Here is a 140,152-nt window from a genome sequence, read left to right as displayed (position 1 = left end):
CAACTTGAAAATATTACAGTTTTATTAAATTACTTTTATTGCAATTAGGATATTGTTTTCTATGTTCTGTCACTACTGGCAACAAATATTGAAGCTGTTCATCTTTCGTTAAGCATCGATTATACTGCTCTATCAATGCCACGCCGCGTTCTGCTACATCATTCACAACTTGAAGTTTCACGAAATACTCCAAGTTTTCTAAGAAATTCGAATTCTGAGGCCACAAAGTAACATCCTCATCAATGAACTCATACGACAAATCAAACGATTCAAATATATTAATCGATCTCATAGACACAAATTGACTAAGATCTTTATTTAATAATGACTCTAAATTTTTCTTATCTATTATAAAGCGATTTGTTGTAGTTTCATTGGCTTTACAGTTTTTAAGAGCATGAACTATTCTTTTTTTTGTTCCAACTGAAACATTTTTATCAAAGAGAGATAAAACAGACAGCTCGTTGTTTAAATACCACAAGTGATCGGCTAATTTTTGTGAGCATGTCTGAGAAAGACTATTATTAAATCTTTCATATGAAAATAATTCTTTAATCAAAGTTAAATCATTATTAGGTGCTGTTATAGCACACGGCGCAGTGAACCAAGCTTTTAAATAGAATATTACGATAAATAAACAAAGTTCTCGTAATCCATCTCCGATTTCTATTTCCGATTTAGTAAGATGAAATTCATTTCTGAATAAAAAAATTTTTAAACTATATATTGCTTTAGCCATCCACCTTGCATGATGGACCGGTCCAAGATACTTAAATATAATATTTGTGGTAGTAGTACCCAAAAATATTAATGATAATTCCAGAAGTTCACGGTAATCGTCTCGACAATGATCCATCTACAAAAAAAGTTATAAGTCAAAATGAAATTGATTATATCGCAATTTCAAAGTTGAGAAGACTAATTATTATTAACTGATGTGAGGTAAAAGTTGTAAAATATTTTACAAACGCAATTTTAATCGTTAAAGATGATTGAAAGTATAACAGTCATGTGAAACTGATTTTCAATATTTTTAATCACGACGGCAAGTTAATTAATCAGAGTAAAATTGATAATTGAGGAGCTTATTTTCAAAAGGGTATCTTTTGATTTTTGATTAATCGAGACAAAAACTAGTTATCTTCAATTATAAATATTTGTATTGAACTTTTTTTAATTTAGCTATAAAGTGCAATCGGTTATGAAGCTGTTATTCGATTTTCATTTATAAATGTTCATAATTCTCAAAGTAATTAGTATTTAAAAGTTCAGAAAACTGGTATTTTAAAATATGAAAAGATACCCTTTTGAAAATCAGCTCCTCAATTATACTGAACTTTATACATTTTTCTTTTCCACTTTAACGTCAGTTAATAATTCTTCAGCGCTGGATTAAAAAATTTTACTTCTATTTGATTATTAACGAATTTCAAAATCTCATCTTTGATTGGTGTTATTACTTCCAAAACTTTTTTGTCACAAATACCAGCCGTAAAGTTTGATTGGTCAATTTCATCCCACTTCTTTTTAAATCTCTGATAAATTGGAACGTTTGGGCCAGACGAAGCAGGCCAGTATACTTCAAATGCACTTCGAAGAACAATTTCAAAAATATGGTGTCGGCATGGCAATACAACAGTTTTCTACTAAGAGCCTTTTCTACTAATACACACGCACCATTTCTGATTCCTGAAAAAATAAAATGAGAATTGTTAGTGAAGTATCGATTTTTTAGAGTAGTACGGAGAAATCTTTTCAATTTGAAAAAAAAAAAATAACTCATAACTTGGAAATTAATGGTTAATACTAAAAATCTGATTTGATTTAGCATTTAAACATTACGGTAATCAACCATGTTATATTTTTTTTATTAATAAATTATTTACCCGTATTTGACGCCATAGTATCAGAACACAATGCTTTGATGTTGTCAGTATTAATATCCCATTGTTTTACTGTTTTAATAATAGCTGAAGCTTGGTTTTGTCCAGTCCCAGATTCTAGTTTAGGAACTCCTAACAGTTGAAATTTACCTGATGATGATAAAATAATCGGAAGCCGGTCAACTTGTTCTGTACCTGTAATATTTGATAACAGTTTTCCATCAAAATGTAGTACATAATTGTCAGTTTCCAGATTAGTCTTCAGATTTAACGCCGCTTCTTTCCGGAATTTTTCCCTTGCTCGGTGAATAGTCACATGACTAAAGTTTACGCTTGCACAATCAATGTTCAAGCTAGATAATAAAGCAGCAATAATGTAAGTCGCCATCCTACTAGTCACGTTAGCTCTATCCAAAGCCGCAGCAAGTTCTGGTGTCATTATATCAATTTTTGGAACTTGTTGTTTTGGCATTTCATCTTCATAATCAGAGATTATACGAGAAGTATTACTTTCCAAAGATTTCTGGGATAATTGAGATGGATGACTTGATATTTTATGATTAGCAACATCATCAGTCTCAACTGCACAATAATAGTTGACATTGTCGTTATCAAACTCTCCGACATTATTATTACTATCATTACCATTATTATTATAGTTTTTATCATTGCTATAAATGTTCTCTTCACTATTATTATCACTATTATTGTTATTATTATCATAATTGCTGATATCAACATCCATGTCTTCGACATCTTCTAAAATTGGTTGAGAATTATATGAAATAAAACCACGTCGACTGGAAGATTTTTGTCCCAAATAAAATAATCTTTTTTCTTTGTCCAGTATATTTAAAACATCCGCATGAGCTACATCAAATAGTTTATTTAATTCATCCTGAAAAACGGATTCCTTTTTTTTTTGAGACTTTGACTTTTTCATTTTACGGTTTTTTTTGTAAATTCTTCCATCGATTGTGATTTGAGATTAGTTTCAAAAAAGCAGATCTTTTCTCTCTTGTCGGGATTTGTGCCGCACACCAAATTTCAGAAACTTTGTTGATAGTGATTGATATACTTTCTTTAACTGAAAAATTTTTCGTACCAAAATAATAAAATAAAAGCGACATAACCTCTTTCAGAGAGGGTAATTTTTTTCCAACTAATTCACTTAACACATCACCAATCAAGTACACTGTTTTCACCATTATGGTCACAAAATTTATAACTAATACATTTCAACTAATTAAATTAATAATATAATGGATTGAAAAAACAGTCAGTATCAATGAACAAAGACAATGACGAGAAGATATAGTAAAGCGTTGAGAGCAAAGCAACTAAATGAAGTTAGTACCGAACAACCAGGCTTACCAACACAGAGCTTATTAGTTACAACACTCAAATTAAATGAGTATAATACTCTGTACCGACAGAGCTAAATAAAGCTCTGTTGATATTTTTCAAATAAAAAACATTTGATCAAGTTTTATAGTAGATTTAATTGATTTAACGTATTTACAGAATTTTCATATTATTTTGAATAATATGCAATGATGAGTGTTTGGTGAGTTTGTGTAATAAGGAACTTGACATTTTCCTCTTACAAAAATTTATAAATTTTATAAAATATAAAATAAATTTGTTATAAGAAAGACCAAAAAATCATTTATAAGATATTTTTAACGTTTATATTTATATATTAGTGCATTTCGTGAGTTAACTATTGAATTAATTAGTAAAAAAAAAAAGTTTACAGTCTCAGGTTAACGGAATTAAAGTAATTTAACATAAAAAATAATAAAAATATAGAATGTGATATTTTTTTTTGTAATTTTATTGGAAAATATTTGAAATTTTTTATTAGTGTTATCTTTGACCGCGGATATCTTTGAAGCCGTTAATCTCAGGAACTTTGGTCTTCAGACGTTTTTTGTAGAGCGTAAAATTTCCTACAAACATCATTTTTCAGATTGTTGTTACGATGAACCGTTCCAAAGTAATAAAAATTAAAAATTAAAAAAAAATTTTTCCCATGTTATTTAAATGGAAAATAAAGAAATGGATACAGGCAAATCTTACTATTGATATTAAGAGCTCACATGGGCGCCAAAATTTTTGTTTTTAGGTATACTATCAATTTTTAGACACCAAAAGAAAAAAAAATCGTCTTTTTTTGAAACACCCTAATATATATATATATATATATATATATATATATATATATATATATTTATAATATTGCTTATATAAGTACTATTATATATGGCTTACGTATATCTTTAAATTATAAGCTATAATAGTATAAAGTATCCTATATACATAATAATATAGTAAATATATTATTATGTATATATTTCTATATACATAATAAGTATATAACCTTTATATACTTAATCATAATGTTACTTTATAATCACTAAAGCTTTAATCATAATTTTATTATTATTATATAAAGTATATTATAATATACTCAGATTAATTATATTAGTTATGACTTATTATTATTATTATTCTTTTGCTATTAAATGCTCAGGGGGGTTATCCCCGGAGTCCGATTCTCCGAGGGTCCAGCCTGAGCTCCATCCGTTACTGCTGGACCACTCCGCACAACAAGGCGGTTAGTGATCACAGCAGGCCAAAGTCATTTCCCTTAAGAGACGAAGAGAACCAAGTATAACAGTCTTCTGCATCCTAACTGCCAAGAACTCAGCTTTTGATGAGCAAGCTGGAACTTTGGCAAGTGAGGATATAAAAGACTGTTTCATCCCTCCTAGGACGCCAACAATCAGGACGACAAGCTTGACACGGTAACCTGGGTAAAGTTTGCCAATTTCAAACTGGAGATCCTGATATATTTGTCTTTTGTGCGCTTCTTTGGCTGAGATGTTGTATTCAGCCGGGGCCGAGAACTCAATGACATAAATGTCACGAGTGGCCTTGTCGAAGAGCACAATATCAGGTTTGTTGTGATCTATCCGCCGGGTTGTTGCAAATGGCATGTTCCAATAAATTTTGCAACTGTCATTCTCAACAACCTGGGGAATATCTCCTGGCAGATAAGGCAGCACTGGTGTCACGTCAATACCATAGCAATGACGAAGGTAGTAGTACAGTACTCTCAGGGCAGCATTGTGACGCTGGATATATGCACCTCTCGCCAGCACTGGACATGCCGACAATAGGTGCATAATCGTCTCCGGATGTTGTCTACACCTCCTACAGGACGTGTCCGGAAGCTGCACCTGGAGCACCTTGCTACGGTACTCAAGAGTGTTAATGACACCATCTTGGCAGGCAAATATGAACCCTTCAGTCTCGGACATCAGGCCCGCTGACTTTAAGAAGGAAAACGTCAGCTGGATGGACAAGCCATGATCACGCACGTGTTTAAAGAACACGCTGTACATGGACTTGTCCATCAGTTCGCCAAGGAGTAGTTTTTCCTCGGCGTTCCTGATGACGCTCTTAAATTCCTCCTTTCGGAGTTCCATAAGAGCGTTTATTTCTCCAAGACCAAGGATTCTTGCCGCATATATTGCTGCCTTATACAAGAATGACCCCTTATGCGCATTTTCATGTTTATGTACAATTTGCATAAGAAAGTCATCCTTGTCTGCAGTGAAATTGACAACTTCGTGTGTTTTATTATTATTATTATTATTATTATTATTTTGTTATTAAATGCTCAGGGGGGTTATCCCCGGAGTCCGATTCTCCGAGGGCCCAGCCTGAGCTCCATCCGTTACTGCTGGACCACTCCGCACAACAAGGCGGTTAGTGATCACAGCAGGCCAAAGTCATTTCCCTTAAGAGACGGAGAGAACCAAGTAAAACAGCCTTCTGCATCCTAACTGCCAAGAACTCAGCTTTTGATGAGCAAGCTGGAACTTTGGCAAGTGAGGATACAAAAGACTGTTTCATCCCTCCTAGGACGCCAACAATCAGGACGACAAGCTTGACACGGTAACCTGGGTAAAGCTTGCCAATTTCAAACAGGAGATCCTGATATGTTTGTCTTTTGTGCTCTTCTTTGGCTGAGATGTTGTATTCAGCCGGGGCTGAGAACTCAATGACATAAATGTCACGAGTGGCCTTGTCGAAGAGCACAATATCAGGTTTGTTGTGATCTATCCGCCGGGTTGTTGCAAATGGCATGTTCCAATAAATTTTGCAACTGTCATTCTCAACAACCTGGGGAATATCTCCTGGCAAATAAGGCAGCACTGGTGTCACGTCAATACCGTAGCAATGACGAAGATAGTAGTACAGTACTCTCAGGGCAGCATTGTGACGCTGGATATATGCACCTCTCGCCAGCACTGGACATGCCGACAAAAGGTGCATAAGCGTCTCCGGATGTTGTCTACACCTCCTACAGGACGTGTCCGGAAGCTGCACCTGGAGCACCTTGCTACGGTACTCAAGAGTGTTAATGACACCATCTTGGCAGGCAAATATGAACCCTTCAGTCTCGGACATCAGGCCCGCTGACTTTAAGAAGGAAAACGTCAGCTGGATGGACAAGCCATGATCACGCACGTGTTTAAAGAACACGCTGTGCATGGACTTGTCCATCAGTTCGCCAAGGAGTAGTTTTTCCTCGGCGTTCCTGATGACGCTCTTAAATTCCTCCTTTCGGAGTTCCATAAGAGCGTTTATTTCTCCAAGACCAAGGATTCTTGCCGCATATATTGCTGCCTTATACAAGAATGACCCCTTATGCGCATTTTCATGTTTATGTACAATTTGCATAAGAAAGTCAACCTCGTCTGCAGTGAAATTGACAACTTCGTGAGTTAAACCCAGGACCAAACGGTCGTGAAGCCGCTCCAAACTCTGCAAACCTCTCCCACTGATGGACCGGGAGAGGTATAATCTGGCGACTGATGAATTGGGGTGCATGCTCCGATTCATATTAATGATCTTACGGGTTTTGATGTCGAGATCTCGTAAATCCTTTCGGGTCCATTTCAGGACACCGAAAGAGTATAGTAAGACTGGGACAGCGAGCATGTTAGTAGCTGAGACTTTGTTGTTGCCGGAAAGTTCGGAGGACCAAATTTTCCGGAGTCTCCTAACATACTCGCTCTGGAGAGTTGTTCGGACTTCAGAGACCGCATGCATGCGGTGCTCTTCCATTCCTAGATATCTATACAATTCCCCGGCGTCTAATTGGCTTAAGACGCTCCCATCCACTAATTCGACATCATCACCAGTATCAGAGCACTTACCCCTCGCCAGATGTACGACCGCACACTTGTCCAACCCAAAAGACATTCCGACATCTCGTGTGTACTCTGCTACGATGTTGAGGGCCGCTTGTAGATGATCTTTATCAGCGCTATACAACTTCAGATCATCCATGTAAAGCAGATGGGTAATCGAATAGTTTCGATCACCCGGAGGCCCCACAGAGTACCCATGAGTTTTACGGAGAGCAACAGATATAGGCAGCAGTGAAATGCAAAACAGCAGAGGGCTCAAGGAATCGCCTTGGAAGACCCCTCGTTTGTACTCTACAACTCCGGTTACGTGCAATGCGTTTCCACTTCCAATGTGAAATCGCGTTCGCCAGAGCTGCATTGTACGCCGAATACATTCCACTATTTCGGGATTGACTCCCAGGCATTTGAGTAGATATAAAATCAACTCATGTGGAGTTGAGTCAAATGCCTTGCGATAGTCAATCCAAGCCATTGACAGGTTGCGTTGATAGTAGATCGCATCTTGTAAGACGCATCGATCCACTATCAGGTTCTCCTTGCAACCTGACAGGCCTCTTTTTTACTGCCACGTTGTTCATATATCTGTTGCCATACCGGCTCTATCTGCTGCAAGATACGGTTATTTAAAATTTTTGTAAAAATTTTATAAACCGCATTCAAGCAGGTGATAGGCCTGAAATTCTTAGGGTCAGACAAGTCACCTTTTTAGGTATCAGTACGGTTCGCCCTTCTACAAGCCAGTCCGGAATCGGATCGTCAGCTCTAATGTATGATGTAAATATGCGGGCCAGATGGAGGTGGGTAGAAGTAAACTTCTTCCACCAAAAGACATTAATGCCGTCTGGTCCCGGGGCAGCCCAATTTTTGCTGCCATTTAGAGCTGAACGAACTTCATCCACACTGACTGCAGGGCTCTCTTCATCAGCATTCTGTCGACGGTGTTCCCGACAGAATACTTTGAAGTCGTGCAGAGCTGGAGTGTTGGCGTTCACGTTTGGTTGATCTCCATACAACTCAATCCAAAAAGCTTCCATCCGCTCAGGTGTTGGATAATTCCCGGTAACATCGGTCTTTGGTGTCAGAAACCGTGAAGGGCTGGATCGAAACAACGAGTTGTCGACCAACCGCTTCAGCCTTTTCTCTAATGACTTTTTAGCAGCCACTAGAGCCCGCAATTTATTAAGAGACTCTTCCTTGATGACATGAAGAGTACTCTTGTTCAGTGTGTGATGACGCCACCGAAGTTCAGCAGCAATGCGCCGAATTCGGGGCGTGTATGGTGTTTGAGTTGTGTCGTACTCAATCACACACTGAATGCGGGAGACCTGTTTCCGGGACATGTCAATTTTCAAGCCAAGTTGTGAGATGCGCTGTTTCAACCTTGCCTCGATCGAGAGACATTGTCTCTCTCTCGGAAAAGCCGAAACTGCTGCACCATACACAACCTGGCTCACAGTGAGCAGGGTGGAATCCTCCAGGATGTTTGCACGGAGATCTTCGTTTACCGCGTCAAGCTGTTGTTGGGAGTAAGTTATCTTTTTAGATATACTTACTTGCTTGCCGTCCTACAAAGGGATTGTTGTTGTCCAAGGAGGAACGGCGTCGCTCTTGGTGTAGTTGCGCCGGAAAGGAAAGTCTATTAGACTGCCTTCTGTCCGGCACAAGCTATCTTCTATTTCGCCGAAGATGAGCGGCATAATTACGCAGGTGTTTGGGCGTAAAATGCGCTAGCTCCGGATGCATATCACTCCAAAGAGTGTGCATCCGGGCCATATAGCCGCTCACCACCGGCTCGCTACGTTGGTAGCACACCAAGAGATCGACTCTCAGTTCCTCCGTCCACTTAAAGTAAGTCCTTAAGGCGCCAGGGTCGTCATCATTCATCGGGTCCGGCGTGCTCCTCCCACCTGATGAATGGTCCTCATCCGAAAAGGACCGGTTGTGGGGAGCACTTCTGAGTTGGTATCTTGTGGTAACTCAGTTATTTCCATGCAGTGGGTAGTTGGCCCACTGCACGGGCTACGTCGTTCGCCTACAGACCTGATGTTATGGTCTGCGTTTCCCGCGATGCGCCGCTTGGAGGCCACGTAGCAAGCATCGCTTATTATTATTATTATTATTATTATTATTATTATTATTATTATTATTATTATTATTATTATTATTTGTAAATTATCTTATCATTAAATATTTATTTATGCTGGATCGGGATGTTGGAAAGAAGAAGGATTCTCACGCTAATTCGTGTTTTGTCATTTATTCTATAAAATATCACAGTTTAATGTTTTGAACACATGAACTCTTAAAAATATTAATAACACTTTATTTAATTAACTGATTCTTTTGAATCGAGTGTTACCATTATTTGATTAATATCATTGAACTAGAATTATGATTAATGGTTATTAATATACGTGACATCAAACACCGATATTAATATTGAGATTGTTCAGAGCGATGATAATTATTTGAGTTAACGAAATTAACATTGAAATTGTAACAAGGTTGAGTGCATGAATTAGTTAAGTTAATTATAACATTAATCACTATTAATGACGCGACAAATTATTACGAGCGATAATGCGAGTGATGAGCACTGATCGAAGTCTTGTCTGCGACTCTAGACACAAATCTGCAGTCATTAGAGAGAACCAGCGTATTGAATTATTAAGAGAGTGTCTGGTATTTGGTGACATCACCTTAGCCAGGTATAATAAGCAAGAAAATTGATTACTGAATTGTTGAATGATGGATCATATTTTATTAATATATATGAAAAACGAATAAAAGTAATCCCTGTTGACTGTAGATTAGTGTTTGAGCACAAGGTTATAGTGAATTGCCAAAATTCCAACGGTTTACCGGTATGTGCAGTTACAAGGTCGGCATTTTTCACTGATAATTATTTAACGAGTTTAAGATGAGAATTATTTTGATGTACAATTAAGATTAATACCTGAATTGCCAATGGTGTTGAACGTCTTCGTGGAACACTTGTGTAAAAGAGTTGAGCACAAAGAAAATAAATTGAGACTTGAGTTGAAATGAAATATGCACGTGATGGTCACTGCAGCGTGTAGATTTGGTGTGTTATGCCGGTTGGCACACCGGCAGATGTTGAATTCGGAAAATGACGTACAGAGTGCGCGTGAGTCGCTGCACCTCTGGTGAGGTTGATTGCGGACTTACCACACGTTCAGGCGCGAACATGTGGTATTTTCGCAACATTATTATAAATTAAATTTTTAAATTCTTAAAGATCCGGGTTTAAATCCAACTGAAATCCCATTTATTTATTTTTTTTGTTTCAATCACTGCAATAATGATTATTATTGTTATAAAAAATAAGTAGTGGTAATTAATAATAATTTTCATAAACATAAAAAATTGTAATTAACATTTATTACTACTACAAAAATTGTTGATAAGTACAAAAAAAATATATATAAATTAATTTTTTAACAAAAAAAAATGAACGGTTTTCCAAATATATAGGAGAGTAATTTTTTACCAACAGGGATTATTTACTGTCCAGTTTTAGCGGAAAACGCTAAAATATCAATTAGTTCATCAAATATTAGGTTGAGATGATGTCAGAAGAGCCGGGTACTCAGCTACCAAGACATCTTCTTTGTAGGTTTTTTGCGGAAAACGCTAAAGTATCAATTAGTTCATCAAACTTAATTTTCTGCAAAAATCTACGAAGAAGATGTCTTGGTAGCCGAGTGAGTTCCCAGCTCTTCTGAATCCTTTTCACTTACACACGCCAAAAACCCTAATTTTATTATTTATCAACTTTGTAATTATTTGTAATTAAATTTAAATCATTTCTCCATTTTTACGAATGTCCATTTTTACTAATTTCCATTTAAGTAAGTATTTTCTTATCGAAGTTCATTTATTCAAATTTCCATTTTTACCGATTTCATTTTTATTGATGAGCATTTATTCAAATTTATTCACTTTTTCTAAAATTTAAATGTCCATTTTTTCGATTGTTCATAAAATCATATGTTCATTAAGTGACTGTTCCATTTATTCAATTGTACGTTTGTATTTTTTAACCATTTTTATTGATGTCTTTTTGTATTCCCTGATTAAAAATATTGATTGAAAAGTATTGGGAATCAGTCACCCTATGTGAACTGTATATCTATATATACATGAAAAAGAATTGAAATTATTCAAAAGTATTCTAATTTCATCATTTTCAATCAATATTTTTAACCAGGGTTATTATCCATTTTCATAAATGTCCATTCCAGAAAATGTCCATTAATCTATTTGTTGATTTGCTCTCTACCAAATACTTGTATTTTCATTCGAAAATATTTTCAAAAATTTTCAAATGTCCATAAATACACATTTCCAATAATTCAAAATCAACATGAACACCCGGGAAAAAATGATCAGACCTGATCAGACATGAACAGGCATGAGTCTTCAGCCCTGATCAGACATGAAAAATGACCATGTCTGATCAGGCATGAATTGACCTGATCAGGCCTGATCAGACATGGTCAGGTCTGAAAACCCATTACTATTTTTAATTAATTATTTTGCTTAATTTTATGGTTGTAGTACTTGATAGAGTCGTACGCAATTCTCTATAATAAAATAAAATTAAAAAAAAAAATAATTACATATTATTGTAAGGATGTAACACCAGCGGTCAACCATCCAACTACCAACCATGCTCAATGCTGTTTAACTCTGGTGTTATCCGTTTGCCTTGAATTTCCCGCCTGCTGTGCTGCTATATTAGATGTAACAATTCTATGAAGTACATAGAGTATCGAATAAGTTTATGATAAATATAATGTTAAAATTGGTTTTATAATATATTTTGATAGTCCTAATTTATTTATGTAACCGAATCTCATTATAATATCACATTTATTTTAATAATATAATAAGTAATGATTTTCATATTAGGCAGGAGCAGAGCAGACCATAACATCCCATAGAAAATGTAATAAATTTTTTATTTCAAAATTATTTAAATAAACGTAATGTTAAAAATAATTTTGCAATTTTTAGATGACCAAAAATTTTTTCGTCAAAGAAAAATTTTTATCATATCTCTGACTATAGTCAAAGAGGAACAGTCATAAACAGGCATGGTCAGACATGAATAGACATGAACAGGTATGAACAGGCCTGAGCGTATTTAACACTTCAGACATGAACAGGCATGGACAGGTCTGATCAGGCATGGAGAGGTCTGATCAGGCATGGACAGGCCTGAACGTATTTAACACTTTAGACATGAACAGACATGAGCAGGCATGGATAGGTCTGGTCAGGCATGGACAGGCCTGATCAGGCCTGAGCGTATTTAGTACTCCAGATATGAGCAGGCATGAACAGAACTGATCAGGCCTGGTCATACATGAACAGGCATGATCAGGTCTAATTTCAGGCCTGATCATACATGAACAGGCATGGTCAGGTCTGATCATTTTTTCCCGGGCAGGGATAAATCAATGTCACGCATAGTATCTTGTTTTTTTCATTTATTTACTGACGACTCCAAGTTTTACATGATAATAAACAATCTTAATGACTGTATATTTCTTCAACGCAACATTGACTGTCTAACTGACGAGTGGTGCTCTGATAATGTTACAACTTAACGTCAGGAAATACTGTATCTCGACACCCACGTGAAGCAAAAATCCAATTTTATTTGACTATAATATTTTTGGTGAAACACTCATAGTCCATTGAAAAGTTATATTTGGGGTTGCATTTTTTAGAGGACGTAATTTTATTTTTTTGATGTGTAGGGGGGGTCAGTGTAAAGCTAAAACCAAGTTTGTGGGGTTGCCACCCTTGTCCCACGGCCGCCATCTTAAAAATAGGGGTTGAAATGTTTTTTACAATATATCTCTTAAACTATTTATTTGATAAAAAAAATTTTTTAACATTTTTTGTTGCAAATTTAATTTTCTACAACTTTGGTCCAGTAACTTTTTGTCGTAGATGTTGGAGTCATTGGCTCATGCGTGTCATCCTACCTACCCCCACTATCCTATCATCATCACTATACCATAAGAATACAATTGTACTAATCACTAATCAGTCTGTTATAATAAACCATCAGGTATAGATGCTATGTAACAGTTCCTTGTAATTACTCATTCACCTGAACCAGTATTCCACTCAAAACCCCAACAGTAGAACTATAAATAAAAAAGTAATGAGCGAAAATATTCAAAAATTCGAGAAAAAAATTTTTATTTTTTGAAATAACTTGTTTTTCTATCATTTTTCGAAAAAATTCAATCCAATCATTTTTATAGATCGTTTCTTGAGGAATAACTTTTATAAGCAACATTTTTTTATTTAGGCGATAACTAAGGTTTTACAGCACTCCGAAGTGAATAATATTTTTCAGTACTCTTAACTATACCTATATTATACAATGTTTTTCAATGATTCGTACCGGTCAAGAATTTTCCGGAAAATGGAAATATTAAAATTTGGGAAACTCTAAGTAAAGAAATCACTAAGTAAAAAATTTGTATAAATAATATATTAGAAATAATAGAAAAAATTATTTGTAAAAAAAAAATGATTTAAAATTTCGATATTAAAAGAGGTAGTAATGTAAAAATTCAGTTACCAAAAAAAATGGAATTATTTTATAAAAGATAAGTATAAAATTCGAAAATTTAAAAACAAGATATCCGTGAAATTAGACAAACCATAAAACAAACACGTAAAATGACAGAGATTTAAAAAAATGGAAAATAATAAATTTAGACAAGTCAAGAAAAAGACAATTGAAAAATTTAGAAAAATAGACAGTTCTAATTATTTGTAAACTTAATAAAATGGACATCTCTAAACATAGACAAGTAAATTTAGATATCTTTACTTTTGGACATCTCTAAATATTTACAAATATAAATTCTTACAATTTATAACAATGATGATTAAAAACGTAGTAATCATACGAAATGAGCGCTAAGAAATTTAAAATACGAAAGATAACTAAAAATTAATTAATTTTCTTGTAACTGCTGCTCCCGGAAGTTTACAGTTATTTTTGATCGATTGTCTTTTAATTACAAAAGCACACCAAGATTTTGCTTTTAATCATGGTAAAAAATATTTTTGAAGACCAGGAACTACCAACAGCTTCTGTGACCGCTGCTCCAGAAAGTTGTAAAGTTATTTTGACCAATTGTCCTGTAAAATACATACCTACATTAAAAGCAAAATTTCTGTGGGTTCTTAAAATAAAAGGACAATCGATCGCAAAGAATTGTACAACTTCCTGGAGCAGTGGTCGCAGGAGCTGTTGGTAGGTCCGGGTCTTCGAAAATATTTTTTACCAAGATTAAAAGCAAAACCTTGGTGTGTTTTTAAAATTATAAGACAATCGATCAAAAATAACTGTACAACTTCCTGGAGCAGCGGTCATAGGAAAATTAATTAATTTTTAGTTATCTTTTGTATTTTAAATTTTCTTAGCGCTTATTTTGTATGATTACTACATTTTTAATCGTCTTTGTTCTAAGTTGCAAGAATTTACATTTGTAAATATTTAGAGATGACCAAAATCAATGATATCTAATTTTACTGGTTTATGTTTAGAGATGTCTTTAGTGATTTTTTAACTTATAGTTTCCCAAATTTTAATGTATTCATTTTCCGTAAGATTCTTGATCTGTACATATCATTGAAAAGCATTGTACGTGTGTACCAATAATGTGTCATCAGTTATTGTTTTTTTTTTTTTTTTCGTTATTAGAATTTTTTTAATTATAAATTTGATAATATTGCAAAATTTATAATTAAAAAAATTATAATAACAAAATAAAAAAAAAAGAACAATAACTGATGACACATTATTAGTACACACATATAATATAGGTATGGTTAAGAGTACTGAAAAATATTACTCATTACGGAGCGCTGTAAAACCTTAGCTGTTGCCTTAATGAAAAAAGGTTGCTTATAAAAGTTGTTCCTCAAGAAACGATCTACAAAAATGGTCGAATATAATTTTTTCGAAAAATGATAAAAAAAAAAGTTATTTCGAAAAATAGAAATTTTTTTGTCGAATTTTTAAATATTTTCACTTATAACTTTTTTATTTATAGTTCTACAACAAAAAGTTACTGGACCAAAGTTTTAGAGAATTCAATTTGCAACAAATAATGTTAACAAATTTTTTTTATCAAATAAATAGTTTAAGAGATATATCGTAAAAACCATTTCAACCCCTATTTTTAAGATGGCAGCCGTGGGACAAGGGTGGCAACCCCACAAACTTGGTTTTAGTTTTACACTGACCCCCCCCCTACACATAAAAAAAATAAAATTACGTCCTCTAAAAAATGCAAGGTTAGGCCTAAAAAATGTAACATTTCAATGGACTATCAGGCGCTCCAGCATTTCTAAAATATTAGGAATTACATTTGATGACAAATTATCGTTTTCTGCGCACATTAATAATGTCATCTCTGAGGCCTGAAAAACCCTAGGGTTTATCACCCGACTATCTAAGAACTTCTCGAATCTAAACGGAATAAAGTTATTGTACAATACGCTTGTAAGGCCCAAACTTGAATATGCCTCTCTAGTATGGTCCGCCCCACTACAGTTGAGTCAGTCTGCCAAGCTTGAGAGGGTTCAAAGGAGATTTCTGAAATTTTTAATCTGGAAAAAAACAGGACAGTATCCACCTCGTGGCACTGCTGACATTAAACTTTGTAGCGAGTGTGAGTATTTAACGCTGAGTGAAAGACGTATATGTTCAGAATTCTCCTTTGCTACTAAACTAATCAATGACTTGGTAGATTGTCCACAACTGCTCTCGATGTTCAAGTTTAGAACGCCAAACTAAGGGCTGCCTAATCATGTTTCTTTATTATCCGTAATCATGCACCTCCAATTCGGTGCCGGTTTTTAGAATTTCTGATTGTGTGAATCGTTTTTGTAGGATGGAGGAATCTCTTGTCCGCTGGACTGCCCTACAGGGTATAGAACTGCATCACTTGGCAACTTGATCATTAAATGGCGCTAGATGCATCATTAATTGTGCAATTATTATTATCTTTATGTAAATTAATTTGCATTCCTTAATTAATAATTTACATTTCTTTATTTTTTTTTGTTCATTTTATAGTCTTCTGCTCATAGCTGCGTCAAATAACTATCTTCTACTTAAAAACTAAATTTATCTACTTATAAGTACTTTTTATGTATATTATTAACCCTATAAATGGCTCTAGCTGTTGAGTTTGATTGTTGATAAAGAAATAAATAAATAAATATATTGATATTGTTTATAATGATAATATTATACTCCTGGAGATTTTTACTCGATTTTCAGCGGCATATTAGACTTCACGAGTTACGACATTTTTACGGTTAAAACGGAACTCGAATTTTGATTCGGAGCACATATTATGCAAAGTAGTAGTTATTGCATCAATTACAACTAAATCAAAATTTTGATTTTTCCTATTATTCTAAAATCCAAAAATTGAAAAAAAAGTTTAATTTTTCAATTTTTTTATTTAATGTCCTTCACTTTGTTATTTATCCATAAATATTAATCTCCGTTGATGATGCAATAACTAGTTATATATTAAACATAAATAATTTTAGTTTTTGTGTTTTAGAGAGAAGCCGTTATCATGTAAGTCAACGACATTACCAACTTTTGGAGCAATTTCGTCTACCCGATTTCATTTATATAAAAAATATAAAGAAAAAATAAAATGAAAAATTTTTTGTATTATTCAAGAGTGTATTTGTTAAACTGTATAAATTTTATAGTAATATATATACAGGGTGTCTCAGAAGTCGTGAGCCACCGGACAGGGTGTGGTAGAAAATTGGATTCTGAATAGAAAAGTCCTTTACCATTTTTCGATCAGACCCATAGAAAAATTACTACAAATTTATGAAAATAGACCAATGAGGAGCGCGGTTTAGCGGCAGAACGGTAGGCGCAAGAGCGAGCGAGTGGAAGCGCGACAGGCAATGAGTGCGCGCTCGCTTGCACACGTGTGATATCATTGCTCAGTTATAGCGGGATGCCCGCATGCAATAATAATGATCAATGATACTCCTGTAAATAAAAAAAAATTAATATTAGAAAAATCATCCCATAGACAGCCCCATAAAATAAAAAATGTGCGATTTTTTGATAATTAAAACTCAAATTTTCGGTGTCACCGAAAAATGAAAAAAAAAAAAGCCAACAGTCATATTCAATGATACCCCTGTAATTAAAAAAAAAAAGAAAAGTTATAAAAGTACCCCATACACTCTGAGATACAGCCCCATAAAGCCAAAAATTTGCGATTATTTAATGATGAAATTCAAATGATCAGTGTGCACTTGAAGTTAAAAAAAAAAAGCAATAAAAATAATCAGTGACACTACTGTAGACCAAAAAAATTGAAAAAAATAAAAAACTACCCCATAGACAGGGAGATACAGCCCCGTAAAGCCGAAAATTCGCGATTATTTAATAATGAAATTCAAATGATCAGAGTGCACTTGAAGTGAAAAAAAAAAAGCAATAAAAATAATCAGTGACACTACAGTAGGTGAAGAAAATTTTTAAAATAAAAACTACCCCATAGACAGGGAGATTCAGTCCCATAAAGCCAAAAATTGTGCGATATTTCAATAATTAAAATAGAAATTTTCAACGACTACTCAAAATTTCAAATAAAAATCTAGGACTAATAGTTAACTATACCCATAACAATCAGAAAAAAATTAAAAATTACAAAAACCACCCCATAGACACCGAGATACGGCCCCATAAAACCGGGATTGCTCGATTTTTTTTGGATTGTTATTGAAATTCTCGGTGTCCACTCAAAATAAGTCAAAGAAAATTATTGTACTTTCTGATGTTATCTTTGTTATGAAATATAAAATCGAAATTTTAGGAACCACCCCAGAGTCACCGAGATATACTCCCATACACTCGCGATTTGTCGATTTTTATTTGACGTAAATTGAAATTCTCGGTGTCCACTTAAAATAACAGAATTACAATAATCTTCCTATCTAATGTAACCTCGGTCATACACAAAGATATCAAAATTATGGAATCCACCCTATAAACACCGAGATACACCCCCATAAACTGGCGATAAGTCGATGTTTAATTTACTTTCAATGAAATTCTCGGTGTCCACTGAAAATAACAAAAAGAAAATAATCCTTCTATTCAATTTAACGTCAGTCATACATAAAAATATCAAAATTATGGAGTCCACCCCATAGACACTGAGATGCGCCCCCATAAAGCCGCGATTTGTCAATTTTTCATTTATTTAATTTGAAATTTTCGGTATCCACTGAAAATAAGCCAAAGAAAACTATCCCACTTTCCAGTTCAATCTTCGTCATGAATTAAAAAAGAAAATTTCGGAATCCACCCTATAAACATCAGGAGACAACCCTATAAAGCCGCGATTTTTCGATTTTCCATCGATTTAAATGGAAATTCTCGGTGTCCACTGAAAATAACTTAAAAAAATTATCGTACTTTCCAATGTAACCTTTGTAAAGAATTGAAAAATCAAAATTTAAGAATCCACCTCATAGACACTGAGATACACCCCCATAAAGCTGCGATTTCTCCATTATTTGTGAAGTTAAGTTGAAATTCTCGGTGTCAACTCGGAATAACTCAAAGAAAATTATCTTTCTTTCCAGTTTAACCTTTTTTATGAATTAAAAAAACAAAATTTTGGAATCCACCCCATAAACACCGAGAGGCAACCCCACAATGCCACAATTGTTCGATTTTTTATTGATTTAAATTGAAATTCTCGGTGTCTACTCAAAATAAGTAAAAGAAAATTATTGTACTTTTTAATGTTATCTCTGTTATAAAATAATAAATCAAAATTTTAGAATCCACCCCACAGACACCGAGATACATCCCCATACAGTCGCTATTTGTCGATTTTTAATTGACTTAAATTGAAATTCTCGGTGTCCACTTAAAATAAAGAGCATAAACTCATTCCACTTTCCAATTTACTCTTATTAATAAATGAAAATATCAAAATTCAAGAATTCACCCCATAGACCCCAAGATACACCTCCATAAAGCCGCGATTTATCGATTTTTTGTGGATTGATATCGACATTTTCGGTGTCATATGAGAAATTTGAATTTTAATTATTGAAAAATCGCAAATTGTTGGCTTTATTTGGATGTTTGTTAGTGTCTATGCGGTGGATTTTCAAGAGTTAAGTTTTTTATGTTTTTAAGGGTGTAATTTAAAAGTACAATAGGTTTCTCTTGTTGTTGCTAAATGGACACCAAGAATTTCAATTTCAATTACTAACAAATCACAAATTAGCGGATTTATGGGGTCCTATCTCGCCGTTAATGGGGTGTTTTTTCAAATCTTATTTTTTTTTGCTTACAAGAGTATATCTGAAAATGAGTTTTCATACTTTTCATTTATTTTCAACGGACACCGAGAAGTAGCATTTTAATTACTAAAAATCAGAAATTTTCAGCTTAATGGGATCATAATTCGGAGTTTGCGGGGTGGTTTTTAAATAATAATTTTTTTCGATACATAGGAGTTTAATCGATAAGTACAAAAGGTTTCTTTTGTTGATTTTCAATGGGCACCAATAATTTGAATTTTAATTTCTAAGCAATCCCGATTTTTGTGCGTTATCAAGTCATATTTCGGTATCTATGGAGTGTGTTTACAATTTTTAAATTTGTCTGATGGTCAAAAGTACCACTGATAATTTTGATTGGTATTTTTTTTCTATTTCGAATGCACTGTGAATATTTTAATTTTTATGTTAAATAATCCCGAAATACTCGGCTTTATTAGGCTGTATCTTAGTGTCTATGGGGTGGTTTTTGTAATTTTTAATTTTTTTCTGATTGTTATGGGTATAGTTAACTATTAGTCCTAGATTTTTATTTGAAATTTTGAGTAGTCGTTGAAAATTTCTATTTTAATTATTGAAATATCGCACAATTTTTGGCTTTATGGGACTGAATCTCCCTGTCTATGGGGTAGTTTTTTATTTTTAAAAATTTTCTTCACCTACTGTAGTGTCACTGATTATTTTTATTGCTTTTTTTTCACTTCAAGTGCACTCTGATCATTTGAATTTCATTATTAAATAATCGCGAATTTTCGGCTTTACGGGGCTGTATCTCCCTGTCTATGGGGTAGTTTTTTATTTTTTCAATTTTTTTGGTCTACAGTAGTGTCACTGATTATTTTTATTGCTTTTTTTTTTAACTTCAAGTGCACACTGATCATTTGAATTTCATCATTAAATAATCGCAAATTTTTGGCTTTATGGGGCTGTATCTCAGAGTGTATGGGGTACTTTTATAACTTTTCTTTTTTTTTTTTTAATTACAGGGGTATCATTGAATATGACTGTTGGCTTTTTTTTTTTTTTCATTTTTCGGTGACACCGAAAATTTGAGTTTTAATTATCAAAAAATCGCACATTTTTTATTTTATGGGGCTGTCTATGGGATGATTTTTCTAATATTAATTTTTTTTTATTTACAGGAGTATCATTGATCATTATTATTGCATGCGGGCATCCCGCTATAACTGAGCAATGATATCACACGTGTGCAAGCGAGCGCGCACTCATTGCCTGTCGCGCTTCCACTCGCTCGCTCTTGCGCCTACCGTTCTGCCGCTAAACCGCGCTCCTCATTGGTCTATTTTCATAAATTTGTAGTAATTTTTCTATGGGTCTGATAGAAAAATGGTAAAGGACTTTTCTATTCAGAATCCAATTTTCTACCACACCCTGTCCGGTGGCTCACGACTTCTGAGACACCCTGTATAATAGTTTCTGTGTAAAGAAATCATAAATATTGGCTTTTTTCTAGTGCCGGAACCAGAATGACCCTTCAGAATTTAAATATGACTTTATGAAATTTAATGCAGAGTAAGAAAAATTTTAAAAAAAATTATTTTTTATACAAAATAAAATAAATATTACAAGATCAAATATTTTTGAAAAATTATGTAGTCAATCGAATGAAAACTAATGATAATTTTCTTCTTTAATTTACGTGATAAACTTTGGTTATTTTTTTTTAATCAGCGAGTCTAGAAATCAAATGATTTTCACAAAATCATTTAAACTTTAAAACAATGTAAAAATTAAAAATAAACTTCACGCGACCTCAAAAATATAATTAATTTTAATGTTCAACTCCTGTATACTTCCTGAGTTTATTTTTTCTGACAACATTGTATTAATACGTACAATAAGAAGAATACAATACCTATACAATTATCTTGTTTTTAGTGTATATTTATATTGACCGTGAAAAGAGAAAGGCTATATTACATGTAAATCATTCAATTGCTTTATATATATTGCAGCCTACGAAACTAAAATGAAACTAGTTTTGTCCAAACGTTAAGACGTGATACTGCGTTTCAATAACATTCTCATCGCGTACGATTCGTAATTTAATTTTTGAGTTACAAATAGTTACTTTAATAATTTTATTGAATTTCTTCGTTCTGAAACAATATTTTTAATTATTAATCATTGATAATAATTATGAAATTACATATACTAACTGGATTTTTGTATATATTACTTCTTATAACATGTGAGTAAAATTTTTTAACGTATTCTTATAAATTTTAAAGTTTTTAAAATAAACTTAAATCAATCATTTTTAACCTGATAGTTTCCAAAACTTCTAATAAAATTGAGTTTTATTTAATAATTACATTTTCCAGCAAATTAAATTAAAAAATTTAATGAAAATATAATCAAAGCTGTGAAAATCATTACATCCATTAAATACGGTGTCTCTTAAAACTGACATTAGACTGTGGAATCTAAAACTCATGAAAGTGAAATCCACAAACATTTAATTTTTTACCACACTTCCAATTTTATATTATTTAACTCATTTCGTACTTACGTAAATCTAGAAAGTGTTCATGATAAATATCATTAGATTTTATTATAACAACGATTTTTTTCCGATTTGATAAAATTGACAAACGATAAATTGTCTAAGCATGCTAAAAACTTGATATACGCATTTCTTCTTTTCAAATACATGTTGAAACTAATGACTGAAAAAGGTTTTTAAATTAATAAAATTTGACATAAATCATAACCCAAATTTTCAAAAACCAAATTCAAATTACTACACTGAGAAAATAAATTTCTTTTGAAAAAAATGACCAATATTGTAATAAGAAATCCATTTCTTTAAAATTTTAAACAAATTTATTTTTTAGCTGAAGAAATAAGAATTTTAGAAATTTTTTTTTTTAAAGAAATCTACTGTGAGAAAAATTCTTATTTCTTCAACTTAAAAATAAAATTATTGAAAATATTCAAATCATAACAGTACTTATTTTTTTCAAAAGAAATTTTTTCTCTCAGTTCATTGATTACATTCCATTTTTGTAAGTAAATTTAAAAAATTCTACGTATATTCATTAGAATATTCTGGAGAATTCGATGTCCCGTTTATTATTATTAAATAAAATTATATAGCATGCAGAAGTCTATATTTCAAAGAGCATTATATTTCTAGTGATATTAAGTGAACAATTGGATTCAATTTGGGTTTTAAGTTACTTAAATCAACGCTGTAGATAACGGATAGTTTATTACTATCTTGTATACGTATTATTCAATTTACATTAAACGATCAATTACATCAGCATGTTATATAGATACAAATATGCTACATATTCCTACGAATAACAACAAAATTCAATTTGTTTTTATACCATGAATCACGAATTTAGTTTTAAACACATTATCGAGAACAATTTTTTACTAGAGTACTGAGAAAAGTTAACTGTTTAAATTGTTGCGGACGTAAAATTTGTCACTTTATTGGTCTTTGAAAAATTCGTTTAATCACAAGATTTTTTTTCTGATATTACCTAAATTGAAGATTTACCTTTAAATATTTCAATTCTATTGAAAAATATAACTTCTTCCAATTTATCATAAACAAACGTAAAGATATACAAAGTTACCAGGAACTAATGCGAAGGGAAAATGCAAGGCATTTCCGTCCTTCATGTAAAATTTGATAAATTCCAATGTTATGTTTCAAGGCAGGAGAATACTATAGCTAGTATCGTTTGTTTTATCGACTTTCAATATTTTCTAAAGAAAAAATTTTTAAAATTCATTTGAAAACACTGTATGTTGGTTTCTTAATTTATGATAATTTTAAATTAATTATTATTTTTATTTTTCTATGTAGACAGTAATGGCGCCAAAAGTCGTGGTTCTAGTCGCTCCAGCTCAAGTTCAAGTTCCCGCTACTTGCAATCTAAAACAACATCAAAACCACGTCAACAATCAGGTATTTACAACTTTTATTACAAATGGAAAAACATGTTCAACTTTACGGATTAATAGTTTTATCTATACACATACGTAAGCGTGTGGGTACTTCACCAATCTTGCGCACCAATAATGTATGTTAAATAGGGCGTTTAAAAAAAAACGAAATTTTTTTTTTCTTTCTGATGGTGTCTAGAAAAAGAAAGTACACCTAAAAATAAAAATTATGGCCATAATACGAGCTCTTAATATTGATACTAAGGTTTGGCTCAATCAATGTTTCTATTTTCCATTTAATAACATAAGAAAAAATTTTTAACTTCCCGCCAAGGAAATCGAAGATTTTCAAAAATCGGGAAGTTATTCGTTTTACCCCGTTTTACAAAAATCGAATTCTCATCAGATCTCAACGTTCTGAGGTCACAGGAAGCTTCCCTGACTACCCCCGCGGGGGTGTCACAGTGTGTGTGTGTGTGTGTGTGTGCGTGTGCGCGCGTGTGTGTGTGGAACGGTTGGACCGATTTTATCGCGGTTGGCGCCATTCAAAAGGGCTTGGCCAAACTTAAACTTTGAATACAATTTGGACCGATTCCGACCGATAGATTTCAAGAAATCTAAAAAAAAAAAAGTAAAAAAATTTTTTTTTAAATGATTTTTTTGGAATCACTTTTAAACGGCTTTATCGATCAACTCCAAAAACTAATCAGCTCTTAACCTTAAAAAATCACGTCGATCGCCGCTAATCCGGTCAAAATCGTTTCATTCGTTCGAGAGATATCGTGCAGGAAAGAAAACCGAAAAAAAGTGTTTTTTCGGAATTACTCCGCAATTTAACACTTAAAAAATTTTTGTTCTTGATTCTTTCAACGGCCATGAAAAACTGCATCGATTGCCGCTAATCGCGTAAAAATCGGTTGATTCTTTTCAAAGTTATGGCAGTTTGAAATTTCAAAAAACAATATTCTATGAAACTACTATAAAACTTTTAAGCTTGAAGACCTCAAAAGCATAGAACAGCTATCTTTTTGAGCTCTTCAAGCTCAAAAACAAGGTCAGTGATATGTTGAGCTCTTAGGAATGGAGTTAGCGGGAAGTTGCGGGGATGGAATTTACACAGAAAGAAAAAAAGTCTTGAGTCAAGCTTTAATTTTCTTAAATCAAGAAAATCTCAAGGAAGACTAAAAATTTCTTGAATGCAGTTAAAATTTTTTGAACGAAGTTAAATTTTTTTAAGCCAAGAAAATTTCTTCTTGCTCCAAAATAACTTCAGTCTTCCTTATAATTTTCTTGGTTCAAGAAATTTTTTTTTTCTGTGTAGGGTCAACCGTTTTCCTCATTTTTTTATTTTCGAATTCTTACAACTCTAGAACATTCGATCGTAAAAAACTTTTAAACATTTTTTAAAAGAAATTTTACGCTCTACAAAATAACTCCTCAAAAAAATATTTCCAAGATTAGCTGTTCTCAAAACATCAGCGGTTAAACAAATTACTGATTTCGAATTTCAAATGTTCTCTTGAGAAAACAAAAATAATCAAATTATCTTCTTTATTATTATCATATGCATTTTTAAATTATTCAAACCCTGTCAATTGAAAGTCAAATAATCTGGACAATTTAGAATGATTTAAAATGATCAAAACCGCGTCTCTTTGAATAATTGCAAATTAGATTTCTTAATCAGGGAAAATTAAACTATGAAACTTTGTTTTAACAATAAATTTTTTATAATTAAACATAACATGCAAATAATAACTCCTTTTTTTGTTCTAAATAACTAATGAATCTTTAATCAGATCGATTTTTGAAATTGAATCACGTATCTTCGCTAGAAAAATTGCATCGAATACAGCAAAGCGGGTCTAAATTGGTGGTTTTCTTCGAGAAATATTGCAAACAATTTTTTGATTTCCTTAAGGTAGTTGCGCAAGCCATGTTTCGAGAAAGTTATGAAATTTTTTTTATCGAAAGATAAATATATTAATAATTCACCAAAATTTCAGATCAATTTACCACACCGTTTTTGAGCAATGAATTTTCGAAATTGCAACTTTTGCACGTAGAGGTATATAAAGATGGTAAAATTATTATGAATAATTTATTGAGTTTAATGTTAAAAAAGAGTTTCATGGTTCAATTTTGACAGAATTTCAATAAGTTTTGAATGTTTACGACAATAATAATAAAAAAGATAATTTGTTTATTTTGGTGTTCTTGAGGAAATATTTCAAATTTGAATTAATCCTATGTTTCAACGCAAATATCTTGAGTACGGCTAGTCTTAGAAATTTTTTGCTAAGATCTTTTTTTGTAGAACATAAAATTTTCTTCAAAATTCTTTATTTAAAAATTTCATTAAACAAATTGTTCTGAAGTTGTAAAAATTTTAAAATAAAAACATTTTTATCCCGTATTATTTAAATGGAAAATGAAAAAAGAGAATGAGGCTGTTACATTTTCGCACATTTTAAATATATTTTAAAATCAATTAATTAATATTTCAGTTAATTAATTATTAATCGAGGTATTTCGAAACGGATGCATTGATGTTCTCATAGGGTAACCTGAGATGCAACGTTGCTAAAATTCTGTATAAAAACCCATTGTAATTATTATTCGGGGAGCATTTCGTCTCCACACTTCTTCTGGAGCAGTCAGTCCGAGGACTTAACAGAGGAGCAATCTCTGCTGGTCCGAGGCTGAACCTGTCAATTCCTTTTTAATAAATCATTTAATTGTTAATCAATTAAAATTGATACTTATTAAAACCTTCACCCAGGGTTGAGAGCGCTTATCAGCGTTCCACCCTGGTTCCTTTACCTAGAGCGCTAGCCAGCGTTAGGGTATCCTATCCTCTAAATATCCTAATTATTACCCCCAGGGTGTGAGCGCTTATTAGCTGTTCCACCCTGATGAAATCGCCAAGAGCGCTAGTCAGCGTTCAGGCACTTTATTCATCACCTACCTGAAGGCAGGTAAATTAAAAGAAATTTGGGAACCTAACAAGGCAAACCTTAATATTAATATTTAGAGCTCAGATTATGACCAGAAGTTTTAGTTCTAAATATACTTTTGACTTTTGGATACCATTAGAAAGAAAAAAAAATTTATTTTGAAAACACCCTAATGTAAATAAATTTTTTTTTTATTCATCCCCGAATTAATATTGAAATAAATAATTTTCAATATTTATGATAAAGTAAAATTTTTCTTCTGAAACATTGATAGCAGTTGATAGTATACTAAAGAATTAAAGAGTCATTTATTCATTTTTCCTGATGAACAAACAGAAAATTTTTAAAATCTATTTTATATAAAATTTTATGAATACTATTTTTATTAATAATGAAAATTTACTTACAGAAAATTCATCATTTTATTGCTTTTCAGCGCGTACAAGTCCAGGAACGTACGGCTGGAATGTTCCACCAAAACAATCGCCACCTGTAAATTCAAAACCATCAGCGCCCTCAGAAACAATCTCAAAAACCAGTGCCACGAACGTGCAATCCAGTTGGAAGCCATCTGGTGGTTACAATTCACAAACAGGAACGCCATACGGCAATTCAGGACACACTACCGGACAACGTAACCCGAACCAAGGTTACAACCCATCAGTAGGTTCAAACCAACACACTCCTTACCAAAGTACCCACTACAATCCTAGTCACAGTCAACAGAGTCCTGGAGGTTACAACGGATATAATTCCCCTGGTTATAATCCATCTTCAGGATACCACCCATCGTACAATCAGCCTCACCAGCCATACAATGCGTACAATCCATCCTACGGACACTCATACACTCCAGGAGCTGGGTACAATCCACCAGTTGGTCATGCTCCTCAAACAATATTGGTTCAATCTGCTGGGCAGCCTTACAAACCAGGAATCGGTCAGTTAGCTAAAGAAGCATTCGTATTTGCTGGGGTAAGTGCTGGTGTCAATGCAGTAGCAAACAGAATCATTCCTGGTGGAATTTACGGTGGTCATGGATATTCCGGATATTCTGGAACTGCTGGAAACCTAGCTGTTCCATCTGTCACGCACACACAGATAACCTACAACAATTACTACAACAATGGCACTGCTCCTGAAGGACAAGCTCCTGCTCCAGCTCCAGGAGCTGCAGCACCAGCTCAAGCCCCAGCTGTCGCAGCTCCAGCTCAAGCTCCAGTTGAAGCAACTCCAGCTCCACCTCCAGTGGCGCCAATCGAATCAAATCCAAATCCTCAGAATAATTCTAGTGATCCAGCCGCAAATTCTGCAAATATACCTCCGAAGAATGAAGATGAAATGTTTCCAAGTCCCAATGGTAATATAATTACTAAAAATGAAATAGAAAAATTAACCGAAGAATTATTTGCTATGGATAAAAATAATGCGTTCAAATTTATTACTATGAATCTGCAGAGACAAAAGATGGATGACAGTACGAAAGATGACGCTAGTGAGCCTCTTTTAACTGTTAAAAGTGAAGCTTATGAAATACCAACTATTAAAGCCACTATTGCATTTCACGATAATTATGAATTGGATATTAAAACAAAAGAAGTTGTTACTTCAGAAGAAAGAAAAGAAGAAAGTGACTTTATTGATTCTATTCTTGAAACAGATATTATGAAAACGTTGATGAAATTTTTAGCAGATAAAGGTTATGTTCCAAACGATGAGTACGAATTTAAAGATACTTTGAAGAGAATTTGGTTTTCACAGTTTAAAAGAATTGACGGAGAACCTGGCAGCTCTGGGTTTGAAACAATATTTTTGGCGGAGAAGTTTGACTCGGAAATTATTGGTATGCACAATTGGATTTATTATGCTAAGCGTGAAGAAGACAAAAAGTTGAACTATCTTGGATATATTAAACAGACTACACTCGGAGACGTATGTAAATTTGTTGTTTATTTTTAGGAAGATAAATATTTTATCATAATAATTATTAATTTATCACATTACAGAAAGGAGCAATCATTAAATTACGATCCAGTTTAGAAGAGATTATTCAACCCGTGACAACTATATTCGTTGGTACATCACCAGAGTTGGAAATTGCTCTCTACACAATGTGTTTTTACATGCGTCCTAATTATGCCTGTCCAATCAAATTAGCTAATCAAAATTTCATAATAATCGCTAACCGAGTTAATTACTTTGGTAAAGATATCATGGTATCCGCCTACCCAGAAATTTAAATTAACTTATTCAAATCTATTAATTAAGCCCTTATATTTTTTTTATAATCAATATTGTTTTAGAAAAAAAATGTTCTATAGTCATATATTTTATATTATCGTGTTACAAGATATTATTGTAGAACAATATTTAGATTTATAATAATCAATTTGTATATTTTATTGTTTAGTACTGTTATAGAAATGTTATTTGTTGAATATTAATAGTGGAATTATTGCTGGTCTGCCGTGTGCACAACGATTAGGTAGATCTGTTTGTATCCAATAATTCAATAAATCATTGCATTGATTTATATTTAATGGATCTCCAAATTTTATCGCACCTAAATAAAAGTCAAATAAAATTTATTTAATAGATGCAATAAATTTTCTTCAAGCATTATGAGCTATTATATTAAAAGTAAAGTAAAAATATTCATTAATTAAAAAAAAAAAAGGGTGCATTATTACCATGACAAGCCTCTGATGCAATTACATTATGTATAGTTGACGGCAATGTATTGATTCCAATTTTATTAATTAACTTTTCCGCTACTTCCATCAAAAGTTTTGCCGTCAGTTCTATCACATAAGTCTCATTATAATTTTTTTTGAATAAAAAACATTTTGGCACAGAAGTTAATATTAACGGAAAATAATCAGAGTTATCACTGTCTCTCTCATCATCTAGACTTGAATTTATAATATTTAATCCAAATTTTTTTAAGACCTCACGTTTACTTAATAATAAATCGTAGTAACTTCTTAGTATAGTGTTTATTTTTATTGGACGCTTCAAAGACACTGATATGAATTGATTTTCATATTTATAATCTGAAATAACAGTAGACAATTAATACACCGATTGCAATATTGTAATAAGAAATTAATTTGTTGAAAATTTCTAAAAATTTCATTTTTCAGCTGAAGAAATAAAATTTTTGTCAAAGTATCTTTTTTGGTGAAAAAAAGTTTTTTTGATTTAGAAAAAAAACAATTATAGATTAACAACTTGCGAATTTTTATCTAAAATTTTTTTTTCCTAAATCTAGAAAACTTTTTTCCTCAAGAAAGTTACTGTGAGAAAAATTTTTATTTCTACAGCGAAGAAATAAAATTGTTTAAAATTTTCAGCAGATTAATTTTTTATTAAAAGATTGCTCATTTTTTTTTAAAGAAAATTTTTTTCTCAGTGTAGAATTGACGAATAGGTATAAATACTTTTGTACTAATTCAGTACTAATATATATCATGTACGAGACTAATTCATAAAATTTTCTACAAGTATAAAAGATAATTCAAATATAAAGCAGAGTTCATAAGTGTTACTGATGAGTCTGTTAACATATCACCACGATTGAATACAATATAAAATCACGGATCCTGCTGTTTTAAGTCACTTCAATGTGACAGCAAATTCTTGTAGAAATAAAAAAAAAGTAGTTGAAGTAAAACTTTTGGTATCTTGATCAATTGTCAAAATCAAAATATTATGAGATCCAGGTATTTTTATACTAGTAATAAATAAGCTATGACATCAATGTGTCATAGAAACAACAGTACTTCTATCAAATTTCTAGTATCATTTCTAAAGAACTAATGCTTTTTACATTAGTACATAAATTTGACAGCAATTAATAAAAGACTCTTTAATAGACATTAATTACCTTCCAAAAGATTTTCATAACGAATACGTTCATCCATAGCATGTTGATCAATTAAAATGAGTATTTTTTCCTTATTTTGTTCAACAACACCTGCAATATACTCTACGTTAACTTGCCTCAATACCTGGAATAAATATATTATTTGTTAATTAATCAATAGTACTCAAATCTTTCACAGAAATAAGCGTCGAAATCACATATTTCATCTTACCTTGATGTGTTTCAATGAATTTTTATCAATCGTTATTTCATATAATTTTTTTTTATTTTCACAAGTTCTTACATCATATACATTTTCTAGACAACCTGAATCAAAATTAAAGAAAAATTTTTTATCAAATTGATTACTTGATTGACGAGTAAATAAGCGTTTTTCCGCCTTTCTCAACACTTTGTTTAATTTTTCCGGCAAAAAACTGTACTGTCTTCTTTTAGGATGATCATTATTATTATTATTATTATTATTATTATTATTATTATTATTATTATTATTATTATTATTATTATTATTATTATTTAAACGTTCAAGGGGTGAAATCCAGTCAGACCATTCACCACTAATATTAGACATTGGAGTACTAATATCATCGCAGTTGGTATCGTTATCGTTATTATTCCGAATTTGTAATTGATTATTTTTTAATAAAGGCGTAGTATTTTTATTTATACTCATTTCTTTATTATTTTTTTCTTGCTTATGAAACAACACGTTCATAATTTCGTTAACGCTATTTTTATAATTAACGCTATCCAATTCCAGATTGAATAAATTGGCTGGAGAGCATTTTAATTTTTTAACAATCGAGTCTCGTTGTAATTGATTGCAGTACTTTCTTTTTATACCAATATTTAATTTTTGTCCTATGTCATCACGAATAGTGAATGAGATCTAAAACATACAATTTTTTTAATTAATACACCAAAGATTGACTTCATAAAGCTTATGTCAGTTTCATCAAATTTCAAAGTCATTACTTCTGATTAAAATGCAACTATGCTCATCTATTTAATATATTAAGAAAACAAGAAAAACTTTGCTTCCGCAGTATTTATGTGATAAAATTAATTTTTTTAATTAAATTTAATATTATTGGAAAAATCTTGGCCTGAATTTTCTGCTTTTTAAATGTTTCACATGCTTTTCAGCAATAGTTAATTTATTATGATAAATTTTCGAAGTATTTATAAATAGATTAAAATTTCGCAAAAAACGTCATTTGTTTATTTTTTTATTTTGCTTTGTATACGTGAATGTGGTTTTAGGTCAAAAAATTAATTTATATAATTGAGAGACTAAAAAAAATTCATATATCTTCTTCGTAAATTGGATTTGATATTTTTTCAGCGATTTATGATTTAGAAAATTGAGAAAAATTTTCTGGATTAAGAAAAATTTTGTGACGAATACATTATTTTTTTTAAAGGAATTTTTACCGTTTAATTTGATATTATCAGAGAAGTCTTGATAAGAATTCGCGCTTTTTCAAAGTTGTATATATTTTTCAGCGATAGTTCATTTTTTTATGTAAAGTTTTTGGAGAAGTTTTGAATAGTTTGTTGGTTCTATAAATTTATTCCGTCACATTTGTCCATTAAATTATTTGTTGTTGATCCGGTGATAGCACTATTATTTTTAATATTGATTTAAAAATTACCTAAACTATGTAGTGTGATTATAAACATTAGGTCAAAGTTTTATTATTCATAATCCGTAAATCTCGGCAGTCACATTGTAACTGCAGGCTGCTAGTTTTTGTTAAATTATGAGAACACAATTATTTACAAATGCAGATTACAACAAAATAAACAAGTGTATTAATGAATAAATAGACTAGGTGATTCACCTGAGGATAATCCAAAGCATAATCTTCGACTATTTCTATAATATTCTGCCGATTCAAAAAATCTGCTTCGAATGTGCTGTCATTCAAATAAACTATTACAGTTGTACCATGAAGTGGACGATCCAAAATTTTTTGGATATTTAATGTATGACCAAATTTAAAAACCTGCTTATAAAATGTGCAAGTCATTAAGTAATATAATAAATATTGTAGGAATGAAGAATACATTTGATCATGACGACTGTAAATTTTTTTAGTTTGTATAATAAATCAAAATTACACTAAAAAAGAAATGCTTGTAAGAATTTCCACTATTAATTTTTTTTCACTTTTACATCTAGAATTTTTTAATTAAATTGTTTTTTACAATAATTTCATTGCTATAAAATTATAAAAAAATTTCTTATATGTTATCAACTTCAGTGTCATGATCAAACATTAAATTTGATTTTTAAATTTTATAAAAAAATGATTCGAATTTCCATCATACTCAAAAAGCACATCACGGTATTGGTAAGAAAGTTTGTGAAACAAAATTTTTGATGCAAAATTCGTATCACTTCTTATGTGTAATGTTTTGAATAAATTTTTTTCATACTTTTCCATAAGAACACTGTGAGTTTTTAGATTTCGTCATAATCACTACTTCGGGCATTTGATGTATATACTTAAAGATGTCATCATCTATTTTTTGATAATTAACTCCGATTTCTTCTAATTTTTTTAAATCAATTCCATGGCCATTATCAATTATTTGAATTTTTTTATCATCATTATCAATTCTGATCGCTACGGATGTTGAGGAACCATCCAATGACATTCTAACCTGTAAATTTGTAATAATTGGAATTATATTTACCGCCGGATCATTGAAATCTATACATACCAAATCTTTGAAAAAATACTGGCTTTGCGAGTAAGTAAGCTTCATTACGTTTAATTATATGAATTCAAAGTATCCAAATATTTTTACTCCAGACGTGTATCCCTAACGTAGTCTTTAATTTTACTTGCAAAGTTTACGAGTGTGAAGTGATCAAAATCATAATTAAAATTTGGTAATCAAATATTTCTACCATCTACTGGCAGGGTTAATTAATCAGAATTCAAAAGCGCGAAAAAATCGTCAAAGACCCATGTCGTGCGACATTGAGACCGATTCATAAAAGTTTATGTTTGAAGCATTCGAAGAAGTTTAATTAAACTTCAATATTATTTATTTTTGGAGTAATTTAATCGAACAGGTTTTAAATTATTGAAAAAATAAAAATAAAGAAGAAATCAGATTGAAACAAATAATTTCTAGAATTGTCAAAAATGATATTCATTTTCAACATAAATATAATTAAAATAAACTTTAGATATCATTTCATTCTTTTGTGGTAAGTAATTTTTAAAATAAAAAGAACAAAATAAGCCAAGATAAAATTGAAAATAGTTTTAATAATATATAAATCTAACGATAAAGTAAAGCTAAGTTCTTTTTATTCTTGTATGCAGAATAAATGATATATTTACGTTATTCTAAAATTAAAAAATTCATACACGTCGCGCTTGAGGTGAAAGGGAGCATTGCTACAGGTTAGTAGAGATCCATGTTCTATGTTTTAAAATCGTTCAAAACATAAAGATCTGTAAAAAAAAAAATTCGAGCATCCTAAAGCTAACAGGGTGTATCTCATACGCCCTTTTAGCTTTTAGAAAAATAATGCCTAAAGCTAAAAAGACGCATAAAAAAATTAAAGTTTGAATAGAAAATGTTGACAAATAGTTTTACAAAACAACTTAAATCTAGAAAACAGTTTAGTATACAAAGCTCAATTGTAATAAAAAGCAGCAAAACGAAAATAATTGTTTAGTTTAAGATTAAATATTTTTCTGAATATAAAATTCACATGAGTAAAATTTTTTTGACCTACGACACATTTTTTTTTCTCAAAATTAAATAATAAAAAAAAATGAAAATATCAATTTTTCGTTAAAAAATAATTAAAAAAAAACTTGTTTACTAATTTTTTATTGAATTATGGGTACGCCATAAATCAGAATAATTTTTTGAAATGTTCATTTTTAGATTTTTTATGTATTTTGTCATTTTTCTGAAATATTTCTTATTTCAATTTTATAAAAGCATAGTTAAAATACGCGCCTTTGACTGTACCATTTTCTGTTTAATTTTCAGGCTTTAGATAATCGTTTTAGTAAATTTCTCAGAAAAAACTTTTTTCTAAGCTCTTTTAATTTTAGATCATAAAATTTTCAAATTCCTAAAAATATAAGGGAGCATATTTAAAACATACGCCCGTTTAGCTTAAGAAAATCAATGTTTGATTTTTATGCGTAAAATTTGTGTTATCAGTCGATTAGCGATAAAAAAATTATGCGCCCTTTTAGCTTTTGGCACGCGATATAATTACTTATTAGATCGAAAAAAAAATTATTTTATTTAATATAAACCTTAAAAGTTATAGACCTTAAAAGTTTTTTTTTTTTTTTTTTTTTTTTTTTTTCAAATAGTAAAGTACTTATTTTTCGGAAACTAATTTTTCAGATTACCAAATAAAATCATCTGGAAATTATAAGATTGAACTCTACAATTACTTTTTTTTTGTTTCAAAAATCGACTTAGAATTGGTAATTAAAAGATATATTCACTGTATGGAAGTAAAGAATTCACATTTGATGAAAGTAATATTGTCCAAATAAATTAACAAATTAGTTGTCATCACATTATTTTTAATAAATCAGCAAACAATTCAGTTGGTTTAATATTACAATTAATTTCTTTAGTTTTGAACTGATTCCTATGATCACTTGGTGGTTTTGGTAACTGCTTGATGTCACACGGGAAAGGCGGTACGTAAAAATAATCATGTTTTAATACCTAATACATAAGAATACATTTTCGTTAAATTATAAATAGATTTACGTATGTTATATATATACTTTAATAATAAATAATAACATGTTACCTCCTCAGCAGTCAGTCGTTTTGATGAATTATAAATCAATAACGAACGCACAATATCCAAAGCTTCAGGTGATGCTTCAGGGACAATTTGTTCCCATGGTACACTTTTCTGATACGGAAAAGTTATTTTATTATAATCAGGTAAAGTTTTTAATTCAGGCCACGATTCTGGTGTTGGTGAGCCCAGTTGCTTTATAACGATTGCTAGTTGCTCGATATCTGTTTCACCCTACACATTGTGTCAAAAAGTTCATTTTTTAGAAAGAACAACAAAAAGGTTTCTAAATGCAGTCTTACGTATCATCTTACCGGAAATAATGGAGAACTATTAATCATCTCCCCGAATATACAACCAATTGACCACATATCAATAGCAGACGTATAAATTTTCGATCCATACAATAATTCTGGCGCTCGATACCATCGCGTTGCCACTTGATGGGAATATGGATGGGTACTATCATCATACATTAATCTTGCTAATCCAAAGTCAGCTATCTTTAATATCCCTTCATTGTCTATTAATAAATTAGCGGGCTTCAAATCCTGGTATAAAAAGTTTCTATGTCAAACAAAATTTTAATTCATGTATACTATAAAACATGACACTGAATTTAATAGACATCTAATAATTTTTTAGATTTTCATAACAAATTATAACCAAAAAAAATTCAACATGTAGAAGTTTTTGAGAATTGAAAGTGCAAGTTTTTAGAAACATTTTTTTCATAATTATGGATTTCTCATAAAAATTTTAAGAATTGTCAAATGTCTGCTAATGTTAGTTTTATCATAAGACTACACTGAAAGAAAAAATTTATTTTGAAAAAAATCATTGATGTGAGAAGAAATTAATTTGTTAAAAATTTTCAACAATTTGATTTCTTAGCTGAAGAAATAAAAACTTTTCTCCCAATAACTTTCTTATTAAACAAAAGGTTTATAAATTTGGAAAAAAAAACAATTGTAGACAGACAACTTGCAAATTTTCATCCAAAATTGTTTTTTTCCAAATCTAGAAAACTTTTTTTTCAACAAGAAAGTAACTGTGACAAAAATTTTTATTTCTTCAGCTAAGAAATAAAATTGTTTAGAATTTTCAGCAAATTAATTTTTTATTATAACTTTGCTCATTTTTTTCAAAATAAATTTTTTTTCTCAGTGTACAATATAATTTTTTTTTTATTACATACCCGATGCATAAAATTATTTTTGTGCATATAATGTACACCCTCTAAAAGCATTTTGAAGTAAATTTTAATTTGCGGCACCGTTAATGGTCTATTATTGTCTCTTAATAGTTCCCACAATCCAGACGGCATATAATCAAATACCATTATGAAATCATACCCCGATGGAAAAGCATCTAAAAGTTTTATTATCTGAAAAAATAATAAATATTATAAGCAAGTTTTTTTATTGATTAACTAAAAAAAAATGACGATGATTTATTACATATGGATGATTTAATTCTTGCAGGCTTTTTATTTCTCGTATTATAGATACAGGAATTTCATCCTCTATTTTTTTCATCATAATACGTTTTAACGCTACATGTTTACCACTTTCACAATGTATGCCCCGTAAAACTAAACCATGAGCACCCTCACCAATTCTTCCAGTAATATTATAATCTTCCATTTTTTAGTAAAGAAAAAAAAACTAAATAAGACAATTGATAAACTTCTTGGAGAAAAAATTAAAAATTTTTTACGTGTAAAATAAAACAGTTTTACTAAATATGTCAAAAAAAAAGAGGTTGTGTTTTAAGACCAGGTGTTTTTAATCATTTAATCAATATCTGAAGTCAACTTGATATTTTCAACACAAAAATTTAAATTTCGCGCTCTGTCAAAATCAAGCGCATGCGCCAAGAATCACCGCATGCGCACAAACCTAAATTCTCAAGACATGTTTCTATCTTTTTCTGTATTAGAGAAGTGAAAGATTTTTTAACTCTGTTCAGCATCACCAGGTTATATTATATGTTTTCATTGCTATTTTCTGTCAAGCAGTGTCAAGTTATTGCAATGGCCGCGCTTAGTTGAGCTAATGAATAATTTAACTAATATTTAAGTAAACTATATTTTATTTTCGAAATTTCACTAGCACGTTATTTATTTTAGAATATTGAAGTAATTTACTTCAACAATGACAAGTAAAAAGGGCCAAACTTTAAGAATTGAAAATGAAATTGATAAATATCGAGGTGAAGGAAATTGGAAAAAGGTTATAGAGTTAGCAAATAGCTTAAAAGAACTTTATCCATCTAATGGTATGTATTTTTTTAAATAACTATTAATTAAATGAAATTACTATTTTAGGTTAAAATAAACTACTTTTCATTATACGGAAAAATGTATGATAAAGTTTTAGTTTATTAATACAGTACTCTAATTACATATGTTTTATTATATAAAGTCTCTTAATGATAACAAAGTTTTCCATATCAATAGTGTTCTGTTATCAGACTTCAACAGTACTAATTCAAACTGGATAATATTTTAAGTAATTTCAGCACTTAGTCATAACTTTTTAAAAAAATATTTGTTTCTGTATTAATATTTAAGTTTGGTTCTTATGATAAGCGTACTTATTTTAATTTTTTTTATGTTACAGAATGTTTAGCCAATTTTTTGAGCGGAGAAGGAAAACTAGAAAATTTTTTGGAGGAAACTCCACCGATTGAAGCTAATATTACAAAAGCTAAAACAGGATTGATTGATGCTAAAAAGGATTTAGTTTTAGCGGCTAATGAAAAAGATAAACAGGTGATCATATATGAAAATGTTTTTATTAAAAACAATTAAATTAAAATGAAAAATATTTAGCAAAAAAAAATTCACATGTAGAAATTTTAAAAAATTACAAGTAAATTTTTAAAAATAATTGATTGGTTATAAAAATTCCAAAAATTTATAGATTTCTGTTAATTTCAGTATCATGATATTTAATGCTACCTGTTGATTGAATGACATGCAACAATTCATTTTTATAACACACCTTACCTTATCTAAAGTTTGTTTAGAAAAATTAATAATTAAAGTTAAATGCACGCCCAGTTTCCTTGGAGATTTCCGTGTGATACTCTTACACAATAAATGTAGGTGTGTCAGATGAACAATTTTTAAACCATACTTTTAAAAGAATTCTATTTAATTAACTTTTTATCAAAAGTTAATAAATTAAAACAAATATCTTTTAATGATTTTTTTTTTTTTACTAAAATTATATTTTAGATTTTGATATTTGTCAGGATTATTTTAATTTCATAAGACATATAATTTAAAAATTGTATAAATAAATGAACATTCAAATAATACAAAAAATTAATTAAAATAATTGTAATATTTTAGGCAGTTGTTGTCCTCGATGCACACCTTCTTTTGGGTAAACTTCACTATGCAATGGGACTCTACTCTGAGGCTCTTCACCATTACGACTTTGCAGAACTTCATACTCTAACTGAAAAACCTCTGCCACCTCGTAGTCTTCGTATAATAGCCGAATCCTACGCCATTCAAGGCCTATGTTTTGAGAAACAATTACCAACCATAAAATCAAAGTACAAATTATCAGAGTATCAGGAACGCATGATTAAATGTTTTGAAACTTCTGGTGATTTATCTCTAGTCTATTTTCAAGAGCTCGAAAAATCTCAGGTAACACAAAATGGTGGTTACTCTCCTCAACCACCAATCACATCAAAAACCATGGGCCCTATTCTTGAAACGGCTTTACTACGTGCTCCCTTGATGCATCTTCAATCTGGTAATATTGAACGTTCAATAAACCGTTGGCGTGAAATTTTATCTGCTATTGAAACTACAACAACCCAAAGTTTACGGTTGACTTTAATTCGTCAGCTAGCAGAATTGCTTTTACGGCGTATTACAAATTCGGATTATAAAGCACCTGAAGTTGCTGAAACTACGACAATGGTTGCGTCTAATACATTAACGCGTAAATTAAACAATTACGCGACAATAAATGGAATGGTAGAAACACAAAAATCACCTTGGAAGCCAAAAAAATATCAGGGTATTAATATGTTTGTTCCACGCACTATAAACGAAGAAATTATTTTACTTTTATTAATTGGAGAAGCAATGGCGGTACGTGACGCAGTTCTCAGTCAATCCCCAGAATTTAAAGAAGCTAAATCTCGTGCGCATGAAGTAGCGACGAACGTCTATGATTTATTGACAATCGTTACAGTTAAATGGAATCAAGTTGAATTGTTGTACGAATCATTTAAACGTGCTATGAAATTTTCTCATGAAGAAATCCATGTTTGGACGCAGTATGCACTTTGTTTAATACAATTGGGACAGTACGCCCATGCATATTCAGTACTCGAGATAGTTGCACGTTTAGCGCCCAATAAAGTGATGCCATGTTTGCTGGCAGCGCGAATGTGCTATGAGCATTTAGAAAAAATATCTACAGGAATTGAATGGGCTAAAAAAGCTGTCTCAAGAGAAAATAATAATCCATCAGGTTTAATATCTCGCTGTCATTTATATGTCGGGATTGGAAACAGTATCTTGGCAAGGAGTTATATGGTAAAAGCAGACAAAGCTACACATAGTACTCAAGCGCTTGAAGCATTCCATAAGTTTGTATTTCAGCTTAACTTAATATTATGTTGTTTTATTTAATGAACAATTGGAATATTTTACAATTTGATTTACATCTAATAATTGATTTGATTCAATGTGATAGTCAATTTTTTTGTCGATTTAATTTTTCAATAGCTCATATATTAACTTAAATGAAGGAAAAAATTCTTGAACCAAAAAAATAATTTTGAAGAATTTAATTGTCTTGAAACCAACAAAATTTACTTAAATCAAAAAAAATTTCTTAGTTTAAAAATTTTTTTACTCAAATCAAGAAGATAAAATTCTTCAAAATTATTTACTTGATTCAGGTAAATTTTTTTCTGTGTATAATTTATTAATTAATAATCATATTTTTATTTTTAGAGCTCAGCAATACGATCCAAATGATCATCTAGCTGAATATTATTTGGCATATGAATATGCAATTAATCGACAATTAAATGAAGCTATGATTCATGTGAAAATAGCCTTGAATTTACGAGCTGAACACATTCCATCATTGCATTTACTAGCATTGTTATTGTCAGCTTACAAACAATACAATGATGCATTAAATTTAGTTAATTCAATTTTAGTTGAATATCCAGATAATTCAAATTTCTTGTATATAAAAGCCCATTTACAGTTACATAGCGTAGGTGCTGAAGAATCAATTATCACTATCAAAGAAATGTTGAAAATTTGGCGTGATTTGTATGAAAATCAAGTTAATGTAGATTGTAATGAACAACAAAGTGAAAAACGTAGTGAAACGCGTAGCATTTTTCAACTATATTCGACAGAATTATCAGACAAAGATTCAAGTTCAGTACATGCACAATCCTTAGCGGCATCTAAAATTGAGCAAGCTCTGTCGGAAGTTGCTTCATCACTTAGTTCATTTACACCCAAACCTGGACCACAACGTGCATGGCTACTGCAGTTGCAGATTTGGTTACTGTTAACTGAAGTTTTTTTGATGCTTGATAAACCAGATGCTGCAGCATTATCATTACAAGAGGCTACCAATATTTTTCCTATGAGTCATCACATTATGTATACGGTATAATTTATTTATTTATTTTTTTTAAAAAAGTTACAAAAAAAAATTTTTTTATTCAATAGAATAAGACAGTAAAAAAAAGCTTAAACTAATTGATCAAAGTCAATATTTTTGTACAATTTCATACTGGTAACTTTTCTTTAAATTTTATCTATAGAGGTTTTAAAAACAAAATTTTTTTTTTAATTAAGTTTTTAATAATGCATTAAATAATTTAAAATCATCGAAAATAATAAACGTAGTTTTTTCAATTTTAATATTTTTGAATAAAAAAATATTTAAATTTAACGGATGAAATTACTTTATAAAGTCCTAAGTGACGTAAGTAATTAAAAATATAATTAGGTTTAATTATGTTTGATACTTGATAGTCCATTTAAAATGACACAATAAATAATCTTCATTCTCAGCCTTGTCTTACGTGTTATACAACTACACTATTTTTAAAAATAAACAAATTATTTTTTCTATTTGAATTTTTACAGAAAGGCTTATTACATGAATACAAATCTGAGTACAGTGAGGCTAAACAGTGTTATCAAAATGCTGTAGCAATCAATCCTTACCACATAAAAAGTCTCCAACATTTGGTAAGAATATAAGTAAATAAAAAGATAATTATATAATTAATTTAATCAGTTGACTATGTATTACTACTAAAATCAATGGTCACAAAATTATAAAGTTGCAATTTTGAAATATGATAAAAAATTTTAGTTGCTCTAACTTATAAATAAATCAAGCAATTTATTAAACAATTATTTTATTTACAGGGGTTAATTTATCATTATTTAGGATGTCAAAGATTGGCTGAAAAAACATTACGTGATGCCGCTAAAATAGATCCAAATTCTCACCAAACTTGGTACAATTTAGGAAAAGTTTTGGAATCATTAGGTGAAATGGAAACAGCTAATGACTGTATGGCTACAGCGTTAGAAGTTGAAAATTCAAATCCTATTTTACCAGTATCATCAATCGGAATTACATTTGAATGAAAAAATAATTTATTGATTCTAATTATAAGATTATTTTTTAATTTCAAGTAGTTTATTAATATATTTTTTTTAAATAAATTATTTGTAATTTACTCTTATGCCGGCGTAAGGGATGAAAATTATTGTTATATTGTGAATAAATATGTATCTTTAGTGACTATTTTATATAAATTATTAAGTATTAACTTATATTAAAATAGTGTCTGAAAGAATTGATGAAAAATTGTTTAAAGAATTGTTTTATTTAAAGTTATTGAAAAGTTAATAAAATGAAGTTAAGGGAAGCTACTGGATATATCATTAGTCATTTAAACAATATTTAATTATTACTTGGATTTTAATTACTCTGTTTTTATTTTTTAAGTAAATGTTTATTCTTACCATACACTTCATTATACAAATGTTGAAAAAATGCAAACGCAAATACCCTCTGAGTACGTTTGTATCAATATCAATTTGCAATTTTACACGCGTCATTCACTCTTTATGTTGCTCTAAAATAGTTACATCTTTTTGGTTTATTTTATTAATTATAATCAAGGCGTATGAATAAAACTTGACGTGTTATTTCAAGAGGCTCGTATTGAACAAGATGGACTGTGATATGAGAAAAGAAAATCATATAAAATAATCTATATAATTAAAAGAATAAAAAAATTTAGTCTCCGGCGTATTTATATGATAAAATAAGATTTTTAAATTATTTAATATCATTTGAAAGGTCATGATCTAAATTTGTGCCTTTTCAATGTTTCATATACTTTTCAGCAATAGTTAATTTATTATGATAAGTTTTTAAAGTAGTTTTAAACAGATTCGAATTTTGCGATAAACGTCATTTATTAATTTATTTTGTTTTGTTATAACGGGTATATCTTTATCGTAAATTGGCTTTGATATTTTTTTAGCGATAGTCATTTACAATTGAAATAATTGAGAGAGTAAGGAAAATTTTGTGATGAGTATATTATTATTTTTAAAGGAATTTTTATAGTTAAATTTGGTATCATCAGAAAGTTCTTGATAAGAATTTGTGACTTTTCACGGTTTTATATATTTTTCAGTGATAGTCAATTTTTTATGTAAAGTTTTTGGAGAAGTTTTGAAGTTTGTTGGTTCTATAAATTCGTGCCGTCACATTTGTCCATTAAATTATTTATTATTGATCCTGCGATAGCACTATTATTTTTTAAATAATTTAAAAAGTACCCAAACTATGTTGTGTGATTATAAATATCAAAAAATCATTAGGCTAAAGTTTTATTATTTATAATCCGTAAATCTCGGCAGTCACATAATGATTGAAGGTAGTAATAATTAATATCCCGCTATAATTGAACAGCTTCCAAATTAAAGATTCGAAAATCTTGTGCTATCGTCATTTAAATAAAAGCAAAATTATTTTTTAGTATATTTTGAAAATAGCTCAGTCGATAAAATTGAACTTCTTTAGTTAATTACACACCCACATATGATCTCTTCAGATATTATGGGCTCAGAAGTGGGGTAACACCTGCCACGCCAAATCGTCATAGACAGCATTGAAAACTCAATTATTAATAATTATGAGAATTAATCAATGTCACTATTATAAAATTGGAGCAGTAATCATTTTTTCGGCTGAATAATTTTTTTTTAATTTCGAATTTTTAATTAATATTTAATAAATTTTCATGTCACATAATCTCTCCAATATATCGTGAATGAAGTATAAATTTGGCACTCATATATTTATGTATAGAAAATTAAAACCTGCGTTCAAATTTAACAAAGAAAACAAATTTATATTTGTATAATCAATAAATACGTCTTACATGCACAAATATATAGTATAAAAAATGATATATTACCTATTAAAGTATCACGGAAAAATATATATGCGCTAACATAAAAATAAATTTTCCCTTATCATTCACTATCTCGCTCGTTATGTTGTTATATGTAATATACTATATATATGTTTACTTTTTTTTCATTTCCCAATTTATTTATCATCAAATCTTGACGTCAACTTTGATATGTTTGATCGTTACATTACAAGTTTTTTTTTTTTTTTTTTTTTTAAAGTAAAAATCCATAATTTTTCTAATATCCTCCTTAAATTTTACCTATAAATAATTTTTATTATTAAATTAATAAAAAAAAAAAGTTTCAATTGAAATTAACACATTAAAGTACTCAGTTTTTAATAATGTATCATTAGATGCTTAATAAAATAACTATAATTTTTTTTTGTTTTCGAAAAATGACAAAGTAATTAAGTTAGAGGGTTTTCTAACGAAACGTCAAATTAGCAGGAAAAACAATTGCAAATCAAAAGAGTGAGAGAGACAAAAAAGACGCATAATAATATAGGCCTGTCTGTTAACTCAATTGAACGTTTAACAAGATTAAATTTTCTTCTCGCCCATATGACACACAGACACTTACACGGCATGCTCTTTTTCTCTCTTTTCTCTCATCATCTTACTTTCTCTCTAGTTTTTCGAATTCGTCTTTGCACTCTTCATTACATACTCTCTCTTTTCTCTATCGCTCTCTTTTTAATTTTATTTTTACTTTCTCTCTCGCTTTTTCTTTAACAAGATTACAACTCTATCTCGATCTCACTTCAATAGCGTGTCGCATTGCGCGTACGTTCGCGCACGCTCATTCGTTTTGTCATGAGTTTACCTTCTGAAAAATAAAAAAAAATCATGATAACATTTTTTCATTTGCTTATGTTGTTTTAATTAAAAATCAACTTTACCTCAAAGGTTTTGGAGATCAATATTTATAAAAATTCTATTCCTTAAAAACATTTAATTTCTTCTTTTCTTTTATTCGAGATTAATTTACTTATCAATTGAATGTATCCTAGAAAAAAGATAATATCAATTACAATTTATATTTATTGAATAAAGATAAATTTATGTGTATTAAATAATTAGATTACATTTTGTTATGGATAAGTTAATTTGTTGTAAAAATTTATTTTAAGAAATAGATAAAAAAAAATTCAATACCTAATTGGTGAAAATGATAATAAGAAAAATATTTCTTACACACCATATCATTATACACATGCAGATTATTATACATGTTCGTTATCATGAATCAAGACATACATGATTTATGCATGTGGATGTATAGCCGTGTGAGTACATAGAATTAAAAAAGGAAAATAATAATATAAAAAAAAAAATATATAAAGATAGCGTTTATAAGTAAAATGCTGCGGCTCGTTCAGCTCTCTGGCTTTGACCCGGTAGCCACCGGCAGAGTCAGCGCGGCGGCGGCGTCAACGTCGGCCGGCGGCTGACGCATTGCAGGTGCGCGCGGGCCAATCACAAGTGTCCTGAGTATACGCCCGGACCTGTCCTGTAAACAATAACCGCACCCCAGTAAAAATTTAAAAGTACAAAAAAAAAACCGTTAACCATATTGTCACGTTGTTATCAATAAGGAGTAATCAGAAGGCTTACCAGATAAAAAAATCCAGAAGAAGAATATAATAATAAATATTATTTAATTATTAATATAAAAATTTGGAAAATATAATGTAAATGTAGATTAACGCATCGTACTATTTTATGTCCGCGTAGTTAAATGCGCGCGTCGTTCAAAATCAACCGTCATTTCCCCCACTAGTGACAAAATTTCCCCGCCAATGATCGGGTTTAAGATACACGTCTGTCTGTAGTGTAGCTGAAAACGTATAGCCGAGAATAACCGAGTGCCGCTCTGCCGGTCGGTTTCTACTGCTCCTACATCAGCAGCTAAAGCTTTAAACGCGTAGTAATACAACTAGTCCTCGTACTGTTAACATACACGAAACGGTAGACTCCTCCATTGCTGTTCTTGTTCTCTGCTTAAGTTTAGTAAGAGTCGAGTGCGATTATAAACGTCGAGTTGTTTTACTGTATAAATACCGTATTTTATTAATTATTATTTTAAATTGAAATATTTTATTAAATCTCGTACTGTTAATTATTATCAAAATATATTAATTATTGTTTTGAATAATAAATAACGTACTTTTTATTATTTTAAATATCACATACGTATATTAAACTATATTTTATTGCGTACAGAAGTGTGTTGCCAATCTACACCGGGATTTCAACAACTATTTAACCAATTCTCTGTTAACGTTTATATTTTATCTTGTTTTGTTGGATTACTTACTCCCAGTGATTTATTGTGAATTATTTACTATCACTGAATTAATAATTACATTAATTAATTAACTCACCCGTGGATTTTCCTTACTTCCATTTGATTTACATTAAGTAATTCTAAAGCCAACATGGTAAGTATTGATTATTATTCGATATGAGTTATAGAGTTATTATTAGGATTTTTTTTTTGTTCAGACGCAATTAACACAATACTTTTTTTTTAGATATTTTTTTACAACCGGATTCCATTTTAAAACTGACGCGTTTTAACTTTTTAACGAGCACGTGGATATCATCTTTTCATTTAACATTTTTTAGTCTAATCTGAGATACTCAAAATTTTTTACTATTATTTTACAAGCATACTGATTCTAATTTTGAAATGAAATTTTATTTTAGAAAATGATACGCTGAGCTAACCAAAGATTTTTTATTTTTACTAGATCATTTTATTTTTTATGGCGATTTTTTATCACTAGTAAATCACTAGATTTTATCTAGGAAAATTAAGATATTCATTTTGTATGTACAGTAATTTACTTGATAGTGTAAAATTTGTGTTAATTATTATTCTATTTAACTAATAATATCTTATTTTTTCTCAAGATTTTATACAATTCATATTTTGTTAAAAAAATCTAAATTTGATTGAAATAATTTTTCTACCTGAAAAATTGTAGTAAAAATCAAAATATTTACTCTATTGTCTCCAAGTTTGTCAATAAAATAACAGAGTAAATTTTTTAGTATTAATTATCATAGCAATTATAATAATATTAATAATAATAATAATGGTCTAGATAACGTGTGAGAAGTATGTCAATCGATTAATGTCTTGTTAGACTATCCACGAGAATTCGTATGTTTTGTAAACTTTAGTATAACATAACCGAGGGTTGGAATTGTTATATGAAGGAGAGAAAGAGAAAGAGATGAAAAAAAAAGAACAAACGAGGGTTTTAGAGAGGGTGGAAGGGAGATTAGCGCGTTGCGGCATTCGCCAATCAGCCATTGTGCTATATACCAAGCTATTGATTTTCTTCAACTTCTCCCCTATCCTCTTTCATCACCGTTACCTCCCCTCTCCATACTTTCTCCTCTACGGTTCGTTTCACCCGTCCTACACCTTACATCCCTTCGCCCAATCTCTCTTATTTCCTTTTTTATAATTTGCCCCAACCCCAAGTCGAAAAATACTTTGTTCCTATAAAATATATACGTGGTATATTTTATGTCGGTTGTTTCTATAAAAGAACGGGAGCAAGAATTTTTTTTTTTTTTTTTAAGGGATGAGGGTAAAAAGATTGAGGTCGAGGTCAGGTGGTTAGCAAGACCCTGGATATCCGGGTAAAATATTTTAACGAATATGTAGTTTTTTTTTTTTCTATTTAATTCCTGGGAAAGTTTTTTTATCATTTAGTTTGTTATCTATTTTTTAATAATTGTGATTCTTTTTATGTTTAAGGCTGATCAATTAACAGAGGAACAGATCGCTGAATTTAAAGAAGCTTTCTCGCTATTTGACAAAGATGGTGATGGTACTATCACTACAAAAGAGTTGGGAACTGTTATGCGTTCGTTGGGACAAAATCCAACGGAAGCTGAATTACAGGATATGATTAATGAAGTTGATGCTGATGGTAATTATATTTTTCATAGTTTCTTTGTACATGGATTCGCTACGAAAGATTTCTATTTTTTTTTTTATCAATATTTAATTGGTGTGCAACTTATTGAGTTCTTTTTATTAATGATAAAAAAAAAAAAAAAATATCGACTCCAAAATTAAAGTTAAATAATACAAGCATTAAAAATTACTGATTTCAAGTGGTTAAAATTTAATAAAACTAAATCAATTCAACTTTATCATTCAGTAATAATATTCAAAGTCATCTAGAATTGATACTTGGCCCCGAAAGAATTACTTGAAAATAAAAGTATATGACACATTTACTATTATTATTTTATATTTTGACATTCGAACTATGACAAAGTAATAATTTATACAAATTTACTTACGGTGGAGTCATAGTTATGATTAAAGTATAACAAACTTTAATACAAATAATTCAGGTCTACTTTGAATTTGTTGAAATTTCTACACAATAACGTTTTGTTAAAACAAGTATGTTTGCTGGCTAAACATTTAATTTTACAATAGAATATTAATAACAATCAACTATTCCACTATTGAAGTTTATTAAATAAATAACGACAAACTTATTCATAATTTTTGTCAATAATGATAACATTTATGATAAACTTTTGTCAGTATTTAAGTCGTAACAGAAATTTTGTAAACCTGACACATGTTTCTATGTGATTAAATTCTTTGTTAAATTTAAGTAATTAATCTTTGTACTTATATTCACATTGTTAGTGATTCAGATAATTAAATTTTTTTTTGTGTTGATTTATACAGGTAACGGAACAATTGATTTTCCGGAATTCTTAACCATGATGGCGCGTAAAATGAAAGATACAGATAGCGAAGAAGAAATCAGAGAGGCATTTAGGGTATTTGACAAAGATGGTAATGGTTTCATCTCAGCTGCTGAGCTGAGACACGTTATGACAAATCTTGGTGAAAAATTGACTGATGAAGAAGTCGATGAAATGATAAGAGAAGCAGATATCGACGGTGATGGTCAAGTTAATTATGAAGGTAATTATTACATAATCTGTTACATGTTATTGAATACTTGAAAATGTAATTTATTATTTACTTATTTTTATTTTTTTTCTTATTTTTTCAGAATTCGTCACAATGATGACATCAAAGTGAATACGACTTACATGTATGAATAATTTTCAACTTGAAGTGGTATTGACATATTAAGAAAATTAAAAAATAAAATTAAATTAAAATAATTAAAAAACAAATAAATGATTATTATATGAAAAAAAAAAAAAAAATGAACATCTAGAGGTGCGAATTTTTATGCAGCAAAAAATAAATAATACAGCAGTAACTAAAACAACATCAGCTACAACTACAGTAAAAGTAACTAAAGAAATAGGATTTCAATGAAATGAAAGATCTGTCTGTTGACAAAAAAGTTTAATAAATAATAAATAAAAAATTAAAATAAAAATAAAAATTGAAATTAATAAAAGTTGGAAAAATGAATAATTAAATACTATTATTAATTAATAATTATTAATTTTAAGTATTAAAAAAATGGTAAACTAAAAGTAACATTTTTTTTCTTCTACACAATATTCAAGTTATGTTCATAAACATTTTAACAATAATAATTGAATTCTTAATCAAAAAGGAGCCTTTATTACTTATCTAATAATGATGAAAGTTTTTTTCCATTTAAATTATTGTTAACTATTATTTTTATTATTATTTAGTTGGTAAATATACCATGTTGGTTAAGAACTTGTTTGTTAATTTACAATAGATTATTTAGATTTTTAAATTATAATTACTTTTATGTATGTAATACTATAATTTTTCAATTTTTAGGAACGATAAAATTGTTTTTTCATGTTCTGATTAATTTTTCGTATTAAAATAACTTTGTCACCTTTTTTTCATGCTATTGTTGATTATAAATTAATAAATTTGCACGAATAGAAATAAATAATTTTTTTCTTATTGAATGAAAAGGTTTTTTTTTTGTTTATTAACTTATTAAGGAATAATTATTTTACATTTATTACTCGTTAAAATAAATTGTCAAATAAACTTTAATGCACGCATTTCGATATTAAAAAAAAATTAAACTATAATTAATTAATCAACAAAATTAATTATTATCTAGTATAAAAAAATTAATTAAAACAATATTAATAGTAATTAAATAAATTAATGGAAGTAAACATAAAGAAAGATAAATTATCAACCAAATATAAATTAATTAAGAAATATTTCGTTTGATAATTGATCTACTTTGATAAAATTGTGGATTAATTTAAGAAAATCAATAACAAACGAAAAATAATAATATAGCTAAAATTGCAACTAAAGAAAAATTTTAATTAAAATTAGTTAGATTTTTAAAGCCATTGATATATAAATATACGTATTATATGTGTAAAATTTTTTAAATATTCATTTTTAAAAATATCAATTGGCTTGATTTATATTATAAAAATACCTTTTTCTTTATTTTTCTTTAACAATAATTATTAATTAATATAATTCAATAATAGTTAATTTATTTTATTGTAAACAATTAATTAGCCAATTATATTGAAATTTTGAACATAATTATTCGATGCGAGTAATTATTATCAACCAAATTTAATGAGAGAAGACAGATAAAACGATTAAATCATGAAGTTTAAGTGATTAATTATAAATACATAAATAAATGAAATAAAATGAGCAATTTAAGCTCGCTATCAATGTCTTAATGCATTAAATAAATAATTAATTAATTGATATATTTAATATTTAACAAAAAAAAAAAATATGGATAATAAATTAATCCTTTTTACATTCCCCTTTTTGTCCTATTCAATGAATGAATTAAAAAAAAATAGAACGAAAAAAATTCACTTCTTACAGTTAATAAATTTAATTATTGAAATAAACATAAATAATTATGAAAAAAATTAACTTCTGTTTAAATTTTTATTTTAAACGATAATTTTATCTTCGAAGAAAATTTTATTGATCACCGAAAAGTTTTTTTACACAATATCAAGATAGAAAAAAAAAAGTTTGTCCAATTAGAAAAGATAAAGTATTTTTATTAGAACTTTTCCGAGAAGAAAATGTTTTAGTAAAAAATTACTGCTTTCGTTGATTTGTTACTTCTAAAAAACTCTAAGATAAAAAATATAAAATTAAATAGATAACTTTTGAAATTTAATGCGTGTCGAAACTAAATTTAAAAAAAAAATTGATGTAAAAAATTATACAAATTTAAATTTGAAAAGTAATTTTAAAGAATAAAAAAATTAATATAATTCATACAAACGATGATTTAATCAATAATGAAAAATTACCATCGTTAATCGTGTCTCATCGGTGGTTTACAATCGTAATTGAAATCATAATAATATTAATAATTATTATAATGATAATAATAAATTAAATGGATAACTAAATAATAATATATATGTAATATATATTATACCCATTACTAAATTGATGAGAAAAAGAAAGAAATGAAGTGATAAGAAAAAATTAAATAAAAAACAATGAGTGGATTAATTAATAAGTCACGACATTTACACCAGTCCTCTATTATTTAATATTTAAAAAAAAAATAATTAATTACAGACGGTAAATAAATATAAATAAACAAAAACTAACGTGTTTGATTTCTAACTTCCTGTTCAGAAAATTATATTAATTTTCAAGGAAAAAGGAAGTTATTATCATTTTAATTGTTCTGTTCCGCATCTGTCATAAATGTGGATATTTTTAAGCTCATTTTTTTTTTTTTTTTTTTTTTTTAATTCAAATGTTTAATATTTTGCTTATTACAAGAACTAATAATCAAGAAGAGTTTAATTTATTAATGCCTGATCTTGCTTTCAAATATGATAATGACTAAGTAAGTACTTATAACGGTTATTACACTAATTTTTCAACTTAAAGAATTTACATTTTATTGAGATTTTTTTGGTTCCACAGAAAAATTCTCTTTTCAGATATTAATTTCAATTTTTTCATTTTAAGACTAACGCCGATTAAGGAGTCATTTTGGTTCCAGCGCTCGAAAAGGAAAAAAAAACCAATATTCATTATTTTTTTACGTAGAAACTTATAGACCTTAATATAAAATTTATTACGCTCAACAAATACACGTTTAAATAACAAAAAATATTTTAATTTATTTTTTATATGAATAAACAACGGGTGAACGGAGCTTCTCCAAAAGGTATGTCGCTGACGTACATGATAACTTGATAACGGCTCATCTAAAACACAAAAACTAAAATTATTTACGTTCAATATATAAATAGTTATTGCATCATTGACGGAAATTAATATTTATTGATAAATAACACAATAGCGGACACTTAAAAAAAAAAAAAAAAAAACCGGAAAAATGAGACTTTTTTTAGTTTTTAGTCCTAAAAAAATAATAAAAATCAAAATTTTGATTTGGTTGTAACTGATGAGATAACTACTACTTTACAGAATGTGTGGTTTAAATTTCATGAAGACCAAGGCAGTAGTTCCGGATATTTCATCTACGTCAACCAGAAGAACATAGTTCTGAGATAAATGCGTGTAATGTTTTTTTAATTAATTAAAAAAAAAATCTTACTTGAAGTCAATGAGCGATGCCGGGAACATACAAGACTCCTTTAGTCTTTTTAAAATTTGAATTTTCTTCTTGAACATTCACATAAACATCCCAAAATTATACAGTCACAGTAGACCGATCACTTGGAAATTTTAACACAATACTTTTAGATATACTTTCTAAAAATATATATTAAAAAAAAAAATGAAATTTTTGTTTGAAAGTTACAAACCATATTTGTTACCAAATATTTTTCAGTTATTATTGAGAATAACTATAAAATTATTCAAGTTTTAAATATTTATTCTTTTTCATAAATAATTTTACAGCCTTTCAATTCATTACAAAGTTTGTCTTGTATTAAATTTTTATCTTTAATTCCTGGTAAATTTCTTAGCTTCAGTGTTTTCAAATTTCTGTAATAAAAAATTTTTATTTCAATTATAATATTCCATAATTTGTCACATAACATGTAAAGAATATATAGATAAAATTTCATGCCAAATTAGTTAAACTCAATTCATATAAAATAATTTAATTTAATAAAATTAAGATAAAAAAAAATTTAATTTAATTTACAGATACAAGCAAAAAAAGTTTTGTTTATTTTTTAAATAAATAATCTTCTTAAAGAATATCAATCACTCAATGCATAATTATGTATCATTAAGCTTGGCCTAGGGTAGAAGCACTGTTAGAGGACACTATATCGTTTTTGGAAATTTGATGTCTAAATTATTGTATAACTAATCTATAAGCGTAATAGCAACATAAATTCCGTTAAAAAATTCTATGACAATATAATTTTAACAATACAATTTTCTGCACAATTGTTAAATTTCAGTGTCCAAAACTAGCACTAAGGTTTCCAAAACCGGTGGTTCTACCTTATGTCTTTTTCTTTTACTAGTATGAATTGATTATTAATAAATATTTACATACGTTAGTTCAGTCAAAGAATGGAGACCTTCATCAGTTATTAATCCACAATTCTTAATTTGTAGATATTCCAATGAATTTTTCAACAAATTCAAATAATTGAGTGCTTGATTACCGACATAAAGACAATTTACCAATTTCATTTCGGCAATATATTTACAACCATCTGAAAAATTATAGTTATTAGAAGCAATCTTCAAATTAAAAAGCTTTCTACAATAAATATGGAATTTTTTGACTAACTTGTGAAATTTCAATTGAATTAGCTTTTACATTTAACTTTCTAGAAAGTAATAACAAACTGTTTTTATACATCATCATTATGATTCTGAATTTAACATACATTTAACAATTTAAAAAATTTTTGTAACAATCAAATTATAATTAAAAAAATTTAGCAAAAATGTTCCAGACATAAAAATTAAAAAAAAATCGTACGTACGAATTAAAAAAAAAAAAATTTGTTATAATAATAATAATTAATTAGTTATAAAAATCCCCAAAATTGTCAGATTTCTGCTAATATTTCAGTATGATAACATTATTGTATGAATTAATTTTAAAGATTTATTGATAGAAACAAAACTGTGAAATTCGATTGAAAGTTTTTTTGTGAGCATGTCAGAAAAAATCTATAAAACTTTATCAAAATGTTAGAGTAGTGCATACCAAAATGAGGGAATCCTTCATGACTAATTCCTGAATCAGTTGCATCGACGCCGTAGATAACATATTCCATTCCACCGGACGCTTTTGGTAAGTTATCATAATTATTCAAGTATTTATCATCAATTCGACTTTCATTTTTAGAAATTTTTTTCCATTTAACAGCGGCACCATTTCTCATCAGCCATTCAGCACACGCTACATTGGGTCCCAACTCTTGGATTTTTTTCTTTGATACACTAAGTAGAAAAAAAAATAATTTGCAATAAATATACTTTATTTTACTATCGATATTTTTATTTTTAAAGATTAAAATAAAGTTAGCAGATATGACAATTTAAAATTTTTTTTTTATTCAAAAAATTATTCCAAAAAAAATTAAAATAAAAAATTTCACTTGTAGAAAATTATTAAAATTATATGTGTAATATTTCAAAAATATTTTTTTATTTCTAATTAAATTATTTAAAAAAAAAAAATGAAAATTTTTTGTCTGCTAATTTTAGAATTATTTTCTAGAATAATATATATATGTATATAGATTGGTCATAATTTGGAGTGATATAATTACTTATTAAACACTGGAATTAACCATCGAAAAAAGAACGTTTCAATGGTAAATTTAATTTGTTGATAGAATTTGAAATTATAACCATTTTATGTCTTTTAATATTGTAGTTTTCTTTATTATTGATCTCTTATTATTTTATTGTTTTATTAATGTTGTCTTTTTGAAAACAATGTAATTCAATATTTACATGGTTTTTTACAATTAAAAATTTCACATTGGTATGTTATGTGCCTTCTTATAATGGCAAGTAAACAAATAAAAGATCGATCAACAAATAAATGTAAGAATACTTTGTAACAATAATAAAGGCGTATGTGATGATAATTAAACTTCTTTAAGGTTATTAAGTGCGCACATAAATACATAATTTTTTACTCAATCGATAATAAATTTGTAAAATTTGTGATAAAAATTTACATAAGTGAAATACCGGTTAGATATCAGCAAACGAATCTTACAGTTGTATAATTAATCAAATTTAGTTAAGCTTAACATTGAACTTAAAAAAAAATTACAAATTGAATGTTAAAATTTTTTAGATTCTTAAAAACTAATCAATTTTTTATTATTTAAAATCCAATTTTTATGATTAAAAAATATTAATTCTGGACAGGTATGAGTTAATTATTAATCAATATTTATGTTGAATGAATATAAATATGTTATCATCCAATTTATTTTAATCCTTAATACAACGATTTTGAGGCGGTCCACTGAGTTTTAATATAAACAATCACTTCATTTTTTTATGACATTTAAGTTAGCAGTTCACCATTTTAAAAATTATTTTTAGCAAACATATTGCTTTTTTTTTTGTTAAAAAATTGCATTTTCAATTTTTTTAATTTTTGCAGAAATTTGATTTTATGGTACTGTTAATTTTTCTATTACAGCTGGAATCGGACGGTGTTTCTTTCTCGAATGTGCATTAAGGTATAGTTGTCGCAACCAGAGAGTGTAGCTCGGATATTTTCGACTTTCATCCCCTCTCCACCCAATAATGTGCAACGCGGTTTTAGTTACAAATACGCCACTAGAAAGTACCCTGATAGCCAGCGCTTTCTCAGTAAGTGTTGACTTCCAGCAGTTACGGTTAATTTATACACCAAGTTGGCGGTAATTCTTCTCTCAACAACAGTTGTAAGCAAATTGACGGAAATCTACGGCCGCAACTTGAATACAAGTTAACAATCAAACTTGTAGTTAAATTTCCTTTCAACTTTATTACAATTTGAAGGAAATACTTGTACAGCAAGTTTTGACGTCTATTTGCAGAGTAAGTTATAGGTAACTAATAGGTAATCGCTCGCTTTGCCAACTCTTTCCGTCAAGTTTGCTTCAAATTGCGGACGTAGATTGACAGTAAGTTATAGGTAAGGTGGCTATCAGGGCAGTTAGCACAAGCGAAACGAAGTTCACGTTAACCTACGGCCGGAATTTGACGTAAAGTTTACGCTAACAGTAGAGCAACACTTATATATACTTATAACTGTTGACGTGAAGTTAACGTTAACTTTCTGCAACTTTGCATTAACTTTGAGCAAGCCTTAATGAAAATTCCGGCAATAGATTTACACTAACTTGATGCGTAAGTTAAAGTCAATTTATGAGAAACTGTTGCAAATGCAGAGATTGACGCGAAGTTAACGTAAAGTTAACGTAAACCATTGAACATCAACTTAGTTGATGGTCAACCTGTGCTAACTGGGTAATAATAAAAATGGATAATCATAATAGTAAAGACGCTCAGGTAGAAAAACCGAAAAGCCGTCATTCCTTTGTCCTTAGCGATCAACGCTAATTCATAATTGTACGTCAAGTTAAAAGTGTCAACAAATTAATAATATTGTTCATAAATCTTCACTTCATTACAATGGCGAGAGGTAATCTTATAGTTTTAGTAAAAGAAACAATAAATTATTATATATACCGAAATTAACAGACATCCAGCAATTGCAAAATTAAAATTTTTATAACCAAAAACTAATAAAATTTTTTTTTCATAATGGATTTGGAATAAAAAACAAAAAAATTGTCAAATGTCTGCTGATTTCAGTACACGGAAAAAATACGTTGTAAAATTTATAGAAAAGTTTGTAAAATTTACAAAATTCTATCTACAAGTCGACTCATGTAATATTTACAGAACTTAATATGTTATTTTTATGTGGTAAATTTCTGTTATTATAAATCTGTAAATTTAATAAATTGAGTCTGTAATTATAATATAACTTTTTCTGTTATTATTACTGGAAATTTATTGTAATTAATTAAAAAGCATTACTTGAATCAGCATCATTGCAAACTAATTTATATCACGGTTTTGAATTTTTAAAAAATTTTAATTTTTCTAATTTTTTACAGTGTACTTTAAGACAAATTATTTTTTTATAATCAGTAAAAAAAAAAATTTGTTCACATATGATAAAAATTTAAAATTTACTATTAACAGATTAATCAAACATAATTTTAATTCAAGAAGTTACTTTGCAACGATCACATAATATTCTTATAGCCCTGAATAAAAAAAAGTATTGAGGCAAAGAAAAAAGTATTGAAAAGTATCGGATTAACTAGAAAACCAATACTTTTTTTTTAGACTTAGTACTTTTTTTTTAATCAGGGAGATTTCATAGAATTTATCTGTAAATTTTACAAAAAAATACGTAGTTTTCACGTAAACTCACAAGTAATAATTATGACTTGTGATCGTTTGTAATTACTAAAACTACTCTGTTTAAAAATATTGATTGAAAAGAATTAAAAATGATGAAATTCGAATTCTCTCCAATAATTTCAATTCTTTTGTTTGTACATATAGATATACACTTTGCATGGAGTGATCGCTTCTCAATTCTTTTCAATCAGTATTTTTAATCAGGGCACCAAGCATCTGACAATGTTTCCATTATATATTATTTCATGACACTGAAATCAACAGACACTTGACAACTTTTTCATTTTTCTTGAAAATTACTTCGATAAAAATGTAATTTTAAAAATTGCATTTTCAATTTTTTAAAACATTTAAAGATTGAATTTTTTAAATGATTTTTTCTTGTTAAAATTTATTTGTTATAACAATTCTAGAAATAATCGGATGTCACTCAATCTCAGCATCATTATTATTTCACGTAAATTATAAAAAATAAAAAAAATGCACATGTAATTATTTTATGCTATTGAATTTAACAGACATCGTACTACTTTTTAGATTTTTATAACAAGTAAAAATTAAAAAAAAAAAAGTACTAATTGTTGAAAAATTTTATTTTTTAAAGATTTTCACTTTTTACTTATTCTAATTTTTAGTCGTGAAAATTTTTTATTACAATTTTTTTTATGATAATGTTGTTGCTAAAGAAATTCAAATAATTGACAGATGTCTGTTATTTTCAGTGACATCAAAGCTCTCAGTGTGAAATTTTATAAAATTTTTAGAGAAAATGCGAAGAATCCGGAGTGATAAGTCTCCGAGGAAGCGAGCAGATCGGAAACCATGGTACACCGATTTAGGTGACAAACGTGACCGATCTTTTACAAGCCAGCGTCAGTACGACATCTATACGGCTTTTAAATTTTTAGAGGAGGAGGCTGGTCATATAGCTCGTTGCGGCCAGCCCTTAATTCCTGAGTGATTTTCCTGGGGGCTTATACCCGAAAGTCACTCAATCGACCTTGCGGAATAAATTTCAACACTCTTCGCGAGAAATTCTTAATAAACAAAAATTAATCAAATAATTAATTAACATTTGAAAAATTCGTTTATTTAATCGTTATAATTTTACAACAATTAATTCAGAGAAAATGATTAATTTTGTGCTTGAAAAATAGTTGACAAGCATTTGTACTCGTGGAATTTTTGGTCGAGCGTCGATATATTTTGCGTCGCAGTAAATTTCAAATACCCAAGGTCAACGACAACCAAACTAGCGAATGTTTTAGCTAAGAAATTTGAATGTTTCGACTTTTGTCGATTTTTACAATTTATAAAATTATATGGAAATTATCGAAAATTTTATTAAGAATTATTTATTGAAATTATTTTATATTGTGAAATATTTTTTATCACGTGAAGATTAATTAATTTGGGCTTAAGTCCGTAGATTTACATAAATTGTGGACATTAAGTCCAGGAATTTAGCTATTTTATGTTGAAAGTTTTCACTGGTAAATTTGGTTATAATTAATTAATTCTCGTCGTTGATTTTATATTGATAATTTTGAATTTTATCATTAAAAATTATTATTGAGATTAAATTAATTATTAAGAATAATTCACTGTTAGAATAATTTTATGTCGGCAGATTATTAAGACCTCTGTCCACATATTTTCATTGATTAATTCAAGACATCAAGACCTTTTGTTTTAATTATTTATTGTTGTCATATTAAGACCACGACAAGAAATTAGTCAGGAATTTTAATCTAATCTTATAATTTTAATCTATTTTAATATATTTAATACAGAATTAAAATTAGCAATCGGAATTTGGAAGTTGAATGTTTCCTGAATAAAAAAAAAGTATTGAGACAAAGAAAAAAGTATTGGATTGACTAGAAAACCAATACTTTTCAATACTTTTTTCTTTGTCACAATACTTTTTTTTAATCAGGGTTAGTTCAAGTTATTTGGAATTTGATTGTTAATTGAAAAATATTGTTTTATCAGTTCTAATGATTGAATATTTTAATGGCTCAATTTTAAGTTCAAAACAAAATTAATTATCATCAATTATTAAATTTTTAAATAAAGTCAAATCAGTAGTGTCAGTGTGAGATAAGTGTGGGTTATGTGTGAGTTGCAGAGTATGTAGGTCTACGTTTGGTCACTGGGCTGTTACTCCTGTGAGCCGAGTCAACGATCCCTGCATACGATTGGTCTCTGTACGGGTGATTAAATAGTTTAGTCAGTTTAGTTAGTTTGGTCAGTTAATAAATTGTACGGGTAGACGCCGAAAGGGGCTCGTCGAGAATAAATACATTGTTGTGGATAGTGTGAGTGAGTGAGTGAAACTTTGTTAATTTTTTATAAGTCAAGATACTGTTAAGTTTTTATTGTTAATAAATATTGGCCAATTTTGTTAATTAATCATTTATTATTCAACAGCACCTTCCTCCACTCTCTCTAGCCTAAGATAGGAACTCTCAGCTCTGGACCGGTTCCAGGAACGGTGATAAAAAATCCTGGTGGCGCCCTAATAATTCTTGGTAAATTTTTAGTTTATTTATAAATTGATTAGGAGCCAACCTGAGCAGGTAAAACTGTTACATATTGTTTTTGGTTTTAATTGGCTTTTATTATGAAAAATAAAATTTTTGTAGTCTAAAAACTTCTTTAAACTGTGGTTTAATAACGGTATTTAATAAATTTTAAATAAAATGAAAATAAAAATGATATTTCTTTTGCTGTCGTGAATTTTTCTGCTTGTTTCTTTCTTCAATTTTATTAAATTCCGTCATTTTAATCTGTTTTAAGATTAACTCAATATAAATTGAAATATTTTATAAATTAAAATATAAATTTGTTTATATTTTAATTTTTAATTACTTTTTTGTTGTTATAATTATTAATTATATGTTAATAAAAAAAAGACAAATAGTCGTTTATTTTTAATAGGAATAAAGAATTGTATATTATTACAGCTTTAAATGATTTAGAAAATAAACTTAAATCTTAGCGGTTAAAATTAAAATTAGCTTTGAGCGCTCTCTGGAGCCGAAAAATATCAAATTAAAACAAATTCAAATTTGCCGCGCGCGTAATAATACGAGTTTGGGACTCTTTCAACTCGAGCATGCGCAATAACGTTTGTGTGAGAAGAGGGGAGACATTCCGAAAATACCCGAGCTACACTCTCCGGTTGCGACAACTATAGTTCTTTCCCTACAGTCCGCTCAGAATGTTTTGGATCTCTACCCGTGTATCGCGTAACAGTTGAGCTAACGCTATAGTCCACATTTTTTTTACTGGACTGTACTCCTCACACTACTGTAACCTCTATACAAATACGCGCACACTAGTATAGATTAGCCTGCATGAAAATCTGGTAACGTCGCATATTTATTCTCTTACTTGCCTTGTACAGCCCAGACTTACTTATAGTTTATGCCCGCGATCTAAATGTAAACATTAAGTCCTGTAAACTATTTTGGTTATTTTATAATAACATAAGTAATTAAATAAATTATTAAAAAAATATTAATAAAGTAAATTAACTAATTACTTAGTCATTTATTTCTATATTCACTTTATCGTTGTAAATTAATATATATTATCTATTAATAACTATTAATGAAACATATACAATGATTTATTCATTAATATTATTCGCATTATTTCATTATATGTGTTTAGCTGTTTTGTATTTTCGCACTTCTTTTAAAACTCCGCCATTTTACCCGTTGCAACGTTGCCGCTCCACTTACTCGTGACTTTCTCTCCGATCCCCTCCACTACAAATAATCCTTCAAATAGGTTCTTTATTTTAAATTTTTATTTAAACTACGCGGTCAATAATTTTAATTTTTTTTTTTAAGTTCGAAATGTATTGTTCTTTAATATATTAGTTTTTTGTCAAAACGGTGAAATTCGGTCAAGGAGAAAAACTATAAAGTTGGTCATTTTCCCACGCTTCTCCCATGCTGCGTATGTTAAAAACATCATTTTTAATTGCAAATATCTTTAATTAGACACGGTCAATCGTCTCTAAATTTTAACAGCGTGTGTATTATGTATTTAACTACTTATATACGGAGTTTGGAAGATCTCTTGAATTTTTGCTTAAAGGGCCGAACTACCTTAAAACTACGTCGTAATAAATGTACACTTTAAAATTTTATTTTTCTAATTACTTTTTGAAAAAATTGTTAAATAAATTGTTACAAAGCTTCTGCAATAGCTAGTTATAAGTTAGTTTTTGGAAACTTCATTTTATTTGATTTTGAAATTGTAAAAAAAATCATAATTATACGAACAATATTTAAAAAAAGCAATTTTTATCATACTGAAGAGACATCTGATAATTTATAAAATTTATTTATCAAATACATTACAGCAAGAAAAATTTATTTAAAAAGTTCCATCTTTATAAAATCTAGAAAATTATAAATATAATTTTCTAACAATAATTTTTTAAACCTAGTTTATTTTTCAAGAAAAATAAAAAAATTGTCAAGTGTTTGCAAATTTCATTTTTTTAGAAAATTTGTAACTTTTTTTGGTGAGGTAAAATAGTTTTAAAATTTTTTGATGGGGTAAGAAATGAAAAATAGTTTTTAACCAATATCATGTGAAATGTCCCATACATTTTTAATTTAAAACAATAAATAATACATTTGTACAAGATCACGTGACTTACGACCAATGAGAGCACGGAGACTGACTAAGGCCATACCGGTGATCGTCGCTTTACGTCTCAAATAAATTCGGAAATCAAATAAAATAGTTTCCGAAAAAAAGCATACAAATTTTTTGCGGCAACTTCATAACACTTGATTCTTAAATTTATTTGAAAAGTAATCAGAAAAATAAAATTTCTAAAAATACATTTAAATATTCTCTATCTTTCAAAAACATTCAACTCTTTTCTAGTTTTGAAAATGTTTATGCATATATAATAAAGTAAAATTAAATTACTATAACAAAGCGACAGTTTAATATATCTTCTACAGGATAATTATGTACGAAAATAATGTTTTTGTAAATCATAATTTACAATAAAGTAATTTAAATTTTAGTAAAAATAATTATTAAAATATTTTTTTAACAACTTATAAATAAAATTAAATGACTGGTTTGTATCAATTTAATCGAAAAGAATATCAACAATTTTCCAACTCAATTCCATCCATCAAAACAACAGTAAGTGTATTTAAATTTTTAATTGCCAATTTAAAATCATCGTTTAACATTTTTATTTAAATGTGTCAATTTTTTCAGACGTTGGCAACATTGGCAGTCGATTAAAATGACGTTCTTAAAAACTGGGTGTGAGTCTTAAAAAATAACTATGTAGGTAGAAATTATTCCGTAAGACGGAATGAGAAATAACTATACGATTATTTCTGGGTTAGAAAGAGATGCACGATTTATTTTCATTTTTTCTTTTTGCATCTTTCATCAGGTGGTTGAGGGCGGAAGATAAGAGAATATGATGAAGAATAGATTACTTATCTATTCTTCATGGTGGGGATACGGTAGTAGTATATTCTAAATAAAAATATACAATAGTGGGCGACAATTTCTGTGGGTACTATACATATTAAAATAAATAACTAGTTACGCATAAAGTTTTTTTTTTTTTTTTATTGTTTAAGTGTTCAATTGATTGAATAGACTGTTACTTTGAAGATTGACAGTACGTCTTAGTAAATACAAGTATTTCTCCATTCAATGACCTTAGTGGATTGTAAAATAAACAGAATGTTATTAAAATTACGATAAAAAATCTTTAAAAGTGTATGTGGTCATTTGTGACTAATGGTATGAAAAGTAAATTTTACTTTTCACAGATGTGACAAGTATTTTTTGATTAAACCAAAGAGTTTAATACCTTATATGGAAAAGAAAATTACGTCTAACATTCGATACTCAAGTACTATAAATAAATTTTGTTTTTCATCGAATCTTCCATTGTAAAAAGTATATTGGCTAATCGACAACACTGCATTGAGTAAGTAAAGTTGTGAAATTAATTATTTCTTATGACTTTAATTTAAATTTGTAATTTTTATTTTTTCAGACAGTATTTCAGTATAAAAGATTCTTTTTACTATAATAGCACTGCAATAAATAACCACAGGCTTGTTCATTACATTTGGAGGAGTAATTTATTTTGTTACATAAAGTTTATAAAAAAAATGATATGGCAGCTTTAAAGTTAGATAATAATGAAGAAGATAATTTAGAAACAGAATCGGAAGTCAGTAGTATTTATCAATGTGGATCCGTTTTTTCAACGGTACCTGATAGACATGGATTTTTAGGAGGATCGCAGTACAGTCCTGAAAGGTAAAAAAAAATTTAATAATCATTATTTTTTTTTGCAAATTATTTAAATAGTATTACAATCTGTATGTATAAAAATTTTTAGGAAACCAGCAATACCGTCTGTGATAATTTTAAGAAGAGAAAAAAAATGGATTCATATGCTAAACAATTGGAATTCTTTTATGAAACATAATTACCGTAAAGTTAGAGAAAGATGTAGGAAAGGAATACCACCATCTGTTCGACTCAGGGCTTGGTTGAATTTATGTGGTGGCCAGGCGTTGATGAATGACAATCCACGTTTGTATGAGGAATTGTTGAAACGAACGGGAGATCCAAAGTATCTTGAAGATATTAAAAAAGATCTCCATCGGCAATTTCCGCAACATGAAATGTTTGTGGACAATGCACCTGGGCAACAGGAATTGTTTCAAGTTCTAAAAGCGTATTCTATTCTTAATAGTAAAGTGGGATATTGTCAAGCACAGGCACCGATTGCGGCATTTTTATTGATGCATATGCCTGCTGTGCAAGCTTTTGGTGTCTTGTTGCTGTATGTGATAAATATCTAGTTGGGTATTATAATCAAGGAATGGAAACACTGCAACGTGATGGCGATATTTTATTTGCTTTATTAAAACGAGTTTCTCCTGTTGCTTATAAACATTTAGTAAGTATTAAATAATTTAATTTACTTCAATGTTATAAGCTAATAAAATAATCTTAACCCTTTTTTTTTGTTTTAGAAAAAACAAAAAATGGAACCAATTTTATATATGACAGAATGGTTTTTGTGTGTATATACAAGAACTTTACCTTGGGAAAGTATTCTACGAATCTGGGATATGTTTTTGTGTGAGGGTGTTAAAGTTATTTTCAAAGTAGGATTAGTTTTATTAAAGGGATGCTTAGGACGTACATCTCTAACCAAATGCTGTCCAACAATGTACGAAACTCTCCAAGTTCTAAGAAATCCTCCTCCAGAAATTATGGAAGAAGAAGTTTTAGTTTATCATGTAATAATTATTAATTTATTTTTAATCATCACTATACTAAGAGAAAAAATTACTTTTGAGAAAAAAGAGCATTTTTGTTTCAAGAATTAGAATTTTTCAACATTATTTTTTTTCAACTGAAGATTTTTTTTTTTTTTTACAGAAAGACACTATTGGAAAAAAAGTCTAAAAGATATCTCATTCAATACTTCAAGTTTTTAATGACAAAAAATTATTTTTCTTTTAATATATATTTAATTGTTTCTTCGAGTACGATGGATTAAAGATAGTACAAGCAAAATAATTTTTTGTCATAAAAAACTTGAAATTTTGAATAAAATACTTTAACTGTCTTTTAAGTTGTTTATTTCTGTATTAAAAAAAAAAAAAAAAATTGACTTTATAATAAAAATATGATTTTTTCAGTTAATGAAGAAATAATAAAAATTATTTTCTAATATAAGAATTTTTTTTTTTTTTTCCAGATATTGAGACTGAATTTAAGTGAAGAAGACTTTGAGTACGAACACCAACGACAAAGTCTCAAACGAAAAATGAAAGAACAAACAACTCATATTTCCAATGAAACTGACTGAAAAACGGGCATCTATTTAATTTTCGAACCGTAGCTCAAAATTTTTATGCTGACGTTAATCAACGGTTCATCCAGCTGTATTTTCAAAAATTCGTATTTTCTTGAATACTTATACAGAGAGCATTTTTATTTACATTTAATTAAAAAGACATAGTTTAATTATATTCATAACTTACTAAATGTTATAATTGAAGAAATATTTATTGAGCGATTCAAAAGTAGCCAGAGTCGTCTTGAATTAGATAGTGGCTATTATTTGTATATTAGCGTAGTAAAAAGATAATATTTTTAGTTAGTTCGAAAAATTATAATTTATCACAAAGCTTTGAGAAAAATTTGTTAATAATTTCTTCATAACTGAAGAAATTTAAAAATATAAATTTTATATTACTACAGTAAGTAAAAATATACTAAAAACCTAACATTGTTTTTTGGAAAATAAAAAAAATGATTCACAGGCTTAAGCTGTATAATTAGCACATACAGTTTTAAAGCTAATACTTTAATTGATTTTTTTTTTATTAACAGAAATATAATAAAAGCATTGGTCTTACATCTGACATCATAAATGGACATTTTATTTATAAATAATATTAAAATTTTTTTAGAGTTTATTTAAACATGATATAAATATCTGTGATTTTCGGGAAATTGCACAAATTAGTTAATTAAAATTTTTAAAATGTCCAAAAGTTTCATCCTACTAAATCCAAGAGTTGATAATATTTTATAATTGATAACAATTGAATATCAGAATCCAATATTAATAGCGACATTTACATTCGTCATACGTTCTAGCAATAATTTTATCAACATTATAAATGTGCCTTTTTTTTTATACTATTTATAATCACAAATAAAATATATTAACTAATACTAATATTTATTAACTCAAAGTGCAAATTAAATTTGTTTTCTTTTTGTATGTAATTGAGTACAGTATTATATACAAATTCCAATATTTTTCAGTTTCCATACTTCTTATTTTTTATATTTTTTCTTCAAGAATTTTATTTTTTTTGCAAATTATTAAAAAGTATTAAACAATGATAATATAAAGTCAGCCCGACAAAAAAATAACAATCATAAAAATACATGCAAATCTTTTCAAAATTTTCAATCCCAAATTTTTAAATAATTTTTTTTACTATTATATCACACATAAATAAAACCACAATAATAGTGGGAAATTTGCGATTGTCAGTATCACTAATATTTTCCCTTTATTTGTTTCTTCAATATAATAATTTCAAAACTTTGTTTTTCATTTCAACTTTGAAAACATTTTTAAATAATGTCAACATTTCCAAATATTTTGAGTAAATCACAATCTTTACGAAAAAATAGTTTTTTTTATCACAAAAATGAAATCAAGATTTTTTAGAATTATGCAATTCGTTAAAGATTGATTGATTTTCTCAATTTTTTTCCTTATATATCCAATTTAAAAGTAAAGCTACTTAATATTACATAAATAATTGTAGATTTTACAACAGTTTCAACAAAAATATTTTTATACTAATATTTAAAATATTATTTCGATATTCTTACAGAGTTTTTTTTTTTTTTTTTTTCACTCGAAAAATCTACTAATGAATAAAATTTTGTACAGTAAATATAACTATTGTAAAAGAAATTTCGATATTTAATTTATATATATTTGAATATAACACCTACCCAATATTAATTAGCGTTTACGATTTTGTTTACGTGATCTTGATGATTTGTTAGGAGTAGAACTTTCAGGTATAATAATTGTACCGCCTGCGATATTATCTCTTTCTGTAGAATTTTCAATTTTAGTTTGTGCCTCGAAATAAAACATCAAATCTCTTATATGTTCTTTCATATCTACGACCTCGCTTTCTTTAGTAGTTTTATATTCAGTGAATTCGTCTTGTAACTGTTTATGTTTTGATTGCCATGAAAATTGATTTTGTTCAAGTGCATGTCTTAACGCTTTTTCTTCTGTCAACTCTGCTTGTGCTTGATTTAATTTCACATTTGAATGTTGTAATTTTTTTCCAAGCTCTGTTTTTCGCGTGTGAGACTGACGATTTTATCCTTAAAAATTACAAAAAAATTATGATTTTTTTTTTTTTTTTTTTAATTATACTTATGTTTGATATTTTACCTTTATTTGCGAATTCTCAACAGAAATTTGACTAAATTTGTCCTTGAGTTCAGTAATTTCTGATAATGAACGTTGTTCTATTCGATTAAGACGGTCTTCAAAATATTCTCGCTGTTTCTCTAGTTGTGAAGTAAGTAAATAGGTGAATTCTAATTGAACAGCATCTACTTTTTCATCTACAGCAGCTCCCTCGCCTTTACTAGGCTCATGGCCTCCTTCAACCATTTTTCCGTCTTTATCTTGGAGTAAGCGATGAACAAAATTATCTCCAACGTAATCCCAAACTCTGTTGTTACCCAATTGCATAGCATAACAATGATGGGTATCACGATAATGTTCGAATGCATGGCCTTGATGATAACGTGAGCAACCAATATGACCACAAATTAAACAAATCCATAAAGCATCAGTAGTTGTGCCGCCAGCTGAAAATTAATTGCTTAATTAATACTAGCAACCTGCAGTCACCATTTAACTGCCGAGATTTACGGATTATAAATAAGAAAACTTTGGCTGAATGATTTTTGATGTTCATGACACTATACATTTTTGGATAATTTTGAAATAAATTAAAAAAATAATAGTGCTGTGACAGAATCAATTATAAATAATTTAATCGACAAATTTCAAGGAACAAATTTAAAGAACCAACAAACTATTTAAAACTCCTCCAAAAACTTGGCATAAAAAATTTACTATCACTGAAAAATATATAAAACCGTGAAAAAGCACAAATTCTTTTTAAAATCTGTCTCATGATACCAAATTTAACTAAAAAATTCTTTTTAAAATTATAATATACTCGTCACAAAATTTTTCTTACTCTCTCAATTATTTAAATCATAAATGACTGTTGCTAAAAAAAATACCAAAACAAATTTACAATATTGGTTTACCCGTTAAAAAATTTTTCTTAGTCTCTTAATTATGTAAATTAACTTTTGACCTATAACCATATTGACATGTATAAACAAAAAAAAATAAATTAAAAAATGACGTGTGTCGCGAAATTCGAATTCATTTAAAACTACTTTGAAAACGTATTCATCATAAATAAGCTATTGCTGAAAAGCATATGAAGGATTAAAAAAGTACAAATTCAAATTAAAACCTTCCTTATAATACTAAATTTAATTAAAAAAAACTCATTTCATCATATAAGTACGCAGGAGAAAAAAATTTTCCTTACTCTTTTAATTATGTATAGATTGTAAGATTATTTTAGAATTGAGTAATTAAGATTAAACATTGAAGAATATGAACAATCATACAAAAAAGAATGACCGTATATCAATTTTTTTCAGCTTGAACGAGCCTATGACCAAATAATACTGCCATTAGAAAATTTTAGAAAAGAACATATCGGTGGAGTTAAGGTAAAGAACATGTTTTCTACTACCATTCTGTTGTTCTATTTTTAAAATTTAATATTAACATTTTCTAGGAAGGAAAAAGAAATTCGAAAAACAAACGGTTAAATTTTGTCAAAGCCAAGAACGCTATCTAAGTCTTTTAACAAAGAAGCAAGATAACGTTCTTCAGGAGGTAATTGACGCTACATTGAAAATAGTATGATTGAAAAAAATTTTGATGTATAATAATATTTATTGTTTTTTAGGCTGATGCACCGCTTGATATGGCTGAAAGACATTTTTGTCAAGCTAGCTTAGAGTATGTTTTCTTGTTCGACTGTTCCTATGATACTAAATTTAATTTATAAAACTAATTTTATCGTATAAATACGCCAGAGACAAAATTTTCCTTATTCTCTTAATTATAAGATAATGAATTTTAAATATAAATTATAATTAATTACCGCATTCCATACAATGACTATCTTCTAAAGGTTCTGGTGTTTGTGCATATCGACAGACAGGACAAGAAGTATCACCCCATTTAACTAGACAACTGGAATGAAATGTATGATTACACAATATCGTCAATATTCCGTCAACACTTTCGTCCATTCGTTCTAAACAAACTGGACATGACGGCAGTTCTGTATGCCCTGACAATGACATTCCATTATCAGCCACTTCAACTCTTGAAACGAATACCATATGGCATACAACGTCTGGTTCAAGAGAGTTGTAAGGAGCACCGTTATACATTTCATAAAATTGATTGGCTGCAGTCTAAAAAAAAAAATTGGTCAAATTTTTAATTGGTTAAAAAAATAATTAAAAAAAAAAAATGATCCAAGTGTTAAAATTAAATTTTTCTTCTAGGAGAAAATAAAAAATATTACTTGCCGACGAACGCATAGTAATGAGAGCCATGTATTGATTCGGATTATTATCCTGTAAAATTCTAAAATGTTGAATATCCTGATGACAAGCGGCAGTGAATGTTAATAAGTCATGACATGTCATTGTAGCTGGTACTGATAAAATGCAAACTGTATGACTTCTATCAGCTGCATGATGCATTTCCGTCAATTCACTAAAAATGTTTTAAATTTTATTAAAAAAACTTTTTATCAACTACCCGTGCAAAAAAATTCTGATTCAGAATGAATTTAAGCTTGAAATTCATATTTTGACACAAAAATGAATGAGTTTTGAGATCAATCCAAATTTGAAATTGAATTGAAGATAGCAATTAGCACGCCTGTAGCACCTTCAATCCTGATTTAGAATTTTAATAAAGATTTAATAATATTTAGGATAAATTTTATACATAAAGTACTTTTAAGTCTCAATTAAAATTTTGAAGCAGGATCGGAAGTTCGCCGTGTCAAAAAAACTGTCCTAAAAGAGTCATAAGCTTAGGATCCTAAACGTGACACAATTTAGGACATTTTTATGATAAATTTATGATACCAAACCGAAATGAAATTTCGATTTTAGAAAAATATTGTCGCAATTACTCAGAGAAAAATATTGTAAAAAGTACTTTTATGACAATTTTATGAATTTTAGTACACTTTTATGAAGACTTTAGGACACTATTATGAATTTTAGGAAACTTTTATGATAATTTTAGGACAATTTTAGGATACTTTTAGGACATTTTTAAGACAATTTATTTTTCTAAAATCGAAATTTCATTTCGGTTTTGTTGAAAGTTTAGTTACCATAGCAAACATGCATACTTATATATTTCTATAATCATCCGAATTTAATATGTTACTCATAAAATACCAATAGGGATTATTGTATTACTGCCTGCTCGTAAGTAGTCAGTCTTTCTTGAACCATTAATTTGTTACTACGTGTGATGTTTTCTTCTCATTAATAAATTGTATTTGAAGCTATTGGCTAATTATTTACACGTTTATTTGTAACATTATTCCAATAAATAATCAACAGGTTTGGTGTCATAAATTTGTCATAAGAATGTCCTAAATTATGTCACGTTTAGGATCCTAAGCTTATGACTCTTTTAGGACAATTTTTTTTTACACGGGTCTACAGGTGTGCTAATTTCTATCTGCAAATCAATTTCAAATTTAGATTAATCCCAAAACTAATTTATATTTGTGTCAAAATATGAATTTCAATATTAAATTCATGTTGAATCAGATTTTTTTTGTACGGGTAAAGAGTTTAAATAACCCACTCTTCTTTATATAAATGTAAAATCCCTTGAGTAACTTCAACATATCGATTGCCAGAGAAAAAATCAATTTGATCAGTTGATGAAAAAGATTGGGCTGGTGTTCCTTCTATTGTTCCATTGGATGACACTACATTAATTGGATATGGTAATTCTTCAGAGCTAGATTTTGACGTTGAATTGGGTTTATTAGATCTTATTGGTAAAGAAGATAGTAATGAAACAGATCCTTCTGAAACATTTGGATATGTTTCAATAGTAATATTACGTGGTTCTCTTCGTCCGCGGATTTTTCTAGTAGCCATTTCACCTAAAATAAAAAAAAATTTTTTTAATCAACATGTTATTTAAAAATCAAAATCTGAGATGTAACAAACTTTCATACAGGCAGATTCTTCGAGTTGAGTATTTACAACTTCTATCCGAATAACACAGAGAGACACCAAAGTCGGAGTAGACATCACAAATAATATGTCAAGTTTTGTAGCATTTTATAGATTGATTTTTTTGAGAAAGTTATCACTTATTAATTTTTCTGATGATTAAAAAATAATTTAGACTAAAAATTAAATTTGTTTGTTAGATAATGTCACAGAAATAATTAGTGGAACACTTACTCTGACAAAACAAAGCTAATAATGATAACAATAACAATGTTGTTTTGTACAGGATCATCCACAAATTAAAAATAAACTGTCAATTTAGTATTAAGGTAACCAACACATTTTTTCCTCCACTATTTAGTGTTTTCTTATATTGACAGCTAGGTAGAGCCACAATTAAATGGTGTTCCGAGGTTAAAAACAATCCGATTTCAACCACGTTTGTGACTACTAGTGAAACTGATTGACTGATAACATTATTGTTATTCTAATCTGCAATTAGATTTAGAGTAACATTTATTTTTTTATATTGTTACAGTGATAATAAATTGATATTTTTGGGAATTTAGATATAAGAAATGGATCATGAAATAAGATTTAAAGTTCTTACACTTAACTGCTGGTAAGTATTAGAAATTAATTATTTCATTGTATTTTTTTTTATCGTAGTTTAATAAATGATTGTCACAAGCTGAAGTTGTTTGAAATTTAAGAATATTAAAAATATTTAAATAATCGTACAAAGGTTGAAAAAAACAAATTTTTTTTTTCAATCAGGATTATCATTTTTTTTTTTAATTTTTCATAACAATGAAAGACACTTCACAGAAAAAATGACACTTTTACTAAAATAGGATACATATTACCATATGTTAATTGACTTTGTTTTACAGGGGCATTCAATATATATCAAAAAATAAAAATGAAAGAATGAATGCTATTGCTGAGCAATTGTCTTCGAACGATTATGATGTTGTTTGCCTTCAAGAAGTATGGGCTGCCAAGGATTATGATATGATGAAGAATAAAGTTAAAAAAAAATTGACATACTCTCATTATTTTTACAGGTAGAGTTACAGTTTTTTATTGGCTATAAATAATAATAATGAATTATTTTTAATTAATTATAAGATATTAATTACAGTGGTGTTCTTGGTTCAGGCATATGCGTTTTTTCAAAGTACCCAATTCAAGATGTGATGTTCTATCAATGGTCTTTGAACGGATATGTCCATAAAATTCATCATGGAGATTGGTTTGGAGGCAAAGGAGTTGGATTGTGTAGGTTAAGGGTTAACGATGCGAATATTAATGTTTACGTTGCTCATGTAAGATATTTGTTTATTATTTTTATTATTTATTTATTTATTTATTTATTTAATTTAAATGCCAAGGCAGAATATCCAGATGGCAAAAGTATACAAAAGAGTTACAATAAAAGTACATGTATGACTAATAAAGATTTAAAATTTCAAAAATTTTAAATATTAAGAAATAATCGTTTTTCTTTAAATTGGAATATAATTATAAAAAAAAAAATAGAAGAAAAGTTTAAATTTGAGTATAAATGCTGATCATTTAAAAATTTAGGAATTAAACTCAGTGGTATGAATTTTATAAGATGATAATCTAAGATGATCTAGAGTGATAAACTCATGTAACAGAAATGTGTAAATAAATATCAAAGGTTTGAAGGATTTGGATTCATTGTCTCGTTTAAAAGTTTGAAATTAAGATTCATTTTCTCATTCACACTTCATGAAGAATTCAAATTATGACACTAAAATCAGCAGATGTTTAAAAATTTTTTGATTTTTGTCATTAATTAATTTAGAACACAAAAAATTGCACTTTCATTTTTCGAATTTTTTACATGGAACATTTTTTTTTTATTTTTTTGTATTAATTTTCTCAATGAGAAAAATTCTAAAAATGATCAGATGTTAATTTCAGTATCATAATTTTATTATATATAAATTTTGCTTTAGCCAGAGTTATTTATTCGTTGAAATAAAAAATTAAAAAAAAAAAAAATTAAACAAATTTTTTTTATCTAGTTGCACGCCGAATATGATTGTGAAAACGACGAGTATTCAGCTCATCGAATTCTTCAGGCATTTGAAATGGCACAGTTTATAAGAATGACTGAACAAGGAGCAGATGTTACGATTCTTGGTGGGGATCTTAACACCGGACCAGAAGATTTAGCTTACAGAATTATAAGTGGCGTTGCTTCCTTGACTGATTCTTGCTCAACTCATCATAGTGACAAAGGAACTAGTGAATGTGCCAATAATAGTTATACATGTCGTAAAGTTGCCAACAAATTACCTCAAGGAAAACGAATTGATCATATATTGTACTTAGGATCAAAAAACTTTAAGGTAACTATTGATACCTTTTTTTAACTAGTCCTAAAATTACGAATCATAATTTACATATGAAAAAAAACAATAAACTTTCAAAATGCCCAATTTCACTACTATTACCTATGAGCACTCTTCTGTAATGCCTGCTATTCGTTTATGTCAAGAGTTAACTAGTACAATCACGGACATTAATTTGAGTCGGTTTCTAAGTTTAGGGATTTATGGCCATCAATAAATTTGGCCGTTTCTAAACTATAAAATTGGAAAATATAAAATTTTCCAATTTGTAAAATAAGCAAACCATAAAAATTGATTTTATAAAAATTTAAAAAATTTAAATAAAGTTAATAGTAAATAAAGTTAATTATACCTGCACTAAAAAGTTACAAATAAAAAGACAGCCAACTGTAAATAATAAAATTTTTAAATTAATTCATTTTTAAAAATGAACAGTTAAAAAAAGAAGCATTAATAAAATGTCATTAATCTAAAAATATCGAATTAAAAAAAAAAGAATTTTTAAAAAATATTCCAAATTAAAAAAATGATAAACTAAAAGTTTGAACGTCTAAAACAACGTTATATTAAAACTAGAAATATTTAAGAACGAGAATCTTAAAATATGCCGATCGCTAAATACTGAAAATTTAAAACCTGACAACTTGAATTTAGCTGATTTAAAATTTAGAAATCGCTGAAATCGGCCGTTTCTAAACCTGGTAAGTCGTGAAATCAGCCGATTTGAAACCTCGAAATTCATAAAATTTGCAAATGTTGAAATTTTACACTTTTAAGTATTAATTTGATACTTCGTTTTGTCAATTCTAGTTAATCAACAAAAAAAGGTGCTAAATATTTAACACAAAAATTTTTAACATCAAATTTGTGAGAAAACGAAAAACAGAATTGAAAAAAAAAATTATTTTATTAATGAGTGAATTTATCGGTTTTTATGTTTCAAAATATGTAAAATCTAGTTTTAAACATAAATATTATCAATATCACGCCGCCCAGGCTTCAAATCGAATAATTTTAAGAATTTGCAAATTTTATGCATTTTGAGGTTTCAAATCGGCTGATTTCACGACTTACCAGGTTTAGAAACGGCCGATTTCAGCGATTTCTAAATTTTAAATCAGCTAAATTCAAGTTGTCAGGTTTTAAATTTTCAGTATTTAGCGATCGGCATATTTTAAGATTCTCGTTCTTAAATATTTCTAGTTTTAATATAACGTTGTTTTAGACGTTCAAACTTTTAGTTTATCATTTTTTTAATTTGGAATATTTTTTAAAAATTCTTTTTTTTTTAATTCGATATTTTTAGATTAATGACATTTTATTAATGCTTCTTTTTTTAACTGTTCATTTTTAAAAATGAATTAATTTAAAAATTTTATTATTTACAGTTGGCTGTCTTTTTATTTGTAACTTTTTAGTGCAGGTATAATTTACTATTAACTTTATTTAAATTTTTTTAATTTTTATAAAATCAATTTTTATGGTTTGCTTATTTTACAAATTGGAAAATTTTATATTTTCCAATTTTATAGTTTAGAAACGGCCAAATTTATTGATGGCCATAAATCCCTAAACTTAGAAACCGACTCAAATTAATGTCCGTGATTGTATATGTGACTAGTTCACATTATCTTAAAAGTTTTAAAAATAAAACGGTCAAGTTTTTCTTACACTGTGAAACTAAAAATTAACATTGAGCTTATAAACTAATAAATTGAACTTTGAACTAATAAATTATTAACTAGCAACCCGTAGTCACTATGCGACTGCCGAGATTTACGGATCATGAACAAGAAAACTTTGACTTATGTTTATAATCACAATATATATCGTTTGGGTAATTTTGAAATAAATTTTTAAAAATAATCGTGATATCACAGAATCAATTACAAATAATTTAATGGACAATTGTGAAGGAATGAATTTATAGAACCAAATTACTATTTAAAACTTAACATAAAAAATTGACTCTCAATTATTTAAATCATAAATGAATTATTGAATCATAAATAAATAATTTTAAATAAATTAATTTTTGATTTGTAACTACATTCACATGTATAAAACAAAATAAATATTAAACAAATGACAAAATTTTTTTTTTCAAATTTCTTAAAAAATCAATCTTTTTGATTGAAAAAATAAAGATTGTTGAAAAAAAAAATTTTTTTCATTAAGGGGCACACCTAGTGTGAAATTTCGAAAAAGTCGATTTTTTTTTTTTCATATTTCGGTAGATTACACCTTTAAAAATAACATATTAAAATTTCAAATCGATATCTCAAATAGTTTTTGAGTTATAACATTTTAAAGAGCAGCCGCTCGGCAGCTAGAGTGTCATTAGCTGCGAGACGTACCTGAAGTATTGTTCAGAGTCTACTGTCTCTTCCAGCCCCTATAACATGATTCCAGTTTCTATTGTTGGCTCTCAGGTATACAAAAATATATCATTATAATAATTTCTAGAAATTTCTAGAAATTTTTCGTTTACTGCCACGTAAATTATTTTCGGAGCCAGACACATTTAGTCTCATTGTGATCGTTGTATCGAGCGCATCATAATTTTACACGTGCTATTTTCTTGAAAATGAGTGATCAATCTTCATATTCAAATAAAAAAGGAACTCACAATGTTCCTAAGCATCGATCAATTGCGAAAAAACGCAAGTTTACCGGAAATAGATTTACATTTGAGCAATCTACTGCGAATACCAGTACGTCCGCAGAAAAGTAATTACAAAATAATGACAATAATGTTGTGATTGACCCATCTCATGGATATTGTATTTTGCAATTTTTATCAGTTTTTAGTGCAATTAGTAATTTAGTGGTGTGTAAAACCTGTCAAAAAAAAGTTACTTTCAATCAAGCAAGTTCAAGAGGCCTAGGGTTCAAAATTGCTATTATTTGTGAATGTGGCAATTCGTATATTAATTCTGGACCAATGATTAATAACGCATTTGAAATAAATAAACGTATTGTTGCTGTGATGCGTCTATTGGGCATCGGAATAAATGGGATAAATTTTTTCTGTGGATTAATGGATTTAGCATGCAAATTTTACGACCAAACTTTTGCGGGATGTTTTACGAATTTACAGATTGCAGCCGAAACTGTTTGTAAGCTCAGTATGCAGCAAGCTATAAATGAAGAAAAAGAGCTTACATTAAAGAAAGAAAATTCGGAGACAAATTTGACTGTTAGCGGCGATGGTACCTGGAAAAAACGTGGCCATACTTCCCGTTTTGGAGTAGTTACGCTGGTAGGAAAATACCGCAAGAAAATTCTTGATTCATGCGTAAAATCTGCATATTGTCAGAGTTGTGTTTTTGGAAGAAAAAAAAAGATAGCGAACCTGAAGATTATGAGGAATGGCTATCATTACACGATGAAGAATGTGATGCCAATCATAAAGGATCTGCCTCAAAAATGGAAGTGGATAGTGTAAAAGACATGTTTGGTCATTCCATTAGTAAATATGGTGTAAAATATACCCGCTATATTGGTGATGGTGATAGCGCTACCCACAAAGGACTTATAGATTTGAATCCTTATGATATTCCTGTTGCTAAATTGGAATGCTATCTACATGTGAAAAAAGAATGGGAACACGTTGCCGAAGTGTAAAGAACATTAATAAGAAATTAGGAGGAAAAAGTAAAACATCACAAAAGTTAACTGTAAATTTTATAAATAAACTCCAAAAATATTATGGTTTAGCAATTATGAGGAATCAAGATAATGTAGATGAAATGTATAAAGCAATCTGGGCAACATTTTATCATTTCTGTTCAACTGACAAAAACCCAAATCATAAAAATTGTCCAGAAGGCGCTGAAAGTTGGTGCGCTTATCGCCGCGCGGAAGCTGAAGGAATCACTAGTACATTTAAACACGATTACCTCCCACTGGATCCAGAAGTACAAGAAGCTATAAAACCTATTTATGAAGACTTATCTCGATATGAATTGCTTGATAGATGTAAAGGTAACAATACTCAAAACAACAATGAAAGCTACTACGGTTTACTTTGGCACTTTTCACCCAAGCATCTTCATAATGGCTTCAAAACTATTGAATTGTCAAATAATTTTGCAACTGCAATATTTAATGACGGTTATTCGTCAATTTTGAAGATATTCAATGTAATGGGAGTGATAGTTGGACCTGCAGCAAGAGATTTTGCGGCTCTTAAGGACGACACGAGAATACGAATCGCTGATTATCACCAAAGGTCTTCTTCAAAAGAAGGTCGATCATCTCGAAGAAAAGCTTCTTCAGCTGAACAAGCCCTTTTCGAAGAAGAGGAAGGTGTATTATATGGCCCTGGAATAGCAGATTAGCTGTAAATATGATTTTAAACCACTTATAACAGTGGAAACGATCATTTTATCTTTAAACGCGTTTTTCTCGAAACAGCATTTTCCGAATTTGCTGCAGTGATTACTCAAAAACAAATGATCTGATCACTATCGAATTTTTTTTACATGTTCTATATATAGTTCTCCGTACAATGACCTATCGATTTTTTGATCTGATCAAAAATTTTAAGAATATATTTAAACATGTTTTAAGAATACATAATGAAATTTTTGAAGAAAAAAATTAAATATTTTTTAAGTTATCGTCGATCTCTAACGGCGCGAACAAAAAAAGGTCCTTTACTGCTGCAGTGATTCCGGCCTTCTCCGTGGATGAAATCTAAAAAAAAAATATCTCGTTAAACTAGATAATATTGTCTGTACAATGACCTACGATAAAAAAAAATCAAAAATTGACAATATGGCGGCGTTTTAAAAAAAATAGTCGAATTTTACCTAAAATTTTGGTCGTTTGTGGCCTGCGAAAATTCGATTTTGATTCTACATTATCTTGATTCCTCATAATTGCTAAACCATAATATTTTTGGAGTTTATTTATAAAATTTACAGTTAACTTTTGTGATGTTTTACTTTTTCCTCCTAATTTCTTATTAATGTTCTTTACACTTCGGCAACGTGTTCCCATTCTTTTTTCACATGTAGATAGCATTCCAATTTAGCAACAGGAATATCATAAGGATTCAAATCTATAAGTCCTTTGTGGGTAGCGCTATCACCATCACCAATATAGCGGGTATATTTTACACCATATTTACTAATGGAATGACCAAACATGTCTTTTACACTATCCACTTCCATTTTGAGGCAGATCCTTTATGATTGGCATCACATTCTTCATCGTGTAATGATAGCCATTCCTCATAATCTTCAGGTTCGCTATCTTTTTTTTCTTCCAAAAACACAACTCTGACAATATGCAGATTTTACGCATGAATCAAGAATTTTCTTGCGGTATTTTCCTACCAGCGTAACTACTCCAAAACGGGAAGTATGGCCACGTTTTTTCCAGGTACCATCGCCGCTAACAGTCAAATTTGTCTCCGAATTTTCTTTCTTTAATGTAAGCTCTTTTTCTTCATTTATAGCTTGCTGCATACTGAGCTTACAAACAGTTTCGGCTGCAATCTGTAAATTCGTAAAACATCCCGCAAAAGTTTGGTCGTAAAATTTGCATGCTAAATCCATTAATCCACAGAAAAAATTTATCCCATTTATTCCGATGCCCAATAGACGCATCACAGCAACAATACGTTTATTTATTTCAAATGCGTTATTAATCATTGGTCCAGAATTAATATACGAATTGCCACATTCACAAATAATAGCAATTTTGAACCCTAGGCCTCTTGAACTTGCTTGATTGAAAGTAACTTTTTTGACAGGTTTTACACACCACTAAATTACTAATTGCACTAAAAACTGATAAAAATTGCAAAATACAATATCCATGAGATGGGTCAATCACAACATTATTGTCATTATTTTGTAATTACTTTTCTGCGGACGTACTGGTATTCGCAGTAGATTGCTCAAATGTAAATCTATTTCCGGTAAACTTGCGTTTTTTCGCAATTGATCGATGCTTAGGAACATTGTGAGTTCCTTTTTTATTTGAATATGAAGATTGATCACTCATTTTCAAGAAAATAGCACGTGTAAAATTATGATGCGCTCGATACAACGATCACAATGAGACTAAATGTGTCTGGCTCCGAAAATAATTTACGTGGCAGTAAACGAAAAATTTCTAGAAATTTCTAGAAATTATTATAATGATATATTTTTGTATACCTGAGAGCCAACAATAGAAACTGGAATCATGTTATAGGGGCTGGAAGAGACAGTAGACTCTGAACAATACTTCAGGTACGTCTCGCAGCTAATGACACTCTAGCTGCCGAGCGGCTGCTCTTTAAAATGTTATAACTCAAAAACTATTTGAGATATCGATTTGAAATTTTAATATGTTATTTTTAAAGGTGTAATCTACCGAAATATGAAAAAAAAAAAATCGACTTTTTCGAAATTTCACACTAGGTGTGCCCCTTAAACATGATGGAAATTTTTTATGGTTGTACCTGAAAACTAGACACTTGGAGCTACAATTTGCTTTTTTTTTTTTTTCTGTACGATCATTTTTCTCGGAGTTACTGCTCGTTAAAAATCATCCAAAAATTTAGAATTTCTTTTATATCTCTTATTTTTGTGACTAGTCTATTTATAACTATTTCGAAAACTTATAATAAAAAATAACTATTGCTGAAAAGCATATGAAACATTGAAAAGGCACAAATTTTTATTATTTTTTTGATTATATAGACTCATAATGTATAGATTAAAATCTGTATGGAATGATATAAATTTAACTTGAATAATATCAAATATACTGTGGGAGTACTTTTCCACTCTCAAAATTTTTCCGTCAACCACCGTACTCTTTAGGCCATAAAATCCCTTCCCCAACATTCAAGGGGCTCATGACGTCATGGGACCCCAAGAATAACGCTGTGTTAGAAAACTAACACCCTCGAGAGTCAAGGGGCACGAGGGAGATTTCCCTCAGCCTCTGAGATACGCACATCAACGGTTTAAGACCCTTGTTCTATTTTCTTATACTTAACTTATCGCATTATTGTAATCGCGGAGTACCATCTTGACACTTATATTTATAAAAAACTTTAATTATTGTATTACTTTACGGATAACTATATTCTACGGGATTGATTAATTATTGTGGAACTTAATTAACTTCATTCGAGTATTGTAAAGAGTATAGTTATAAATTGAATAAATTGCTAAACTAAAGAAATAGACTACTACAATACTAACTATTTCCTTTTTTGAACATTAAAATTTTAAATGATCTGATGAAATTTATTTACTGATTTGTATTTCTTTAAATTTACTCAATTAAATTTGATACAAATGTATCATAGTATTTATGTGATTTTAAAATTATTATGTATTTTTTGTTAAATAGGTAGACGTTGTAAACTGTCATCAACCATTTCCGGATAGAATTCCAAACAAAAATTTCAGTTTTTCTGATCATGAAGCCGTTGAAACAGAATTCAAATTTACAAGAGGTATTAATTCATAACTACTAGTAAATTATGCTATAAATATTGGATGTAATTATTTAATCTCTATTTTTTTAAGGAGTATACGAAGTAAATAATATTGACATAAGATCCACATTGAAAGAAGCCTCCCACATATGTAGTGAAGCCTTACGAAATGTAAGAAAACAACGTATTTGGTACATAATAATGAGTATTGTACTAGTAATACCCATTATCTATTCAATAAGTCTTGATGTTACATTCCAATCAGTCGGAGCCATCATCGGATTAAACATTTTACGTCTTTTTATTACTGCGCTTATTTGTTATTCATTATTTATGAGTTCTATTTGGAATAATGTTGAACAAAATGCTTTAAAAGCTGGTTGTTTAGAAATGGAAATTCACTTAAATTATATTAACAGTAAATACAGCTAAAAATAAACTACATTAAAGCGAATATTGTGTTAGTTAACTTTTTTTATTTAATTTCATAGAAGGCAATGTAAAATTTCGAATGTGTTGACTGCCAATTTTTTTGTAAATATTTTCTTGAATTTTATTATCTATTTTACATTTTTAAGATTTTATTTTGAATATTCCACTGCTGAAAAAAATTTTAATTTATCTTTAAAATAAAATATATATCTTTTACCTTAGTTAAATTAATTTTAAAATTTTTCTATAAGAAAAGCAAATAAATGAAATTGATGGCAAATAAAAAAAATAATAAATTTAATAACTTGAATAATTTTTATGAAATGGCAATGAAGTTGATGTATAATTTATTAATTCATTAAAAATTTTATTGATACAATTACTATAAATTAATGTTACAAAATTTAAAAACGAATGAGCTTTCACCATTCAGTTGGATAATATTTTAGGCCGAAAAAAAACTTGCCTGCTCATTAATTTTCTACATTTATTAACTTAATTTATTCAGTTTATGGCTCTTTTTAATCTTCATCAAAATGATTAGCAAATTATATTTATTACATTAACTGAATTTAATTCAGTGAATTATTATTTTTTTTAATATTAAGTAGTTAATTTAAATCGTAAGCATTTATAATTACATTTTAAAAATCATATCAATATTATATTACATTAATAATTATAATAAATAACAATTGATAACCATATGAATCCCGTGTGTAAAATATTATTTAGACTATGCAACAATTATAAATAATAAATTTAATTATATAAATTCAACATAAAATGGCATCGATAATGAATTCATTAATTAATTACAATAATTGTCAAAATAAGATTTTTATATGATACATAAATTTAATATAAAAATATAATCAATGTCATTTGAATAAATGTCATTGTTCGCAACATAAAATATACTAATAAAAATAAAATGTACATTTATTTATAAGTTAAAATAATAATAATAAAACCATGAAAGACTAAATTTGAATGAATATTTTAAATAAATATTTACTAAGTAAATATATCTTTGGGTAAACTTTATCCCCCATAAATACTATACTTTCATACTTAACTATTTTTTAACAAATATTTTTTATCGAATATATACATTCGTCACTAATTACAAAAGTAGACAGAATATAGATTTAAAAATAATATTGTAAATGTATAAAAATATCAATACATTTATTATTTTTGGTATATTTGCTCTCAGGGTAATTGTTCGACGTAATTTTTTGGTACTAATCCAGTTTTTCCATTTAATGTCCCCTCTAGCCATCCGGGTTCGAGCGATGGTCTCACTATTCCAAAAAAAATTTAATCTTCGATTATCATCAAATTAACTTCTGAATAATAAGATAAATAAAATTTAGTAATTACCATTTGTTATTATTTGATTAGGTTCAAATGAAAGCTCTCCATCGTTTTCAGCCATACAGGCGTATAATGTCCGAACTCTCCAAATTCCGGATGTTTGTCCTGGACTTGACCGTCCACTGGCAGGAGAAGTGTTGGAACTAAAATTTATTTAAAAATAAATTGACCTGTAATTTGATAAAAATTTTTTCTTCTATCAACACAAAACAACTTACAAAGATGTTGCAGAATTATTACGTTGCAAGTATTCAGATGGGTAATGCATTCCCATAATTGGTCCACGCTTATGTTTTAAGGGTAGACCTGTCATTAGAAGATGGGAATCTGAAGCAACTGATTCATTTGAACTGCTTGTGTTACCACTTCCAACTATTAAAGAATTTTAATTTTTATTACTTTATCTAAATACAAAATATTTATTGTAATTGTAAAGAATATCAAACCTTTGTCAGTTGAATAATACATAAAATTAGTGTTTACTAATTTTGGACGACTGATTCGAGGGTCGGAATATGAAGGTAAGTGTTGTACTCCATATTTTATATCTTCAAAGTCTTCATTATGATTGTCAGCAGGTAAGGATTTTGTTAAAATTGATAAAGGCTTTTCGTAAAATCCTTTATTGAGCTGCAAAAAAGTAAAACATCATTTTATACATATTAATTTTTAAAGGAGATAGCCACTGTACTGCAACAAATAAAACAATAATTATTTTTTGTTTTAAATCAGAATTGATATATTTAAAAATGTGTACAAAATTTTTGATCAAAATTTAGATCATTTTCAGAGATATAGGGTAGAAGTACCGTTTATTGCCAGGGCCACTTTATTTTTAAATTATTGTATAAATATTTCTACAAGCGCAAGACTTTACGAATTCAATTCGTATAAATATGCTGATTCATAAATTCTACAAAAATTCTTAAATAGTTAAATTTTGTACAAATTCACTAAAATATCAAGTGGCCAAAAATGGTCTTAAGATGGCCAAAACCGGTACTTCTACAAAAAAAAAGAAAATTCTTGACCCGTGGATAAATTTTCTTGGCTCAAGAAAATATTAAGGAAGATTGAAAATTTCTTGAATCAAGTCAAAGTTTCCTGAGCCAAGAAAATTTCTCATTGCTCTAAAATAACTTTTGTCTTCCTTAAAATTTTCTTGGTGCAAGAAGTTTTTTTTTCTGTGTACCCTAGCTAGTGAGAGCAGGTAGACCCACCGTTTTCGCTCAGCGCTACGAAAAAAATATTGAATCCGCTAAAGAATTGGAAAAATCAATAAAAATGATAAAAAAGTCATAAAAACTACTGAAGATAAGGAGGAAGAACCCTCATATGGCTTAGGACTCGACAGTTTAATTTAAGTGTAAATATTTTATAAGATAAATGATTTAGACTAAAAACTTTAAACGCATTTTTTTCAAAACGACTTTTTTTAAAATGATCGCATCAATAATTCAAATGAATATCAACCGATTTTCGTACTTTTTTTTTGTTCATCTTTACAGTGGCTGAGATTGGACGTAGCTGATTTAAAAAATTGAAATTTTTAAGATTTTTTGAAGCCGTTAGAATTAAAAAAGAAGGCGAAAAATATAAAAAAATTTGCAATTGCACGCAATTTTTTTTCAAATCATAATAAAAAAAATCGGGAAAGTGCAGCGATAATTAAATTCATACAGATAACGTAACTAAAATTTTTTTCTCGGATGACCCTTTTAGGGAACAATGCAACTATGGAGGAGGAATTTTTTTTGAGCTGGACAAGAATATTAAAAACTTTGTAACGATTTGATATTTCTAAATACAAATGTAGAATATTGATCTTCAATGAACATTTAATAGAACAAAAAAAAACCTAATCCTTAAATTTTTTTATTTTCCCGGTCAAAAAATTCCCGAAAATCACTGACTTTTGGTCGTCATCACAGTGGTTATCTCCTTTAATATTTATATGAATGCAAAATTTGCAAAAGGTAGATAAATAGATAAATAATTTATATATACCAAGGCCATTTGGTCAGATGGCAAGCAAAATATAAATATTTAACAATTTATAAATATGTGATAATCTTTACAGTAAATATAACATAAATCAGTTATAACTTATTCTAAGTATTTCAATAATTTTCACTTAGTCTATACAAAGATCAATATTTTAAAGTACTAAAACAGTGTTAATTGGTTTGACTTGTATTTGATTTACTATTAAAGAGAGTGAAAGGTTTTTAATTAAAGTGAAATATAACAATTTAGCTTAGAATAATTGTACATTAATTAAATTTAAAATCTAAGTTGATTAAATAGTCATAGATGTTGTTTTTTAAAATTTCGATACTGGATGCGTTTACTATATCAATTGGTAATTTTTCCCACAGTCGAATCTTTCAGAATGCCTCACATCAATATCATCAATAAACAATTCACGCAAGTAACAGGGTTTATATAAGTATAGTAATTTATAAAAATAGCAAGAAATATAATAAATACCACAGCTTTTAATAGACAACCAGGCTAGTTCACGTCAATAAGAGGTAATGTGCTCATCACGTTTTAAAATATGAATGAAGCAAATGGCAGGATTAAAAGACTGTTGTAATTTTTGGTCGTTTTTACATGTTGAATAACACTGAGAGAAAAAAGATCACTTTTGCTACAAGAATTTAAATTGTTGAAAATTTTCAACAATGCTCTTTTTCAGCTGATAAAATCACATTTTTCTCGTAGTTTTTTTTTTTTTTTAAATATATATAAAATTAGATATTTTAAATACATAAAGAAGCAATTTTAAAGAAAGTTAACAAGTATTTTATTCAAGATTTAAAGTTTTTAAAAAGAAAAAATTGTTTTTATTTTAATTCTACTAGTATGATGAATTAAATATAGTACAAAAAAAAAAAAAAAAAAATAATTTTTTGTCATCAAAAATTTGAAATCGAATCAAATGCTCATTGACTTTCTTTTTCCGAAAATAAAATGCTACAAGAAAAATGTGATGCCTTCAGCTAAATCTATGAGCGGTAAACTAGTTGCTGAAACCAAGTATTTTCTAATATCCTTAATAATTGACATATACAATATTCTTCCGTAATAATACGCAATAGAGCTTACCCGTATAAAAAATTGTCCCAAGCTTGGGACATCCAAACGTGACACAATTTGGGACAATTTAAGGACATTTTCGGACATTTTTGGGATATTTTAAAAATATTTTTAGGACATTTTTTAAATATTTTGAGGGCAATTTTAAACGTTTTTCAAATGATTTTAAGACAATTGTTTTTTGCACGGTTGTAGATAAATTCTAAAAATATTTTAAGAATGTCCCAAAAATGTCCTAAAAATTTTCATTCATTAATGTTACGATAAATTCATGACCGTGCAATAATAAATTTTCTCTCTTTAAATCATTTTAAAAACGTCAAAGAGACGCGCAGTAGCCTATCGGTTCCGGCCCTTGCTTTTCAAAATGCATTGGACCGGGTTCGAGTCCGGGGTACACCAATGAATATTTTCAATATTTAAGTGTATTATTCTGCTGAGCCTAAAAAAGTTTAAAACGAGTTCCAATCTCAAAAGTTCCACTCATGTTAATAGTAAGTCGCTCATGACTTTAGTAGTTTATGCGACTTTAAAAAAAAAAAAAAAAAAAAAAAATAAAAATTTTTTTTTTTGGTTATTTCTAAGATGTCGCAAAATTTTCCCAAAAATGACCCAAATTGTCATGTTTGGATGTCCCAATCCCAAGTTTGGAACATTTTTGGGACAATTTTTTTTTTACAAGGGTAGTTTATCTTATTCATTGTTTTTGAGACATGGAGATTACATGACAATGTATTTGAAATATAAAGGCTCAAACACTTTGTCAACTCTGTGTAAGAGGTTATACCACCGTTTACAAAAATTTGAGAAACAACTACACGATGCAACATCTTTAACTTGCTATCAAATTCCAAAAACATAGCTTTTGTTTTACGTAATTTCACTTTACGACCATTTTGTTTATTCCAGTCAATATTAGCTTCTGTACCTATAGAAAATTGTCTAATTGCTTTTCGTGGTTGATACAGATAAAAATACTACAGGTTAAGTACAAGTGCAGGTAAAATAGCAATATTACACTGAGAGTAAAAATTTATTTTAAAAAAAACGAGCAATGTTGTAATAAGAAATTAATTTGTTTAAAATTTTCAATAATTTTATTTTTTAGCTGAAGAAATCAAAACTTTTCTCACAGTAACTTTTTTGTTGAAAAAAAGTTTTTTCGATTTAGAATAAAACATTTTTAGATAAAGAACTTGCGAATTTTCATCCAAAATTATTTTTTTCCAAGTCTAGAAAACTTTTTGTCAACAAAAAAGTTACTGTGAAAAAAATTTCTATTTCTTCAGCTAAGAAATAAAATGATTGAAAATTTTAAACAAATTAATATCTTCTTACAATATTGCTAATTTTTTTCAAAATAAATTCTTTTTCTCAATGCAATCATTTAACTATTGAATTAATTACTAATAAGTAGAGCCAAGAAGTTAGCATTTTTTCTTTAAGAATAAGAAAGGTATACTGGAACATAAAAAATGTGTTTTATCCAACGAATATAATAATGAATGATTTAAAACTTACGTTTGAATGTAATACTGGAATCGAATGCATGTTGCACCGATTTAGTGGATTACCATTTCCAGATGCACCTGGAATTTCTTCAATATCACGTTTTTCTACTGAAATAGTTGTTAACTTTTGTACTGAATGTGATGGTTGTGTAAATTCGTGAGGTGGTCCAGCTGATATTCTTTCATAATTTTCAATCAATATTTCTACAACTATATTATAAAATTTAATATCCATAATTGACGCAACAGTTTCTTCTTCGGGACGCAATAATGTTGGACCAAAACATACGGCTAAATTTCCAACCGTCATTAAATTTTTATCACATTTATTTGCAATACTAAAGTAGAAAAAATTATTATTAAACCACTTTAAAAAAAAATTTCTCAATTAGATAAAAAGTGTAATTACTTGCGAAGATGTTTTATTAATAACATCAAAATATTAAAATTGGCTTTTGGTAGTCTGTAAAAAAGCGTGTGTATATCATGAATACGTGACTCTCTGGACTCTAATTCTATAAATTATCAAAATAATATTAGTCAATAATGATATTATTAGTAGTTTAATCACTCAAATGTATCAATATATTTTATTAAACTTACTAGCAGCGATTATGAAGCTATTGTAAAAACGGAATGTCATAATTGGTTCGGATAATGTTCTGAGATAAGTTTTGAGCGCACTCGTAATTGTTTTACTTTCCCACTCAAATTTATCATCGAAATTAAGTTTTTCCAATTTTCTTTTATCTAAACCCATAGCCAATAATTTATTTACTTTAGAGGCTACACCTACAACGCGGTAAAGTCCTTGTTCCTCTAAGCCTAAAAAAAGAAAAATTTTATTTTTTAGCTAATAGCAAAGCAGCGAAACTTTTTTTTTTTTAAGAAAATAATTAAATACTGACCTCTATTTTCGAGAGCACTAATACATTTAGAAACGAATAAAAATCCAGTTTCATCTAAAACGGTTTCATCTGATTTGGCTGGAGAGCACTGAAATGCATATGTCTAAAAATAAAAATAAAGAAATTTGTAAAATTATTGGGAAATAATCTTACTAGGGCTATATAATTTTTATCAAAACTTACGGGTTCTTTTCCATCCATGGCATCCATCCATAATTTTCTATCCTCCTCCGATAAAGCTTGAAATGTATAAATTATCCCCGGCCTACAATTTCAGTTGAATGTATTAATATTTTTTTATGTTAGTATAAATAATCTATATAATTAGGAGAATAATTAAAATTGTACCTCTGGCGTATTTATATAATAAAATGAGTGTTTTAAGTTAAATTAAATTTAATATAATTGTGAAGGTCATGATCTAAATTTGTGTTTTTAAAGTTATGAATAGATTCGAATTTCGTGATAAACAAGATTTGTTTATTTATTTTGTTTCATAAATGTAGTTGCATGTCAAAAGTAAATTTATATAATCAAAAGACTAAAAAGAATTTGTTAACGGGTATATCTTTATCGTAAATTGGGTTTGATATTTTTTCAACGATAGTCATTTATGATTTAAATAATAGAGAGAGTAAAGAAAATTTTGTGACGAGTATATTATTATTTCTACGAGAATCTTTAATAGATTTCATAAAAATCTGACTGTTGCATTGATCCTCATGATGGAACTTTTGAAAAATTTTGTTATATATCGACTCAGCTCGTCAAGCGGATTCAGAAAATACATGTGATGACTGCAAGTTGCTAGTTTATTATTAAGCAATTAATACTTACTTGTCTGATGCTGTAATATCAAAACAAAATCTTTTTTCAATGGTATCAGACATACGACGAGTACAGGTTGCTAATATTAAAGTTTCTTTGTTACTCTATTAAAAAAAATAATTATAATAATTATTAAGAACAAGTGGATGGATAGGAGTGAACTTATTCAATTAATTTTTATGACTTACGAATTTTCCAGTTAACTGATTGTACGGTATCATAGTGAATTCTTTTGTATTTTTTTGGTATGTACAATACTGTTTTGTCCAACCTGCACCGAACGCTTCTGAAAGCAGAAAAATTGATTTTTGTTAGTCTTATATTTTCATTACTAAAAAATTCTATATTAATTTTTCTGTTTCCACTTCATTGTTTCAAAGATTATATGGATTTCTTTTAATAGTGATTTTTATTTTATTTTTACTGATCTTAATCTACTAAACTATGCGAAAAAAAATTCTCAAATTTTTGGATCGACTCAGGCTAGCTAAAATGAACTTAGTAATGATCCTACTGGTCTAATTTAGAATTATAAAAAAAATATAAATTTATGTTTTGCCATTTTTATTATTATCGTGCGTCAAGTTTTGTAAACAAAATCTCTTTTACACAAATATTATTTTTTTTTTTTTAACAGGAACATTATTAAAATTTGTAACTTATTTAATTCACAAGTATAAATGCATTTAACAAAGAAAAAAGAAGCGACTAAACATGGAGGGAGAAAAAATTTATTTAAATGAGATGCTAAATGGAATTAATTAAAACTTACTTTTTTCCATAAGAAATAAATATCCTTCTCTTGAATATAATTTACTTATACCAGATTCAACTGCAGACTATATAGAAAAAAACATAAATTGTAAGATTAAAGGAGTACATTTTCTTAACGACAGCCCAAATAATAATTTAGTATCATGAATATAAACAATTTATCTAATAATAGTAATAATAATAATAATAGCATACAAACTTTGACTTAAGGGGTCAATCCAATTTGCATTATTCAAAAAAAAAAAAATTTTATTTTATTTTTTTATATTTTTCAAAATGAAATATATTTAAAAGTATTGGGTTAAAATTTTTAAGTGATCGGACCACTGTAAGTACATCATTTTACGGTGTTTATGTGGATAAAAAGGCTGAAGGAATTTTGTATAATGCCGGTACCGCTATTTGACTTTAAGTAAGATTTTGTTTTTTTTTTTTTTTTTAATTAAAAACTTTAAATTCGTTTGTCACTTTAAATGAAATTTAAACCTTATATTCTACATAGTAGTAGCAATGGCCTGAGCTACAACCAAACCAAAATTTTGATTTTTATCATTTTATTAGGACTAAAAGCTGTGAAAAAAGCGTAATTTTTCAGTTTTTTTTTTAAATGCCCGCAATTTTGATATTTATCGATAAATATTAATGTCCGTAGCTGGTGCAATTACTATTCTTATATTGAAGGTAAATAATTTTGATTCTTGTGTTTTAAATGAACCGTTATCAAGTTATCATGTACGCCGACGACATATCAAATCTTGGAAAAGCTCCATTCACCCGTTGTTTATTTATATAAAAAATAAATTTTAATATTTTTTATGTTATTCAAGAGTGTATTCGTTGAGCTGAATAAACTTTATATTAATGTATATAGTAGTTTCTGAGTAAAAAAATGTGAGCATTGGATTTTTCTCGAGCGCCGGAACCAGAATGACCCTTAAATCATTTATAAACTTTTCACGTATATGTCAATTCAAAAATAATTTTAAAGTATACATTTTCACAACTGTAAGATTGTTTTTGTTGTTGTTTAGTTTTAATTTCTTGAGTATCTTAGCAATCATTTGATTTATAGTTTCTATTATTATTACTACACATGGATAACGAAAAATCATAAAATGTATTTTTTTTTCATTTACCTTCTTCATATCCTTCATTTTGTTCATAAGCGATTCAGTTTTATCTCGAGTGGCAAGGAAATTTTCTCGAGTCTTGTAAAAAAAAAACACACACACACAAGGTAATCTACGTTATCAAGTTAATTCACATGCAGTTACTTAATAAATTCAGTAAAATAATTATTAAATACAAAAATGACTTTAGTTTTTTAAGTTAAAATAATTTAGGATATGCTATTAACAATCAATTAATTGTATTAGAATATTATTTTGAATGATATACCTTCTGTATTTTTAATTGCAACTCGGTCATGTAAGGTTTGAAATCTTTTGCTACTTCATGGCCTTGATGATAGAAAGTTAACCACCCAAACATAAAACCCAGAAGCTGTAAAAATTTCATTAAAAAATTAAATCAATAAAAAATATTAATTATTAGAAAATATTAAACAGATTTATGAATTTGAAAGTATGACAAGTGTGTTCATTTAAAATTGATGTATTGGTCTCACCGTTTCTACAAATTCAAACTTTTTTCTTTCTTGAACTTCTTGTAACAAGAAAACATACTCTAAGCTAGCTTGACAAAAATGTCTTTCAGCCATATCAAGCGTTGCATCAGCCTAAAAAATAATAAATATTGTTATACATCAAAATTTTTTTCAATCATACTATTTTCAATTTAGCGTCAATTACCTCCTGAAGAACGTTATCTTGCTTCTTTGTTGAAAGACTTAGATAGCGTTCTTGGCTTTGACAAAATTTAACCGTTTGTTTTTCGAATTTCTTTTTTCCTTCCTAGAAAATGTTAATATTAAATTTTAAAAAATAGAACAACAGAAAGGTAGTAGAAAACATGTTCTTTACCTTAACTCCACCGATATGTTCTTTTCTAAAATTTTCTAATGGCAGTATTATTTGGTCATAGGCTCGTTCAAGCTGAAAAAAATTGATATACGGTCATTCTTTTTTGTATGATTGTTCATATTCTTCAATGTTTAATCTTAATTACTCAATTCCAAAATAATCTTACAATCTATACATAATTAAAAGAGTAAGGAAAATTTTTTTCTCCTGCGTACTTATATGATGAAATGAGTTTTTTTAAATTAAATTTAATATTATAGGAAAGGTCTTAACCTGAATTTGTACTTTTTTAATCCTTCATATGCTTTTCAGCAATAGCTTAGTTATGATGAATAAGTTTTCGCAGTAGTTTTAAATGAATTCGAATTTCACGACACACGTCATTTATTAATTTACTTTTTTTTTGTTTATACATGTCAATGTGGTTATAGGTCAAAAGTTAATTTACATAATTAAGAGACTAAGAAAAATTTTTTAACGGGTAAACCAAAATCGTAAATTTGTTTTAGTATTTTTTTTAGCAACAGTCATTTATGATTTAAATAATTGAGAGAGTAAGAAAAATTTTGTGACGAGTATATTATTATTTTAAAAAGAATTTTTTAGTTAAATTTGGTATCATGAAATAGATTTTAAAAAGAATTTGTGCTTTTTCACGGTTTTATATATTTTTCAGTGATAGTAAATTTTTTATGCCAAATTTTTGGAGGAGTTTTAAATAGTTTGTTGATTCTATAAATTTGTTCCTCCACATTTGTTCATTAAATTATTTATAATTGATTCTATCACAGCACTATTATTTTTTTAATTTATTTCAAAATTATACAAAAAATGTATAGTGTTATGAACATCAAAAAATCATTCAGCCAAAGTTTTCTTATTTATAATCTGTAAATCTTAGCAGTTGCATAGTGACTGCAAGTTATTAATGTTATATTAAATCATAAATAAACAGATTGCGACTTGTAAGAATATCAATTAAAATGAAAATAAAGCTCTACAGAATAATATAACCATCCATGATTTTTTGGATTCAATGTAACGATAGTTTATTAAGTAGAATTGAGCTTACCATACGATCCCTTTCATCTTCAATTGAAGCAATTAATTTACTAAATTCCTTTAAGCTTTGAGATATATGTAATTCATCTTCAGTTTGTGTTTCTCCAATACACTCAAAACTGAAGTTTTGTAAGGTTTTCGAAAATGCTCTTTGAGCCCTCGATAAATCTGTAAAAGACATAGAGAATGTATTTTTATTTAGCATGTATTTAATTAATTTGATCAACTACTCAAGTCAAAGAAAACTGCTGTTGTAAGCTGATTCAAGCTCGTGCGCGATTAACATAATGTGAAGAAGAGATAAGTTTCAAACCACTAAAATTTTCGTTCGTTTCTAAATACTATAATAGTTGACTACTTGACCAATGTATTTACTGTCTAAATATATTATAGGATAAAATAATAAAAACTTTGAAACAAAAATTTTTGAAAAAAGATTCTTTTTGATATAGAGAATTATTGATTGTTTTAATATCAATGAAAGTATTTCTGTCCAGTTGATATGGCTTAACTTATTTTATAAGCTTTAGACAGTTTTTTAAATTCTATTTACCTGAAAAAGTTACTACATAAAATTTATAAAGTTATTTAAATTTGTGAACTTTTACAAAATTTACTAGAATATATCAATTATGGTAGAATAACATTATGGAAATAAAAAAAAATTATTTTATAGGAACTTATTTTATAAAATTTGATTTCAATATATTTATAAATTTATTTATAAAGTGAAAGAAAAAATTGACTTTGAAAAAAATGAGCAATGTTGTAATGAGAAATTAATTTGTTGAAAATTTTAAACAATTTTATTTCTTAGCGGAAGAAATCAAACATTGTCTTACTGTAACTTTTTTGTTGAAAATAAGCTTATTCGTAGAATGTCCAAATCAAATATTTGTTTTTTCAACAAAAAAATTACTGTGAGAAAAATTTTGATTTTCTTAGCTAAGAAATAAAATTGTTGGAAATTTTTAACAAATTAATTTCTTGTCACATCAATGATCATTTTTTTCAAAATAAATTTCTTCTCTCAGTTTAGGATAATTATTTAACAATACGTATAGTAAAAAATATTGAAAAAAATGTTTCTATTTTTAAATTTATTGATTTGCTGACAAAATGTTCATGCAAAAATTGATGATTTAACGCAATGATCAGCAATTCTTGGTGTAAGCGACTTAATAGAGTTAAATACAGGCGCTGAAACTTTTATTCGGTCATAAATATTACTTATGGCCATTCTTAGTCTGTTAAAACATATGATTGTATGAATCATTTAATTATAATCATTTATTTCGTTTCTATTATTTTTTATTATGTACAGTCTGAATGAAAGATTACGCTTCTATTAGATTTGCAGCCAATTTAACAAATAAAAAAATGCTGGAAAACCTAACACTTAATTAAACACTTCTATTATTTTTGTGATAGTGAAGAACAAAAAAACAACACGTGATTAATTTTAATAATTATTCATAGACAGAAAAATGCACACGTAATAATAATTATTTTCTACCTTAGCAATTTTTTTTTACCCATTTGATGATACGTTTTTGAAGTAAAGTTAAAACCCGATTATGAATCATTTTTTGTTCAAAATAAATAGAGTAATAAAAAACCTGACAACCGGTTTACCCTGCAGACTAGCCCTAAAACTTCTCACTGAGTTAATAGAATAAATTTTTATATAAATTATTTCAAAGAAAAAAAAATTCTTGGCTAAAGATAAATGTTTTTAGTTCAAAAAATATTTTTGTTTACAAAAAGAAAATCAAATTTTTTGAATGCATTAAATTTTTAATTTTTCATTAGAGCAATTTTCTTCGAGTTCTAATTTTTTTTATTTTTCTTCTATCAATTTATTTTATTTATTGGTGTCAAGAATTATTTATGACACACTTTAAGATATCCGTGACTTCGCGCAGTAGTTAGCATCTCAACTTAGCAATTATAAGGACCTAGATACGATCCCAAGCGTCAATGCAATTCTCTCATCAATTATATTTCTCAATAATTAATGTCTATATTTGAAAATCAATTATTTGAACGCATGAAACGTTAAATCATTAAAAATTAAATGTGTCATTATTGACCCTAGAAAATTTTTACAAATTGGAAGACAAATTTAATGCAGCAGCAACACAAAAATGTCTTTTGAACTAAGATAGATTTTTCTGGACTAATGAATGATTCTGTCTCGATGCAAAAAAATGAGAAAAAAAAATTTTCTTGGCTCAAGTATTTTTTTTTTTTTTTTTTTTTCCAGTGCAGAAGTGATTGAAGTCAAGTAACAAACAGATAAAATTTTTAAATTTGATTAAAAATTACTTTTGATGAAATCTGTATTCAAGTAGAAATATCAATCGAGTCTGAATAAATAAAAATGCAGAATCGCTCGTAAAATTGATAACGTTAAGAATTAGCAATCTAAAAAATAAACACATCAATAGTAGTGATGTATTATAAATGATAATAGATTTATAGAATTATGTTTGATAATATAAACTTACTTTTAGCAGCAACCAACAATTCTTTAACTTCTTTAATTAATCGTTTTATTTGTTGGCTGGTTTTATCCAATTCACGCTCATGATAATGTAAATTCTCTCGAAAAAATGGACTGTCTGTTAGACAATCTGTGAATTCCAGAGGCTTTAATCCAATACCCATTGTTGACACCTTTTATTTAACTCGAATAACTTGTTATTTAGACGATGACAGAAATAACATTAGTAATCAGTAATAACCTAATAACAATAATTAAAAATACATTAAGATGTACTGAATAAATTTAGTTTCACATCAACATAAGCAATCATATTTTGATTATTTCTTATGATTAATTGGTTGTTAATAAAACTTTTGATATACCAGCAAATAGTTAAATGTTTACACGGTTGGTTAAAAAAACAATGTTCACAAATGAATAATGACAAGTCAATGGAAAATTAAGGTCAAAAAATTGTACTTTACACTGTAGTTTTTTATCCTATAAGAATGATCAATTAATAAGCATGAGCAACGTGAAATAATTGATAATTGTCATTCGATTATTTAAATATCGATATCCAAGGGTACGATGCTGACTCGAGATTGCTTTCGTTTATAAGCTTTAAAATTCGCTAGATGGCACAGCTGGTCTTCTCTGTGGATGAAAGTTAAAATTTCTTGAACTTTATTATTGATTACTGGCCAGACGTGGGTCCCATCTCAACTCTTTTTCAGAAAGAAGTCTGTGAGGTTTTTCAGTTTTGACTTTTTGTCTTGGTTAATATTGTTTTATATTTAAATGAATCAACAAATACACTAAAATAATAAAATCAAATGAAAAATAATAAAATCATATGAAAGAATAATCTCTAATCTTTACCTGAAATGTTACAGCTTCTGTGAGGTAACTAGGGCCGTATTCATAGTCCGGTCTTAAGTTCGTACTTAAGCCTATCTTCATGAAGACGGCCTTATCGGCTGTAAGTTATGATGTTTTCAGAGTCATTCTTTAAGATAAACTTGAGTAAGAAAAAAGTTTTAAGCAGGATCTTATTTTCAGTAAGATAAGCTTTAGTAAGACCCAACTTAAGACCAAGTCAACGCGTGTTGGTAAATTTCCGTGAAAATTCTTGTTTCCAACGATCTCATTGGTTGAAACGTACTTAAATTTTGACAATGAAGTTTTTTATTCAAAATTGTAAACAGATGTACAAATGTGCCTTAGAAAATTGTAAGCCTCAAATTCAAGTTACACTAGAAAATTATTACCGCTAGATCAGAAGAAAATATGTTAAAAAAAGGAAAAAGTACTAATTTTACCGCTGTAGAAAAAAAATATTTTCTACAAATTTTAAAAAATTATGCCCAAGTAATTGAAAATAAAAAGAGTGATGCTGCTACATTAAGTGAAAAAAAAGAAGCATGGGATTTCATCGCAACCGACTTTAATTCATCTAGTATAATTACTGAAAAGGTAAAATTAACTATTTAATATGACTTTAAAATTAACAGCCACTTGATCAGTTTTTAATTAAATTTTACAAATAATTTTAGTTTTAGAAAAATAATAATTTTAAAAAATATTGCAGCGAAACGCAGATCAACTCAAAAAACTTTGGTGAAATCTAAAAACAAAACAACGGAATGCGCTGACAACCGAAAAGCAACATCGCCTTGCAACTGGGGGCGGTCCATCAATTCCAGATTCTGAAGTTGATCCTGATATTGCACTTATTGCCCCAAACTTAATGGGCGTCATTAGAAAAGGTAGGCATGGATATCCAGCATCACCGACAAGTATCCCAGTTAGTTCACGTTCAGAATATCTCATGTAAATTCGAGAATTTTGGAAAATTCGACTATCATGAGCGCTACCAGGCCATTCTGGAACGATATCTAAAAATTCCATTCGTGGGCCAACAATCGTCTGCGAAATAATAAAAATTATTATATTACGAGTTCTTCAGTCTGTAATGACTAGTGGAAATAAAAGCAATACTTACTTGTACATTCAGAGAAAAATAGCCCTTTCGATTTCTGTAGATTTCATTAATATTTTGAAACCTTGTATGAACTAATCAGATGAGTGCAATCAATTGCTCCATGAACCCCGGGTATTCCAATTGCTCCATTACCATATCCCAAACGTTCAAGAAGTCTCTGGTTTTCTAATTTTGCTGCTTGAGTTCGAGGCATTTTAATGTAATCATGAATTTTGCTTGCAAGTAAAACGCTCACACGAAAAACTATTCTGGAAACTGTTGGTTGTGATACTGTCATGGTATCACCTAAAATGAGCTGTAAGAATACTTTTATCAAAATATATATCTGTTCGAAAAAAAAAACGCTCTTTTTAGCGATCTCTAAGTTAGCAAATAACTGTAAATAAGAAATAAATATTGTTAACTTAATTTATAATTACCTGAAAACTTGCAGTCGCATAAAATCGCAAACATATTAATAATTGAAAAATTGGTGGAATTGGTAATCCTCGTTTATTGACTTTAGTTAAATTTTGTTCTACAAGAGGTAATATTCCAAATTTAACACTATCCTTGTCAAATCTATATCTTTGTTTGAATTCGATGTCTGAATAAAAATCAAAAGGATCTTGCACATCTCGAATATAACGTTTTGGAATACGTATGATTAAATCATCGTCGTCCAAATCAAAATTGATATCATCATTGTCGTCGATGTCAATATTATATAACCCCAAAAAATTCATTATTTGAACCACTTTTTTCACTGTAAATACATTTAAGATTATCTCAAGTCAACTGAAATGATGACTTAGAAAAATACTCTCTTATTGGCATGAAAAGTAAGGTTAAGGTATTTTATAAGACCGTCTTATTTCAATATGAATACATTAGAAATATCTAATGCTCAAGCTTGTCTCAAGTTAAAATTATGAATATTTATCCCAGCCACATGTCTTAGCTAAGATCAAATTTTGAAGTATATCTTGAGAAAGCCATATATGAATCTAAACGCTGCCTTAAGCTTGTGCTTAAGGTGCACTTACACTTAAGCCCGAACTATGAATACAGCTCCTAGAGTAAGATGTGTAATGTCATCAGCGGAATCCGTAAGATAACGCTGCAATCAGGAGGCGCGAATTTAAATTGTCATAAATTTTGGGTAACACTCTTTTGGAGTAAACAATAAATAAATAAATCCTTGTAAACCTCTTCAAAACGAAAAAATATACACTCGAATATGACCCACACGTGTCGCCTAACAATTAGACCTTTGTGGAAACACATAAAAAGAAAACACATGTTGAACCTTTCAAGGGGTTCCCTTAACCATTTAGATATCCTACAACAACATTTCCCAATAGCAATAAAATATAAATACAAAATAAGAAAATTTAAAATTATAAAATTCAAATAACAATGGCACGGTTGTTACATGAATAATTAAGGAAATATTAAAATAACTTTTAAATATTCATCGTAAATTGGAAATTGTATTTCTATAATAAGTAATATATTTTTATAATCGATTCATTTATATATATATATATATATATATATATATATATATATATATATATATATATATATATATATATATATATATATATATATATATATATATGTATCGACATAGGTTTTCTCAATAATCTTCAATAAAACAATTCGTCACTAGATGGAGACATAACAGATGATGAAATTACCGCCATCTTATGGACATTAAATAATTCGTCGAGCGCGGGATTTATTCAAACCATTATTTGTATAAAATAATAACATGACATTGAAATTAGCGGTTACTTGACTATTTTTTAATTTTTTTGAACAACTAAATTTGTTCCAAAAAATTATTTATAATAAATTGGATTTTTAATTTTTTTTAATTTCTACATGTCAATTTTTTTTTCTAATTATTTTTTACCATATAATTTACTTGTTAAAAAAATTCTTGAAATTATCAAATATCTACTAAATTAATTTTCATAATAATAAAAAGTTATCCAGTTGAAAATTTTAATTTTTATATAACAATAGAATGATTAGATTCAAAATTTTTAGAAGTAAAAAATTTAATGATACTGAAATTAGCTGACCAATTATCAAATTAGCAATTTCCAACAATAAAAATGCTTTTAAAAATTTCCACTAATTAAATGTTTTTAATTTTTATAAGTGCAATTTTTTTATTAAATTTTTTAGTATAATTTAATTTCTATGAAATTATAAAAAATTTTTAATGTATGTCAAACTTCAGTGCCATAAATTTTTTTTATTTAAAAAAACTGAATAACAATTTTTTCTAAACAATCAAAATGTGAACAGTCGAGTGAATTTTTCGTGATTCATAACAATAAGCTTACTCTTGAGGAGTTTATTCATAGAAGAAGCCCAATACATTAGACGATCAGATAGACTGGCAGAGAAATACAACAATGTCATAATCAAAATACCAAATTTGGCTACAACTTCTTATGAGCATTCGTTTGTTGTATCTGTGACACGACTTAAAACGGACACTTTGAGAGTAGTTATATTGAGAGAGTCGAATATATATACCAATTGAATTGATTTAACATTCCCGATAAGATTTTGAAAAATTTTTTTCCATTAATATCGAAATAAAATTAAATTTTAAGAGTTTTTTGACAATATAAAAATAAATTATTTTCATCTTACGAAGAAAAAAATATCAAAATTAAATAAAAAAATTAGGAAAACGGTTGACCCTGAAGGCCATCCCTGTAACTTCACACTACTTTTGTAATTAAGCACTCAAAATTGTATTCATTATGTTTTTGAGCTCTTCGAGCTCAAAAGTCTGATGGCAGTTTAATAAAACACTATTTTTTGAATATTTAAACCGCAATAACTTTTGAAATAATGAACCGATTTTCAGGCGTTTGGCGGCATTCGGCGCAGTTTTTCAAATTCTATGATAGTAGGTAAACAGGGGGGTTATACTCAGTCGGCAAAGCAGATTTGTGGGTTCATCTCCATCCTAAGGGATTTACATTACCGATTGTGGATTCATATCCTGTGGTAAATGTCATCTGTAGATATGGGCGATCTGGTTTACCGACAGTAGGCGTTGCCGGTGGTGGATATGTATGACATTTTGAGGTTATGGATGAGGTTTTTATCGGTTGTTTTCATAGGTGGTGCTGGTGCTGAATTCTGTAATTTAAATCTATCCGCCATTTTTAAAATTTATCCGCTATTTTCCTACCATTTCGAATCTGCCATCTGGTGGCTGCTATCCGCCATTTTGAGTCTGCTATCTGAAATCTGCCATTTAGAATCTGACTTCAGCCATTTTATGTTATGAATCCGCCATTTTGCATCTGATTTCCACCATTTTTATATCGAGCCGTCATTTTAAGTATAATATCCGCCATTTTGAGTCTGATTTCCGCCATTTCAAATTTTGATTCTGATTTCCTGCATTTTTGTTAAAAAATGCACCTGTCCCTTGTGGAAATAATTCTCTGAAAAAACTCTTGAAAAGTCTTTATAACTCTGAATAAGACTTTTCGAAAGTCTTCACATCCCTAACTAAGTAAAGGAAAGACTTAATAAGTCTTCAAAACTCTGCAATACTCTTCAAAAGTCAAATTTTCCCTGCAATTTCGGAATTTCTCAAAGAGTTATTAAGACTTGATAAGACTTGTTCAGTTTTACAGGAAAAGAAGAAAATATTTCTTTTCAAAAAAATTGCTTATCAGAATTAAATAAAACTATAAAAAAGAATTAATGCATGTTTTAAAAAAATTTTTTTTAAATAATATTTTCATCACGAAAATACTTTGATGGGCATCAAATTACTCATAGTTGAGCAAGTCAAAACATCAACAGCAAATGAAGTGCACTTGATGTTGGAAACAGATACTACTCAATGAGTAAATCCAATCGGTATTTAATTTGGACTATCAAATATTAAAGTCAACTTTCTAGGTAGGAAAGAATTTTCTAACCACATGCCACCTATTAGAAACTAAGAACACTCAAAGATTCTAACTGTAAATTCGTAAACTAAAATATGTTAGGTATCAATTAATTCCAGCAGATAGCGAAAACTTTTTCTCGATACCTTTGACATAAATAATTTTTTTATTACAAGTTAAATAATTGAGAACTTCTTTGAGCTTGTAATATGAAGTTGTTCCAGCATTCTAACCGATTCCATGATAATTTCGGATCAGCCAGGTATTCAGACATTGATAGTTGACTGGTAACACCTTCCAGTGATATGGCGGTTGAAATAGTGTGCATGATAACTCTTCAATATTATCAATAGCATGTTGAATTGTTATTGAGGCCAACTCCTTAACAATGAAGCGATTATCAGCTCCTCTGAATCCTTGAATGTCTAGAATGATCTCCATTTTTACTGCTCTTGACAACGATGAGTGACTGAATGATGACTCTTACAATCAATTCAACCTTTTTATAACCCGATCTCTGGATTTTACCCCCACCACCCGATAATCTTATTGGTTAATTATTTTTCTTGATTAATTAATAATAATTTGATTGGTTATTCAAACTATACGGTAGAGTTTTGAACTGCGTAGTAGATGACATCATCAGACAGGTTTGAGTCTGTTCAAGGTTATGTAGTTCTCTTTGTTCTATTTCTGCTGAGTAGAAGATGACGTCATCGGACAGGTTTGAACCTGTTCAAGGTCGCGTAACTGCGCAGTTTTCTTTGTTTTACTTCTAACTGCGTAGTAGATGATGTCATCAAACCGTTTTGGAGGTAGAAGAGTGAGGGGTAACTGCGCAGTATCCTCTGGCTATAAAAGCAGCTCGCTGAGAGCGTACTTCACAACAGTGAAGTACAAGTTGTGATGGTAAAAAGTGAGTGCGAGCGAGACGGCAGAGCAGCAGAATTTATTTTTTTTGGATGTATTATCATTATTATTACTATTGTTATTATCGTTATTATTACTGTTATTATCGTTCTTGTCATTATCAATACCGGAGTGTATTTAATATACTAAAGATGTTTTTTTTTATATATAATTGTTCAGAATTCTATAATTGAATAGAAAATCGGCCAGTAAGGACCCGGATTCACTGGCCCAGACGGCCGTACGATCGGACGAAGCCAGGGCTCTCGAAATCTCTTAAACGGCCCCTGATTCGCCCAGCCAGCGCCGAGATGATCGTGGGGATAAGAAAAGCCACCAGACCGGGCCCACCTACCACCGGTGGTCCCCGTTTGGTAGCTAAGGCCCACAATAGCCCAAAACCAACCGTCACCAGAAGACCTAGCGACGCCGAAGCGTCCCACACGCTCACCGACGAGCCATCCGTCCCCACTGAAGCAGCCGCAAGTTTCGTCAAAACGAAAAGAAGGATTGGAAGATGGAGAGGAGCCGAAACGATCATCAACCCGGGCCCACTCCCAAAGAGCGGCCCCCAGCCAAAAATCAGTCCGAAACGGACCTCCAACTCGGGCCCACTCACAAAGAGCGGTCCCCAGCTGAAAGTCACACCTGAAGAAATCTCCAAGGACAGTCTCCAACTGAAGGATGTACCAATTAACGACGACGCAGCGTGGTTAACCTACGACGACGCGCCGTTAGTAGAAGAGTACCCGACCGAATTCAAACGGCAAGCCGGAGAACTCTTTTCGGCACCTGCCAAGGTCCAGATACCCCTGGAGAAGATTCTAGCCACCCTCACCCGGCTAGAAGAGGTTCGGGAAGAACATGTAACGAAGCGCCGACAGTTCACCGCATACGACCGGGATATGAAAATCTACCGCGTTACCCGTACTACCAAGACACCTACCCCATGGATCAAGCCGTTGGGGAAGACGGTCCAGCAGTTGTTGGAGAAACATACATGAGAAGAAAAGTGGCAAACAAAGTTCACCACTTTTCTTTCCCAGGAAAGAGGGGTGTGATGGTAAAAAGTGAGTGCGAGCGAGACGGCAGAGCAGCAGAATTTATTTTTTTTGGATGTATTATCATTATTATTACTATTGTTATTATCGTTATTATTACTATTATTATCGTTCTTGTCTTTATCAATACCGGAGTGTATTTAATATACTAAAGATGTTTTTTTTTATATATAATTGTTCATTTACATTTCTTTGTTTAATGGAAAAGTTCATTTAGTTTTAAATACTTGACTGAGATTTATTTGAAAATGCGCGCGAATGGTTGAGTACGCCACCGCGGCAGGAGATGGCGAAGAATTTCGCCGCTCGTTCGTTTGCAGTAAAAACCGATGAACTAATATAAGCGAAACTGCGTGGCGATAATTTTTGTTGTTTTAAAAGAACAAAAATTTATTTTTACCTGAAAGAAAGAATTAATTCTCGAACAGATTCAAAATATCTGAATATTTAATTCATTACTTTCATTATGAATTAACTTGTTTGTACTAAGTCCCAGAAATGAAATTAGTATGGGAAATTATTTTGGTGATAATTATTATTTGGCAAATGTTATTTTTTTTCTAAGTCCCGAACGACTTCTGTATGGAATTGATTTGGTATGAAATTTATTGTAATCTGTTGAAATTGATGAGTGAATTTGATATTTGATCAGATTTAAATAATTGAAAAATCTGAAATTTGAGGACGAGTGATAGATGGCGATAATTCTCCAAAATCTTTCACTCGTAGAGAAAGGTCTAGGAAATGACAAAAGCGATTTTTACTGACGGAAAAAGTTTCCCAGTGGTTATAACCTTCCCAGTAGAAGACCATTCACTAGGAAGGAACCAAGGAACTCCTACCTTGTCTCCGACCAGGAACCAGGTAAGTGCTGACTTGTCCATTGGGGGAAATTTGGCCACCAAGTAGGGCCGGGAAGGGTTGCTTTCCAAGCACCCAGACTGGACTAGGGGCAAGTAGGACCGGGAAGGGTTGCTTTCCAAGCACCCAGACTGGACTAGGGGCAAGTAGGGCCGGGAAGGGTTGCTTTCCAAGCACCCAGACTGGACTAGGGGCAAGTAGGGCCGGGAAGGGTTGCTTTCCAAGCACCCAGACTGGACTAGGGGCAAGTAGGGCCGGGAAGGGTTGCTTTCCAAGCACCCAGACGGGATTAAGGGCAGGTAGGGCCGGGAAGGGTTGCTTTCCAAGCACCCAGACGGGATTAAGGGCAGGTAGGGCCGTACGCAACTGTCGGTAAAAGAGGAATACTACTGCGTAAAGGTAGTAGACAGAGTTTGGCCACCAGGTGGCACCGACAAACAGAAAAACAAACGGTGTGTACGGGTTATGTACGATATAGTAAAGTTTGACATAAAGTTTGTAAAATTGTATAACTTAAGTTTTGATATTTGTTGTTTGTTGTCTTAAATAAATAGAGTACTAATTATAATCAGGCTCAAATTTCATTTATAAGTAATATAAGCTATCCCTGAAAAGATCCTGGACTCCGGCGAGATTTCATTCGAGCTAGGGGATATAGATATAGAGGTAAGCCTTGACTCTAACACAACAGTAATAAAGTCTATTTTTAGATAAAAACCGGAAAAATACCCGTTACAAAAGATGGCGCTCGAACAGGGACCGTGATTTTTGTTGTTTTCATGGTAACGGGAATTTTTTTGGATATTATTGATTGATGGAAAGGTAGTTTTCTTTTTCCTCTTTGCTTTTTCTTCGGTCTATCAAATCATGGCGAGTAAAAAACCGGGAACACACACGTGGCTTTGGTCACTAAGAAAAGACGCGGTCATTAGCGAATTAGAGAAATACTGGGTGGCTATCGAGCCAAAGGCGACGTTGGCGGAGTTGCGGTTCTTATTAAAAACCGAATTAAATAAGACACGAGCGGCGAATGCGGGTCGCGCTGGTCGATACGACCAACTTTTGATCGACCTCAATCAATCAGAAGCCGAACTAGACAACCTCGAAACCCTTGACGATGTAGTGGAGGAGGATGAATCCGACCACGACGATGGGCAACTCTCAGATACAAATGATAATCAGGCAATCGAAATGTCAGGGGGGGACCAACACGAAAGAAAATTGCGGGCCGAGATCGAAGCGGAAGAACGGGAGCAACTCGAGGCGGAAGAACGGGAGGAACGCGAACGCCGAATCCGAGATGCTAGGGATCAGGCGGAAAGGGACCAAGAAGAGAGGTTAGCTCGCGAAACCGCTGAACGGGCCGAACAGGAGCTACGCGAAAGTCTGCGACAGCAAATACGGGTACGTCTTTTGCGGGAAAGAGAGGAACAGCGAGCGTACGAGCTTCAACTCGACGCAAGAGAGGCCCGAATGAGGTACGAAGCCGAGCAATGAAGAAAGAAGGAGCAAGATGGCCGCACACCCTCCCGTGGCGACAACCGAAGGCATTTGTTGAGCGAGGATCTTGGGCAGTCAAAACGAGGAAATGGAACACGGCGACCAGTACGAGAGGATGGGACACGGCGACCAGGACGAGCGACCGACCCTGTGAACTTACCCAGGGCAGTCGGCTCAAATCCAGGGACACCCAGGCTTGACCATCATCACCAATCGAGGTATATGGATGACTCCGTCGAACTCCACAGAAGGGACATGGTGAGGAAATGGGGCGTCGTGTTCAAAGGGGAACGCGATGTCCTAGATTTTCTGGAACGACTCGAAGAATTGGCTGAAAGTTACGGGTCCGAGATGGACGACTTGCTTCCTTGCATACCGATATTGCTCCGCGAGAAGGCTCTCCTCTGGTATCGTAATAACAAGAGAGTTTGGGACTCATGGGAAGACTTCGTACTAGACTTGAAAGTGTTTTATCTGCCCCCAGGTCTCGAACTGGAGTTGGAGGAGCAGATCCGGAATCGGGTCCAGGGCCCAATAGAGAGTGCAGCCGAATACGCCACCCGAATCCAGACTCTAATGAGGAGGCATGGACAAATGTCACCCTCAGCTCGTCTCACTCGTCTCTACCAGAATCTAAGACCGGAATCCCGACGATACATGAAGCGGACTGAGTTTTCCAGCGTCCCAGAATTGCTACGACTCGCAGGCGAGCTCGAACAACTCACTGTTCAGGAAAAAGCATCTTCGCGCCGAGAAAATAAAACTACCTCCGCGAAAACTTCGGCCCCCTCGAAACCAAACCCACCCCTTCAACTCTTCGAATACAATTGGCGGGAGAATTGCTGGCGATGCCGTCAAAAGGGGCACCGGAAACTTGAATGCACGAATCGATGGGTAAAATTCTGTATGCGATGTGGGAAAATGGATACATTATCACGAGATTGTCCATGCCCACGACAGGGAAACGAAGTGAGGACCGGTTCAAGCTCCCAGAACCGAGCCAGAGACCACCAGGGAGCTCCCAATCCAGCGACATTCAACCAGCCAACCAACCAATCGACACCACAACCGGGCAGTTCAAACCAAAAGACGTAAAACCAGGGGACAAGCGTCCATTTGCAAAAATAGAGGTTGGCCAGGTGACAATTCACGCATTAATGGACACCGGGGCCACGGCGTCGGTAATATCGCAAAAAGTATGGGATTTCATCCGCCAAAACAACTTTTACGAAAAATACAATTCGGTACCAGTGAGGGGATCAACACTCGGCCAGCATGTAGTGTGCACTACGGGCACTGCGTGGGTTAAAATCCGTGAAGACAACCGGATTTTCGCCCTGCCGTTTCACATTATTCCCACGTACGGGAATGACATGCTGCTAGGAGTGGATAATCTCACCGTATTAGGGTACCAACTTCTTAAATGCCACCCATCTTTTACTTGCTATGAACTAGAAACAAAATACGACGAAACAACTGCACAAAAGGAGATCGACGAACTTCTCCAACGTGACCAAGACATTCACGGACCGATTAAATGCGCGGAACACCGGATTAAGATCAAACCCGGAACAGAACCAATCAAAACTCGTTACTTTCCGAAAAATCCGAAGATGCAAGAAATCATGAATGCCGAAGTCGACAAAATGTTGGAAGATGGGATCATAGAGCCCTCTAACAGCCCCTGGAATTCTCCTGTCGTGGTAGTTCGAAAAAAGGATAGAAAATACCGGTTCTGTGTTGATTTTCGAAAAGTAAACGACGTATCCGAAAAAGATGCGTTTCCGATTCCCCATGTAAACGCGTCACTGGACAAACTGCGAAAAGCAAAAGTAATTAGTACGATTCACTTGACGAGCGGTTACTGGCAAATACCACTGGAAGCGAACAGCAAAGCAATCACTGCGTTCACTATCCCTGGTCGTGGACTTTTCCAGTTCCGTGTCATGCCTTTTGGGTTACATTCTGCTCCAGCAACGTTCCAACGCGTGATGTATGAAGTAATCGGCGCTGACCTCGAACCATACGTGGTCGTTTATCTCGATGATATCATTATCATTAGCGAAACGCTGGAACAGCACATGAAAATACTGAGAGAGGTGATGAAACGCCTCCACGCCGCGAACCTGAAAATAAACCGAGAAAAAAGCCACTTCTTAAAAAATAGCACCGTGTATTTGGGCCATGTCATCGATGGACAAGGCATCAGGACAGACCAAGAAATAGTTAAGGCAATCACCGAGATTGCACCACCGTGAAACACGAAAGAATTGCGCCAGTTCCTCGGGATGATCTCCTGGTATAGGAGATTCATTCCAAACTGTGCTGACCGGACCAAACCACTCACCTCTCTGCTCCAGAAGAGAAAGAAATGGAAATGGGAGGTGACAGAGCAAACTGCGTTCGAGGAACTGAAAAAGTGCTTGAAAACCGCGCCGATATTAGCCGCCCCGGACTTCTCAAAAAGCTTCTCCGTGCAAACCGACGCTAGTGACGTAGGAATAGGTACCGTCTTGACACAGGAACAGGACAGTGACGAAAAAGTAATTGTCTACGCGAGCTGATCATTGAACAAAGCCGAGAAAAACTACACCGTGACCGAGAAAGAATGCCTCGCAGTGGTCTGGGCGATCCAGAAAATGAGACCATACCTCGAAGGGTATGCGTTCACAGTCATTACGGATCACCAGTCGCTGAAGTGGCTCAGAACCATGGAAAGCCCGAGTGGACGCGTAGCAAGATGGAGTCTATTCTTACAACAATACGACTTCGACGTAGTATACCGGAAAGGAAAGTGGAATAAAGTGGCAGACGCGCTATCCCGCAGCCACCCGAGTAACGATGACGAAACTGATGATTCTAGGAGTCAACTCGTGATAGAATCATTAGAGCTAGGCGACGCATGGTACGAACGCATAAAAAGAGGTGTAGAAAATGATCCGCAGAGATACGCCGAGTATTGCCTAAAAGACGGGTTACTATATCGACACGCGTATCACAGCTTGGACTATACAGACCGAGGGGACACATGGAAGCTATGTATTCCTGCGGCAGGCGTTGATAAAATCATGAGAGAGAATCATGACACCCCTTCGGCAGGGCACGGCGGCATAGCAAAAACAATTGCTAGAATATCCCGAAGCTACTACTGGCCGCGAATGAGAGCGGAAATAACTGGATATGTACGACGATGCATAAAATGTCAAGCCTACAAGCCCTCGCAACAACCGCCATCTGCGCCGATGGGTACAATTCCAGCCACTCGTCCATGGGCCGTCGTCTCAGCCGATATAATCGGACCAAAGCCGCGATCATCGAATGGAATGTCGTACCTCGTTGTCTTCCAAGACAAGTTCACCAAAAGGATCGAAGTTCACCCACTCCAGCAACAAAAAGCGTCGGCAATCGCTCGGGTCTTTAAGGAACATATAGTGTTACGGTTTGGAAGAGTAGAGACAGTCATCACTGACAATGGAACCCCATTCATTAGTAAAGAATTCACGTCGCTGCTGGAAGACTTCCATATTAAACATGTACGAACCCCCGCATACTCTCCACAATGTAACCCGGTCGAACGAACAAATCACGTCATCGGGACAATGATTGCCCAATTCGTGGATGCTAATCAGAGACACTGGGACAAACTCATACCCGAATTAATGTTTGCTTATAATACCGCGAAGCATGACTCCACCGAGTTCTCTCCAGCATACTTGAACTACGGTCGCGAAATCCAACCACCTGTATCCGTAAAATCACAGCGAGAACCAGAAAACCGCGAACCCTACGACGTACCACGTGCAGTACAAACCTTGAACGAGACTATCGAACTCGTAAACGTAAATCTAGCCAAAGCATATGGCCAGCAAGCCAAACACTACGATAAAAAGCGAGGTGCTTGGCAACCGGCCATTGGGGATCTTGTATGTAAGCGAGAACACCATCTATCGTCCGCGGTCGACAATTTTGCAGCAAAATTAGCGGAGAAGTTTAGCACAGGGTATACAATCACTAAAATCACAGGGCCCCCGGTTTATGAAGTCTCCAAGGGAGGGAAAACGTTTATCGCGCACCTGAAAGACCTGAAACCTTATCACGAAAACCTTGACCCTGGAAACCTAATATCCAAAAACCTAGATACTGAAAATCTGGAACCTAACGAACCTCCCGAACCGCGCTACCTAACCCGGGCCCAGGCCAAAAGAAAGCCACGATGATGACCAAATAATCCTTTCTTGATGTCTAAGAAGGAATATTCTGAGTGGTCTTTATTAACTAAGAGTAGGGTCTCGGGCAGGGGGCACGGAAACGGAGAAAAACCGGAAATTTACGTTAAAAATAACCCGAAAATTGAACCTGACATTTTTTTTGAAAAAGCGTCGAAATAAACCGGGCTATAGAATTTTTTTTATACAAAGAACTTGAATCTGGGCAGTAACCCGCCACCATATGTTTTTTTCCCAAACTCTGTCTGCTATCTAAAAGAAAAGAAAAATATATATAGTAAAAACGAGGCAAAATCAATGTTATACGGGAAATGTTGCGATACTGTATGTGTGTGTGATTTGGCCTGTTTTAGCAAATAATACAATGAAACCCGAACTAACCATGGAAGAGGAGATATGGCTGATGGAGGAGATGTTAGAACGACCACTACAACTGCTCCTCACACCGTCGACGAGCACCACGACCACTACCAGCACACCCACCACGCAGAAGAAACCCAACATCCGGATAAGAGAAAATCGGCCAGTAAGGACCCGGATTCACTGGCCCAGACGGCCGTACGATCGGACGAAGCCAGGGCTCTCGAAATCTCTTAAACGGCCCCTGATTCGCCCAGCCAGCGCCGAGATGATCGTGGGGATAAGAAAAGCCACCAGACCGGGCCCACCTACCACCGGTGGTCCCCGTTTGGTAGCTAAGGCCCACAATAGCCCAAAACCAACCGTCACCAGAAGACCTAGCGACGCCGAAGCGTCCCACACGCTCACCGACGAGCCATCCGTCCCCACTGAAGCAGCCGCAAGTTTCGTCAAAACGAAAAGAAGGATTGGAAGATGGAGAGGAGCCGAAACGATCATCAACCCGGGCCCACTCCCAAAGAGCGGCCCCCAGCCAAAAATCAGTCCGAAACGGACCTCCAACTCGGGCCCACTCACAAAGAGCGGTCCCCAGCTGAAAGTCACACCTGAAGAAATCTCCAAGGACAGTCTCCAACTGAAGGATGTACCAATTAACGACGACGCAGCGTGGTTAACCTACGACGACGCGCCGTTAGTAGAAGAGTACCCGACCGAATTCAAACGGCAAGCCGGAGAACTCTTTTCGGCACCTGCCAAGGTCCAGATACCCCTGGAGAAGATTCTAGCCACCCTCACCCGGCTAGAAGAGGTTCGGGAAGAACATGTAACGAAGCGCCGACAGTTCACCGCATACGACCGGGATATGAAAATCTACCGCGTTACCCGTACTACCAAGACACCTACCCCATGGATCAAGACGTTGGGGAAGACGGTCCAGCAGTTGTTGGAGAAACATACATGAGAAGAAAAGTGGCAAACAAAGTTCACCACTTTTCTTTCCCAGGAAAGAGGGGTGTGATGGTAAAAAGTGAGTGCGAGCGAGACGGCAGAGCAGCAGAATTTATTTTTTTTGGATGTATTATCATTATTATTACTATTGTTATTATCGTTATTATTACTATTATTATCGTTCTTGTCTTTATCAATACCGGAGTGTATTTAATATACTAAAGATGTTTTTTTTTATATATAATTGTTCATTTACATTTCTTTGTTTAATGGAAAAGTTCATTTAGTTTTAAATACTTGACTGAGATTTATTTGAAAATGCGCGCGAATGGTTGAGTACGCCACCGCGGCAGGAGATGGCGAAGAATTTCGCCGCTCGTTCGTTTGCAGAAGACCATTCACTAGGAAGGAACTTAGGAACTCCTACCTTGTCTCCGACCAGGAACCAGGTAAGTGCTGAATTGTCCATTGGGGGAAATTTGGCCACCAAGTTGGGCCGGGAAGGGTTGCTTTCCAAGCACCCAGACTGGACTAGGGGCAAGTAGGGCCGGGAAGGGTTGCTTTCCAAGCACCCAGACTGGACTAGGGGCAAGTAGGGCCGGGAAGGGTTGCTTTTCAAGCACCCAGACTGGACTAGGGGCAAGTAGGGCCGGGAGGGGTTGCTTTCCAAGCAGCCAGACTGGACTAGGGGCAAGTAGGGCCGGGAAGGGTTGCTTTCCAAGCACCCAGACGGGATTAAGGGCAGGTAGGACCGTACGCAACTGTCGGTAAAAGAGGAATACTACTGCGTAAAGGTAGTAGACAGAGTTTGGCCACCAGGTGGCACCGACAAACAGAAAAACAAACGGTGTGTACGGGTTATGTACGATATAGTAAAGTTTGACATAAAGTTTGTAAAATTGTATAACTTAAGTTTTGATATTTGTTGTTTGTTGTCTTAAATAAATAGAGTACTACTTATAATCAGGCTCAAATTTCATTTATAAGTAATATAAGCTATCCCTGAAAAGATCCTGGACTCCGGCGAGATTTCATTCGAGCTAGGGGATATAGATATAGAGGTAAGCCTTGACTCTAACACAACAGTAATAAAGTCTATTTTTAGATAAAAACCGGAAAAATACCCGTTACAAAGTTTACAGTGTGAAGTACGAGTTTACAGTGAAATATTGTGAAGTACGATAGTAAAATACTGTAGTGACTCTGCTACCCTGGAAGCTGCTACCTGCTGCTGAAATCTGCTGTTGAAATCTGCTATCTGGTCCTGGAATCTGCTACCCGCTGCTGGAATCTGCTGCTGGAATCTGCTATCATCACCAGGATGTACGGGTGCCGTCTACCATTCAGGCGAAGGCAAGAATTGGAAACTGGGCATAATTATGAGATCACAAACATCAGAATAGTTAGAACACAATTTGGATTCAACGTTGAAATATGCTTGGACAACACTTGTTCAACGTTTCGCCCTGCTGCATGCAACCAGAAGTTTTGAATAAGCCGCATCTACTTGCAAAGTTGAAGAATATTATCAATAGTGGTGAAAAGATTTATTTGTATTACATCGGTACATCATACAATAAATTTAAATTCATTTACATACCATCTATACGAACTGTGCAATTAATGAAAAAGTTTAAATCTATGTAATGTTACTAATATATTTCGTATTTATTATAGTAAGGTTTATAATTAAAAACCCAAAATTGTAAAAAAGTTTTTCTTTATTTACTATTTTTAATTACATCATGTTTATTTACTATTTTTAATTACATTAAGTTTATTGATTAGTACAGGATCAATAATTTTATTTATTTGTTGTATTCGTCGGTGAAATCGTTCTCCGTCTCTTGCTGCTTGTTCCCATGGTTCTTTCCTCGCTTGTCTGGATGCAAAGTCCCATACATACATGTAATGTATGGTGGGTTTGGGATCACACTGCACCATTAAGTAAGTTTTCTCACAGTGCTGCTGATGGGATTGTACTCAATTATTCGATCGTGAATTATCAAGCAGTAAGCCGCAGTTTGATTTGGAAACTGTGCTGATGATTCAAATTCTAGGCGTATATCCACAGGTCCAGACTTGATTGACTCGTTCTGCTTGGCACAGTCAATTATATACAGAGGTGCTTTATTCAGAAAATTTTTTTTAGCCAATAGCGGTTCAGCTTCTTTTCCATAGTGAGCACTTTGAAAATTTGTGTACATATCATACATCAAGGCATACTGATTATGCACAATGATGAGGTTCAAATTTCCATATGGACAACTCTGAGAGTTCAAGAACAGCTTAATGTCTCTTATGCTGCAGTGATCAAACTCGCTTGCGTTTTGATTCGATTGATTTTTTCTTGCTGTTTGGAATCCAAGGATAACAAAACGAGGTTTCTCAAGCTGATTTGTTGTTTTGATTACCCAAATATGCTTGTTGGTAGCTGGTAGCAGTGGATACTCATACAATTCCCAAGTCCGGAAACTGATTGGGATAGCTGGATCGGAGGTTATGTAATTCAACACCTCGATTTTTTGCTTGTCAGACATTGTTATATACGGTATAATCCACTCAATTTTTTGAATCGTAATTGAAACATTTTCATTCACAACGGTAACAACATAAGCATTTTGATCAGTATTTGATCTGATCAGTATCAATTCATGCTTGGCATTCACGATAATTCGTTGATAATCTTCAGCAAATCCAAGAATGAAACTCAGCGGTACTGAGACATCAAAGTAACCGCTATTATCAGTCAGCTTGTTGTCATCTTCATTAACAATCCAACCAGCATTTTCCAGAATATTTTGTTGTCCCGGACTCAGAGAAGCGTATCCTTTCATAACACTGGTGATACCAACATTCTTACATCTATCGATTTCTACGCCATTGAGCTCATAACGTATCTCTTCAAACATATGACAAACAGCCATGTTGACTATCTTCGTAGTAGCACTTACAGCAGTACCATCAGCTTTCCTCATTCTTCCATAAAAATGTAATGTACTCTTGCTTGGGAGCAAGCACAGATCTTGATGTTGAACAGCAATCCTGATTTCATCACTGTTGTTGAATGTTGATTATGCATATGGCAAGTGTGAATGAGCTTCACAGTGTGCAATAGATTCATCGAAAATAATTGATTTTTTTATATCTAAGATTTCCGCCATGGTATCAGACAAGCTAGACAACAAAAATTTATTTTTATCTTGTGAATTTTCCACGTAATTTTAGTCCTAGACTTTTTAGAAACTCTGCGTTTTAACGTGTCAACACTTTCAGAGCTCGATGATGACTGATGATCTTTGGGCATCCTGCAATCCTTTTATACCCGTTACCAGTCTTTGTCTCATATACGATACCCATTACAGGCTTTTTATATGCAGTCTTATCGTGATAGTCTCGCCACGGAAATTTGCTATTCCTCCGTCCTGATCAACAATGCGGAGCCTCAAGTTGTGTATTGCTCGTACGGCGACTGGTAGGTAAATGAGGTTTGTTGGCACTTCCACTATCTTATATCCTGCTGGAACCCTCGGGAAAAATTCATGGATTGTGTGATTCTTCTCACCATTGATGTACGATCCAGTAGTTATATTGCACTCGACTCTCAGAGCATTGATTTTCAATATTTTGACTGGTAAATCAGATTTATGTGCTGTGTTAGGTTCAAGCACACGGTTGGTAAATCCAAGTAATGATCCAATGGAATCTTCAGGCTCAAAATTTATATATTGATCACATCTTATTTCACTTCTCAACTCATTGTTGTTTGCTTTTAAAGTGAAACTTAGTTCAGGTAATGTCTTGTTTATATAAGTTTCAATATCTTTAATTTCATAACTCCCTGTTGGTATAGTTATTTCTTGAAATCTCTAGATTGTACTTCTTTTGGATCTTTTTGATGACACATAAAATTTATTAGCACCAACATCAATATTTGGTATTGAATTAAATGTCAGGAGCTTAACGAGTCCAAGTACATAATTTTTTGTTGGTGATAGCTCAATCGGCGGAAAATAATTTGCCTCCAGTATGGAGGAGTTTCCGGATAGTGTCAAGGTGAATGACTCTGCCATGACTGACGCTTGTTGTCCCGACTCACTTCAATTTATAGTTGTCCAGCCAGGAATTTTAAGCACAAATGTCCACATATGATTGTATCAAAGTCTTGATATCTTTTATGATTGTACTTTACGCTACCTACATCGAGATATTTCATCAAGTCTTGTGGGGGTTGTAGATTACCAAAACTGTCAAAGTAAATTACTTGATTATGATTCTTCTTGTATGCAACCCAGTGAGTTCCAGATCCAAGTTTATCATCTAAATTTATTATTGCTGATTCGTTTGTCTTTGGTCCAGATTTTGGTAAATCATTTCTCACAAAAACTCCTCGAAAATTTGGAATTTTAAGCAGCTTGACATATTTTAATAAGTCGATGTTAGTCAGTGCTCGATGTGGTAGCTCTACTGGTTTTTTGACTTCTTGCAGCCAGCTCCTTCTGGGTATTGTTTCAGATAAAGTCATACCACTGCCGTAAGGTTTGAGGTATAATCTTCTACCTACAGCTATTTCCTCCATCTTCAAGTTGTGACGCTTCTTTTCAGCTAATTGATTTTTGGCTGCGCTGGCATCGTTCACAGCTTTTGCAACACCTGCAGCTCCACCTGTTAGAGCACCAACCGCTGATAACCCTGCAAACAGGGGAATCAAGAATGGAAGTACTCCACCAATCTTTGATGGAACTGGTAGAATACGAGGCAATCGAACGTTTTTCTTCCCACCAACTTTCTTGACAGCTTTGCGGGCACCTCCAAGAGCTGTTTTAACTGGATCTCCACCAGGCTGCATGGACTTTTAGCTTCATCAACAATCTGTCTCAGAGCAACATCCTTCTTCTTGGTTGTCTTTCTTTTGACTGTCTTACGCTTCATTGTTTTTCTTTTAATTGTCTTACGCTTTGTAATAGGGTTTTCTTTTTTAAGACCCATACCGAAACGTCTTTTCAACTTCATGATTTTATTCACACTCCAAGCAGCAGCTTTTTCACCAATAGCAGCGTCTCTTGCTTGAAATCGTTGCCACGCTTTCTCAGCAAGGATTTTATCAGCCTCGTGACGGGCTTCTAAATTTTCACGATTTTTCGAGTAAGCTATATCGTGTTCCTTACACGCAGCGTTCTGAGGATTTATACTTGAATCACCTCGAGCTAACCTCTTAGCTAACTTTGTACCTGGACCGCAGTACTGGTACCCAGGGATATGGAGTTCAAGTGGGAGCTTATTGATTATGTTTGAACAAACCTTTACCACGTCTGCTCTCAGACATGTCACATCAAAGACTGACTAGCTTATCTATATAAGCCGGTATATATACCTCTTGAGCTCAGAATACAATAAGCAGTCATGGATAGCAAACCAAGAGCTCAGTTGCCAGTTATCAATTTTGATCAAATTGTTCAAGGAACCGGTGTGAAACTCAAACGACACGGTGCTTTACTTCCCAACAGTATCCGTGCAGTGTTTTGCGGACCATCAAACTGTGGAAAGACCAACGCTCTACTATCCCTTATTGTACATCCAAACGGTTTGAGGTTTGAGAATATATATCTTTACTCAAAGTCTCTTAACCAACCAAAGTATCAGTTCCTGGCGACGCTGCTTAAACAGATTGGTGGTATTGGATTCTTCACATTCAGTGAACATGAAGCTGTAATCAAGCCTGAAGATGCTAAACCTAACTCCCTGATGATATTTGATGATGTTGCTTATGAAAAACAAGATCACATCAAGGCTTTCTTCTGCATGGGTCGACACAAGGATGTAGACAGCTTCTATCTCTGTCAAACTTATACACGAATACCGAAGCATCTGATTAGAGATAACGCAAACTTTCTCGTGCTATTCCGTCAAGATGAAATGAATCTGAAGCATATTTATAATGATCATGTCAATACAGACATGTCGTACAACTCATTCAGAGATTTATGCTCGGCATGTTGGAATAAATATGGGTTTGTGGTAATAGATAAAGACAGTGAATTGAACAGTGGTAGGTATCGCAAAGGATTCGACTGCTTCATTAGTATAAATTGAGGTACTTTAGAGTGTGATAGTCATACATGCTGTGGACATTAACCTGTCAACATGAAGCCTGAAGAAATATCAAAGCAGAAAGATATTCTGCATCAGATATCTCAAGCCAGCAATGCCATCCGACGGAAGCAGAAGATGTTGAAGTTGGGTAAAGATACAGCTGAGAAAGCTATGGAGGAAATGTTCAAGCCTATTGTGACACCACTCCAGAGTATAGTTGAATCTTCAAAGTTGAAAGGGGAAAATATTAAAAAAGAAGAAAAACCACAGGTTCAAAAACAAGAGGTTGAAAAATCTCTGTATGATGATCCAGAAGTATACAACAGTTTAATAACAGATGATGAAAGTTAATTTGATAATACAGCACTTGCTATTACTCAGTCACCACCATCAACAAGTACTCCAGCTCGTAGAAATCCTCTTCTCACTAATTATCTACAACGTTTAAGTAAATAACATAAAGATAATGATATGAGATATGGTGTACGCAGAAAACGCGGTGAAATGCATATGGGTGATTCACCTATTTCATTTGCAAATGATACAATAACTGTCAAAGAAAAAAATTATCCAATAACTCCTGGGTTGTTGGAATTATTATTTAGAAAATCACCAGAGGATGCACTCATCACCCCAGATGATAAGAAAAAGTACTTGGACATAATTCAACATACCAACGCTCATAGGAAAAATTATGATCCAAATCGTACCATTTATGAAGATACAACAATCAAGTTCAATAAATACATTGCTGATTTTATCACCAAGTTCGGTAAAGGGTTACCAAAATATATGATTGCAAGAAAACAGAGATTACCAATGGACTATGTTTACTGGGATGATCCAAATGAACTAGTTGATCGTTTGCGACTACTTATGGCATCTCAAGCTGCTGGAAATCCAAGTCACACGAATGAAATCATGTCAATTATTGAAGAGCTTAGGGAGGCTGGAGTTATATATTAAAAGCTTCTGAAAAATTACATCATTCACACATTGACAGTCAAAGTGTTCACAACCATGAGCATCGATATATTTGGACGTCCACTGGACAATAACTTAGGTCAACGAGGACCAGCAGGTAGAGGTTTCAATGTAACTTCTGATGGAAACTATAACATTGAGAATAAAAGGTTGTGCAATCTCGGTAATCCTTCAAATGAACATGATGCGGCGTCAGTGCAGTTTATACTGAGACAGATGTCTGAACTGAATAAAAGTATAGACAGTGAATAGAAAGAGATTATTTCACATTTACACTCTGAAATAGTAATACTGAAAGCTGCTGTGGGAAATTTGCAGACATCTATTGAGGAAGTTAAAGCAGTACTTTCCTCTCACCAAAATAATATCAAATATCTCACTGACAAACTCAATGAACGACAAAAAGACAGTGATAGCTGAAGAGCTTCACAAACCAGCTCGCAGGAACTATAAACGTCGTCATGTTGACATCCGAGGTCTCGATGAGACTTGGCAAGCTGACTTGGTTGAGATGATTCCATATGCGACAGTCAATAAAGGACACAAGTATCTGCTTACAATCATAGACATATTTTCTAAATATGCCTGGGCAGTTCCAATTATATAAAAAGGTGGTGTAGATGTCACTAGTGCTATGAAGTCTGTACTCCAGCAAGGTCGTGTACCTAAGAATCTCCATGTTGATCAGGGTAAAGAGTTTTACAACAAAGAATTTAAAGATCTGATGAAGCAGCACAAGATAAATCTGTATTCAACATTCAGCAATCTCAAAGCATCCATATGTGAACGTTTCAATAGAACACTCAAGACTAAAATGTGGCGAGAATTCACAGCTCGTTGCAGCTACAAGTGGACCGATATACTTGATGACTTGGTGAATACTTACAACAACAGTAAACATCGCACTATCAAAATGAAACCTGTTGATGTTACCGCTGCTAAGGAGAAACAACTATTGGAAAACATATATCAACCACTGCAAGTCAAATCACAACAGAAGAAGTTTAAAGTTGGAGACAAAGTCCGAATCAGCAAGTACAAGCATGTGTTTGACAAGGGATACACACCAAACTGGACAACAGAAATCTTCACAATCAAGTCGGTGCAGAACACGAATCCAACGACGTACAAGCTCGTGGACTATCAGGATCAACCAATTGAAGGAGGATTTTACATTGAAGAACTCAGCAAAGTCAAATATCCAGATGTATATCTTGTTGAAAAAGTAATTAGAAAACGTGGAAATAAATACTATGTTAAATGGCTAGGATTTGATACTAAGCATAATAGTTGGATAAATAAATCTGTTATGTAAAACACAAATTATATATTGTTTTTATTTACAAACCTTAAAACTATATTTACATTGTTTTTTAATATTACTAATTTTACAGTAATTTTTGCTTCTTATTATCATTATTATTATCTTGCACAATCTTTCTTTTCTTAAAAACTCGTGGCCCCTTGTAACCCCATGGTAGGGTATCAGTGCTAGCCTCAATAAGTTGACGTTTATCATCACCCCAACTGAGAGCAAGTTTCTCCTGCTTTATTGTGTGTACTTGATGATTTTTACTTTTTATCATGTACTGCTCTTTTCTTAATAATACGTTTTCAAACAGACTTCGTTTGAAGTCATCAAACGTGATTGTCTTCAAGGTTGATCCTCCGATACCCTTTGCCCGTTTCTTGATCCTATCTCTTTCCTTCTCAGGATTGTGAATCTCGAAGGCGTAGAGCTTGGCTCTGAGACCCACAAACTCGGACATGATTTTTCCATTGTTCTCATCCTTCATAAGCCCCAGGACCTTTTTGTTTGCTAACGGCATGTTGAAGACATTTTGGGGTGGGTAGTCAGAGGTATCAAACCTTGAGATATCACGTTTGATGTCTTCGTATACGTTCGGTACATTAAATTGGTAAATAAGACTATCGGTATCGGTATACAATAATTTAGATGTCGTTTCATAATTTTTCATTACATAATTATAATGGAAATCGTAGATAAAATTCTTGGATAAGTCTAAGATACTAAAGCCTACATAGATTGGCTTGTTAAAAACAACTCTAGCTTTTTTCATTTCAATTATGACTATATCCTCATCAAATACAGTTACGCTGTGGAAGGTTGGCTTACAAATCAGGTCTGATACCTGATAACGCCCCGCCCACTTTGTTCTTAACCAAACTTCTTTGTATTTACGAACATTCTCCATTGTCTTTCCGAAAACCGCGTTGTTCATCAACTTGTAAAAATTTTTCTCAAAATCATTTTTCGCTATTTTTCGACAATCAGTATTTTTATCAATGTATGATTTGAGCCAGTCTGATTGTTCAAATTTCAAGACTCTGTGTATTTTCTTAAGTTCTAAGCCTCAATCTAAACATTGTTTCAAATTCTTATAATGTATTACATAATTAGTCTTATCATACAGAGTTGTTGTTAATTTTTGTTGTTTGCTGCCAGGTGGTATAAAATGTTCAGGGCAGAGAGGCAAATCTTTGTGTAGATCATGTAATTTCTCAGGATAGTGTAGGTCTACTTCAAGGATGTAGCCTACACTTTCATCATCATTGAAAAACTGATCTACATTATCTACATTTTCAACCCATTCAAATTTACCCTGGGGTAAAGACATACTCATCGCTGCGCCATACAAATTATTTACATCGTAGTACATCAGGTATGTTTCGGGGTTGTTTGAATCAAAATCTTTGCCCATATACCGGTTGTTAGCTTCAGCATGTCTATTAGCACACATCGATACCCCACCACGAACACCCTTTTCAATGAAAAGAAGTATCTCAGGATCAGTTAACAGTTCAAGTTCTACTTCAGTATGCTTCAACATTGCAGAGTTTGAAAGACCTGGTGCTGTATAAAAATGTATGGCATCAAGATTGTATGTTTTGAAACAACTCAATCTAAAATTTTCAAACACGTCAGCTAAAAGAAGTACATCTGTTTTCAAATATAAATCTGAGTATTCACCGAGAGTACTAATATCAAACTCATTCCAAACTACTTGAGCAAATGCATAATCATAATCAGAAATGGTAGAGTTGGTTAATTTTGAAAAAATGAATCCTGATCAGGCAGCTGTTTTTCATCAAGTCTATCAATATTATCAATGTACTCATATGGGAATACACCCTTACGTGTTGCTAATTTGAATTTATCAGGGTCTGGGTAGTGTAATTGTGTAATTTTCTTGTCACTATCATCAAGGTATGAAGCTAATTTCTCTAAACTGGAAGCCATGAATCTAAATGAATCAATAAATCTTAAAGAGACTGAAGTATTTTTAACTGATTTTGTAAAAGAAATGTAACGCTCTTTATTGATCGGTAGTAATGAAATTTCACCTTCAAATACTGTAGCTAAGGATTTAATTATAAAGTGTGAGTCATAGCCGGATAAATTATGAAAGACAATGGGGATAATGGTAGATTTCTGATAATTAACGTTACATGATTTATGAGCAGCGTTTCTATAGTTCCCGGTGAAGTGACAATGATCATAAACTTCATCATTAGGAGATGTTATAGGTTTTTCACAGATATGACAAACAGTTGCCTGATTATGCCTATCTTGTTGTTCTTTGGTAAGAGGTTTCATTTTGATGGGATTCTTTAAAATTTTTTCAAAGTCAATAGCTAATGATTCTAATTGTTTAACAAACCAGTTGATGCAATCTGGAGAACGGTTCAATTCAAATTTAGACAATGTATTGTCATAGCTACAATGTACATAGTAAGCAATACTGTGTGGAACATGCTTGTGAACTTTTTTGACATCATCTCCCTGGGGTTCGAGTATGCATTCAAGATCTGCATAGACTACAAACGGTACAGGATCTTTAGATTTGAAATCTTTGAATTTCAAAACTCGGTTTTTTTAGTTCGGAAAGTCCATGCGGACTTTGTTAGATTTGAAACAATCAGATATATGTTCTTTATAACTTTTTTGATGCTTAAAATGATTCAAGCAACGATCGCAAAAGTACAATTTATGTTTACCTTTAGTTATTTGTTTAGTAATTAATCCGGAAAGATTATGTATCCATGCAAAGTGATAGACTGACTCAATATGATCTAAATTATCTGTATAATTTACACTTTTTTTAATCATCAATAAATGAATTGCAGGTATTTGTGATTCAGAGTTACTTAAATATAATGGAATAATAACACTTTTCTCAGACTTTTTACTCGTAAATTCCGACTCTATACTGTATACGTTAATGCTAAGATTATTCATTTTTTCAAATTTCGGAATGTCATTAAGTTTAATTGGAAATTCTATACCTTCATAGTTCAATCTGATGCTAAAGTGTTGATATTCTTCAGGTAGTTCTGGATTGAGAACAGGTGGATGTAACGCAGCATTGACGCACCACAGGAAGCAGAACTCATCCTTATTTTGGATGTTTGTAACCGCATTCTTCTTGAAAATATCCTTTGGCAATCTAACGAAGGTGGAGTTTCCAACTTGGGTTGGTGCGAATCTTGACATAGTCACCATCAAGCTGTTCGGTCCAAGCAGACTCCATCCAGAACCCTCATGTTCAAAATCTTCGATTCTTTGTAGTAATTTGTCGTAGACATGTTGACTAAACCAATCCTGAAGAGATGTGGCAGGGAGAATCTCGCGACTATTGGTGACAAAAGATTTTCGTTCTTCTATGTCTTGTTGATGTTTCCGGAATGTGCAAAAGAGTTCAACATTCACTTTCAACCCTGCCAGATCTCTCAAGACACTCTGCACCTTGTTGATGACGATGTCCCGTGAGGCCTGGAGAAATGATGCTGGATCTTTGTGATGTTGGTTGATAATACATCCAGTCTGGATGTTACCAGCGAAAGCGTTTTCCAAGTCCCGCCATTTGACTCCTTGGTTAAGATCTCCACCAACAACTAGGTTACCGAGTCTGGAGAACTGATCGGCAAACCAGTTGAGTTGGTTGATGTGTGCTTGAACACTTCGTCTCACTTGAATTGATGTTCCAGGATCGAGTAATATAGTGTTGAAGTACTGGATAGTTTCATTGCACACCCTTAAACACCTTTGACGATGATTATCAGTGAGCTGTTCTCCTAACAGATCAGCATATGAGACAGCAATAGTGTCCACCAAGTTTTTGAGAGCCTCAATGAGGTTAGGTTGAGCCATCTTGGGAAGACCCACACTTCACTACTGTCTGTTTACACAATATTGAAGGTTATGCACACTGTTTATAGGTTATATACACTGTTTATAGGTTATTTACACTTTTATAGGATATATACACTGTTTGTAGGTTATATACACTGTTTATAGGTTATGTTCACAATAGTTTATACACACACTGAATTTACACGATAGTTTAAACAGAATGAGTCATCTGGTTCGTGGAAATTTCCCCCACCCCTTTCACAAAACAAGTCTAAACCTGTCTGATGACGTCATCTACTACACAGTTAGAAATAGAACAAAGAAAACTACGCAGTTACGCGACCTTGAACAGGTTCAAACCTATCTGATGACGTCATCTACTACGCAGGAGAACAAAGAAAACTGCGTATGACCTTGAACAGGCTTAAACCTAAGGTTGACAATAACCTCACCAGATGGTGTATCTTCTCGCATGTACTCGTCATACATGCAGTTTGAATATATAAACCTTTTCAGATTATGAACAATAAAATGCACCTGTGATCTAAGCAACTATAGTTGATGGTTAGATCACAGGTGCATTTTTTAACAAAATGGTGAATTCACAATTCAAAATGGCGGATAGCAGCCACCAGATGGCGGATTCAAATGGCTGATAGCAGCCAGCAGATGACGGATTCAAAATGGCGGATTCAAATGACGGATTCACAATTCAAAATGGCGGATAAATTTTAAAAATCGCGGGGAAATGGCGGACAGTAAGATGGCGGCGGAATTCACCACCAGCGCCACCTTCAAAACCTCGACCATATCCTCAAACTGTCGGTAAAACAGGTCACCCATATCGACAAATGGCACTTAGCATGGATACGAACCATCTGTCGACAAGGTAGATCCATTAGCATTGACACGAACCACCTGTCTGTAAAACAGATTCCTGTAATGTCGATATCCCAGTTTCATTACTGCCAATCTACGTAGGGTTTAGTATATTAGATCTATCTAAAATTTATATCTATGACTTTCACTATAATTATATGCTTAAAAATTATGTAAAAACCTCAAAATTATTGTACACCGATACATACAGTCTAATTTACCAATTTGATGTACCCAACATCTATGAAGACATCAAATGTGATATTTCAAGGTTTGATACCTCCGATTACCCACCTGAAAATGTCTTCAACATACCTCTTGTCAATAAAAAGGTTCTGGGGCTCATGAAGGATGAGAACAATGGAAAAATCATGTCCGAGTTCGTGGGTCTCAGAGCCAAGCTGTACGCCTTCGAAATCCATGATCCTGAGAAGGAAAAGGATAGAATCAAGAAACCGGCAAAGGGTATCGGAGGATCAACCTTGAAGACCATCACGTTTGATGACTTCAAAAGATGACTTTTTGAATATGTGCTGCTGAAGAAAGAGCAGTACATGATCAAAAGAAAAAACATCAAGTACATACATTTAAACTGGAAAAACTTGCTCTCAGTTGGACTGATGATAAACGTCAACTCATTGAGGCAAGCGCGGATACTGTGCCTTGGGGTTATAAAGGGTTTATAAAGGCTCCTTAGATTTGAAGAAACAAAAACTTGTAGAAGATAACGATGAAAATAATAATAATAAAAGACAAAAAATTAGTAATATTAAAAAACAATGTAAATGTAGTTTTTAGGATTTGAGTAGTAAGGTTTTGTAAATAAAAACAATGTAAATATAATTTGTGTTTTACATATCAGATTTATTGATCCAACTATTATGTTTAGTATCAAAACCTAACCATTTAACATAATATTTATTTCCACGTTTTCTAATTACTTTTTCAACAAGATATACATCTGGATATTTGACTTTGCTGAGTTCTTCATTGTAAAATCCTCCTTCAATTGGTTGATCCTAATAGTCCACGAGCTTGTACGTTGTTGGATTCGTATTCTGCACCGACTTGATCGTGAAGATTTCTGTTGTCCAGTTTGGTGTGTATCCCTTGTCAAACACATGCTTGTACTTGCTGATTCGGACTTTGTCTCCAACTTTAAACTTCTTCTGTTGTGATTTGACTTGCAGTGGTTGATATATATTTTTCAACAGTTGATTCTCCTGAGCAGCGGTAACATCGACAGGTTTCATTTTGATGGTACTGTGTTTGGTGTTGTTGTAAGTATTCACCAAGTCATCAAGTATATCAGTCCACTTGTAGCTGCCACGAGCTGTAAATTCTCGCCACATTTTAGTCTTGAGTGTTCTATTGAAACGTTCACATATGGATGCTTTGAGATTGCTGAATGTTGAATACAGATTTATCTTGTGCTGCTTCATCAGATCTTTAAATTCTTTGTTGTAAAACTCTTTACCCTGATCAACATGGAGATTCTTAGGTACACGACCTTGCTGGAGTACAGACTTCATAGCACTAGTGACATCTACACCACCTTTTTATATAATTGGAACTGCCCAGGCATATTTAGAAAATATGTCTATGATTGTAAGCAGATACTTGTGTCCTTTATTGACTGTCGCATATGGAATCATCTCAACCAAGTCAGCTTGCCAAGTCTCATCGAGACCTCGGATGTCAACATGACGACGTTTATAGTTCCTGCGAGCTGGTTTGTGAAGCTCTTCAGCTATCACTGTCTTGTTGTCGTTCATTGAGTTTCTCAGTGAGATATTTGATATTATTTTGGTGAGAGGAAAGTACTGCTTTAACTTCCTCAATAGTCGTCTGCAAATTTCCCACAGCAGCTTTCAGTATTACTATTTCAGAGTGTAAATGTGAAATAATCTCTTTCTGTTCACTGTCTATACTTTTATTCAGTTCAGACATCTGTCTCAGTACAAACTGCACTGTCGCCGCATCATGTTCATTTGAAGGATTACCGAGATTGCACAACCTTTTATTCTCAATGTTATAGTTTCCATCAGAAGTTACATTGAAACCTCTACCTGCTGGTCCTCGTTGACCTAAATTATTGTCCAGTGGACGTCCAAATATATCGATGCTCATGGTTGTGAACACTTTGACTGTCAGCGTGTGAATGATTTAATTTTCCAGAAGCTTTTAATATATAATTCCAGCCTCCCTAAGCTCTTCAATAATTGACATGATTTCATTCGTGTGACTTGGATTTCCAGCAGCTTGAGATGCCATAAGTAGTCGCAAACGATCAACTAGTTCATTTGGATCATCCCAGTAAACATAGTCCATTGGTAATCTCTGTTTTCTTGCAATCATATATTTTGGTAACCTTTTACCAAACTTGGTGATAAAATCAGCAATGTATTTATTGAACTTGATTGTTGTATCTTCATAAATAGTACGATTTGGATCATAATTTTTCCTATGAGCGTTGGTATGTTGAATTATGTCCAAGTACTTTTTCTTATCATCTGGGGTGATGAGTGCATCCTCTAGTGATTTTCTAAATAATAATTCCAACAACCCAGGAGTTATTGGATAATTTTTTTCTTTGACAGTTATTGTATCATTTGCAAATGAAATAGGTGAATCACCCATATGCATTTCACCACGTTTTCTGCGTACACCATATCTCATATCATTTTCTTTATGTTTTTTACTTAAACGTTGTAGATAATTAGTGAGAAGAGGATTTCTACGAGCTGGAGTACTTGTTGATGGTGGTGGCTGAGTAATAGCAAGTGCTGTATTATCAAATGAACTTTCATCATCTGTTATTAAACTGTTGTATACTTCTGGATCATCATATAAAGATTTTTCAACTTCTTGTTTTTCAACTTGTGGTTTTTCTTCTTTTTTAATATTTTCCCCTTTCAACTTTGAAGATTCAACTATACTCTGGAGTGGTGTCACAATAGGCTTGAACGTTTCCTCCATAGCTTTCTCAGCTGTATCTTTACCCAACTTCAACATCTTCTGCTTCCGTCGGATGGCATTGCTGGCTTGAGATATCTGATGCAGAATATCTTTCTGCTTTGATATTTCTTCAGGCTTCATGTTGACAGGTTAATGTCCACAGCATGTATGACTATCACACTCTAAAGTACCTCAATTTATACTAATGAAGCAGTCGAATCCTTTGCGATACCTACCACTGTTCAATTCACTGTCTTTATCTATTATCACAAACCCATATTTATTCCAACATGCCGAGCATAAATCTCTGAATGAGTTGTACGACATGTCTGTATTGACATGATCATTATAAATATGCTTCAGATTCATTTCATCTTGACGGAATAGCACGAGAAAGTTTGCGTTATCTCTAATCAGATGCTTCGGTATTCGTGTATAAGTTTGACAGAGATAGAAGCTGTCTACATCCTTGTGTCGACCCATGCAGAAGAAAGCCTTGATGTGATCTTGTTTTTCATAAGCAACATCATCAAATATCATCAGGGAGTTAGGTTTAGCATCTTCAGGCTTGATTACAGCTTCATGTTCACTGAATGTGAAGAATCCAATACCACCAATCTGTTTAAGCAGCGTCGCCAGGAACTGATACTTTGGTTGGTTAAGAGACTTTGAGTAAAGATATATATTCTCAAACCTCAAACCGTTTGGATGTACAATAAGGGATAGTAGAGCGTTGGTCTTTCCACAGTTTGATGGTCCGCAAAACACTGCACGGATACTGTTGGGAAGTAAAGCACCGTGTCGTTTGAGTTTCACACCGGTTCCTTGAACAATTTGATCAAAATTGATAACTGGCAACTGAGCTCTTGGTTTGCTATCCATGACTGCTTATTGTATTCTGAGCTCAAGAGGTATATATACGGCTTATATAGATAAGCTAGTCAGTCTTTGATGTGACATGTCTGAGAGCAGACGTGGTAAAGGTTTGTTCAAACATAATCAATAAGCTCCCACTTGAACTCCATATCCCTGGGTACCAGTACTGCGGTCCAGGTACAAAGTTAGCTAAGAGGTTAGCTCGAGGTGATTCAAGTATAAATCCTCAGAACGCTGCGTGTAAGGAACACGATATAGCTTACTCGAAAAATCGTGAAAATTTAGAAGCCCGTCACGAGGCTGATAAAATCCTTGCTGAGAAAGCGTGGCAACGATTTCAAGCAAGAGACGCTGCTATTGGTGAAAAAGCTGCTGCTTGGAGTGTGAATAAAATCATGAAGTTGAAAAGACGTTTCGGTATGGGTCTTAAAAAAGAAAACCCTATTACAAAGCGTAAGACAATTAAAAGAAAAACAATGAAGCGTAAGACAGTCAAAAGAAAGACAACCAAGAAGAAGGATGTTGCTCTGAGACAGATTGTTGATGAAGCTAAAAAGTCCATGCAGCCTGGTGGAGATCCAGTTAAAACAGCTCTTGGAGGTGCCCGCAAAGCTGTCAAGAAAGTTGGTGGGAAGAAAAACGTTCGATTGCCTCGTATTCTACCAGTTCCATCAAAGATTGGTGGAGTACTTCCATTCTTGATTCCCCTGTTTGCAGGGTTATCAGCGGTTGGTGCTCTAACAGGTGGAGCTGCAGGTGTTGCAAAAGCTGTGAACGATGCCAGCGCAGCCAAAAATCAATTAGCTGAAAAGAAGCGTCACAACTTGAAGATGGAGGAAATAGCTGTAGGTAGAAGATTATACCTCAAACCTTACGGCAGTGGTATGGGACTTTATCTGAAACAATACCCAGAAGGAGCTGGCTGCAAGAAGTCAAAAAACCAGTAGAGCTACCACATCGAGCACTGACTAACATCGACTTATTAAAATATGTCAAGCTGCTTAAAATTCCAAATTTTCGAGGAGTTTTTGTGAGAAATGATTTACCAAAATCTGGACCAAAGACAAACGAATCAGCAATAATAAATTTAGATGATAAACTTGGATCTGGAACTCACTGGGTTGCATACAAGAAGAATCATAATCAAGTAATTTACTTTGACAGTTTTGGTAATCTACAACCCCCACAAGACTTGATGAAATATCTCGATGTAGGTAGCGTAAAGTACAATCATAAAAGATATCAAGACTTTGATACAATCATATGTGGACATTTGTGCTTAAAATTCCTGGCTGGACAACTATAAATTGAAGTGAGTCGGGACAACAAGCGTCAGTCATGGCAGAGTCATTCACCTTGACACTATCCGGAAACTCCTCCATACTGGAGGCAAATTATTTTCCGCCGATTGAGCTATCACCAACAAAAAATTATGTACTTGGACTCGTTAAGCTCCTGACATTTAATTCAATACCAAATATTGATGTTGGTGCTAATAAATTTTATGTGTCATCAAAAAGATCCAAAAGAAGTACAATCTAGAGATTTCAAGAAATAACTATACCAACAGGGAGTTATGAAATTAAAGATATTGAAACTTATATAAACAAGACATTACCTGAACTAAGTTTCACTTTAAAAGCAAACAACAATGAGTTGAGAAGTGAAATAAGATGTGATCAATATATAAATTTTGAGCCTGAAGATTCCATTGGATCATTACTTGGATTTACCAACCGTGTGCTTGAACCTAACACAGCACATAAATCTGATTTACCAGTCAAAATATTGAAAATCAATGCTCTGAGAGTCGAGTGCAATATAACTACTGGATCGTACATCAATGGTGAGAAGAATCACACAATCCATGAATTTTTCCCGAGGGTTCCAGCAGGATATAAGATAGTGGAAGTGCCAACAAACATCATTTACCTACCAGTCGCCGTACGAGCAATACACAACTTGAGGCTCCGCATTGTTGATCAGGACGGGAGAATAGCAAATTTCCGTAGCGAGACTATAACGATAAGACTGCATATAAAAAGTCTGTAATGGGTATCGTATATGAGACAAAGATTGGTAACGGGTATAAAAGGATTGCCGGATGTCCAAAGATTATCAGTCATCATCGAGCTCTGAAAGTGTTGACACGTCAAAACGCAGAGTTCCTAAAAAGTCTAGGACTAAAATTACGTGGAAAATTCACAAGATAAAAATAAATTTTTGTTGTCTAGCTTGTGTGATACCATGGCGGAAATCTTAGATATAAAAAAATCAATTATTTTCGATGAGTCTATTGCACACTGTGAAGCTCATTCACACTTACCATATGCATCATCAACATTCAACAACAGTGATGAAATCAGGATTGCTGTTCAACATCAAGATCTGTGCTTGCTCCCAAGCAAGAGCACATTACGTTTTTATGGAAGAATGAGGAAAGCTGATGGTACTGCTGTAAGTGCTACTACGAAGATGGTCAACATGGCTGTTTGTCATATGTTTGAAGAGATACGTTATGAACTCAATGGTGTAGAAATCGATAGATGTAAGAATGTTGGTATCACCAGTGTTATGAAAGGATACGCTTCTCTGAGTCCGGGACAACAAAATATTCTGGAAAATGCTGGTTGGATTGTTAATGAAGATGACAACAAGCTGACTGATAATAGCGGTTACTTTGATGTCTCAGTACCGCTGAGTTTCATTCTTGGATTTGCTGAAGATTATCAACGAATTATCGTGAATGCCAAGCATGAATTGATACTGATCAGATCAAATACTGATCAAAATGCTTATGTTGTTACCGTTGAGAATGAAAATGTTTCAATTACGATTCAAAAAATTGAGTGGATTGTACCATACATAACAATGTCTGACAAGCAAAAAATCGAGGTGTTGAATTACACAACCTCCGATCCAGCTGTTCCAATCAGTTTCCGGACTTGGGAATTGTATGAGTATCCACTGCTACCAGCTACCAACAAGCATATTTGGGTAATCAAAACAACAAATCAGCTTGAGAAACCTCGTTTTGTTATCCTTGGATTCCAAACAGCAAGAAAGAATCAATCGAATCAAAACGCAAGCGAGTTTGATCACTGCAGCATAAGAGACATTAAGCTGTTCTTGAACTCTCAGAGTTATCCATATGGAAATTTGAACCTCAACATTGTGCATAATCAGTATGCCTTGATGTATGATATGTACACAAATTTTCAAAGTGCTTACTATGGGAAAGAAGCTGAACCGCTATTGGCTAAGAAAAAATTTCTAAGTACAGCACCTCTGTATATAATTGACTGTTCCAAGCAGAACGAGTCAATCAAGTCTGGACCTGTGGATATACGTCTGGAGTTTGAATCGTCAGCACAGTTTCCAAATCAAACTGCTGCTTACTGCTTAATAATTCACGACCGAATAGTTGAGTACAATCCCATCAGCAGCACAGTGAGAAAACTTACTTAATGGTACAGTTTGACCCCAAGCCCACCATACATTACATGTATGTGTGCGACTTTGCATCCAGACAACCGAGGAAAGGTCCATGGGAACAAGCAGCAAGAGACGGAGAACGATTTCGCCGACGAATACAAGAATTAAATAAAATTATTGAACCTGTACTGATTAATAAACTTATTGTAATTAAAAATAATCAATAAACTTAATGTAATTAAAAATAGCAAATAAAGAAAAAACTTTTTTGTAATTTTACGTTTTTAACTATAAACCTTACTATAATAAGTATAAAAATATATAAGATAAACATAACCTGTAAAATGAGTTAAATGGCGGGAAAGCATAAACATAACCTGTAAAAATGAGATGACGTCATCTACTACGCAACAGAAATAGAACAAAGAAAAACTGCACAGCTACGAGACCTTGAACAGGTTCAGAACTGTTGGATAGTGTCATATACTACATAGTTGAAAAATCTACTGTGTACTTTGAATAACCAATCAAATTATCAATTAACCAAGAAGAAATAATTGACCAATAAGATTATCGAGTGGTGGGGGTAAATCCAGAGATCGGGTTATAAAAGGTTGAGTTGACTTTAAGAGTCATCATTCAGTCACTTCTCGTTATCGAGAGCAGTAAGAATGGAGATCATTGTAGACATTCAAGGATTCAGAGGAGCTGATAATCGCTTCATTGTTAAGGAGTTGGCCTCAATAACAATTCAACATGATATTGATAATATTGAAGAGTTATCATGGACACTATTTCAACCGCCATATCACTGGAAGGTGTTACCAGTCAACTATCAACGTCTGAATACCTGGCTGATCCGAAATTATCATGGAATCGGTTGGAATGCTGGAACAACTTCATATTACAAGCTCAAAGAAGTTCTCAATTATTTAACTTGTAATAAAAAAATTATTTATGTCAAAGGTATCGAGAAAAAGTTATGGATTCAAAATCACGTTGAATGTAACAAAATTGTAATTGATCTTGATGATTTTAAATGTCCATCATTGAAAAGCATGAAAATATGTAATAATAATTTCTGTAAATATCATTATTATTTAACTGATTCATGTGCACTAGAAAATGTAAAAATTTAAAAGATTGGTTTCTTAATAATCAATAAATTTATTAAAATATGAATTTAATCTTTTTATTTTCCCCGATCAAGTAGTTTTAATTTTCAAATAAATATATATTTTCAAATAATTTTAAGCTGAATTGATTTTTACTCCACGAGATGACGCTGATTTGACATTATATCTTACCAAGTAATTTTACTTCATAAAAACGTTTTTAGAATCGAAATTATAGTTCTTGAGAGAAATAATTAGTAATATTCATCTCTGAAGAAGCGCGGATGTTGCTGTATTCCAAAACAACTTTTCCAAGTGCAATCAAAATACACCACAGTTGATGCTTATTTGACACTAGAGATGGCGTGAGTGTATGAGTCTTGTCATCGATTAAACATCAACTATAGTGTATATGAAAACTTTACCGACTATCATTAAATTAATTTGATAAAATTACAATAACTTTTTATTTTATTTATAATATTAATAATAAAAAATATTTTCGAATACGAAATTGAGTTATTCTAACAGTTACGAGAAAAATTTTTTATTATTCAAACTGGCTGCTTCTGCGCGCCAAACGTTAACCGGTAGCAGAATTTTGATAGGTTGATGTTATTGAAAAAATAAATCAATTTTGAACAAATTTTGCATTTAGGTATACTGAAAAATGATTATCATATATATCCAATAATTTCTACATGACAATGTTTAGTGTCAATTGTTCATATACATCAAAATACCAACTTGCCGGTTGTGTATAGTGTATGTTTAATAAAAGAACCAATCAGCATGATACGTTTTGGGCCTAAGAGTTTCTATTGGTCGATGTTATGGAACTTTTTTATAATAGGAAGAAAGAAAATAATGCGTAGATGAAAATTATGTGAAGATAGACAAGCTAAAACTTGTAAAGCGTCAGTTTTGTAAAAACGTTAACAACATTCATAACGTAAGTTATTTTTTTACTATTTATTGTATAATTTCGTCAATTAATAATTGCAATCTATATGTTATCAATATTTTATATTCATTATTATTTAATCATGTCATAAAGTTAATCACTAATAATTATCAAATTAATAACAATAATTTAATTTTCAATAAAAAAATATCAATGCTTGTGTTCAATTAAAATAAAAATTATTTAACATCATTATTGTTTAAAATTTATTCCATATGTTTGATTATTTCATTCATAATATAATCATCAATAATTAATAATTAAGTTAGCCGACATCTGGAAATTTTTAGAATTTTTTTATGGATAAATTATTACAAAAATTTTCACATGTAGAATATTTGAAAATTATACGAAAATTAATCATCAAATTAATAATAATAATAATATTTATTTTTTAATAAAAATAAAAAAATAATTTCAATGTATAAGTGCTAGTTTTAAATATAATTCCTATGATTATTAGATATATTTATTAATAATAACGGTTATAATAATAATAATAATACTAATAACTATGATAATATTCATGAATAAGTTAATTAATCTATCATTTTTAGAAATATTTCAAAACTTGAAACCAACAACAGCAACAACAACAACAGTAAAAAGGTAATTTAACATATAATAGAGTTTATTTAATCTAAGAAATATTGTATAAAAAGCTGGATAATTATTTAATAGAGTAATAATTTTTTGTAGATGGGTAATATCTTATCATATGAAATTATATTCCCTGTAGAATGGTATACAATTGATCCGAATACCTTATGGGACTTAATAGTGGTAGAACTTGGTGCGTTAATTCTGGGAGGTGAAAAATTTCATGATTCTATCGTAACTATCAACAACCTTGCAACAGTTCTAGATATAAGTCATAAAGAGTTATCCTGGTGGTTTAAGGTACCTGGAGATCTTGAACCATCACCAAATCGGTACATATTTTCAGGTGATCTTTTGATTGAAATGTACCCTGAAATTTATGATAAGTATGTGGTGCAAAATGGGCTGCATCTACGAGGTAAGTTTTTATATGTTACAATTATACACTTTTTATATATTCATTAAAATTCATCTTGATTTATTACAGTGTATCCTTCGATGGGTCCTGAGCTTTGTTACAGCATCTTAATTCCAAGTGAATGGTCAAATGGGTCAGAGTAAGAACATCTAGCCAAATAATTAATTTAATTTTCCGAGACATATCTCAAAAATTGTTGCATGATGATGATTACGAGATTGATGGTTCAGAAATTATAATCGATGAAGTAACAACAAACATTATTATCAGCAATCAATGCTTGACATGGACTTTTATGAAGCAAGCAGATATCCAGATAAACAATGATGATTATGTGACAATTGGCGATTGGATAAGTGGTTTATTTAGAAGAATGATAAATTTCTACCGACAAAGACAAGCAATTGTTGTAGCGATTCAGCAGGTTAATACCAACAATGTATTAGAAGAAGAAGATGAAGGATTTTTCGAGAATGATCAAGATTATGATTAAATAATTTTTATGTTTTATGTTCCTTAATTAATTAAGATAATGTATATTTCTTTATAAATATTGAGTTTCAAAATCAATAAATAAAGATATAAAATTAATTTTAAAAATTATTCATCATAAATCTAATTATAATAATAATAATCATTTTTTTTTAAGAAAAATTATACGTTGTGTTCCTTCATCAATTAATTGAGATAATAATATATATTTGAAAAATATTGACTTTCAAAATTAACAAAGATATAAAATCGAATAATTAAAATTTTCATCATAAATCAGATTATTATTATAATTCTAACAATATTATGGCTTAGGTATAAGAAATAATAATAAATTCCTGAATAATAAGAGGTAACTTAAATATTAAGACGCGCCGGGCATAGGTAAATGGTTGAGGGTGGGGGATATAGTCCAACAGCGGTAGCATACTATTACTATTGGAAAACACCTTTCACTACTCTCCTAAAGGTGGCGTGGTAAAAGATCGTGGTGGAGAAGGTTGTTTGAGCCACTCACATTCCCGCGCTAAAAATATACTAATATCAGATGACTCTGGTACAAGGCGCGTGAAATTCAAACTATCATAAAGATGAGTAACTTAAAAAATTAAGTTTTAGTAGAACTTATGAAATTTTAATCTTAAATTAAAAATGTGAGGGATTATAAATAAAAACAATGAATTATTTTATATTAAAATACAATATTTTATTGATTAAATAATTCCACTGGTCATTTTTACATCAAGACTAGAATTAATAAATTCAAATTTATATTTTCCACCATGGAAACGTAGAAACAGATAGTTTGAATCTATTAATTCATTCAAACTCTTCAGGAAGTTATCATCTTTTAAATGTTGAATAGTTCTAGATGGTAGATAAATGTTAAATTCATCGTTTAGATTGGCAACAATCCTAGTCCCATACTGAGTTGTAATAGCTTTGATACCATTAATCTTATATTCTCGATTAAACTCCAAATGAATCATTTTTTTAACAGGAAGAATCCCAGTAAGACAATTAACCTCATTTATCTTGGTAAGATCCATGATTGATAGCTGTAAAAATTTTTTAATTAATTAAATGATTCTTCATTCAATTCATATTTTAATTAGACAGTAAATGAATACTTACAATTAGTAATACTGATAGGCAGAAGATGTATATCACCAATACTTCACTACTGTCTGTCGACAACTGGTACTTCACTGGAGACGTGTACTTCGTTTTTTATGAAGTACGCTCTCAGCGAGCTGCTTATATAGGCAGAAAATACTGCGCAGTTACCCCCACTCCTCTACCTCGAAACCGGTTTGATGACGTCATCTACTGCGCAGTAAGAAAATTATAGAACAGAATGAGTCATCTACTGCGCAGTTAGAAATTCTAGAACAGAATGAGTCATCTGGTTCGTGGAAATTCCCCCCACCCCTTTCACAAAACAAGTCTAAACCTGTCTGATGACGTCATCTACTACGCAGTTAGAAATAGAACAAAGAAAACTACGCAGTTACGCGACCTTGAACAGGTTCAAACCTATCTGATGACGTCATCTACTACGCAGGAGAACAAAGAAAACTGCGTATGACCTTGAACAGGCTTAAACCTAAGGTTGACAAAAACCTCACCAGATGGTGTATCTTCTCGCATGTACTCGTCATACATGCAGTTTGAATATATAAACCTTTTCAGATTATGAACAATAAAATGCACCTGTGATCTAAGCAACTATAGTTGATGGTTAGATCACAGGTGCATTTTTTAACAAAATGGTGAATTCACAATTCAAAATGGCGGATAGCGGTCACCAGATGGCGGATTTCAGATAGCAAATTCAAAATGGCGGATTCAGAATGGCGGATTTCAGATAGCAGCCACCAGATGGCGGAAATCTGATTCAAAATGGCGGATAGCAGCCACCAGATGACGGATTCAAAATGGCGGATTCACAATTCAAAATGGCGGATAAATTTTAAAAATGGCGGACAGTAAGATGGCGGCGGAATTCACCACCAGCGCCACCTGCAAAACCTCGACCATATCCTCAAACTGTCGGTAAAACAGGTCACCCATATCGACAAATGACACTTAGCATGGATATGAACCCTCCGTCGGCAATGTAGATCCCTTGTCAGGGACGCAAACACTCTACCGGTAAAACAGATTCCTGTAGTGTCGGTATCGCCCCCTAGCTTCACTACTATTGGCTTGTTGAAGCAAACTCTAGCTTTTTTAAGTTCAACTATAACCATATCCTCATCAAAAATTGTGAGGCTGTGGAAGTTTGGCCTACATACTAAATCGGATACATTGTATCGACCTTGCCACTTAGTTCTTAAATATACATCTTTGTACTTCCTTACATTCTCCATCGTCTTTCCAAAAAGGGCATTATTCATTAATTTATAAAAATTTTTTTCAAACTCATTTTTCGCTAATTTTCAACAATCAGTATTTTTATCAATGTATGACTTGAGCCAGTCTGACTGTTCAAATTTCAAGACTCGATGTATTTTCTTAAGTTCTAAGCCTAAATCTAAACATTGTTTTAAATTCTTATAATGTATTACATAATTAGACTTATCATACAGAGTTGTTGTTAATTTTTGTTGTTTGCTGTCAGGTGGTACAAAATGTTCCGGGCATAAATGTAGATCTTTGTGTAGATCATGTAATTTCTCAGGATAGTGTAGATCTACTTCAAGGATGTAGCCTACACTCTCATCATCATCATTGAAAAACTGATCCATTTTATCTACATTTTCAACCCATTCAAATTTACCCTTGGGTAAAGACATACTCATCGCTGCGCCATACAAATTATTTACATCGTAGTACATCAGGTATGTTTCGGGGTTGTTTGAATCAAAATCTTTGCCCATATACCGGTTGTTAGCTTCAGCATGTCTATTAGCACACATCGATAACCCATCACGAACACCCTTTTCAATGAAAAGAAGTATCTCAGGATCAGTTAACAGTTCAAGTTCTACTTCAGTATGCTTCAACATTGCAGAGTTTGAAAGACCTGGTGCTGTATAAAAGTGTAGAGCATCTAGATTGTATGTCTTAAAGCAACTGAGTCTACAATTCTCAAAAACATCAGCCAAGAGAAGGACATCTGTTTTTAGGTATAGATCTGAGTACTCTCCAAGCGTGTTGATTTTAAACTCGTTCCAAACTACTTGAGCAAAAGCATAATCATCATTGGAAATAGTTGAGTTTGTTAATTTTGAATAAAAAGATTCCTGGTCAGGTAATTGTCTCTCGTCTAGTCTGTCAATGCTGTCAATGTACTCATACGGGAATACACCCTTACGTATTGCTAATTTAAATTTGTTAGGGTCAGGGTAGTGTAGTCGCGTAATCTGTTTGTCTTTGTCATCAAGGTATGAAGCTAATTTCTCTAAACTGGAGGCCATGAATCTGAAAGAGTCAATAAATCTTAGAGAGACTAAAGTATTTTTAACTGATTTTGTGAAAGAAATGTAACGCTCTTTATTGATTGGTAATAATGAAATTTCACCCTCAAATACTGTAGCTAAGGATTTAATTATAAAGTGTGAGTCATAGCCGGATAAATTATGAAAGACAACTGGGATAATGGTAGATTTCTGATAATTAACGTTACATGATTTATGAGCTGCGTTTCTATAATTACCCGTGAAGTGACAATGATCATAGACTTTATCTGTTGTAGAAGTGATTGGTTTTTCACAGATGTGACACTCGAACGAATCAACCGATTTTGACCGGCTTGATGTCAATCAATGTGGTTTTTTAATGTTAAGAGCTGATTAGTTTTTGGAATTCATCAGTCAAGCCGTTTAAAAGTTATTCCAAAAAAACCACATTTGAAAAAAATTTTTTTTTTAGTTTTTTTGAGATTTCTCAAAATCTACTGGTCCGAATCGGTCTAAAATGTATCTAAAATCTGTTTGGCCAAGCCCTTTCGAATGGTGCCAACAACGATAAAATTGGTCAAACCGTTCAAAAGTTATAAGCGGTTCAAATACTTTCACACACATACATGCAGACATAGTGATAACATCGCGGGAATAGTCAGGGAAGCTTCCTGTGACTTAAAAACGTCGAGATATAATGAAAACTCGATTTTTGCAAAACGGAGTAGAACCAATAAATTCCCGATTTTCTTAGCGGGAAGTTAAAAATTGTAATTTTTCCAGCTAATAAATAAAAATGTTGAAAATTTCGAAGAATTTAAATTCTTGTAATAAGAGTGCTCTTTTTCCTTAATACTAATTTTTTTCTCAGTATAATCAATAAACTCTAAAATAAAGTAATAAAGTGAATTATTAATAAATACCCAAATTAAAAATCTAATCAAAACAATTGAAATATTAATATAGACCAGTTCAATGATCGAATTTTTGTCCAGAATCATTTTAACAGAAACAGTTGTTTCTTATCAATCCTTGATTAAATTATTAAAATATTCAAACTATTCAAGCAAAAGTTTTTAAAATGCACGATTTAAAATATGAACTGTTGAGTAATACATATTATTTTTATCTGCGAATTTCACAAGCAACGATAAAACAACTCGTCAAGCCCCTGATATTTACTTATTCTTCCATCTGTTTCAATATGTAAATAAATTTTGTAAAAACATTTTAAAGAACCGTATTGGTCAGAATAGACGACATGCCCACATTCGTCGAGTGACGAAAAAACACTTATTACATACGTAATAAAATTATTTAAAACTGATTATTATGCCTAAACGATCGTATCTTCATAGATTAACATAAACTTGATTATATTTAATCAAAATAAGGTTTGTTTGAATCAATAATAACATTTTGTTGACGTATTCTATCAATAACATATTTACTTGCAATTATAAATTATTTCCTTCAATGCGCGTTATATAATATTATTTAATGAATGTACTTGTATATAAAATAAAAGTTTTAATATTGAATATACAATTATTTCAAGCAATTTATTACATACACTGAGTAAAAAAATTTCTTTTGAAAGAATTGAGTAATTTGTTAAAATTTTTAAACAAGATGTAAAAATAAAATTTTTTTCACAGTTCTTGGTGAAAAAAAGTTTTATAGATTTTGGAAAAAACAA

At 31.2% G+C, this 140,152-nt stretch overlaps 12 protein-coding genes and 2 long non-coding RNA genes across 31 annotated transcripts; 8 read left to right on the top strand and 6 right to left on the bottom strand.

Annotated features, from left to right (window-relative positions):
- The first annotated feature begins 20,921 nt into the window (after nucleotides 1-20,921).
- LOC141532299 (uncharacterized) lies at nucleotides 20,922-28,944 on the top strand. Of its 4 annotated transcripts, none has more exons than XM_074250581.1 (4): nucleotides 20,922-21,058; nucleotides 23,373-23,474; nucleotides 26,819-28,341; nucleotides 28,416-28,944. In XM_074250581.1, exons 1-4 carry the CDS (start codon nucleotides 21,052-21,054, stop codon nucleotides 28,647-28,649), a joined length of 1,866 nt encoding a protein of 621 aa, XP_074106682.1. In that variant the 5' UTR covers nucleotides 20,922-21,051; the 3' UTR covers nucleotides 28,650-28,944. The 4 variants fall into 4 exon arrangements, with proteins under 4 accessions (XP_074106682.1, XP_074106683.1, XP_074106681.1 ...); XM_074250582.1 differs by having other exon boundaries at nucleotides 20,925-21,058; nucleotides 26,846-28,341; XM_074250580.1 differs by lacking the exon at nucleotides 20,922-21,058 and adding an exon at nucleotides 21,525-21,737 and having other exon boundaries at nucleotides 26,846-28,341.
- On the bottom strand, nucleotides 28,723-33,181 carry LOC141532301 (uncharacterized). 4 transcript variants are annotated; one of them, XM_074250583.1, is made up of 7 exons: nucleotides 33,026-33,181; nucleotides 32,738-32,965; nucleotides 32,140-32,307; nucleotides 30,507-31,184; nucleotides 30,296-30,419; nucleotides 29,100-29,462; nucleotides 28,723-28,972 (listed from the first exon to the last, which is right to left on the bottom strand). In XM_074250583.1, exons 1-7 carry the CDS (start codon nucleotides 33,068-33,070, stop codon nucleotides 28,836-28,838), a joined length of 1,743 nt encoding a protein of 580 aa, XP_074106684.1. In that variant the 5' UTR covers nucleotides 33,071-33,181; the 3' UTR covers nucleotides 28,723-28,835. The 4 variants fall into 4 exon arrangements, with proteins under 4 accessions (XP_074106684.1, XP_074106685.1, XP_074106686.1 ...); XM_074250584.1 differs by having other exon boundaries at nucleotides 32,140-32,304; XM_074250585.1 differs by having other exon boundaries at nucleotides 33,022-33,154.
- Nucleotides 33,182-33,341: 160 nt separating this feature from the next.
- On the top strand, nucleotides 33,342-35,251 carry LOC141532307 (uncharacterized). Its single transcript, XR_012480073.1, has 5 exons — nucleotides 33,342-33,521; nucleotides 33,640-33,720; nucleotides 34,691-34,773; nucleotides 34,930-34,995; nucleotides 35,120-35,251. It is a non-coding gene; the product is annotated as an uncharacterized LOC141532307 (long non-coding RNA).
- Nucleotides 34,859-36,893, bottom strand: LOC141532302 (cyclin-dependent kinase 20). Its single transcript, XM_074250588.1, has 5 exons — nucleotides 36,566-36,893; nucleotides 36,304-36,492; nucleotides 35,420-35,656; nucleotides 35,112-35,339; nucleotides 34,859-35,023 (listed from the first exon to the last, which is right to left on the bottom strand). The coding sequence occupies exons 1-5, from the start codon at nucleotides 36,749-36,751 to the stop codon at nucleotides 34,865-34,867; spliced, it is 999 nt and encodes a 332-aa protein (XP_074106689.1). The 5' UTR covers nucleotides 36,752-36,893; the 3' UTR covers nucleotides 34,859-34,864.
- Nucleotides 36,894-37,116: 223 nt separating this feature from the next.
- Ttc7 (tetratricopeptide repeat domain 7) lies at nucleotides 37,117-42,059 on the top strand. Its single transcript, XM_074250578.1, has 6 exons — nucleotides 37,117-37,385; nucleotides 37,730-37,881; nucleotides 38,467-39,728; nucleotides 40,099-40,777; nucleotides 41,263-41,367; nucleotides 41,551-42,059. The coding sequence occupies exons 1-6, from the start codon at nucleotides 37,262-37,264 to the stop codon at nucleotides 41,773-41,775; spliced, it is 2,547 nt and encodes an 848-aa protein (XP_074106679.1). The 5' UTR covers nucleotides 37,117-37,261; the 3' UTR covers nucleotides 41,776-42,059.
- Nucleotides 42,060-42,738: 679 nt separating this feature from the next.
- On the bottom strand, nucleotides 42,739-45,379 carry LOC141532306 (uncharacterized). Of its 4 annotated transcripts, none has more exons than XR_012480071.1 (6): nucleotides 45,240-45,379; nucleotides 44,781-45,135; nucleotides 44,525-44,631; nucleotides 44,206-44,451; nucleotides 43,626-43,883; nucleotides 42,739-43,527 (listed from the first exon to the last, which is right to left on the bottom strand). It is a non-coding gene; the product is annotated as an uncharacterized LOC141532306 (long non-coding RNA). The 4 variants fall into 4 exon arrangements; XR_012480072.1 differs by having other exon boundaries at nucleotides 42,739-43,147; nucleotides 43,241-43,527; nucleotides 44,781-45,313; XR_012480069.1 differs by having other exon boundaries at nucleotides 44,781-45,313.
- Nucleotides 45,380-45,493: 114 nt separating this feature from the next.
- On the top strand, nucleotides 45,494-48,939 carry LOC141532304 (calmodulin). 2 transcript variants are annotated; one of them, XM_074250595.1, is made up of 5 exons: nucleotides 45,494-45,635; nucleotides 45,849-46,066; nucleotides 47,401-47,575; nucleotides 48,358-48,600; nucleotides 48,692-48,939. In XM_074250595.1, exons 2-5 carry the CDS (start codon nucleotides 46,064-46,066, stop codon nucleotides 48,718-48,720), a joined length of 450 nt encoding a protein of 149 aa, XP_074106696.1. In that variant the 5' UTR covers nucleotides 45,494-45,635; nucleotides 45,849-46,063; the 3' UTR covers nucleotides 48,721-48,939. The 2 variants fall into 2 exon arrangements, with proteins under 2 accessions (XP_074106696.1, XP_074106695.1); XM_074250594.1 differs by having other exon boundaries at nucleotides 45,537-45,676.
- On the bottom strand, nucleotides 48,761-55,236 carry LOC141532303 (ATP synthase subunit s, mitochondrial). 5 transcript variants are annotated; one of them, XM_074250593.1, is made up of 6 exons: nucleotides 54,330-54,721; nucleotides 53,762-53,997; nucleotides 53,096-53,258; nucleotides 52,386-52,569; nucleotides 52,175-52,295; nucleotides 48,761-51,821 (listed from the first exon to the last, which is right to left on the bottom strand). In XM_074250593.1, the coding sequence occupies exons 2-4, from the start codon at nucleotides 53,937-53,939 to the stop codon at nucleotides 52,455-52,457; spliced, it is 456 nt and encodes a 151-aa protein (XP_074106694.1). In that variant the 5' UTR covers nucleotides 53,940-53,997; nucleotides 54,330-54,721; the 3' UTR covers nucleotides 48,761-51,821; nucleotides 52,175-52,295; nucleotides 52,386-52,454. The 5 variants fall into 5 exon arrangements, with proteins under 5 accessions (XP_074106694.1, XP_074106691.1, XP_074106692.1 ...); XM_074250590.1 differs by having other exon boundaries at nucleotides 52,175-52,332; nucleotides 52,398-52,569; XM_074250591.1 differs by lacking the exon at nucleotides 54,330-54,721 and adding an exon at nucleotides 54,760-55,236 and having other exon boundaries at nucleotides 52,175-52,569.
- Nucleotides 55,237-62,435: 7,199 nt separating this feature from the next.
- Nucleotides 62,436-66,485, top strand: Wkd (TBC1 domain family member whacked). Its single transcript, XM_074250657.1, is given in 6 exon segments — nucleotides 62,436-63,004; nucleotides 63,074-63,342; nucleotides 63,425-63,852; nucleotides 63,855-63,991; nucleotides 64,068-64,337; nucleotides 64,802-66,485. Coding segments are annotated over 5 exon segments (1,092 nt in total). The 5' UTR covers nucleotides 62,436-63,004; nucleotides 63,074-63,196; the 3' UTR covers nucleotides 64,913-66,485.
- On the bottom strand, nucleotides 65,363-71,261 carry LOC141532347 (BRCA1-associated protein-like). The gene is given in 7 exon segments (XM_074250653.1): nucleotides 65,363-66,930; nucleotides 66,933-66,975; nucleotides 67,046-67,470; nucleotides 68,862-69,180; nucleotides 69,298-69,487; nucleotides 70,607-70,913; nucleotides 70,989-71,261. Coding segments are annotated over 7 exon segments (1,692 nt in total). The 5' UTR covers nucleotides 71,065-71,261; the 3' UTR covers nucleotides 65,363-66,598.
- A 172-nt stretch (nucleotides 71,262-71,433) lies between these two features.
- On the top strand, nucleotides 71,434-81,277 carry Nsmase (neutral sphingomyelinase). Its single transcript, XM_074250656.1, has 6 exons — nucleotides 71,434-71,608; nucleotides 71,880-72,053; nucleotides 72,131-72,314; nucleotides 73,044-73,370; nucleotides 80,736-80,841; nucleotides 80,915-81,277. Exons 1-6 carry the CDS (start codon nucleotides 71,565-71,567, stop codon nucleotides 81,253-81,255), a joined length of 1,176 nt encoding a protein of 391 aa, XP_074106757.1. The 5' UTR covers nucleotides 71,434-71,564; the 3' UTR covers nucleotides 81,256-81,277.
- Nucleotides 81,278-82,334: 1,057 nt separating this feature from the next.
- On the bottom strand, nucleotides 82,335-96,305 carry Graf (GTPase regulator associated with FAK). 4 transcript variants are annotated; one of them, XM_074250649.1, is made up of 21 exons: nucleotides 96,173-96,305; nucleotides 95,674-96,108; nucleotides 95,313-95,549; nucleotides 92,813-92,970; nucleotides 91,741-91,812; nucleotides 91,570-91,671; nucleotides 91,386-91,496; nucleotides 91,157-91,261; nucleotides 90,895-90,966; nucleotides 89,757-89,823; nucleotides 89,173-89,270; nucleotides 88,994-89,088; nucleotides 88,340-88,421; nucleotides 88,157-88,259; nucleotides 87,852-88,073; nucleotides 87,658-87,763; nucleotides 87,259-87,586; nucleotides 83,082-83,265; nucleotides 82,854-83,007; nucleotides 82,642-82,778; nucleotides 82,335-82,562 (listed from the first exon to the last, which is right to left on the bottom strand). In XM_074250649.1, the coding sequence occupies exons 3-21, from the start codon at nucleotides 95,470-95,472 to the stop codon at nucleotides 82,471-82,473; spliced, it is 2,448 nt and encodes an 815-aa protein (XP_074106750.1). In that variant the 5' UTR covers nucleotides 95,473-95,549; nucleotides 95,674-96,108; nucleotides 96,173-96,305; the 3' UTR covers nucleotides 82,335-82,470. The 4 variants fall into 4 exon arrangements, with proteins under 4 accessions (XP_074106750.1, XP_074106751.1, XP_074106752.1 ...); XM_074250650.1 differs by having other exon boundaries at nucleotides 95,776-96,108; XM_074250651.1 differs by lacking the exon at nucleotides 90,895-90,966.
- Nucleotides 96,306-109,564: 13,259 nt separating this feature from the next.
- On the top strand, nucleotides 109,565-112,879 carry LOC141532240 (uncharacterized). The gene is made up of 2 exons (XM_074250484.1): nucleotides 109,565-112,141; nucleotides 112,216-112,879. Exon 1 carries the CDS (start codon nucleotides 110,137-110,139, stop codon nucleotides 111,091-111,093), a length of 957 nt encoding a protein of 318 aa, XP_074106585.1. The 5' UTR covers nucleotides 109,565-110,136; the 3' UTR covers nucleotides 111,094-112,141; nucleotides 112,216-112,879.
- Nucleotides 112,880-132,970: 20,091 nt separating this feature from the next.
- LOC141532285 (uncharacterized) lies at nucleotides 132,971-135,020 on the top strand. Its single transcript, XM_074250560.1, has 4 exons — nucleotides 132,971-133,527; nucleotides 134,097-134,148; nucleotides 134,239-134,557; nucleotides 134,627-135,020. The coding sequence occupies exons 3-4, from the start codon at nucleotides 134,239-134,241 to the stop codon at nucleotides 134,698-134,700; spliced, it is 393 nt and encodes a 130-aa protein (XP_074106661.1). The 5' UTR covers nucleotides 132,971-133,527; nucleotides 134,097-134,148; the 3' UTR covers nucleotides 134,701-135,020.
- Nucleotides 135,021-140,152: the final 5,132 nt, after the last annotated feature.

The sequence above is a fragment of the Cotesia typhae genome, unplaced genomic scaffold, assembly GCF_013202065.1.
Source record: "Cotesia typhae breed Kobodo isofemale line unplaced genomic scaffold, CoteBio_Ctyphae contig_59, whole genome shotgun sequence".
In the NCBI taxonomy this organism is placed as follows: Eukaryota; Metazoa; Arthropoda; class Insecta; order Hymenoptera; family Braconidae; genus Cotesia; species Cotesia typhae.
This window is presented reverse-complemented; position numbering and strand designations above follow the sequence as displayed.

What these genes read in the sequence shown, in the direction of transcription:
- Ttc7 (XM_074250578.1), top strand. Translation starts at nt 37,262, where the DNA reads ATGACAAGTAAAAAGGGCCAAACTTTAAGAATTGAAAATGAAATTGAT. An exon ending in AGAACTTTATCCATCTAATG is followed by an intron (nt 37,386 to 37,729) that starts GTATGTATTTTT and finishes TTTATGTTACAG; the next exon opens with AATGTTTAGCCAATTTTTTG. An exon ending in GCGCTTGAAGCATTCCATAA is followed by an intron (nt 39,729 to 40,098) that starts GTTTGTATTTCA and finishes TTTTATTTTTAG; the next exon opens with AGCTCAGCAATACGATCCAA.
- LOC141532304 (XM_074250595.1), top strand. An exon ending in TAATGAAGTTGATGCTGATG is followed by an intron (nt 47,576 to 48,357) that starts GTAATTATATTT and finishes TGATTTATACAG; the next exon opens with GTAACGGAACAATTGATTTT. An exon ending in TGGTCAAGTTAATTATGAAG is followed by an intron (nt 48,601 to 48,691) that starts GTAATTATTACA and finishes TTATTTTTTCAG; the next exon opens with AATTCGTCACAATGATGACA.
- LOC141532302 (XM_074250588.1), bottom strand. Translation starts at nt 36,751, where the DNA reads ATGGAAGATTATAATATTACTGGAAGAATTGGTGAGGGTGCTCATGGT. An exon ending in AAAATAATTTTATGCATCGG is followed by an intron (nt 35,657 to 36,303) that starts GTATGTAATAAA and finishes TTTTTATACCAG; the next exon opens with GATTTGAAGCCCGCTAATTT. An exon ending in ATAGTTCTCCATTATTTCCG is followed by an intron (nt 35,340 to 35,419) that starts GTAAGATGATAC and finishes CACAATGTGTAG; the next exon opens with GGTGAAACAGATATCGAGCA.
- LOC141532301 (XM_074250583.1), bottom strand. Translation starts at nt 33,070, where the DNA reads ATGAAGCTTACTTACTCGCAAAGCCAGTATTTTTTCAAAGATTTG. An exon ending in AGTATTTTTTCAAAGATTTG is followed by an intron (nt 32,966 to 33,025) that starts GTATGTATAGAT and finishes ACAAATTTACAG; the next exon opens with GTTAGAATGTCATTGGATGG. An exon ending in ATGCTTTGGATTATCCTCAG is followed by an intron (nt 31,185 to 32,139) that starts GTGAATCACCTA and finishes TGTATGTTTTAG; the next exon opens with ATCTCATTCACTATTCGTGA.
- LOC141532240 (XM_074250484.1), top strand. Translation starts at nt 110,137, where the DNA reads ATGAAACCCGAACTAACCATGGAAGAGGAGATATGGCTGATGGAGGAG.
- Graf (XM_074250649.1), bottom strand. Translation starts at nt 95,472, where the DNA reads ATGGGTATTGGATTAAAGCCTCTGGAATTCACAGATTGTCTAACAGAC. An exon ending in TAGCTTCATAATCGCTGCTA is followed by an intron (nt 87,764 to 87,851) that starts GTAAGTTTAATA and finishes GATAATTTATAG; the next exon opens with AATTAGAGTCCAGAGAGTCA. An exon ending in AATAATTCTGCAACATCTTT is followed by an intron (nt 82,779 to 82,853) that starts GTAAGTTGTTTT and finishes AATAAATTTTAG; the next exon opens with TTCCAACACTTCTCCTGCCA.
- LOC141532285 (XM_074250560.1), top strand. Translation starts at nt 134,239, where the DNA reads ATGGGTAATATCTTATCATATGAAATTATATTCCCTGTAGAATGGTAT. An exon ending in AAATGGGCTGCATCTACGAG is followed by an intron (nt 134,558 to 134,626) that starts GTAAGTTTTTAT and finishes GATTTATTACAG; the next exon opens with TGTATCCTTCGATGGGTCCT.
- LOC141532303 (XM_074250591.1), bottom strand. Translation starts at nt 53,939, where the DNA reads ATGAGAAATGGTGCCGCTGTTAAATGGAAAAAAATTTCTAAAAATGAA. An exon ending in TGAAGGATTCCCTCATTTTG is followed by an intron (nt 53,259 to 53,761) that starts GTATGCACTACT and finishes ATAATTTTTCAG; the next exon opens with ATGGTTGTAAATATATTGCC. An exon ending in CATTCTTTGACTGAACTAAC is followed by an intron (nt 52,570 to 53,095) that starts GTATGTAAATAT and finishes TTTTTATTACAG; the next exon opens with AAATTTGAAAACACTGAAGC.
- LOC141532299 (XM_074250579.1), top strand. Translation starts at nt 21,686, where the DNA reads ATGAAATTACATATACTAACTGGATTTTTGTATATATTACTTCTTATA. An exon ending in TATATTACTTCTTATAACAT is followed by an intron (nt 21,738 to 23,372) that starts GTGAGTAAAATT and finishes TTTTCTATGTAG; the next exon opens with ACAGTAATGGCGCCAAAAGT. An exon ending in AAAACCACGTCAACAATCAG is followed by an intron (nt 23,475 to 26,818) that starts GTATTTACAACT and finishes ATTTACTTACAG; the next exon opens with AAAATTCATCATTTTATTGC.
- Nsmase (XM_074250656.1), top strand. Translation starts at nt 71,565, where the DNA reads ATGGATCATGAAATAAGATTTAAAGTTCTTACACTTAACTGCTG. An exon ending in GTTCTTACACTTAACTGCTG is followed by an intron (nt 71,609 to 71,879) that starts GTAAGTATTAGA and finishes TTTGTTTTACAG; the next exon opens with GGGCATTCAATATATATCAA. An exon ending in TACTCTCATTATTTTTACAG is followed by an intron (nt 72,054 to 72,130) that starts GTAGAGTTACAG and finishes TATTAATTACAG; the next exon opens with TGGTGTTCTTGGTTCAGGCA.